This window comes from Adiantum capillus-veneris, chromosome 19, assembly GCF_014529385.1.
Source record: "Adiantum capillus-veneris isolate H3 chromosome 19, ASM1452938v2, whole genome shotgun sequence".
NCBI lineage: Eukaryota > Viridiplantae > Streptophyta > Polypodiopsida > Polypodiales > Pteridaceae > Adiantum > Adiantum capillus-veneris.
The window spans coordinates 43,732,124-43,876,302 of NC_140949.1; the positions used below are offsets into that span (position 1 = coordinate 43,732,124).

Consider the following 144,179-nt stretch of genomic DNA (forward strand, 5'->3'; position numbering starts at 1 on the left):
GTATGTACAATATTATTGTAGCCATACTCTACAAGAGGTAAGTACTTTTCCCATTGTGAGCATTGATCTACTTCTGTAACATAAGTCTTTAGTAGATCAAGTATCGTAAGATTGGCTATCGTAAGATTGGCCATCCGTTTGTGGATGATAGGCCGAAGAGAAATTCAATCTTGTTCCTAGATTTTCTCTATCTCATACGATGGATGTTGTTAATCCATGATGTTTGAAAATCTGTGATATAAAGAGAGTTGCCATTTGGTGTGCCTTAATAGTCTTTTTGACAGGAATAAGGTGTGCTTGCTTGCTAAACCTGTCGACTATTGTCCATATTCCCGTATTTCCATGGATAGACTTGGGTAATCCAAAGATAAAATCCATAGATATACTCTCCCATGGTGAATTTGGGATATGCAATGGCTGGAGTAATCCAAGTTGCTTCCCTCTATTATACTTGGTCTTTTGGCATACTACACATTTTGAAACATACTCTAGTATGTCCACTTTCATGATAGGCTAATAGAAGTAAGTTTCTACTCCTCGGAGAGTAAGTTGAATGCCTCTATGCCCCGCATAGGGAGGAGCATGGGATTCATACATGACTTTCTCACGAAGAGAGTGGGTAACACATAGCCTATTGCCGTGGAGAAGATAACCATCCTGCAAGGTGAATGATTCCTCTTCATTCCCCAAAGCAAGGGTTGACATTATGTCTCTAAAGTCAAGGTCAGTAGCATATTCATCTATCATAGAAGATAGATCATTGAGAGTAGCTATAGACACCGCATTAACTTTTGGTCGTTGTGAAAGTGCATCAACCACTTGATTGTGCTTACCAGCAATGTGAACGATATGGAAATTAAATTGCGAAAGAAAAATTGCCCACCTAATTTGTTTGTTGGAAAGCTTGGTTTGCGTCATGAATTACTTGAGACTTTGGTGGTCTGTTCGTAGAATGAACGGAGTCCCCAATAAGTAGTGCTTCCATGTGTCTAGGACATGTAGAACATCTAAAAGATTTTTCTCATAAATGCCTAAGACACGTTCATCTATATTGAGCCTTCGGCTCTTATATGCTATGGCATGCCCTTCTTGAAGCAAGACTGCTCCAAGACAATCACCACAAGCATCACATTGGACCTCAAATGGCTTTGAGAGATCCGCAAGCATGAGGACTGGTTGGGAGATAAGCTTCTCTTTGAGCTTGTCAAAAGCATTTTGCTCCTTAGCAGTCCATAAATACTTAACATTCTCTTTGTTAAGTTATGTAATGATCCTGCTATCTGAGAGAATTTCGTTATGAAGCGTCTATAGTATGCACACATACCAATAAAGCTTCTTAGCTCATGTATTAGGCCATGCTTTTATTATCTCTAACTTCGATGGATCCATATGGATACCATCTTGAGAGATAATATGACCTAAGTATTGAATCTCTTGAAGGAAAAATTCTCTTTTCTTTTGGTTGAGAAAAAGCTTGTTCTCCCTCAATGCTTGAAAAATCACTTGGAGATGTTGCTTATGTTCCTCCAAAGACTTGTAGTAGATGATGATATCATCAAAGACCAGTGAATTTGCAGTAGGGTCTAAAGATTTTCTCCGTTAGATTTTTGAACGTAGTTGGTGCATTAGTCAAGCCAAAAGGCATGACTAGATATTCATAAATACCAAACATTGTGCGAAACATGGTCTTTAAGATATCTTCATCCACTATCCTTATTTGATGATAGCCGCTTTTAAGGTCAATCCTACTGAAGTAGGTAAAGCCTTGTAGCTTATCAAACAGATCTTCCATCCAAGGCACGAGAAATCTGTTTTTGATAGTGATATGGTTTAATGCTCGGTAGTCCACACACATATGGTATGTACCATCTTTCTTTTGCACTAAAAGGACCGGAGAACAAAAGGGAGAGTAGCCAGGCCTCAACAAGACCCCGCACATCATGCACTATCTCCAACACATTTTTGCTTACATTCTTGTCATGAGGATATGATGCCTTTGTTTGCTTTCCAACGCACAAGCCTCACAAACCTTATGCATAAACATTGAGAAGCCTATCATAAGCTCTTGAATTTGCATAGTTTTCAGTTTTTGCACATTTACATGTCCAATACGCTTATGCCAAATGCCAACATTTGTAGCAACTCTTGACTCTTGTAAGGTTGGATGCATGCAATATATTAGCCAAATACTTCATCTTACAATACGTACCTTGTATAAATAGTAAGAGGCATTGTATCATCTTGGTTTCAACATGATCAGAACACTCCTAAGTTTGCAAGTCTCAAAACCTTTCGCCATGGTTGATCATGTGATTTGATGCACCACATTTTGATACATTTGCAAACATATTGTTCATCATATGTTGCACAACAAACAATATTTCCGGCTCTTCTACACCCTTGCTAGTATTTGCGTAATTGTTTTGTTGCCTTCTTTGTGGACAGTCACGCTACCATTATTATGCACATTGTTTTTAAAAAAAATTCAAAGACCTCTTTGGCTCCCCTTGCCTCATAAGTTTCCTTTATCATCTATGTTTTTAATTTGATTGTCAAGCATATGTTGTGTGCCTTGATTCTGGTTTCCATGACAACGACCATCTTCACCAGTGTTCTTCTCTTCCACACTCAACAAGGACACAAGATTGGAAAAAGTCTGAATGCTTTCTTGAGTATGCATAGAGCTCTTGAACTACTTCAATGTTGATGCAAGCATGCTTCCACCTTAGCATTTTCATAAACCATGACACCAATAGATGCAAGGGACTCACATGTCCTTAATCTTTAAAACATAACCATTCACTAACATGCTCATTTTGTGTTGAGATCTATCTTCAACTTCAGCTTCCTTGTCTTATTATTGGTCCCATTTACTGAGACCAAATTCTTCCACACCTCCTTGGGGGAATTGGCATTCAGTATATGCCTAATCATGGTATTCTCCAACCTGACAAACAACCAATATATGACCATCTTGGTTCTAATCTTTGAGGCTTTTACCTTTGAGGAGTAGAATTCTCCTCAAGCAACAATGGTGCGTCTTCCTATTCACATTCAATAACCTTCACCCATTAGAAAATTGGTTCTTTCGATCTTCCAAACATGGAAGTTGTTCTTGTTTAGCTTATCACTAAAATAGCATTGCTTTTATAATCGTTAAGACATTTTGCAAAAAATAAAAAATTTGCGCAAAACCAATAGCGAACAAAATATAGTCTATATTTGTCGCAATCTATGACCACAGTACATGCACATATCTTTGTGTTCATACATGCAAACACACTCACTCCATAAATGAAGGCCAAAACGTGCCCAAAATGGAATTTCGGCTAATAACTGTACTCCAAAGGATTGAATAACATCTTGAACACACGATGTCCCACAAAAACCATCAAAATCATACAGTCACTCCAACAGTTTTGTGGCTTGTTGATGTGTTTGTCGCTCTATCAATTGCATGCAAATATTCTGGCTTGGAATGTCCAATATATGGACTGTCCAGATCTGCGACCTTGGGCAAACTTGTGAGCTCTATCCATGGCCCAAGTGTCAAAATGGGATTCCCGTTCTAGGTGAAGGGGAGTGGAAGAGCAGGGTGTGAATAGGGAGCTTGGTCTTTCCCCCACATGAAAGAGAAAAGAGTGGACTTGGTGAAAAAGTAGAGATAGATTGAAAATAGAGACGGAGAAACCTAATATGCTTGAGATGGTGAGAGATAAGAGGACATAGGAAGGAAAATCAGTTGTTAAGTCAAGCAGAAATAAACCCAAGGCAACCATAGGCCTACTTGCAATTTCAATCACTCAAAAGAGTAATGGATCCAAGGAGTTAAACCCAAGGCAATCATAGGCCTACTTGCAATTTTTCAATCACTCAAAAGAGTAATGGACCCAAGGAGTTAAAACCCAAGGCAATCATAGGCCTACTTGCAATTTCAATCACTCAAAAGAGTAATGGACCATTCAGGGAACAAGCAAGTAGGTGGTACGAATTCTTTTTTTTGTATGTATTATACTATTATGTGAAAAAATGAGAATTTTTAATATTAAGCACTTAGAAAAGGATAAACACTAAGCACAGTAAAGTTGCATGCAATCAAGATGTATACGAAAATGTACAAAATACAAAAGAAATCAAGATTTAAACAAAGCATAGCAAAATTGAACAATCCCCTCAAAATCCTCGGGAACGTTCGTAACTATGTATTCAATATTGTTCTTCACCTTCTTTTAATGTGTTTTAGTAAAGATAGATACTAGATTCTGCACACTATCTTCCTAGGCAACCCTGGAGATTCTGGACAACATCTTACTAAGCACATATCACTAGTGAAAAACAGATTTTAATTGAAAACGCTTCGTGGATTCCATTGCAATGTCTGTTGAGAAAACTATGAGTCCCTTCACATTATCATGAATTGGCAATGCCAATCACTCACCTTCCAAAATCAAATAATCAAAACGGGACAGAATGTGAAGCTACTTCAAACACTTAAAAAACCAAATTTCCTCTCTAAAAGTGCACTTAATAGAGGGGTCAAGCACATTGTCACAAAGAAGTCTGGTGATTCTACCCCAGAATCACAGTTGTCATGTAGATGGCACTCGACAGATCAATTCCATGTTACTATGGCAGAAATCAGACTGGAAAACTTTGCATTCACATCCAATGCTACTTTTGATGTATGAAGCTGGAACACGTGTTTTTGAGCTTCTGCCTGGAAATTCAGACCAGAAAGATGGTAGACACATGCAAACATAGGTTCTTGTCACTATGTGAGATGGCACATCTCGTATGGTACATAGACTCGAAAACAATTGTATCACTTTGGATGCCTCCTTGATGATATATGTATGTATCTATATATGGAGACATGTAAATGTATGCCATATATCCATACAAACATATAAATAATGTATCATGTGTGGTTGTATCATGTTATGGGCATTGAGCTCAAGGTAAGATAAAATCAACCTTGACAGGAAGATCAAATCATCAAGGTAAGATAAAAGCTTGGCAACACAAGTGTCTCAATGACATGTACCCGATGGCTATATACTTCAGAGTTCTTTTCATAATTACACCACGTTTCTGAAGGTGGAACTCTTTGAAAAATCATGTCCTTTAATGTCAAATTTGTCCAATTTGTCAATATGTAGGGCCTCCAATCACCCTCATGTTTACAAAATCAAGTCATCTGCTGACTGCTGATGGGCAGCCAGCTGAGAAAATAACAGCAGCTTTGCCTTATATTAAGCCAGATAAAATTGAGGCTAAAAAATTATCACCTGGGCTAGTTGCTCAAGGTCAATACTTACAATGTACTCTAGACTGACCGTCTAGCAATTGTGTAGTAAACCATGGAATTAAGAGCTCAGCACCCCAAAGAAAACTATCATGTCAGATGGGTGCGTGCACAAAGAGACCTTAATGTTTCAAATATATCTACAACTCTGCTAAGCTTTTCCCTTTAATGAAGTCGAGCATTTGAAGAGATGTCTGCAGCAGCACAAGGGATGCGTTCGATAGATTCTCTAAAAACTCTTCGGCAGTGGGTTTATCTCCATCCACAATGTCTGTGATCACCTTCAATAAGATCACTGGAGTAGACAGAAGGTGTGCCACATAAAGCACTGCAGCACCCTGATCAAACAACAGTACACAGCTTTAGACTTCGAAAACCAAAGATTAAATACGCAGTTATGTGTAAAGCTGGCTTAAAGGCCTATCTGCAAATGATTACAAGCATGCCATATGGATAAGTATGAAATGGAACCATGAAACATAAATAGCACATTTGTTACAAACACCGAGTATTACAACTTCAGGAAGAACAATGAACAGCTTCAATTCCAATTGCAGAGGATCCCTTCTTGTAAAGGAGAAACTTAATTGGACTGAAACCTGGATGATTGATCCAAACAGGGAAGAAGCAAACATCTAAGCGCAATCCCTACTCCTCAACCGACACCCTCTGCCTCACCAACTTCCATCTTCCTATTTTAACCCACCATCGTGCCAGTACTTGTGAGTTGAGAGACCATCCGGATATCTGCAGTTTAGATGTTATCCCCTGGAGCAGTAAGTAACGGTATTTTCTGTGGATGTAGAGAGTGGAGTTGCTGCTACAACCATGAGTCGACCTCAGAAATTTATACATTTGCATCTATTGTTCTCCAAATTCTAGAGCACTTATCACAGATGATGAGAATATTCCATGGGAGTCTTGCTTTGGTCATGTCCAAATTGCTACTTTGCAACATCTTATTTCCACGGATATGGTTATTGTCTTTCCCAAGCTTTGCAAGCCTCATCATGTTTGCTCTTCATGTGAACAAGGAAAACAACACAGGGACATTTCCATAGGAGGCCACTTTTTGTGCCTCCCGTATTTTGGAGTTAGTTCATGCTAATCTTTCATGTCCTACGGAGGTGGACTCACCTGGTGGTTCAAAGTATAATTTTGACACTTGTTGATGATTGTTTTCTTTTGGGCGTGGAAAAGATCCTTCTATTAATTTTCTGAAATGCTCAATGGGCTACATCTCCCCTAACAAGAGGGTTAATTTGTACAAGAGAAAAAGGGAGACCCTCCCATGCTCAAATAATAAATATACGTCTAAATTGCGAAATTCAGTGGATACCCTCCCTCGCCAACCGTGAAGAAAGGACCTTGGTGCCGCAGTTGTATGAAAGCCTCGTGCTATCTCTCTGTTGCTAAATCTGAAGGGAAAATAATTCCAAACGAATTATTGAAATAATAAGTGAGAGGGTTTTCCTCACTAGAGCCATCCGAGTACAAATATTTCTAGTGCATCATTAAGAGTAATGATGAGAGCATTGTGGACGGCAATATTTGTAAGGCCGCCAAGAACGGATACTTCTGATGCGTCACATCGAATGGGTGACAGGGAGCATCGGGAAGAAGAATTCGACCATCTAGGAACGGACATCTTTGATGCGTCATAGGTGTCAAAGTCGACGATGCGGAAGCGTAGAGAACCAAGGAGAGAGAGAGAGAGAGAGAGAGAGAGAGAGAGAGAGAGAGAGAGAGAGAGAGAGAGAGAGAGAGAGAGAGATGAAATGTTATATTAACGTCTACGAAAGGCCAAAATGACCTATGAGACCAAAAAGTTATAATTGGTGAATCTGATATCATGTCCGAGGACGGAAATTACAAAGAACTAACATTAAAACACTAAGGAAAAAAAGGAATTGAATCTGAAGCTGATCTGGAATTGAGACGAGATATAGGGGAGGGGGGGTTGGTGGGTTCAAACAAAATCTCTTATCGGTCATTGTCGAATCTCATCAACCTCCTCCATGGTCAGTACTCTGGTTGGGCGTCTTGCATGTCGAGCTAGAGTGATCTGTATCTTCTGCTGCAGCCTTCGTCGATGGTGGGAGAACCCACGAGGTCGCGGGCCTCTGGATCTTCCTAGCTCAGTGGCTCGGTCAAGCAACATACCTCTAGTGTGGGTGGGCTTTGAGATTTGCTGTGATGACTCCTCTGGCTCTCCCCTGGCTGGTGTAAAGAAATCTGTGATTCGTCTCTGAGACTGTCTTTCCCTGATGTCCTCAGCAAGCTCTCCATAAGTTTGCGCAGCTCTAGCAGGAACAATCCGAGACATCTCTGATCCTCGAATCTCATGACCCTAGAAAATGCTCCGAAACCTTCTCTGAACACACAGTGGAAGCGGCCGCGTATCTCATAGTACACTAGGCAATGACATGTGTAGTGCAGCTCTGCTAAGTTACATAGGTGACATATCCTTGTCCCTCCTGGTACCCCTCGAAATCGGCTAGTCTCGATCTGGAGCTGATGTGAGTATGTGCGTATCTGCCCAATAGCGCATCGTATCCCATGAGATAAGTGCGTATCCATGTATGCAGGCCTAGTCACAAAACCGTCCTTCGTAAGTTGAAGAAGATGCTCTTTATAGAAGGCTATCTTTGTGCCCAACTCCTGTGTCGGCTGTATCCATGTGCTCTTGGTAGAGCTGAATCAGATCCTAGTGTAACTGCGACAAAGTACCTGCGAACAACGACAAGTGCTCTGCAGCGCTCTTGGACTCATCTAGTTGCATGCCAACAAGTTTTCGCATCAAATGCACTTGGTTGACAGGCGGCGTATTCTCATACATTCCCTTTAACTTCTCCCATACATCAAAAGCACTTGTGAGACCTTTCATATCAATGACTGTCTCATCGATCACGGCCATTTTAATGTATGTAACAACCTTCCTGTTCAGGTTAACCCATGCTTCATCCGTCATATTCTGTGGCTTTACCTATTCAAGTGCCCCTTCACAATCCTTAAGAAATAGGATTCCCTGGATCTTGTCTTTCCAAAGATCGAAACCTGTTCCATCGAACCTCCTAATCTCGAAGAGATTCTTCACATCCGAAGAAGATGAGGCCATAGTTGTACGAATAAGAGGGCTAATACGCTGAATTTTTGGGCAAAATGCACAAAAACCAGAGTATAGCCTCATTGAGGATTGCACTACAACTCCAAATGGTCACAGAAGCAATTTGGGGCAAAATAGGTCGATTTAGGCACAAAAAACAATTTCTGAAATTTATGGGCAGGAAATTTCAGCGAGCGAATTTGTGCTCAAAAACAACAATTTTAGTTGTCTTTAATCTCACAGAACATACATAAGGCTAATGCACAGCCTTTAGAAGCATGTAAGAGCAAAAGCCTCAATTTGTAGCATCAAATTGTGTGAAATTGAGGCACAAATGGTCATACGTAGCCAAACTTTGTCAAACGTGTATAGATTGCTTCAATTTGCACTTCCCCCAATGTAGTCGCATCATAAAAACACTCGCAAAAACCTGTGTAAATCTGAAATTTGCTGAAAACACCTGTTTTAAGACCTATTTTTCGGCAATTTCAGTGTTTTCGGGTAGCGGGGACTTAGCAAACGTGTTCCCACACCTTAATACATCATTTGCAAAACCTGTATTTTGCTGTCATAACCTGTAATTTGCTGGTTTTGACCTAATTTCAACCTGTTTTAGGTCAATTTGACTTGCCGGGAGCTCTCTAGTGTCCGGGGACGAGTCCTTTGGCGATGAAATTGCAAAATCTCGTGTGAAAGTTGACCTCCTTGGCTGAAAATCAGCGTTTGCAGGTTTGGGAGCAAACCCTAATTGGGCTCTAATACTAGTTGATGAGCGCGCGGCGGTGTGTGCAAGTGATAGAGCACGCGAAGATGTGCATGCCTTGAGGCTTGAAGTGGAGGCACTGTGCTGCAGAAGGGAAGAGCTAGCAGAACGAAGAGGGAGAGAGAGAAAGCTCACGTTTTTGGGGAAAACTCAATAAGTGAGTTTTGGGTTTTCCCACTTTTATTATAAGTGACCTTTCAAAAATGTGTCTATTTGAACCTGGACAAAGTATAAAAATGTACAAAAGGGGTTATTTAGGCCTTTAACCCAACACGAACAAAGCGATCCCTCTCTTTGGTGCTCCTCTTCCTCTCTATCCTGCAGGCGAGACCCCCTCTATTCCCACCGGCTGCTAGGAGCTATAAAAGCAAACTCTCTCCTTCTCTAAGATAGAAGAAAAAGCCAGCGCTAGATGCAAGCACATTCTACTGCAGATTCAGCCACAAAGACGCCGGCTGGTGATGCCCATGAGTGTAAGGGATGACGCCATGACCAAGTAGGCAAGTTCCGTCACGATGAAGTGCCTACGGAGAGTGCTTCCAATGCAAGTCACGATAAGTTGCTGTTTTTCTCTGTTTTCAGCCCATAAATGTCGTAGATGGGGCTGATCTACGAGAAGGAACCCAAGAACTACGAACATGTTGTTTCTTGTGTATGAAAGAAAGGGAGGATAAGAGACTAGTATTGGAAAGTGGTTCAAAGATTGTGGTAGAGATGCGATGTGGAAAGTGTGCATCTATATGTTTGTGGGGTCAGTTGTCTCATGTTAGGCATGGTTGGCGGGTGTTGTAATCCCACGCCTTGAGGCAATTCATCCTCACAGAGCTTGTGGGTGGGCGAGTCTCTAATTCCCCTGGCCTTGCGTGAGTTGTGTTCTGGAGGCAGTTTGAAGAGAATGTTTTGTTAATAGTTTGCGAGGTTGAGAGTGTGTTTCCAAATGGGTAGAGAAGCTACAGAGATGCCTCGCTCTGGATTTTTTTGTCACAGTCACTCAGATGGGGGTCACACTATAACAAACAGAGAATGTTTGAGCCCGCAGACGCTCCGTATCAGGCCCGAAGAGTACACCAAAGGGAGATCCCTGCTGCTATGCTGTGGAGAAATGCATGACATCCTGCACCCTCAGTTTGGTATCTGGAGCTAGCTGGTCTTTAAACTTTTGCATATCATGGTTGGACTTCCCTGAGTAAATAGCTTCACATCATTAGAGTTAGAGCTCCATCCCTTTCATCTCTAGTACACATGTATACATCACCCAGACATACTCCACCTCAGTCTCCTTTGTTTCATATTTTCAGCACTTTTGTCCCCTTTTTTTCTGGATATCCAGGAGACATACACATGTACATTATTAAGTCTCACAGGCTGACTTTGGCTTAGTAGACAGTCGAGTAAAAAATCAAAACACTTGAGACCAATCTCCAGATAGCTAATGTAGCATACCTCCATGTCCTTAATAGTCGCATCATTAGATTTGATTATTTGTTCATCCTGAGGTGTCATGTCTAACGAGTTGCCGGTCGACAACTTCCCTTCCTGTAGAGACACTTGAGTTAAACACTTGGATGACAAGAAAACATGTCTACAAACTGCAAAGAGTCATATGTCACCTTCAATTGTAAAGTTTGTACAAGATTTGGAGTTGATATAGTTGTGTTTTCACCAATGCCGTACTCATCGAAAATCTGCAAAATGCATTAATTTAGAATGTAGTTCAAACACACAACATTCTAGAAGTGCATATTATAGTCCCTTCAAGGCCTACCGGGATGGGTATACGCCGGTCATGATTAGCTGCCTTGGTTGCTATATAAGCATCTGCTACTTTTGCACCTTTACCCTGTTAGATCAAAAATCTCAAGAGCAGAGAATTTTGAAAAAAAATTGCAGACACAAAAGTTCTAGCTGCTTTTTATACAAACTCTCTCTCTCTCTCTCTCTCTCTCTCTCTCTCTCTATATATATATATATATATATATATATATATATATATATATATATATATAGATACCGGCACTCTCATCGACCGAGCATTGGAGCTACGGAAATCCAGACAGCCAGATTGAGGAGAGGGGCTACACAGCATCGACGGAGACTACAACAAAGGATTATACTCTCTCGACATCCAGAGTGCATATGAGGATGGATTCTAGTAGTAGTAGTATTTTTGTTCTAGTCTTTTTGTACCCAGACATGGTATCAGATTCACATTTTTGTAACAGTTTGGTCTCATAGGTCATTTTGGCCTTTTGAAGACATAACATTTCATTTCATTTCATCTCTCTCTCTCTCTCTCTCTCTCTCTCTCTCTCTCTCTCTCTGGTTCAGTTCCAAGAACCTCGAACAAAGCTCTGACTTTTCGACACTTTGGTCGCTTCAGTTATGCACTACGGGGTTCAGGTTTGGGGACCGTCTGTTGACAGTGCTGGATGGAGTAATATGGAGAGACCCTTGATATCTATGATTTCTAGGCTGATTAGAGCCAAGGCCTCAGTTCCACATGACATCATACGAGCGGAGCTGGCTGCCCCACCTATGGAGGTTGAGGCACTCACCAGATCAGTATCATTTGTACACAGCTTATGGGACACCACCAGGGACAGGTATGCTAGGCTTGCTCTTGAGTCATCCAGACAGCTGGCATTACAGGGAGATACATCATGTTGGTATGCACAGATGAGCTCATGGTTTCAGAGGCATGGTTTCAGCATGGACAGGCTGCCCCCTTTCCAGTATTTTCTTGATGCACCATCTTTGGCTCTTCACGGATGGAGACTACTAGACTCATTCGGCAGGATCTTATCCAGCTTGATAGCAGGAGCACATGGATAGAGCCATCACAGGGGTTGGGTACGAAGAGGGCTTTCTATAGAGAGCATCTTCTCCAACTCACGACAGACGGATTTGTCACACGGTCCAACTACATGGACACACATCTATCTCATGGGTTACGATGTGCCATAGGCCAGATTCGCACATCTTCACACCAGCTTGGGATTGAGGCAGGTAGATTCAGAGGCATACCAGCAAACAATAGGATATGTCAGTTATGCCATGCAGAGCCAGAGACAGAGTTTCACTACATATGTCACTGCACAGTCTACTATGAGATACGGGGATACTATGAGATACGGGGACGCTTTCATTGTTTATTGAGAGATGGTTTTGACTTGTTAGATAGAGTCATGAGATATCAGGATCAGAGATGTCTCGGATTATTTCTACTTGAGATACAGAGACATAGAGACTCTCTATTGAGAGGGCAAAGACAGAGACAGCCCCAGAGACGCATCTCAGATTTCTTCAATCTGAGTACCACAGAGGCAGAGGGGACACCACCATCACAAAGCTCGGTTCCCACCCATACACACACCAGCGGTACTCTCATTGGCCGTGCTATAGAGTTGGGGAGATCGAGACGACCACGACTTTAGGAGGGGAGCCACGCAGCATCGGCGGAGATTGCGGCAGAGGATCCACAGGATTCTAGCACGACAGCCAGAGTGTCGATCAGGATAGGCTTCATGCTACTGCTATATTGTATCATGGTGACACTTATCCCCACTTTGTACCTTTGTGGCATGATACCATTGCTCAGCCTACCAGCCACCCATAGGAGTTGGTAGCACTCCTATCTCAGTTCTTAGTTTGTAGTTTTCTTTGTTTGTACCCAGACTTGGTACTAAACTCATCATTGTAATCAGTTGGTCTCATAGGTCATTTTGGCCTTTTGTAGACGTTAATATATCATTTCATTTCATTTGTGCAGAGCTCGGCCCCCACTCATTCGACCACTACCGGCACTCTCATCGACCGAGCACTGGAGCTACAGAGATCCACATGGCCACGATTGAGGAGAGGGGCTACACAGCATCGACGGAGACTACAGTAGAGAATTCGAGCCATACTCTCGACATCCAGAGTGCAGATGAGGATGGATTCTAGTAGTAGTAGTATTTTTGTTCTAGTCTTTTTGTACCCAGACATGGTATCAGATTCACAATTTTGTAACACTTTAGTCTCATAGGTCATTTTGGCCTTTTGAAGACGTTAATATAACATTTAATTTCATTTCATCTCTCTCTCTCTCTCTCTCTCTCTCTCTCGTTGTTACTCTGACTCTGATTTTGTATCAGATCCACCACATTGTAACTTTCTGGTCTCATAGGTCACTTTGGCCTTTTGAAGACGTTAATATAACATTTCAATTTCTCTCTCTCTCTCTCTCTCTCTCTCTCTCTCTCTCTCTCTCTCTCTCTCTCTCTCTCCATCCATCGATGGAGACTACAACAGGAGGATTCGAGCCATATCCTCTCGATATCCAGAGTGCAGATGAGGATGGATTCTAGTAGTAGTATCTAGTTCTTTTGTACCCAGACATGGCATTAGATTCACCATTTTGTAACAAATTGGTCTCATAGGTCATTTTGGCCTTTTGAAGACGTTAATATAACATTTCATTTCATTTCATCTCTCCCTCCCTCTCTCTCTCTCTCTCTCTCTCTCTCTCTCTCTCTCTCTCTCTCTCTCTCTCTCTCTCTCTCAAAAAACCCACACCCCCATGCCCACACCCTAGACCATGGTGAAGAAAGGCCCAGGGCGCCTGAGTCGAAGGAAAGCCTCTCTACGCTCCCGCATGCGGTGGAGCTACCATGGAGTCTCTCAAACTGTCCTCTGAGAGTATGGATCAGCTCTAGCCAACGATCTCGAATTGTCTCTGCTGGTGGTACAGGGCGAGCCTCAAAGATGCGGAAGCAACGGGCCCGCCGGATGAACCGGAGTGTCAAGCCGCATATGAGCTCCCAACACTCCTCTCTCTCACTCCATCACTCTTGAGGAGTAAGCTCTGTAGCAGGCTGGAGTGTAGGTCGACCCCCCTGCATCACTATCATCCTGTTGGTGGAGGATAGCTCAAACTGAAGTGCTGGGCCAAGAGTGGACCAAGCAGTTGCCCCCCAAGTGTACTGCCATGCTGTGGAAAGAGCTGGCATCAGTCGAAGGACACGAGGCCAAACCTGCTGTGCCGAAGGACAGTCCCAAAGACAATGACGCTGACTCTCCACAAGATGGTCACAAGTTGCGGATGCTGCCGAGAGACCGCTATGTACAAGCCGGCTCCCAACTGGTGTAGCTCAATGTGCAACTAGCCACTGGAACAAAGTGACTCGCCTCGGCTGTCTGGAGTCCCACAACCTCGCCCAAAAAGCTGACAAGAACTCAGCTATGAGACACTCCTCCTGCCAATGAGGTGTTGCAGCAGGACGAGCCTCTCTCTGTGCTGCTAGTATGTGACGTCCCAGTCGAGCAGTGTATTGAAAGAAAGGGACACCTGGATCGTCGGATGAGGAGAAAGGGTCCCTCCAAAACCACTCTCCAAGATCCCACTACACTCGTGCCAGTGGACAACTCTCCCAAGCTCACAGCCTCCAATGGCCAATCTCAAGAGCTGCTGGGTTAGGATCTATGACACAAGTCCTCCAACAGATGCCCACAACTCAGATCCTCTGAAAACAACACTCTGCCACCTGTGGGGCTTGGGGGAATCCATCTGAAACCCTCACCTCGTAGCCAATTAGGCATTGGAGCACTACCAACCGACTGTCTTTCTCTAGTTGATCACTACGCCTGATGCACAACAAAAGGTCTCAAGAGCCTGCTCACACCTGTGAAGGTTGGCCTCCTGGCCATCCAAGTACAAGGCTGAGTCGTCTGCAAACTCAGCATCCAGTAGCTCATCTCCCCGAATAGGGAGTGCTAAGCCACGTAGACCAACTTGCTGTGAAACCAAAAACCTGCTCATCGCCTCAGCATAGAATAGAAAGAGGAAGGGGGCAAGAGGGCAGCCCTGTCTGACCGAACGTGTGAGCATGAAACGATCACCTCTACCACCTGACAAAAGTACCTAACTGTGTGTCCGTCTGTAAAGAGCTGACACACCTCTGATCCAAGCATCTGAGAAGCCCATCCTGCGTAGAGTGCCCTCCAAAAAGTCCCAGTCAACTCTATCGTAGGCCTTCTCAAAATCGAGAAGAAGTATCACCAGATCCTCACCACAAAGGCGCGCAAGGGCAGATACCTCCCAAAAAGTAAAGATGTTGTCAAGGATACTACGCTCCTTGACAAAACCTCTCTCGCCCATGTATAATGCTCTCTGGAAGTGACTGAACCCTCACACTCAGAGCCTTGGAAAGACTTTTGTAGGCTGAGTTGAGGATGGTGATGGGCCGCCACTGTCGAATCTCATCCAAGGAGCCACCCTCCTTGGGAATGAGGTAAATCAGGCCCTCACTCATGCTATCAGGCATCTCTCCTGTGTGTAGGATGTACTGAAAAGCACTACAGAAATCAGGGTCAAGCAAGTTCCAGTACTCCAAGAAAAAGTTGGGAGTAAAACCATCCTCACCTGGACAACTACCACGAGGAAGTGCTCTAAAGGCTGCGTGGAGCTCCTCTAACTGAAGAGGCAGCTCAAGCCTCTGGTGCATCTCCTCAGTCACAAGCCAAGGCATCTGTGCCCACACCTGCTTTCTGCATGCATCTTGACGCTCTGACTGAGGCTCTGCTGACAGCAGGTCACGGTAAAAGTCAGTAGCAACTGCACGCATGTCCTCTGGCTCTGAAGCAACTGACCCGTCAGGCCTCTTCAATTGTCTGACCCTCGCATGTGTATGTCAAGGCCCCATTGTCTCAAAGAAAGCCCCTGTCACTCTGTCACCCACCTGGGTCCACTGCGATGCCTGTTGATGAAAAGCAAACTCATGGCACCTCTCCTCTCTGTTGGCAAGCTCCTGGCGAGCCTGCTGCAATTGCTCCTCCAACCAGGAACTGTCTGGATGCTGCTCCTGCATCCTCTGCAAGCAACTCCTCGTCGGAGACGCCGCTCCTCCTCTCTTGCTGCAGCCAGGCGGGCCGTAGAGTCTAGACTCCTGGAGAAATAGCCGACTAAACCGAGCAAGTCCAGAGGCCACTCTATTAGCAGGAGAGTCCTACATGTCTAAGCCCTCTGTCCAAAGAGCCACCACTCGCTCTCTGAGCGCAGAGTCCATCAAGACCCTCTCAGGGATGCTTAGCATCGTGCTCCCCCTCCTTTGTCTATCTGTCACTGTGAGGATCATTGGTGCATGGTCCGAAAAAGAAGTCCCAAACTGTCCCACCCAAGCCACAGAAGTGGTCACTAGTGTAGAAGCCATCTATCCGAGATAGATTCACTCCTCCCACTCTGCGGTTTGAACGAGAGAAGGCCTGTCTGGGGGCCTCACAAAGCTAGAATGTTGCAACACATCTAAAACCCGCAGTCATACATAACCTCTCCCAAGCTGCCAAATCAACTCCATGCATTGTAGTGTGGCTACCTCCAATCCTGTCAGAGGGGTCCTCCAACATGTTGAAGTCACCACCAATGCACCATTGCTCTGCCTGCGGCAGAGACTTTACAACGTGAGACAGAACTCTGCTCGTGCACTCGCCACATTGGGCGCATAGATGTTCAGGAAACCCAAGAGGCACCCTTGAACCTGCATAGCGATCCACTGAGCCCTGTCAGGCACAATAATCCCTCTGTCCACAATGGCATGCTACCAAGAGTCCGCAATAGTCATGCATACCCCTCCCTGGATGCCACCAGATCCAAATGCACCTGACCAAAAAGTCTCATATCGTCCACGCAAAAGCTGACCACAACGTTTAATGCAGCTCTCCCACAGATGATGCTCCTGTAGCATAAGAAGGTCAATCTCTCCTCCCACAAGGCATCGTTGAAGCTCCTGATGCAGCCGGCCCCTCTGACGCTTAAACTGGGGCCCACCTGTCCCTCTATGGTGAAGCAGAATCCTGCATCTGTGTCTGCTGCTGCAAGGGCGAACGAAGGGGAGTTGAAGGCGATGAAACGAGCGACAAGAGTCGAAGCCGCTGTGAACCAGTTCTGACAGAGACAGAGACGCGAGGCGGGGGGGTGGCACAAGCAGGAGGAACAGGGGGGAGGGAGCGAGATGACGGACAGGGGCAGCGGGATAGGGAGGGAGGGGGGCAGCGCGGACAGGGCAGGAGGGGGCAGCGAGGGACAGGGTGAGAGGGGCAGCGGGACAGGGTGGGAGGGGGCAGCACGGCGGGCAGGGGGCAAACTTGGCATAATCTCTCCTTTGGGGTTATACCTCTGTATGAGCCAGTCTCTATCTCCAACTGGTGAGATGGGGTGCATAACTTACTAATAACACATCTACTGTCATGAGATAGGGAAAAACGCACGCTCGCTGCTGCTGCTGCTGCTCCCTCGCTCGCCTGCTCTGCCCGTCATCCCCAGCCCAGCCCAGCCCTCCCCCCCCTCACAGCGCTCCCCCCTCGCCTTGCTGCCCCCCGCTGCCCTCCTCATCTCGCCTCGCCTCGCTGCCGCCTCCCCCGCTGTCCCGCTGAGCCACAGATAGAGGAGCATTACCTCTTCCACTGCACAACATAATACAAGATCCGCAGGCATTCTAAATGCTTATTCAGAGAGGGTTTTGGCCCCTTATCCTGCATCATGGACTACTATGATCAGAGGTACCTAAGTCCCTTCTTGCTGGAGATCCATAGAATTAGAGAGACTACCCTCAGGAGCAGAGGACAATTGATCCTCTTGACTACTCTTATATCCATGAGACTGTATAAATGTATCAAATTTGTGATACTATTGCATGGATCCTTGCTTCAAGCCTTATAATGCTTTTCTGAGTTTACACACAAGCTCTACTTTGCTTGGCTTAACAAGCTCTTTACATTGTTGCATGTGAACATCCTCTTGGAGATCTTACCTTTGTACCATTTGAAAGAAAGTTATTGCAAACTCTAGCTAATTTTTGTAAGTGCAAATTTCAAGGCCTCCAACAAGCCAAAGACTAGAGTACTAAGAGAGTATTTAATGACTAGAACCCTACTTGCAACAAGTGAAAGTTGATGGCCTACCAATCAATTAACTTCTAAACTTTCATCTAAACTTCTAAAAAGCTCATTCCAATCTTTGCTTTAAAGTTACATTGAATTCCATGGGTATTCAAGTAGGTGAAAAAGATTTAAATTTGAAATCTCTTGATGGCATTACTCAATGATCTTTTGTGAAAGAGGGTCATGTGTTGCTTTGAGATCAATTTTTAGGTGGTAATCGCTGAGCTAGAGGCCAAGCAAAGGGTGTTTAAATTTCATTGACACAAGTTGGGTCATCGAACAACACTTAATGTCATTCGTGACCTAAGAGAAAATAATTGATAGGTGTTCCTTGGAGTTGTAACCCTCCAAATGAGTCCCACACAGCTCTAAAAATTCACCCGTGAATGCCAATTTGGCTAGGGCACTCCTAAACAAAGTAAGAAAGAAAGAAAGAAAGAAAGAAAGATTTTTAACGTCTATGTCAGGCCGAAATCGGCCTATGAGACAAATCAAATGTACATGGTGTGTATGTCATCCGTCTATCGGAAAGACAAATGAAACAAAAACTGATACAAAACTGAACTGAGTGTAGGTAGTGGGGTATCTGAGGAGGGATGGAGCTCTATCTCTAGGGGTATATGCATGTCTATATGCTCAAGGTAGTACAATCATGAGAATGCATCAAGCTATCTAGCTCCATCCTGTACTAATGGGGGGATGTAAGATGTGGTACATGGGCGGGTCTGGTGCCAAGGCTGCCCGGATGAAAGCTGTCGGGTCGGCCCTCATCCGGGCCACTCGCTCCTCAGTGGCACGGCGCTCCCGGGCTCGGATCTCCTCGATCTGTCGGTGGTGGGAGCTCGCGCCCCTGTAGCCTGTGACTCGTGGTCGTCGTCTAGCTCGGCTCACCTCCGCCTGTGGGAGTGTCACTCCCCTCTGAGTGTCTGGTGGGGGAGGGGCGGTAATCCTCTGAAAGAAGTCTATGAGCTGCGACTGTCTCCTCTCTGTCTGTGTAGCTGTGTGTGGCTGTAGTAGTGTGTCCCGATGGCTCTGTATCTCTAGTAAGAACCGTCCGAGCTGTCTCTGATCTCGAGAGTCCATGATCTCTCGGAGAGTGGGCTGTCCTCTGAATAGGGCCTCATACCTGCCTCTGATCTCAGTGTATGCTCTGCATCTACATACAAAGTGCTCCTCACTCTCCACCTCCTCTGTGCAGGCTCTGCAGACGCGCTCCTCCCTGGGAACACCAGTATGTCTCCCGATCTCAATCTCTAACCTGTGTGAAGCCACTCTCAGCTGACCAATCGCCACCCGTGAGCTATGTGGCATATATGTGTCCATGTAGCGTGGTCTCTGTATGAACCCCCCGGACAATATGGTGAGAAACTGGTCTCTGTAATCTGACATCCTCGTCCCCAAGCCAGGTGACTCCCAGACTCTCCTAGTGTATAGCTGCCTCAGATCCTGTCTCAGTACCAAGTTCCTCTCACTGCGAGAGAGGTGAACATATGGTGAGTGGGGGTCGTACTGGACTGGTGGTAGGCTCTCCATGTCAAGACCGTGTCCCTCAAACCATGCTCTGACCTGTGAGTACCATGCTCTCTCATGCCCACTCTCTGATAGCTGTATAGCTGCCTCAAATGCTCTACGAGTAAGTCTGTCAGGAGGTAGCTCTCTCATCCTCTGGATGAAGCAGACTGTCTGGAATAGTGCCTCTACCACCATGGGTGGTGTGGCGAGCTCGGCTCTAATAATGTCATGTGGCACTGTCTTCTTGCTGCGGAGCAAGCGTGAGATCATACATACCTGTGGCCTCTCAAGCTATGTCCACTGGTCAGCTGTCAATCCTGGTGCCCATACTGCCGCCGAGTACATCAAGGCCGGGGTGACTAAGGTGTCGAAAAGCCACCCCTTCGTGCGGGGTTCCTGAAAGTGTGCCTGGTGGCATCTCCGCTCTAGCATGGCCAGAGCTGCATATCCTTGGGTGAGCTTGTCAGCAGCAGCCTGCCTCATAGTGAAGGGTCCTGGTAGGCTGGCGAATGTGATGCCAAGGTAGACATAGGAGGTGACTACATCAACCTTTCCTCCTGCTGCTGTGAAGGTGGCAGCGCTCCTCACTGCACTGGATGTGTGAAAGATCATAACCTTGGTTTTGCCAAGGTTCACAGTCAACCCCCTGTGTGTGCTGAATTCGTCCAAGGCCTCAAGATGGCGTTGCAAGCCCTCGGATGACTCTGAAATCAACACAATATCATCAGCATATAACATGATGTGGACCGGAGTACCTGCCAAGTCGCTCCCCTCTCCCCCTGCTCGCAGTATGTAGTCGGAGATCTCGTCGATGTAGAGCCCAAAGAGTGTCGGGGAGAGTGGGCATCCTTGCTTAACACCAATGGTGCTAGCAATGGTCTCTGAAAAACCGCCTGGGCAACGAACTCGACCCGTCACCTTCTCGTAGAGAGCATATATGGCCCAAATCATCTCTGTTGGTACCCCAATGCTGTGAAGGCGCTAGAAGAGTCTCTCGCGTGGGACTGTGTCAAAGGCCTTGCGGAAATCCACAAAGCAGCAGTAAAGCCTCTTCTTCCGCGCCTTTGTCCCATCAATGAGGCAGCGCAGAACGAAGATGTGATCAGTGGTGGAGAAAGCTCGTCTGAAACCTGCCTGGCCTGGAGCTCGTAAACCCTCGATCTCTGCGTAGCAGCTGAGCTGTGCCTCAAGTACTGCTCCATATAGCTTGGCCATCGTGTGGCCAATCATGATAGTCCTGTAGTTCCCTGGATCCAGGGTGTCGCCAGATTTGTGGATAGGCACTATGGTGTGCTGTGTCCACTCCTCTGGGAAGCCCTCCCCTATAGCCCGGTTGAAGACATGTGCAATCAACGGGGCTATAGTGGAGGCCGCATAAATGATGTGCTCACTCTGTAATCCAGTATGGTCAACTGATCGTCTGTGCTGCATGCGGCGTATGGCCCTCTCTACCATCTGTGCTGTAAAGAAGGAGGAGCACGTGGGGCGTGGCTCGTGTGGCTGTGGGATAGGAGGCTGTCCTGGCACCTCGTAAAGTCGCTCTGCATAATCATGCCATATCTGTGGATCCTCAATAGCTGTAGTCGGACGTGGCTCGCGCAGGGTGCACCATGCTGTCGTGCTATCCATGCTCATGAATAGGCGGTATAGCTCAAGCTCCTGTGCCTCTTCGAATGCTCGCCGCTTTTGGCGTGTCAGCGTCTTCATATGCCGTCTGGCCTCTCTCTCTGTGATCTCTCCTAAGGCTCGCTGTGCGTGGAGGCGTCGGTATAGCTCTCTGCACTCATCATCATACCAGCGGTTCTGAGGCATAGTCCCGGGGGGGGGAGTGCGTCCTGTGTGAGTGGTGTGTGGAAAGGAGCTAATAGCTGAAGTGTGGAGAACGGAAGAGATATGTGATGTGAGAACTGAGAGTGGTGTGGATGGGTGGAGGAGGCATAGGCCATGCTCGACCTCGGCCGAGTAAAGAGAGGCTAGCTCGTGTGTGAAATGGATGGTGGTGTGTGGAGTGTGTGCTGTGGAGCTGTGTGGGATGGTATCTCCGGTGATGGAGAAAGAGAGGTATGTGTGGTCGGCTCCGATGGGTATGGGTGGAATGGTGAAGGATGTGATAAGGTGTGTAGCCTCCCTGGGTCCCAGAATATAGTCGACTGTACTCCCCCCTCCCTCTGCAACTCCATGTGGCATACAAGTCAGGTCCCCTGAGGTGGGCCACTGGACCATCCCGTTATAAATAACGAGACGGTGCTGGGAGCCAAGTCGAAGTAGATGTCGTCCGTAGGCTGTGACTGGAGCTCTGTCTGCTGTATCTCTCATAGTAGCCTCCTCATCTAGAGTGTGTAGTGCCTCTGGGTCCTCGTGGTCATATGCCTCACACTGCTCACTGCGCGTACGAGCATTGAAGTCTCCCATAAGGAAGACTTCACCCAGTGTGGAGTACTCCATAATCTCCTCCGTGAGGCATGCGTACGGTGACTCCTGCTCAATAGGGGCGAATCTGGAGCCTGTGGGAGCAAAGTAGCAAAGGGCAATGTAGACGATCCTGTCTCGTGAGAGCTCGAGGCGAATCCACATGTAGCAGGCCTGTGGGTCCCGGGCAACAATCTGTAGTCTACTGTGAAGCCCCTGTCTAAAGAGTATGGCCACTCCTCCTGAGCCACGAGTGGTGTGCTGGCGCATACACCCCCGATGTAGAGACTCCCACTGGAATCCATGTATCCGTGGTAGCCCTCTCTCTGGGCTCTCGTGTGTCTCTGTAAGTAGAATGATGTCTCGACCTCTCATCACCTCCTCGAGTCTCTCTGGGTGTGTCCATAGGTCTCCATTGCAATTCCAAACCGTGACATGAATCTCCTCGTGTGTCCCATAGGCCGCGAGTCCCTATGCGATGGTCTTGCCATCAATGATAACCCTACCATCTCGATATACTGCCTTCTTCCCTTCTTTGCGGGCTTGGTGGACTCTAGGCATGCACGCGCGACGGTGATCTTGTTGCATCTTTGTGAGGTCATCATCAAGATAAATCGGGGGGCCTTCTAGCCCTCTCAAGATGACCCTCTTTCGGAGGAAAGAAGTTCGAGACTCCTCGGAGGCGAATTGGAGGATGAGAGCTCTCTTCTTTGGATCTTTGCCGGCTCTCCAAACTTTGGAGAAAGGGATCTCTTCTTCCTTGTATCCCACTTTCTTGCATAAAGCTTTCCCATCGCTCTCGGGTGTAGACCCTTCTTCTTCTTTGATGCCGGTCACTCGCACATTGAGACGGCGAGCTTGTCGCATCTTCTCCTCCTCGATGGTTGTGTGTACGATGAGTACCTCATCTTTTTGGGCTTCCTCTCTTGCAACCTTCTTGATGTTCTTTTTGACCACTTCGACCCATCCTTCTTTGGTGGCCTCTAATTTGTCCTCAATGCTTGCGGTGAGGGCTTTGGTGATCTCCTCCTTGAGGGCTTCCTTAGCCTCCTCTTTAATCTCTCCTTCTTCGGGGGTGAGGGATGTGATGGAAGCATGAAGGAGATCGATTTGTGCCTTCATCTCTTCTTGCTCTTTCCTCCATCTCTCCCTCTCCTTCCCGTTCTCCCGTTCCCTTCTCTCCTTCTCCTCTTTGAGATTTTGGATTTCCGCTCTCATGTCCTCCTTCTCTTCGTTCCATAGCTTGATGAGGGTGGCTTTCTCCTCCTCCCATATCTCTCTCTCCATCCGCCATTCTTTCATGTCCTTCTCCAATTGTGCAAGCCTCTTGTTCGTGAGCATGAACGTTGTCTTCATTGTCGATGCCGGCGTCTTGATGATGGGGGAAGACATGGCTGTCTTCGTAACTACCCTCTCTTCATATTGTGAAGAAGAGGGGAGAAGGGGAAGAGAGGGAGTACTTGTGTGTATGCGTGTATGTGTGTAGTGTGTGTGTGGGTATGTATCCGTGTGTGAGAGATTGGGGGCAGCGGGCCTGGTGCACTTGGTAATGCTGCCACAGTGAGGCAGCGGCAAGTGCTACAGCCTTGGCAGCGTGCAGTCGCAACAGGTCAGCTACAACAGGTTCAGCAGCAGCAGCAGTGGCGTGCGCAGGGGGTGAAACAGCAGCAGCAGTGGCGCGCACAAGGGGCAGCAGCAGTGGCGCGCAGAGAGAGAGAGAGAGAGAGAGAGAGAGAGAGAGAGAGAGAGAGAGAGAGAGATTCTAATGTTCTAGCCAAAGCTCGTTAATTAGAATGTCTTCCTTGGGGCCTGTCTTATGCAAGACATTAATGATACCAATGTTTATATTAACAGACAGTAACGGGCCGGCAATGTCAAGCTGCCCAACTCATGACCTTAACTAACTATTTTCTTATCACCTAATGAAAAGGTATAAGGACCTGCATATCTTAGGCTTGCTGCAGGAGCTCCACCCACACTAAGTGTATTCTCTTCTCTGTCCCTCTCGCTCTCCATGCACGCGTACCAGAGCTAGAGCCCAGAGGTTTCTGGCTTGGGTGTGGAGAGCTTACCAAAGCTCGACTTCGCAAATACGAGAACTTGGAGTTGTGAAGCTCGATTGAGAGAGAAACTAATGTATTTGTCATGTGTTTATGAAGTTATTGATGACTTCAACCTCTAAGCCTGCAGGAGCACCACGTTTTAGTGTCTAATAGGAGAATTTTTTGTAAAGATCCTTTCAGAAAACTAACCATCAAAGCTATCGAAAACAAAGTTCTCCATATTTTCGTATCTTGCATGCATCTACAAATTCTACACCTGCAGGGAGAGATTACATAGAATACAAAGGCAGATCGCTACTTTTTTACAAAGGGACTACTCAGGATGGTCCACCACAGGTTACGACGATCTTCACATCGTAGACGAGGTCTACAGCGGAGGCTATGGAGCATTGTTGAGCGACATCGACCTCGCCCCCCTACAGAGCTGACTATCGAGGACATTGAGGCCATACTGCAGAGACTTATGAGAGAATTCATGGGATAATCACCATTGCATACCTTCTCTATTGTACACCTCATTAGCCCTCGTGATTGTGCCCGTCCCCATATGTTTTGAGGTCATGTATTATGTTGTGAGGATGATGAGGATGTAGGGTAGGCTTACATACCTACCCACTCTAGGTACCCTCATTTATTTGTATTTTTATGTTCCCCATACATTGTACTTGAGTCACACATGGATGTAACCTTTTGGTCTCATAGGTCATATAGGCCTTTTGAAGACGTAAATATAACAGTTCATTTCTCTCTTCTACAAGAGAAAACCTTCTCATTAAATAAACATCTCTAGGGCACATCCACAAGATACGTGACAATCCAATCACCATAGAGGTGTGATCCCCGAAATGTCCATAAATATACAATGAATGACAAAGACCATTTCTTGGTTTTCAAAAGTGTCTCAGATCTCCTAAAATATACGTTCTTCTGTGATCCAAGAGGGGGAAAACTCTCCTCTTATTGTGTCATGAGCATAGCTAGAGGAATACCATCTGTGTCAGAGCTACATGAGGGGTACATAATATCCCTCTTGAACTGGAAATTCAGGCATTGAACACCTAAAGGAGGACATAAATGGCGATTAAAATTCAAAAAAACATCTAGCTTAACAAAGCAAAAAGGACAAATACAGGAGATCAACTGCTATCCCAAACCCACCAATTGCATGGATGAAGTGCTTGGATTGCTCTGTTGGTTATCAATGCAGAGTGTACAGTTCCAACCACACAAAAGGCTGTTTAAGGGGCTGCTCAACTAATAATGCACAGAAGAAATGCTGCCAATGATTTGAGAAAAAAGAAAAAGAGAGAGTCAACCATGCTCACTCTAAACATTCTTGACAAAACGCCAGAAAACCGAGGGAGGAAGTCCACGTCCATAAATTTACCCTTTATAAGCAATATTAACTACTAAGAGCGAGAAGATGCACTTGGGAAACTAGAAATTTTAGTAGTCTAAACGCCTGCTGGAGACCTTAAACAGTGTATGCACGCTTCAGAAAAATATCTGACTTAATGGTGCAAAAAGGAGCGTGAAGATGCACTTAAGGAACTAGAAATTTAAGCAGTTTAAACGACTGTTTGAGACCTTAACAGTGTATGCTGACAATTAAGCTTCAGTAAAAGACCTGACTGAATGGTGCAAAAAGGATAAGAATAAGAGACCAAATACTACCTTGAACCCACCAGCTGTACCCATATTGATAATCAAATCTGGATGAAGTGCTTGTACAGCCGCATATGTTATCAGTGCAGATGGTACAGTTCCAACGTTATCCACACCTTCAAGCACCAGAAATGTGGATGATTTAAAGAATTTGGCTTGTACAAGAACCTTTTAAGAGCCGATGAGATTTCTCACTTACCAAAAACCATGCATTTCCCTGGTACAACAACGCTAACATCGAGACCCTCATGTCTTCCATGATACCTAATCCAAGGTAATCCTGCAGGAAACCTGCAATCCCCACTCTCTTCTTTTGTTAAGAGAAAACATAGCTTGATATACATTCATATTACTTTAGAGGAACTTACATGATGTCAGGAGAAAAAAACGTACTAATTCTACATAAAATATTACTTTAGAAACACCCAAAGGAACTTACATGATGTCAGGAGAAAAAAACGTACTAATTCTACATAAAATATAAAACTAACGGGAAAGAAAAAGAAGTGATACAACCAGAAGAACTATGGCAATCCTCTCGCTTATTGTATTTCCAGCGTGCTGGAAATGCAGGAAATGTATGTTAAACTTGAGGCTTTCACCAACCTTGAGGTCAACCGTCAAGATGCAGTTAGCTTTGGGAACACGGAACACGTGGAGATGCACTCTTGAAACCACAGCCCCATAGAAACATGGAACATTTCACATCTTACTTCAGTCTTGAAACTACTATGTATTTCAATTATCAATAATGCCTGCATCAGCATCACCAGCTTGAATTTTTCTAGCCAATTTTGGCAAAGCATGATCTATTTTTCATACAAATATGAAAACAAATTTTCATGCAGGTATGGTTCATCTAACTATACTCGATGGTTCATCTAACTGTACGAGTATAGTTAGATGAACCATACTCGTATAATTCCAATTATGTACGCAGCAGCTACTTGGGCACTTGGACTCACAGCTTCATGGTGGACAAAGATCAAGTGGCCAATAATTACGATGCTCTCACGTATCTTTTACAGTAAACCCTCAACATATCAGAGCAAAGGTGGTTGCACCACCCATGGTAGTGGAGGCCCCTTTCCACACAGTATGTTTCATTCAAAGGATGAGAGCGTACCACAGGATACATTCTCATACATAGCTAATGAGGGTTCCAGACAAGTTGTTTTGTACAAGGCTGATCCATCATGTATTCCTTTTAGTGAGACCAGACTTTTTAACATTGATGAATAGAGCTCTGCCATAATGGTTTGCCGAAGTTGGCACAGATGAAGAAAGCCTCACCCACCTATAACCATATCCACGATAAAATATATGCTGTCCATAACTTAATTGGCATCAATCCCCATTGCCAAAATCAAAGCAATGACTCACCTTAACTACCTCTTTCACCACTATAAGAACAGGTAATGGAATGCCTCACATGCTCTTCTGTATGTGTGCTTGTTGAAAGGGAAGATCCTAGCAGATAGACAGTTTTGTATCTGAAAAACTCAATCAAGCTGCGCAAAAGGAGATGGACTAGCATCTCCAACACCCCCTTGAGATTTCAATATTTCAAAGATGCCACAGCCCCATTTGGTGTGAGATTTTTGTTTGTGACGGATTACAATTGTAATCTTTAACGGATTACAATTGTCTCTGCAATATGGCAACCTCAAACCGCGCTTTGATTTTAATGTAGCCACAAGCATTTCGAGAAAACATAAAACCACAATAGGTGGTTACATTTGAAAGAATCTTACCCCAATGAACCATGATGAGCTTAACAACTTCTTTAACCTCGTATTTGTGTGCAAAATGTATGTCTGTGTGCTTGCATGTAAGCTAATAATAGTTTGAAAGACAATGTTGAAGTCAAAGTACAAACAGACAGAAAGAACAAGCAACAAAACACCAACAAATTCTAGTCAACTTATTCCAGATAAAGCAAGCTTACAAGGAGCCATCATCTTGATCAAGCTTTAAATGTTCAACCAAGGGAAGTGCTTCTGCTTGCATTGCTGAAAAGAAACAATTCCATGTCAGACTCTCTCTCTCTCTCTCTCTCTCTCTCTCTCTCTCTCTCTCTAGCCCCGTTGATTGCACATGTATTCAACCGGGCTATAGGGGAGGGCTTCTGAGAGAAGCGGGCTCAGCACACCATTGTGCCAATCCACAAATCTAGAACACCTTGGACCCAATAAACTACAAGACTATCATGATTGGCCATACAATGGCCAAACTGTATGGGGCAGTACTTGAGGCTGAGTTTAGTTCATATGGAGAAACTAAGGGTGTCACAAACGGGAGCGCACACGAATAATCAACAAGATGAAAATAAATAATCTTTCAACTAAACAGAGTTGAGGGAGAAGTTCGACATAATATTTGGGCCCAGAAGATGGGTTGGTCCCCCCCTTAAAAAGAATCCTTTATTCGGGAGAATCTTTTTTCCAAGCACAAGAACCGGAGAAAACCCCTCCGTTCTATTTCTCTGACTCGATGGTCGTTCCTTCCCGTAAGGGAAATCCGAGAGACGAGCTCTCAATCCTTTTTCCGTTTGAACTCGGAGTCGAGACTCCGCAGACAATTTCCGAATTCCGTTCCCGGAATTCCAAAGCGTAGACCGAAGCCTTCCCGCTTCGCCTTTGCGATGAAGTACCAGCAAACACACACACAAACACAGGACAACAATTTGTATGGCGAATCCACAATAGATACATATAGCTCTTGTGCGGGGAAAGTGACTTCCGTGCTTCGTAGTCTCGCGATCTCTTGCGTCTTCTGGCGGCAATGAAACCGGCCCGTGGGGCGGTAGGCGTTGGCTTGCACCCGAAATTCTTTACTTTAGACACACACAGAGAGAGTGTGCAAAGGAAACCTGCTACGGGAATTGCCACTTGAATACACACACAGCTTAGAAGCTAGAATGCCCCGAGTAGATGCCGACAACCTGTAGCCCCCAAAATTGGCGCCCCTTTCAGTATTTCTTTATTCTTTAACAGAGGGAATAAAACCTGTGATCTCCTACAACCTGCCCCGCACAATCTAGGCTAGGAAACACCTGTTCTGGCTCGATTTTGGTAGCATAACTGTACTTGGACGCTTCACAGTCAGTATCCCCACGCAGTAGGTGACTTTCCCTACGCATACGGACACTTTGCAAAACCTGGCGAGAATCTGCAGCACGGTGAATTCTCTGTTTTTTGCACCGAAAATGTGCCAATTCACCTGTATAGCGGTCCCCTCACGTCCCCGAACCTCCTGGAGGAATTAGGGTCCGTTTAGGGCCGAAACCCTAAACCTGCAAAAATACACAGCAGGCTGTAATTCCCTGTTTTGGGCTCCGTTTTGCGTGCCGGTCGCATCTATAGCAAGACCTCGAGCTCCCGCACCTGTAGGGCTACTTGCCCTTTGAATCGAACGAGATTTCTGACGTCAAACCTCTCCGAATTCACCTGTACCTGGGGTGGATTAGCCGCTAGCTAATCCAGTACCTGTGCAAGAGGCTCTTGCCTCGGCAATCGCGCATGAACCCGCATAACTGTACATTGGTCAAATGAAAAGCCCACTAGTGGGGCATAACATACTGCTCGTAGGGGAGAGAGAGGGCAGTGCGTAGCGTGCAAGGCATCACTCCTGGCACCGCATTGTACATAAGAGGGAAAGGAAGCACTCCATAGCTCTTAACCTGTGACAGAATGCAAAAGAGGCCTCCTCCCAGGTTAAAAATCAGCGCCCATTTTTCTACATGAGGCAAGTTCATGAAAAACTGCCTCTTGGCGCATTTACAAGCATTTTCCCGTTTCGGGTTCGCCGCTTAAAAATATCCCAACTGATCACCCAGTTGACTTCGGGCAGAGTTGTAAAATGTTCTCCTCGTCATACCGGAGGTAATGACGCGAACACATTTCGTGGCCCAAAATAGCAGTTCCCTAAATTTTAGGAGATGATTCCGTTGGGCTCCCTGTGGTCATCTGACCATCTATCCTCATTGGGACCGCATCCAAAAGTGCAATGTGGCCCAACTGTCGGATACTTTCTGTTGGCAGTCACACCTTGACTTTAGGCCTTTATTGAGTTCACTTCCTAGTATCCATGAACTTGCTAAGTGCGACAGGGTTGCTAGAACTGCCTCCATCAGCAGTTCCATTTCTTCAGGCGTGATTCCAAGTCGGGCCGCCAGTTCAAGGTGGTACCAAACGTACTGTACGTGGCGTATATGTACATACTGTACGTTGTTCCGTACAGGAAAAAATTTTATGTACGTAAAAATTCGTACTCTTGTAAAAAAACCGCAAAATACTAGATTTTCTAGGACTTTTCCAATATAAATCAAGAGAGAAGCCAACAACTTATAGAGACATTCAAAGACATGTTTTACAAGACAACCACATACTGTGTAACTACTGCAAGAGACTTAAAAGTTAAGACGACATTGATAATTGAACAAGAACATCAAAGCTCAAGAGTCAAATGAGATCTGAAATAACAGTGAACACACCAATGCTGAAAACATCAAATGACAAAGTACCATAGGTGATAGCCTACAAGGCCCACGCCATAACAAAAGGCTCATCAGCCATCATAAATGAAACCATCCTACTCAGAAAGTCTGTCTATATAGTAGTAGAAAGCACTAAATAGCTAGCTCAAAGCTAGCCCATCATCCATGTGATGGCCCCATCCTCAAAAATCATCATCAGATGCAGATGAAGACTCTGTTGAAGAGAGCAAGTCAGGACATTGCCCTCTTTGTCGTACTTTGGCTCTGTCATCATGGACACCTGTGCCACATGTAGATCATCCTCTACTGCCCCTATCGAAGCCTCAATGAGACGAACAGCCTCGTTTGCCCGTTTTGGAGAAGAACGAATAGGTAGCTTCTCTTTACGAATGCTCTCTCTTCGAGCACTATCTGGGTCTGGAGCATGCTCACGTAGAGGAATAGCCAAAGCTCGTGCGCGTGACCTCGTCACACGCCGATCAACACTCTCCAACTCCCTGTGAAGCAGCCGAATAATCTCATTTCTGATCTGCGCCTCCACCTCCTCTATAGCACTAGGATCTGCCACCATCTTCACGCGTGTTGGGTCCGCCTGTTGAAAAATGAAAATAGAGGAAATATTAGTATGTACTAAGTACTCAATGGCCGAGTGTATCATGATTCATGATTCAATCATTCATGTGAAAATTAACAGTGGACCTGCTTGGGTGTTCCTAAAGCGTGGTAGGCTCGCACAAGCCTCATATTTGCTCGGCAATAGACTAACTTCTCTAGTTGAGAAGTGCTGAGACGATTGCGGATCTTCGTATTTATCGAGGAATAAGCGCTCCAGTTGCGCTCGCATGCACCAGCCGAGTAATCCTACAACAATGAGCATTGAGATTGAATATATGGCAATAATTTATTGTGAAAGTACTCGTAAAGTCAGATGTGTAAGCGTTGGAAGACCTTGTCTCCCATAATTCTGCCACAATGTAAAGAGGAAACTTGGTAGCCTCTGGCCTCAACACCACAACTCTAGCAAAGGATGGTCCTAGATTGTTCATGCAGCCGATCATCTCTGCATCAATCTCCGGCTAATCGTCAATGTCGTATATCATATTGATGTAATCATCCTTGAGCTTTAAGAGACTCCTCTCACGGAAAAGCTCTGGCGTCTTGTAGAAAGGATGAAGCAATGCAGCCATCCCATGAATGGGACGACTCATGAAAGTCCATCTCCTTTCTACAATGGCCATGATGTCATCTCAGCTTAAATTTTCAGCAATAAAACAAAGTTGAATTGGCAAATTCAAATGACAACAAGTCTACTAGAAGATTTGCAACAAAAGCAATAATCGATTTTAAAAAAAAAGTACTTACCAGTTCTGTGTCAGAGACAATCACTCTATAATGTGTCTCTTCATCTCCATGAAGAGATGATAGACTAAGCCCAATGTAGAGCCCTCCATGTCTGTGACTCGAAGAAGCACATACACTGGCTGCAATGCCACTGTCAAATTCTGAACCTGTGTCCAAAAGGACTCATCAAGCACCCGTCGCTGTATGTGTTTAGTGGGCTCTGTCTGCGAGTGATGCATCAATCTCCACTTCGGGTCCACGACTGTCTGGAGAAGTGGATCCCTCAAATTGAAGAGTCTTTGTAGCACTAAATACATATAAGCAAATCTGGTCTTTGAGGGTCGCACCATATCAAGTGTACTGTGGCTCCTGAAGATAGCTAAAGCTTGATGTTTCTTGCGGAAAAAGGTGGTCATCTTAGTGGCATCTGTAACAATAGGCAATACCCAAGGCAACTTGCCTATATCCTCCATAAGTAAGTCAAGACAATGCGCAGCACATGGAGTCCAAGAAATCCCAGGGTAAGCTGCCTCGACCATTTCACCCATAATTTTACAATTTGAGGCATTGTCAGTCACAACCTATACCACATTCTCCTTCCCAATCTCATCAATAGCTTTCTTGATGTGCCCAAAGATAAACTCACCACTGATGCGCTCTCCGGCCTTCCTTGCATCCACAGCGCGCAAGAAGTATGTGCCAAGACAAGACGACACAAGAATATTAATGATGTGCCGCCTACGAACATCACTCCATCCATCTGGTATGATGGTGCACCCAAACTGCTGCCAACCGGCCTTGACCGAGACCAAAGCCTTATCTATCAAAGCCTTCTGCTCATCAAGCATTGTAGTGCACATCTTCTTATACTCCACCCCTGACCATGAATCTGTGTGGCCAACATCAGCTATAGCCCGAACCATCCTCTTTCATTGCAAAGAGAGTTCACACACGAAGGCAAGGTGCTTTGCCTACGTGCATCCATATCACCTCCATCTTTCTCCTCCTGCACAACTCGAGCCCTCTTTACTCTAGAACCAGCAGTGGGATGCTCCTCTTGAACCTCAAGAGATGAACCATCGAAATCCCCAATAAGAGCATCATGAAGAGCATCCTGTGTGCGCTGTCCACTTGTATTTTTTTTGGGTGTTGGTACTTCCGAAAAATTCTCCGCAATCAGCTTGTCCCTAATATCCTGTGGAACCTTTTTGCACCCTCCACAATTGTTGGTCGTGCCAATGCCTGTCAGGTGCTTGACGACACGAGAAATTGTACTCGTGAGTTGAAAGTTGCAGTACTTGCATTGCCATCGTCAAGTGCCGGAACCCGCTTGGCCTGGAGTGTTGATAATGCGGATGACATTGGTATGCTCCTTCCAGTAGGGGTTGCATGGCTTAGGCATGATGAATCTGTCGCAAACAATAAGACAGACACGAGTGAGAGAAAGAGACAGAGAGAGAGAGGGAGCTTGCAGGAGGAACTTGAGAGAGAGAGAGAGAGAGAGAGAGAGAGAGAGAGAGAATTTACCTGCACACTGTTTCTCTGCAATTTCTGTGCATTGACTAGTTACTCGTTTGCTCTTAGTACTCAGTGCTCAAGCGCCTTATAAGTATGACCCAAAATATAATCGCCTAGGCCTTGCGAAACCCTCACGATGGATAAAAGCCGGAATTTATTTTATAAAAAAAACAGCCCCGTACGGATCGATCCGTACGGTACGGATCCATACAGATCAACCGTACGGTACGGATTGGTTCCGGACGTACATGTTGATCCAACCTTGCGCCAGTTCAATCGAGATGAAGTTTGCCTTGGTTCCTCCATCAAAGAATATAAGGACTTCTTGATCACGTACTTTGCTCCACACTCTGCAGAGCTCTGTACTGTCGTGTATCTGTTCTGGGCTTGTCCCCACAAAATCTTAAACCAATCCCGCCTTTGTTTTAATGGACACTGGCTTGTTTGAAGGGTACATTTGTATGTCGGCATGCATACCAAAACCCTGTTTGGCATGACCCATAAGTCTCTGAATGAAGTTAGACTTCATTTGGAGGCAATATCACCGTATCTCTTTGTATACACTGCAACAAAACCGCTCAACTTGTTGCTTGAAGGTAATTTTCTTAAAAGAAGTGACTAGTAGAAAAGCAGTTGATTCTAGGTTGTGATGACATCCTCTTCGTATTCTTCTGTAAGCCAGCTGGAAATGAAGACGCGTTTGAATTTCAACCACTTTGGAGGCGCTTCCTTGTGCAAGATTAGGGTAGACCACCATGTCTTGGCATTCCCTTTCAGATAAGACGACGCTCTTCGCACTTTGGAGTGTTTTGAAAAAAGACCTTCCAAAAAGACGACGTTAAATTGTTGTATGGATGCATGAGCTTTATGGGTATTCTTATAGCCTGAAGGGGTATCAAACTTGAGTGCTTGCCCACTCTCTTTAAAATCCTTGGTCTTCCCACCCTTCTTCTCGAGATGGTCATATTGGTTCAAACGGTACCGGTGTCTTCTCTTCTTCCCATACATTGACTTGCATAAGTCAGAACAATCAGAATGTTTCTGATGCTTCCAAGATTTCTTGTGGGATTTGCTCTTCTTAGTTTTCTTGTTCTTCTTGCTCTTCAGAGTCTTTTTCCGCTTTCGGTGCTTTTCGTCCTGCTTGCTAGAGTCCGAGGTATCAAAAGGTGATGATAAACTGGGATCATCCTCAAAACGAACATGCTTCTTGGATTTGTTGTCTGCCTTAAAAGTAGATTTCTGACCCAAATAGCCGGGATAGTCTGCTGATCGTGTAACAGACTTGGACTCTCCAAGTCGAGATTCTACCGTGACACCACAAGTATACACCTCAAAACAGTTCATAGTTCACAATTGATTTGACACCGACCTGACGGAGTTCCGTGCCTAGAGATATTGGCCCCAAAGACTAGCGCCCCTTTCAGTATTTCTTTTTGTATTAATCTGTTGCAAGAGTACAAGCGAGTGGGAGGCTCTCACTCTTAGAATCTGAGTCTAGATGCTCTGGGAAGTGGGAAGCCTATCCACTTATTTAAAGGTTTACAAGGGATGCTAAAAGCAGAGACCAAAAGCTTTAAAATCAAAATCTCTCTCTTGAGAGAATAAAGCAAAAGCTCTCTCTCTCTCTCTCTCTCTCTCTCTCTCTCTCTCTCTCTCTCTCTCTCTCTCTCAAATTGCGTAGCCAAAAGCTTTTCCAAGCTGCCGTAAAAACTGCTGCAAAAAGCGGACGTCCGTACAACATGCCACGTGTCAACCAGTCCCCTAGAATGCGCCGCTTTTTACGGGATTGTCCGTACATTGCAGCCACGCCATCAATTCTACCGGGGACTGTCCATGGTTGAAGGAGTGTGTGTGTGTGTGTACTCGACAGCCACGTCACCAATTTGTGACATACCCCCCTCTTGAAAGCATTGTAATCGCCCTCGATTACGCTTGCAAAACAGACAGAAGCCATAAACTGTCTTAGCAGACACTGATTGTGAGTACTGACGCACTAGGAACACACATCCAGCACATGTACCAATCGATAGTCACATCACACGACATCGCAGAACATCACTTGACATCACAGGACACCACATGACAAATCACATTCAACATTCATTCGGATCTCAGACCATGATTTATCAGCAATGCAATTAGCAATCGCATCCAGATCCACCCAGGACCTCATAGATGCCCGATTGACTAATCCCTATTGCAACCATGCCTATCGAGATCATTCAGACCAAAATGCTGCAGTCATTTCGTCTATCAGTTCCTGCACTTAAACAACTCAAGAACAAATCAGTTTCATATTATCCGGAATTCCATTTCATAAAGTCATACAACAGAAAACTGTCAGCTCTCATTATCCCTGAAGCTCAAAGAGACATCAGTGACTCTAGTATTCAAAAATCAAGGCATCTGTTGACAAAGGAGCGGAGTAACTCCCCTCTTGTGCATACCCACTGCACCAGATATCCGGCCAAGATGTTCGCCCACCGCATCTGCTTTTCCGATAGCTGCTTCTTTGACAAGAAGTAGCATAAACTCTGATGGTCTGTAAAGACAGTAAAATCCGCTCCGAGTAGGTAATGTCGCCATTGAGTAAGAGTATGGATAACCGCCAAACTCTCTTTCTCATAAATCTGTGCTGTCCATTCCGGCGTTGAGGACAGTTAGCTCTCGTAGGCAAATGACATGGCCTTCTTGCATTAAGACCGCACCCAGACTACGACCACAAGCATCACAATATACTTCAAATGACTTCTGCAAGTCCGACAAAGTCAAAACTGGTCTTGTAGTCAATTTCTCTTTCAATGTTTGAAAGGCAGTCAGCTCTGTGGGTCCCCACGAGAAAGGGACCCCTTTTTGTGTCAAGATATGCAAAGGGGAAGCAACCATTGCAAACTTTCTAGTGAACCGCCTGTAGTACGAACACAAGCCCAAGAAGCTTCTAACTTCATGGACATTCTTCAAATCAGGCCAATCACGGATAGTCTCTATGGTCGGGTTCATCTGCACTCCTGTCGCTCGCTGAGACAATGTTAGGTGCAGCGGAATGAATGTTGTATTTTCTCAAGATTAGTGATCTTTATTGCTCAAGGTTCCTTTTAGTTCTTAGGGAAAGAGAGAGCTTTCCGTCTTAGGGAGAGTGCTGTGGTCACAAACAAAGTGAGTGGATATTGTGCGTGCAAGTGAATGAGACTGAGAGAAGGAGAGAGAAGAGATACGACACCCGAGAGGTTGTAAAACCCTCCTCCGAAGGCCCCACTCTCGTCAACGAGAGTGGTTTATTCTTTGATTGCACAAAGTGTACAATGCGTATGCAATGGACTGATGCAATGGGACTATGCCGATGACGACGACGGTGATGACGACGACGACTCGATGGCTGAAATCTGTAGGCCTCTAATCGCTGAATTTGGGGACTGTTTCAGTGGCTGAAAATGACTGTTTTGGCTGCGTTTTTATGGCTAAAGTTGGGGAAGCAATCTGCAACCTTCTTGGGGGAAATCTGCTACTGTGTCTGAGGCTGAAAACTGGGTGTATCTGCTGCGGTATGGCTGAGAATCAAAAACGCTGAGGTTCCTTGCTGCTGGTCAAAAACGCCATGCAGTTTTGCATATGAAATCCAAAAACGCTGGTATGCTTGACTTGCAGATCTGCTAGCGTTAGTAAATTGCTGAAAACGCTGGGAAATTCAGCAATGCTGGCATTAGCAAAAACGCTAAGGGCTGGGCTGAGCCTGTCGCGGGAAAAGTGCCGGAACGGGAGGCTTATGGCGATGGCTGGCTGTAGGGAGAAAAACGCCAAGGGAGGGGTGGTGATGGCGAGGGTCTACTGCTGGGGGGAGTACTGTTGAGAAGTTGCCTGTTGAGCGGGAAGCTCCTGCTTCCTCTTTTGCGAGAAAGTGCTAACTTGGGTTTGCTTATATATTAACTTAGCAAAATTACCCTACCTACTTTTGTTGGAAAGTCACTTAAAAATAATAAGTGAAAATAACCAATAAATAGGAAAAATAGGCTAAATGCACTAAAAAATTCCCCTCACTGATGCTAATGGATTCTGATGGGAATTCCGATGATCATGCTGTGTGCAACCGGAGGATATGCATCTATGCTAAGTGACTGGGCATGCACGGTCTACGAATAGACTCACAAAAGTGCCAGATCACTGCTAATCTAGACTTGACTGAACCCTGCTGTGGTGTAGCTTGTCCACTGACACATAGGGTTGGGATGTGTCACGTGACATCCCCTCCTTTTCAAAGTGAGGTACTGGAACCGAACTGTATGGCATCGAGGGAGATCGCCAACAGCATCCGGAATCCTGGAAGAGACTCTTTGCCGGCCCACTCTGCTGTGTGGGTCGAGCGGTACTTGAACTTCATAAAGGTCTGCAACGCTTGCTTCTTTGGGCCGCGCCAAAAGCGACTCAAAGTCTTCTGTGGCTCCTTTGATGCTTCAACTTCTTCTAGAGTCGTGCTTCTTCTATCTTCAAGAATCTCCATGGCTGAAAATTCCTGAAACCATCTCCAACACAAAACCATGAACATACCCATTCCATGTAAAGTAGGGAAAAAAATCTTGTCTTCTCTAAAGACTGTGTATGCAATGTAGATGAACATAAAGACGGAGTGACAACCCGTTCATCAAACACATGCAGACAATGCGATCGAATCTTTTCTGTTTGATCAAAATCAATCAACTCTGGCAAATCACAATGGAAATGCCCATGCTTGGTGCTCATACTATCATGTGCTCTGTCTACAACTGTGTCATGCCAAGGAAGAGACATGGAATGCGACTTCCTTACATACAAATTTTTCAGCTTTTCACGAAAAATCCGCATACATCCGTGCTCATCCATGAGAGAAACGTGCTCAACATACAATATGTCACGCCTAATAAAAGGGATCACATAACGATGTTGACTAAAATACAGGAAACCTTCACGAATGAAACATTCGAACAATGCGTGCGTATCAATCATGCGAACACATAATACTTCCTGTGAGGGTTCTTTGGACCAAGGCTCGAGAGCAAAGATTGCTTCTTCGGGATCTATCGAATCGTCTTGTGGGGGATCTGTGGACCTCGACTCGAAAGCCAAGATCTGTTCTTCATGATTGATTGAATCTACAACGAGGTTAGCTTCGCTAGGTAAGCATCTACTAACTCATCATGCTTGTGAACAATCACATCTTCAACATGCAAATCATCATGCTTGTCATTGTCATCCAAATCATTATGCAAATCATTGGCATTGTCACAAAACGGGAGCGTACACGAGCACTTAGAAAATCTGAAAATTATAATTCTTTGAAAACATGAGAGAAGGGAGAAGATCGACACAGTATTGGGGACCAGAAGATGGGCTGGTCCCCCCCCCTGTTAAGAGTGTTCTTTTATTCAGGGAGAATTCTTATACAAGCACGAGAACCCGAGGAAACCCCTCCGTTGTGTAATCTTAGACCCGAAGGTCGTGCTTTCCCGTAAAGGGCTTGGGCATAAGGCCGTTCCTTCCCGTAAGGGACTTAGGCGCGAAGCCGTACTTTCCCGTAAGGGACTTAGGCGTGAAGCCGTACTTCCCGTGAAGGGCCTTCCCGTAAGACGGGAGAGATTTGAAGACTCTCATGCAATGTTGAGACTTGCGACCTTGCTTCTTGAATCGAGGCTTATCTTTAGGTTGATGTAAGGTAGTGGAAGTAGTAGCTGCTTCCTTCTTCTGACGAGATGATCGAGAAGTAGAAGTATAATCAGGAGAGTAAGATGGAGATGAGATAGAGATGTCCTTGCTCTCGTCTAGCAGAGAGAGCGCTTTTTCCTGGCCTTTCCTTGAAGTAGGCCGTTCATTCCGATCCGAAGATCCTTTGTGCACCTCGGCACGTGCTTCTTCTCTTGCCTCTTGTGGTCTCACACCAACAGTGTTGTCTGGATGCTTGCTGCATCAATTCCATTCGTTTTCTTCATTCCGCCCAAAAGCTTTTGGACGTCCGGCAACTGTAAAATTTGTTGCAACTCCGCAAGCTGAGCTTGCACTTGTTGAAGTTCCTCTTCAACGCTTCTCCCTTGGCTCGACATGGTTCTTCCCGTTCTTCCCGGAATCGTCCTTCTTTTCAGAGAAAGAGAGGAGTCCGAGCTCTGATACCACTATCACAAAACGGGAGCGTACACGAGCACTTAGAAAATCTGAAAATTATAATTCTTTGAAAACATGAGAGAAGGGAGAAGATCGACACAGTATTGGGGACCAGAAGATGGGCTGGTCCCCCCCCCTGTTAAGAGTGTTCTTTTATTCAGGGAGAATTCTTATACAAGCACGAGAACCCGAGGAAACCCCTCCGTTGTGTAATCTTAGACCCGAAGGTCGTGCTTTCCCGTAAAGGGCTTGGGCACAAGGCCGTTCCTTCCCGTAAGGGACTTAGGCGCGAAGCCGTACTTTCCCGTAAGGGACTTAGGCGTGAAGCCGTACTTCCCGTAAAGGGCCTTCCCGTAAGACGAGAGATTCCTGCAAAACAAACCACACAAAGCAACAATTCTCAATGCGTATCAACACCTTATACCTGTCGCTCCTTGCTCGGAAAAACGACCTCCGTACTCAGTCGTCACACGAACACTTGCAATTTCCGTCGCCAGTCTCTGCTCCAGAATCACAGCGCTTGCACTTCCTGCTACTTCCGGCTCTTCCAAACTGAAACGCTAGCTACCCTTTTATAGGGTCTGACACCCGGCAGGAATAGGGGTCCAAAAGCAGAGCTTGGCGCTCCTAGAGAGAGGAGAGAGAAAATTGCATTTTCTAGAGAGAGAGAGAGAGAGAGAGAGAGAGAGAGAGAGAGATCGCAATTCAGCCCCCCTGCGTTGGTTTTAGCGCTGGCTTTTTCTATAAGAGCCTTGCTTGCTTTATTTTATTAATAAAGGGGCCGGTCACTTAAAAGTGACCGGTCACTTTATAAAATAAAGTGTGAACCTGTTCAAACTTTAAAAACTCACTCAGTTAGTGAAAACAATGCTACACGGACACATTCCAGGCGTCCCCGAGTGCAGGACACGACACAGATGCAATGCAGACATAGACTCCTCGCGGGAAAACATCTGTCCTCCCGCGACTGTCCCTACTTTTCGTAAAAAGCTTCATTGAACCCATCTTTATTCTTGTGCTTGCGTTCTTACGAATATTTTCTTACTCAATTCGGATTTCCTCCTGAGCCTACGGGATGCCCCCTTACTGATGCACCCGTCACCCATCATGTGATGCATCAGAGGCACTCGTAACCCGGCCCTTTCCACCGACCTTACGGAAACTCCTTCGCGATGTTTACCGTCACCCATCAAATGACACATCAGAGTTTGTCCGTTCTTGATGGCAGTTCCTGTAGCTACAATCTTTTAACAGTTCTTAGTGCACATAATAAAATATCCTAAAAAAGAGATTAATCATTAAAAATAAGAAAATAGTCCAATTAGCAACAGGCATCCAAATCATCATGGTTATCATTGTGCTTCAAATCATCATGCAAGTCATTGTCAAACAAATCATCATCATGCTTCCCACAATCATGCCAATCCTGTGTGTCATGCTGTGGAGAAGAAGAGACTGAGAAAGTCTCCTTTTTTCGATTCTGTTGCATCTGTGCCTGAGCTTGAGAAAAGAGTCGCAATAACTCTTGCATTTGTGCTTTGTTCTTGCGATAAAATTATGCTTCTATGGTTGCCCTTCTTGTTGGGTCTAAAGGCCCTCTTATAGCCTCTCTTACTCATTTATTCATTCTTTTATACTTGGGCGTGTTCACACCCAAAGGCCATTTAAATGGTCACAAGTTTGTACCCTTAATAATAAAACATATGGCTTTTAGTTGTGTGCCTAAGAAACACAATTGATATCGTATGCTCTCTCTCTGCAACAGCGCTCGCACTCTCTCTCTCTGCTCGTGTGGTCTGCTACACCCATCGCCAATCCCTCTACCACTTCAAACTGATATTAGAGCCAAGTTCCCTACTTCCGCGCGCATTCCCTCGCGAGAAATCTTCATTTTCTCTCTCTTGCGCAATTTTCTCTCTCCTCCCCGGACTCAGGGAAGACAATACCTCAGCCCAAAAGTGCTTATATGCTGAAAACAGGTTGAAAACAAGTCATTTGGGGCTGTTTCTCTCAAAAACAGGTTTTTTCTGTTAATTACAGCAAGCACAAGTGTTACAGGCACATTTGGGACACTTTGGGCAACACCAATCCACCCGGAGAATTGGGGATTTTGCCCTATTTACTGAAATTTCAGTAAATTTCAACAAATTGTCACTTTAAACTTGGGGGTTTTGCACATTAGTGCAAGATTATTCGAGTCTACGCCTACGGGTGTAATTACAGGAGAAATTTTGGGGGATTTGAGTTGAGAAATTGAGGGCATTTTACTGATTTTTCAGAAATTTCAGCAAATTGTGCTGTAACTTTTGGGGCTTTTGCAAATGTGATGCAATTCTGGACATTTTGTGTCATGTATTGCAATTTGTGGTACAATTGAGCAGAGTTTGAGACCTCTCTCACATATACAGGAGGTTTATGTGACAATAAACACATGTATTTACTTGTGGATGCTTCTCATTGAGTCTATGTATTGCTGAAAATACATTTTGCAGCAGCTTTTACCTCAGTTGCATGTTTGAGGTTGTTGCAAATGCACTTTGGTTTTACTGTTGAAGTGGGAGCATTCATGCACAGGATGTATGCTTCATGTGTGTGCTGAAATTTCAGTATTTACTACTGAAATTTATCTCTTTTACTACTGTACACTTTGGATAAAGTGTTTGTAACCCAGTGTTACGTTTCCTTGCACTTCTTTAGTGTTCTCTGAGCCTGTAAGAGGCTAAAATTGCAACTTGCAGCCTGCTGTTATAAAATTACAGTAGTGAATTTTTTGTCTATTTTGCATCGAAATGGCTTCCAATGCATCTACAAGTAGCAGTGAGTCAAAGTCTTTGATGGAAATCAAAAGATTTTATGGCACTGGCTTTGATTTGTGGAAGGAAAGAATGCAAGGCATTCTATTCCTTAAAGATTGTGAAGATGCATTGCTCGCAACAAAACCTGAAAACTTGTCAGATGCATATTGGGCAAAGCTGAACAAAAAGGCTATTGCTTATATCAAAATGGCTGTGTCAGATGATGTGCTTACTGATATTAAGCGTCTTGACACTGCACATGCTATTTGGCAGAAGTTGACTAGTACGTATGAGAATAAAACTCCTGTGAATCAAGTTCATCTCATGCGGAAACTTGTAAACATTGAAGTGGATGAGGCAAAGCCTGCATCTGAGCATTTGAATGCGTTTACAGGTGTTTTGAGTCAACTTCAGGATTCAGGGCTGAAACCATTTGATGACAAGTTGAAAGCCATCTTTCTTTTGATGACTTGCCCGACAGTTGGGAAGCGCTTGTTGTGTCATTGTCAAACAATGCTGCTTTAACCTATGATGGTGTAAGAGGCTCCATTCTCAATGAGGAGATTAGGAGGAAAGCCAGTGGTGAAGGCAGTGGCACAGCTTATCATGTAAGGGGCAAGTCAGAGAAAAGGAACAATGTAGCTAACAGGGGCAAGAGTAGAAGTAAGAGCAAGGGAAAATAACTTGCTATCAATGTGGACGCAAAGGGCATATAAAGCCTAGCTGCAGATTTTACAAGCAAGAGCTTGAGAGGAAGAAGCAGCAGCAGGGTAAGAAGAAGAAGGATTCAAAAGATGCTAAGGTGATGATGACACCTCCTCTTCTTCCAAGGATGTTGGCAAGGCCAATGTGGCCTCTAGTGTGGTCATAGAGGAAATTGTTGATGTGGACGAAGCACTTGTCATAGCTTCGAGTGTCTTTGATGATGTTGTAGCTATGGCAGGTGATACGTACATCACGAAGCCATATCTTATTGACGCTTTGCTTTCAACACATGATGGGCTGTCCCAATCTTGGATAGTAGATAGTGGTGCCTCATTTCAAGTAACTCCTTCTTTGGAGTCTTTTGCCACATACACTACAGGTAACCTGCGTAAAGTTTACTTGGGTAACAACTATGCATGTGACATTGAGGGTGTTGGCACCATTCACTTGGCTTTGGAAAATGGCCAAGAACTTGTTTTGCATGATGTTAGGTATGTGCCTGGCACTAAGAAGAGTCTGCTATCAGTTGGGCAGCTGGATGTAAAGGGCTACTTCACTACTTTTGGTGGTGGCTCTTGGAAAATACAAAAGGGATCTATGTTGATTATGAAGGGTAGAAAAAGGGAAACTTTATACTATTTGCATTGCAAGGCCTTACCTGGCAAGTTTGTTGCTATGGCTGAAGTTCATTGTCCAATGGAACTTTGGCATAAGAGACTTGGCCATATGAGTGAGAAAGGACTACAGGTTCTCTCCTCTCTTGGGAGATTTGATGTAAAAGGTCCTTGCCTTGAATTTTGTAAAGATTGTATCTATGGTAAACAAGTGAAGTTCTCTTATTCGTCTGGTGTCTCTAAAAAGTTGCATGCTCTTGATTTAGTACATTCAGATGTTTGCACTATGCCTGTGAACTCGCATGGTGGTGCACGCTATTTTGTATCTTTCATTGATGATTTCAGTAGAAAGACTTGGGTGTATGTACTTAAAAACAAGAGTGATGTTTTTGACGCTTTTAAAAGATTTCATGCTTTTGTGACCACACAAAAGGGTCTCAAGTTAAAGGCCATAAGAACACATAATGGGGGAGAGTATGTATCACGTGAATTTAATGGTTTTTGTGAGATGCATGGTATTAAAAGGGAGTTAACAGCCCCTTATAATCCATCATCTAATGGCGTGGCTGAGAGATATAACCGCACAATTTGTGAGAGGATACGTTGCATGTTGTCCACAGCTAATCTTCCGCAAGAATTTTGGGGAGAGGCTTTGAAAACTGCAGTTCATGTATGCAACCGTTCTCCAAATCGTGCTTTGGACAATGGCATCCCCGAAGAGGTTTGGTCTGGCAAACCTGCTTCATATGACCATTTGCGTGTTTTTGGTTGCGAGGCATTTGTGTATGTGCCTGTAGATCAGAGGACTAAGCTAGACATGAAATCCATCAGAGGCATCTTCATGGGTTATGGAGATGAGGGTGAGATGGGTTACAGAGTATGGCTACCTGATTACAGGAAGGTTGTACGCAGCCGAGACGTAGTATTTAATGAGGCTAAATTGCTCCAAAATGCTACACATGTAGACCATGATAAAAAGAGGGTCAAATTTCATAATGACCAGCCAGCCATAAAGCCTTCCTTGGCTGAAAATATGGTGCCTATTGATGCTGAAAATGAGCAGCAACCATTTGTGCAACAGCCAGAAGAAAATGGACAGCAAATAGATGCACAAAGTGGGGTAGAGCACAATGACCAGCAGGCTGAAAATGATTTACAGCAGGGTATAAATGCTGAAAATCAACCGCTAAATGATAACAGAATCATTCCTGAGGATGTAGACCCTTTACCGGCAAATGTAGATCATTGGGTGAGGAGATCTACACGTTAGAGACGTCAACCAGAGAGATTTCAGCCATCTTTGGATTGTGTTTTGTTGACTGATGAGGGAGAGCCTCTTACATACAAAGAGGCCCAATCTTGTGACGACAAAAGTAAGTGGGAGCTTGCTATGAAATCTGAGATGCAATCACTGTATGCAAATAATACATGGGAGCTTGTGCATTTGTCCAAAGGTAGGAAAGCTATTCCTAACAAGTGGGTTTATAAGATCAAATGTGTTGATAACAAACCCAAATACAAAGCGCGTTTAGTTGCCAAGGGTTATGCACAGAAGGAAGGCATTGACTTCCAGGAAATCTTCTCACCTGTAGTGAAGATGTCTACTCTCCGTGTGTTGTTTGCTCTATGTGCTATCTGGGATTTGGAGCTTGATCAAATGGATGTGATCACTGCTTTCTTACATGGTGACTTGGATGAGGAGCTGTATATGTTGTAGCCTGAGGGCTTTGTCATTCCAGGGAAAGAGCATTTGGTATGCAAACTAAAACGCAGCTTGTATGGGCTAAAACAAGCTCCTAGACAGTGGTACAAAAAGTTTGATACTTTTATGCTCAATCATGGTTTCAAACGCAGTCAAGCAGATCATTGTCTTTACACTAAAAAGGCTCCTGATGGTAGTCTCTAGTCCTATATGTGGATGACATGTTGATTGTTGGCAAGCATAAGGAGACTTTGAATGCTTTGAAAAAGGAGCTGAATTCAACTTTCTCGATGAAAGATTTGGGTGCAGCTGAACATATTTTGGGTATGCGTATTAGGAGGGATAGAAAGAAGCGTCTTTTATTCCTTTCTCAAGACAAGTACATCAAGAAAGTACTTGAGAGATTTAATATGGCTGATGCTAAGCCTCTTGGTGTGCCCTTACCTACGCACACAAAGCTTAGCAAGCTTGATTGCCCAAAAGATGATATAGCTGCTCATGCTATGAAAGGCATTCCTTATGCTTCAGCTTGTGGTTCATTGATGTATGCCATGGTTGCTACACGACTAGACATTGCTTATGTAGTGGGAGTTGTTAGCAGGTTCATGTCTAATCCTGGCAAACCACATTGGGAGGCAGTGAAGAGCATATTCAAGTACTTAAAAGGTACATTGGACACATGTATATGTTATGGCAAGGATACACTATCTCTCTGCTCGTGTGGTCTGCTACACCCATCGCCAGCCCCTCTACCACTTCACTTCTTTCTTGGTACTTACACTCGATGGCTGCAATATCTTCTTCGTAGGCTTTTCGTTCTGCTTCTCTTTCTTGGTCCAACTCCTCCATAGGAGTTAGTGCAATCTTTGTCGTAGATGGGGAAGGGTCGGAAAAACCTCCTGGTGGGGAAAATTCTCCTTCACCTCTCTCATGCTCATCACTTCCAAGCGAAGTATCCATTCCGCTTCAAGTGATGATCATTCTGAAGTCGTGGGTTATTGTGGGTTATTGAGGTTCTTGAGTCTTGAGAGACTTGGGTTCTTGGGGTTCTTCAGGTTTTCTTTCGATTGCAAATCGCGTTGGAGAAGGATCTTCTCTTCACCCGAGTTCTACCCTTTTTTGCGGGCGCACCCCTTGGCGGCCTTGCGCTCACACCAAGGTTGCTTTTTCGCACCTCATGTCGATTGGCCGGCCGCTAAGTGCACGGTCCGCTCTCAATGAGTGAAAAGAGACACAAGGGGAGGCTGGACAAGCCCTTCTTTCTTGGGATTCCTGTCACTCTTCAACAAAACATGATTAGAAATCACCACGCCCAAGTAAACTTGGGTTCGTGTGATCGCAACAAGAAAAAAAAAAAATCGTGTGGTTCTTGTGGTTCTTTCCTTGAGTAATGCAGAACACTTCCAAAGCTCTGATACCAATGTTAGGAGCAGCGGAATGAATGTTGTATTTTCTCAAGATTAGTGATCTTTATTGCTCAAGGTTCCTTTTAGTTCTTAGGGAAAGAGAGAGCTTTCCGTCTTAGGGAGAGTGCTACGGTCACGAACAAAGTGAGTGGATATTGTGCGTGTAAGTGAATGAGATTGAGAGAAGGAGAGAGAAGAGATACGACACCCGAGAGGTTGTAAAACCCTCCTCCGAAGGCCCCACTCTCGTCGGCGAGAGTGGTCTATTCTTTGATTGCACAAAGGTGTACAATGCGTATGCAATGGGACTAAGCCGATGACGACGACGGTGATGACGACGACGACTCGATGGCTGAAATCTGTAGGCCTCTAATCGCTGAATTCGGGGACTGTTTCGGTGGCTGAAAATGACTGTTTTGGCTGCGTTTTTATGGCTAAAGTTGGGGAAGCAATCTGCAACCTTCTTGGGGGAAATCTGCTACTGTGTCTGAGGTTGAAAACTGGGTGTATCTGCTGCGGTATGGCTGAGAATAAAAAACGCTGAGGTTCCTTGCTGCTGGTCAAAAACGCCATGCAGTTTTGCATATGAAATCCAAAAACGCTGGTATGCTTGACTTGCAGATCTGCTAGCGTTAGTAAATTGCTGAAAACGCTGGGAAATTCAGCAATGCTGGCATTAGCAAAAACGCTAAGGGCCGGGCTGAGCCTGTCGCGGGAAAAGTGCCGGAACGGGAGGCTTATGGCGATGGATGGCTGTAGGGAGAAAAACGCCAAGGGAGGGGTGGTGATGGCGAGGGACTACTGCTGGGGGGAGTACTGCTGAGAAGTTGCCTGTTGAGCGGGAAGCTCCTGCTGCCTCTTCTGCCAGAAAGTGCTAACTTGGGTTTGCTTATATATTAACTTAGCAAAATTGCCCTACCTACTTTTGTTGGAAAGTCACTTAAAAATAATAATTGAAAATAATCAATAAATAGGAAAAATAGGCTAAATGCACTGGAAAATTCCCCTAACTGACGCTAATGGATTCTGATGGGAATTCCGATGATCATGTTGTGTGCAACCGGAGGATATGCATCTATGCTAAGTGACTGGGCATGCACGGTCTACGAATAGACTCACAAAAGTGCCAGATCACTGCTAATCTAGACCTTACTGAACCCTGCTGTGGTGTAGCTTGTCCACTGACACATAGGGTTGGGATGTGTCACGTGACAGACAATGTGTCCCAAAAAGTGTATCTCTGGTAGGAAAAATTCACTTTTCTTCGCAATAATCACCAACTTGTGATCTCGTAATGCCTGAAAGACCTGAAGCAGATGTTCTCTATGTTCTGCCTCATCCTTGGTAAAAACAATGATGTCGTCAAAGAAAGTGCCAATAAATAGTCTATACTCTCGAAAAATCCTGTCCATCATCCGGTTAAATGTTGCAGGAGCATTGGTTAGGCCAAAAGGCATCACCAAAAACTCAAATAACCCAAAAGACGTCCGAAAGGCTGTCTTGTAGACATTTCAATTTGGATCAGATGATATCCACTTTTCAATTCAATCCTACTGAAGCACGAGCATCCCTGAAGTCGGTCAAGTATATCATCGATTCTAGGAATTGGAAATCTGTTCTTGATGGTGATTTTGTTGAGAGCTCTATAATTGATGCACATTCTCCAAGATCCGTCCTTCTTCAAAACAACAACACTCGAGAGCAGTATGGTGAAGTACTAGGCTGGACTAGACCCTTTTCCAAGAGGTCTTTCACTTGGTTCATAATCTTTTCATTCTGGGCTCTGCTCACACGGTAAGGTGGCCGGTTCGGTGGTGTGCTTCCAGGTATCAGATCAATGGTATGATCTTCAGGACGAGCGGGTGGTAACTCGCCTGGCAGGCCCTCTGAGAAGCAATCGGCATGAGTGTGGAGAAAATCTTGGTGTTCTTTATCAAGTTCATACATATTTGTCCTATTCTCATCATTCATCTCTCTATCTCATAAAGATCGAGTAAACAAACAGACTGGATTTTATTAATTTTGAAATGGCCGAAGCCGTTATAATAGGGACAGACTCGCCCTTAAGTTTTACATCAAGTACAATGGTTCTGCCCTTCTCTGTGGTCAAAGTCGCTTTCCTCGCCCGATAGTCGACCACGGCGTTGTTCTTGTGGTACCAGGGAATTCCCAAGAGGACATCACAACCTTCCGAAGGCATTATGGAGAAGTCCTCATGTCCCAAATACCCCTGACAATGCAACCGAAGTTTGCCAATGACAGGTGTAATGGCTATGTCCCTACCCGGTGCCGCTAGAACTGCCTCTGCTAGTGGTCCTATCCGATCGGGTGAGATCTGGAGCCGCGCCTCCAATTCAGGTGAAATGAACTTGGCCTTGGCTCCTCCATCAAAGAAGATCAGGTCTTCTTGGTCTTTCACTTTGCCCCAAGCTCAGCAAAGTTTTGTACTGTCGTCCCTCGTGCTTGGGTCAGTACCCATGCAATCTGGAACTAGTCCTGTTTTCATCTTGCCTTTTCGTCCACGTTCCTCAGCTGCTCTCGAACCTTCAGCCTGTCTTCATCCTTGTCATCTTAGGTGCCTTCTTAGGGCACTTCGCGGAGATATGCCCAGTTTCCCCGCATCCAAAACACCTTCCCTCTTTGATGTAAAGAGCTCTCTCTTGAGGAGTGAGTTTGGGTCGTGCATCCTTTTCTTTCTTTTTTGGGTTTCTCTTCCTCTTTCTACTTTGTCTGTTCGGTCCTTTGCGTCATGATTTCATCTGTGTTGTAGGTCAAACTGCCTGAGTGAATGGCAAAACCCCGTTCAGCATGACTCATCAGTTCTTGAATGGAAGCTGAGTTTTGTTCTAAGCAGTGTTCTCGGATCTCTGTAGGAAGACCCAAGGTAAACCGCTCAATCTTTCTTTGAACGAGATCTTCTTAAATGAAGAGGTGGGTAGAAAAGAGCTCGAGAATCTCTCGCAATAAGCGTCCATTGTATCCTTCTTGGTCATCCGAAGATGGTTCCAAGCAGTTTGTATGTGGCGTTCATACTCTCGAGTCAGCCAAAAAGAACTAAAATGCCTTTTAAATTTCAGCCATTTGATTGGCACTGTCTTGTTTAATAGAAGCGTGGACCACCAAGTTCGAGCATTTTGCTTGAAGTAAGATGCAGCTCTCGAAATCTTGGAGTGCTTTGAGTAACACCCTCCTGCGAAAGCTATGTCAAACTGTTGTATGAAAGACAAAGGCTTCGAAGCATCTCTGTAACCAGAAAACGTGTCAAATTTTATTGATTGCCCACCTTCCTTAAACTCTCGGACTTTCTTGCTTTTATCTTCCAGAAAGTCATATTGGTTGGCTTTATAAAAATTCTTCTTCTTTGCATAAAAGGTGTTGTCGTCAGAGCCTGAACTATCTGAAGATAGTCCTATGTAGAACTGTCAACCACGGACGAGATTTAGGCTTCTTAGCTTTTTTCTTGCCCTTTCCGAACCTTTGCTTTTTGCCTTTTCTGCTTTGTTCTACACGTCAAAAAGCTGAGCAATTCGTGCATCAACCACCTCTTCTAATTCTTGCTCTGTATACATCCTTGGAGTAGGAGGTTTCTTCAGGACCGATTTGAGGGGTGGTTATGTGGTCTGCCCCCCCCGACGCTCCTCTTCGATCTTCGCCTGAGTAGGCCGAGGCGGGCCGTACTCCTGCGTGAATCTTCATTGTGACCTCTTACCGTGTCTCCGGATGCAGAAGAAGTCGTCTAATCTCCGTCTGAAGCCATAAGTGCCGCGTAAAAAGGATCGGATTTACCGGTAGGAGAGAGATCGGCCGCGCTTTGATACGAGTGTTACAGACTTGGACACTCCAAGTCAAGACTCGAGAGTCTACCGCGACACCACAAGAATACACTTCAAAACAGTTCACAGTTCGCAATTGATTCGTCACTGGCGAGGCGGAGTTCCGTGCCTAGAGATATTGGCTCCAAAGACTGGTGCCCCTTTTGGTGTTTCTTTTTGTATTAATCTGTTGCAAAAGTACAAGTGAGTGGGAGGATCTCACTCTCAGACTCTGCGTCCAGATGCTCTGGGAAGTGGGAAACTTGCCCACTTATTAAAAATTTTACATGGGATGCCAAAAGCAGAGCCCAAAAGCTTCAAAATCAAAAGCTCGCTCTCTCTCTCTCTCTCTCTCTCTCTCTCTCTCTCTCTCTCTCTCTCTCTCTCAAATTGCGTAGCCAAAAGCTTTTCCAAGCTGCCGTAAAAACTGCTGCAAAAAGCGGACATCCGTACAGCATGCCACGTGTCAGCCAGTCCCGCAGAATGCGCCGCTTTTTATAGGCCTGTCTGTACACTGCAGCCACGTCATGAATTGAAACCGGCCCGTAGGGCGGTAGGCGTCGGCTTTCACCCGAAATTCTTTACTTTAAACACACACACAAAGCACTTTGCAAAGGAGACCTGTAACGGGAATTAACACTTAATCACACACACGGCTCGGAAGCTAGAATGCTCCGAGCAGACGCCGACAACCTGTAGGCCCCAAAATTGGCGCCCCTTTCGGTATTTCTTTATTCTTTAGGAGGGTAAAGTACAAAGAAGAGTCCTGGGAATCCTTTGACTATATCCCACTAGATACCGCCTGTTTTGGCCAAATTTCGGCAACATAACAGCCCCTAAACTTGTGCGAAACCAATTCCCCTGCTGGAACTCGCTTCTACTGGCGTATACCCTCTGATTCCTGCCCAAAAACAGTAAATTCAGCACGCTGTATTTACTGGTTTTTGCCCTGTTTTCAGTCCCAAACAGTCCCCTAACTGTCCTCTGCCAGTGGGGCACGATTCCCAAAGGTTCTGGCGTCCGTATGGCTGAAAAACAGTAAAATTACAGCGCATACACAGCGCTGATTTTGCACCTGTATGGTCAGGTTATGACCCTCACCAGTGCTTGCTTTGGAGTAGCAGCTAGCTACCCCTGTTCCTGCCCAAGGAGGCTCTTGCCTCAGCACAAAAGCATGAACCCACATAGCTGTACATCAGTCAAATGAGGAGCCCTCTTGTGGGGCATCACATAACTGCATGTAGGGGGGAGAGAGAGCAGTGTGTAGTGTGCAGGGCATCACTCCTAGCACCACATTGTACATGAGAGGGAAAGGAAGCACTCCATAGCTCTTAACCTGTGACAAAAGCTGAAATGAGGCCTCTCCCAGCTTAAAAATCAACGCCCATTTTTCTGCAAGGGGAAAGTTCATGAAAAATCGACACTTGGCGCATTTACAAGCATTTTCCCGTTTCGGGTTTGCCGCTTAAAATATCCTGACCGGTTGCCCAGTTGACTTCGCGGCAAAGTTGTAAAATGTTCCCCTAGTCATACCGGAGGTAATGACGCGAACACATTTCACGGCCCAAAATAGTTGTTCCCTAAATTTTAGGAGATGCTTCCGTTGGGCTCCCACTGGTCTTCTGACCATCTATCCTCATTGGGACCGCATCCAAAAGTGCAATGTGGCCCAACTGTCGGATACTTTTTGTTGGTAGTCCCACCTTGACTTTACGCCTTAATTGAGTTCACTTCCTAGTATCCACCAACTTGCTAAGTGCGACGGGGGGAACCTATATGATCTTGCTCTGAGCCTAGACATCCTCTTACCATACGAATTCCAGTGCCGACCACTACCCATCTGCGGGTGAAACTACCGTTCACATTGGCCATGCAATGTCCGACCGTTTGCTACTTCAAGAAAAGAGTCTCAAAAATAAAACAAAACCCCTTGGAAAGAAACCAACAACTAAAGTTAGCAGTTGCCACGTCCTCGTGACATAGTTAACAGTTGACACCTCCCCGTGACATACCCCCCTCTTGAAATCGCAAACGTCCTCGATTGCATACCATAAATACATGCCATTGATGATCTTGTGCTATTAACACTCTTTTATCATCGCATGTATCCGCAAGAAAGGTCATAACATATAGATACAAATGACTTAATGAGACCTTCATACTTTTGTCATTTCCATCTATTACACTGAATTCATATGTACATTTGATGTACTAGCTCTATCATTACCCCTCCTTTGCACACGTTGTGTTGGGGCATAAGTAGGCTGTAACCCAAAGGCTTCAAGGTAAAGCTGCAATACATTTGGTGACTCTGACAGTTCATGCTCTTCCATCCACTTTGCATCCATAGGCGGATAGTTCTTGAACTTCACCAAATAGCGTCTTGCAACTTGCCCTTTAACTTTTCTGTCCTTATGTGCCAAAACTTGCTAAGGTACCAGGATCTCATCAAGTTCCTCAACTTCTCGTTGATCCTCATCTGGCATATCTTCTGGCACATCACCCACGAAGGGTCTTAGAAGACTCACGTGAAATGCATTATGAATCTTCCATGCATCAGGCAATTTCAGCTTGTAAGCCACATCACTGATCTTGTCAAGCACTTGAAAAGGCCCATAGTAACGCATGCTGAGCTTAGGAAACAGCCGTTCCTTGCCCTTCATCTTCTTTAACCTTGCCTTTTCGAACCTTAACAGAACCCAATCACCAGGTGATAGTAGCAATTCACGACGGTGACGATCAGCAGCCTTTTTCTGCTTTGCCTGAGTCTTCTCCAAGGCAACTTTAATCTTCTTATACATCTCATCCATGTTCTCAACATATCGATTTGCCTCAAAGATCTTGTCCTTTGTATGCAAAATGGGAGGAACCTTTTTGCCGCCTTCAACAATCTCAAAAGGTGCTTTGCCAGGAGACGAATGCACCGTATTATTGTACGCATACTCAAGCATAGGCAAATACTGTTCCCACTTGCCCTTATTATCTGACACATAGCATTTCAGCAGATCTAGGACAGTAGAATTAGCCTCTTCTGACTGTCCATCAGTTTGTGGATGAAACGAAGACGAGAACTTGAGCATAGTGCCCATGTTCTCAAACAATCCTCTCCAGAACAAACTGGTCATGCGAGGATCACGATCACTGATAATCGATTGTGGCATACCATGGTACTTAAACACATTGTACATGAACAAGCGTGCCATCTGATCAGATTTTATCTTCTGCCTGACAGGGATGAAATGGGCCTGCTTGCTGAACCTGCAGATAATGGTCCATATACCATCATTCCCTGTTGGCGTCCTTGGAAGATCAAACATAAAGTCCATAGCAATGCTTTCCCATGGCTTATCCGGAATCGGCAGTGGTTGTAACAACCCTGGTGCCTTTTGCCTGTCAAACTTGACCTTTTGGCAAACTATGCATGCTCGCACAAAGGCATCCACATCTCTCCTCAAGGTAGGCCAATAGAAGAATGTCTCTACCGCTTTAACTGATGCATCAATGCCACGATGCCCTGCATACGGTGGGACATGACTCTCTTCCATGAACTTATGTCGCAGTGGCCTAGTGACACAAAGTCTGGCATGCATCATCATAAAACCATCTCTGAGGAGGTAGTGCTCGTGATGTTGCCCCTCTCGTAACTGTTCAAAGATCCTTGCAAAATCTTCATCAGCAGTATACTGTTCCTTCATGTCACCTAACTCATGATGATAAGGAATTGACACAGCTGAAATTTGTGGCTTTCTTGATAACGCATCAGCCACAACATTCTTCTTGCCTTCCACATGCATAATCTGGAAGTGGAACATGGAAAGAATGTTTGCCCATCGCATATGCTTTTCGGATAACTTTGACTGTGTCAAGAAGTATCGCAAGGTCTGATGATCTGTTTGGATAACAAAATCAGCACCTAAGAGGTAGTGCTTCCAACTAGAAAGCGCATGTATCACGGCCAAGAGCTCTTTCTCATAGACTTGCATAGTCCTCTCTGGCCCTTGCAAAATTTGGCTTTCATAAGCTACTACCCGTCCATCTTGCATTAGCACTGCTCCGATGCTACTGCCACACGCGTCACACTGGACCACAAATGACTTCCTGAGATCTGGCAAAACAATAACTGGATCTGAAGTCAACTTTTCCTTTAAGAGACTAAAAGCTGAAATCTCTTTTTGGGTCCATCTGAAAGTGACCTCTTTCTTTTGCAATGCGTGAAGAGGCGATGCTATCTCTGCAAAATTTCTGATAAACCTTCTATAGTAGGAAAACAATCCCAAGAAGCTTCTAACATCGTGCACAGTCTTCAAGTCTGGCCATGTCTTGATAGCTTCGACCTTTGCGGGATCCATTCTAACACCCTCCTTTGAGACTATGTGGCCAAGAAAGTGGATCTCTTCGAGGAAGAATTCACTTTTCTTAGGATTGACAAGTAACCTGTGACTGCGCAGCTCTTCGAACACAATGGTCAAGTGACGCCTATGCTCCTCTTCATTCTTCGAATACACTATCATGTCATCGAAGAACGTTCCAACAAACTGTTGATGCGAGCGGAAAATCCGGTCCATCATTCCGTTGAACGTGACAGGAGCATTTGTTAGCCCAAACGGCATCACTAGAAACTCATAAAGACCAAATGTCGTTCTAAACGCAGTCGTGCACATCCTCTGGCCTTAGACGAATCTGATGGTACCCACTCTTAAGGTCTATCCTGCTGAAAATTGCAGCACCCTCTAAACGATCGAGATATCATCAATTCTAGGAATAGGGAACTTATTCTTGATGGTATTCTTATTCAACGCATGGTAATCAATACACATGCGCCATGAGCCATCCTTCTTCTGCACTAGGAGCACCGGGGAGTAAAAGGGTGAAGAACTAGGCTGAATCAGCCCCTTCTCTAATAACTCCTCAACCTGGCCCATAATCTCTTTCTGCTGCGCCGCACTAACCTTGTAGGGAGGTCTATTTGGTGGGCTACACCCTGGCACCAAATCTATCCGATGGTCCTCAGGTCTCTCTGGCGGCAATTGCGACGGTAATGAATCAGAAAAACAGTCACTAAACTTTTGCAAAAATGCTGACCTTTCTTTATCTACCACAGATAAATTTGACTGATCGCTATCTGAGACATCACGTGCAAAAATCAAGTACACAGAAAGATGATTCTTTATTACAGAAGTGATAGCAGAAGCAGATACAATAGGGATTGACTCTCCTTTAAGCTTTACATCCAAGATGTGAGTTTTGCCCCTATGCTGTACAGTGATCTTTTTGTTGTAGGCATCCAAGACTCCATGCACTCGGAACATCCACGGGATCCCCAACAAGGTGTCACAACCTTCCAGCGGCATGATGTAAAACTCTTCAATGTCCACATACGACTGAATATGCAGACGCAGTTTTCCAATGATGGGAGTAACACACTCTGAGTAGCTAGGACATGCCAACCCTGCCTCTGCTGTGTACCCCATCTCTTCAGCTCTGATGCCCAGGTTCATAGCTAACTCTGGTGAGATAAAGTTGGCTTTGGCACGTGGATCAAAGAAGATGAGTGTCGTCTGATCCCTAACTTTACCCCATGCCCTGCATACCTCACTGGCATTTGTGTTGGGCCTGTCACCCACCATGTCTGGCACTAAACCTGTTGTGGGTTTAGGCTTCTTGCCTTTCTGGTCTTCTTTATCCTCTGAGTCAGCTGGTCTTTTCCTTTGTGGACAATTGATAGAAAAGTGACTAGGCTGCTCGCATATAAAGCATTTGTTCTCAGCCATTAGGACCTTCTTTTCCTCGAGCGACTTGCGCACAAAAGGCTTCCTTTTCTGTTTCTTTGCCTGCGCTCCAGAAGTCCCGGCTGAATCCTTGTCTTTGGTGGCCTTTTCTGACCCCTGTGACGCATCAGGAGCCATTTTCACAAAGGGCTTCTTCGCTGAATTTTTCTTTTGCTGCCCTCCTTTATCACTACTCGGAAATCCACTGTCCTCTCCTTTCAACAAGGCAAGACCAGTGTTCGCAACTTCCATAAGTTGAGTAAGGGTAGCCACTCTGTTCTTTGTACAGTAATCGCGAAGCCCTTTAGGGCCTAGGCAGCCCACAACAGTACTTCTCTATCTGCTCTGTCAATGGCACAAATCTGTAGGAGGTCACTGAGAGTAACGCTTTGCAAAACCTCCTATTGTACTCCAGCAAGCTCTTGCACAAAGCTGAAGTAAGCTGGTGCCAATCTGTCATGACGTCGGCTTCAAATTCATTTGACAACCAAGCAGATGCAGACATTTTCTTGAAGTAAACCCAAGTGGCAGGTGCCTGGCCTTGCATTAACAATGTCGTCCACTATGTAAGCGCATTGTCCTTTAAGAAAGTGGCAGCTTTCCTGACCTTCGAGGCCTCTGTAAAATTCCCTCCCGCATAAGCTGTATCAAACTGCTGGAGGAAAGTGAGGGCCTTTGTCTTATCCTCGAAACCACTGAAGGTACTGAACTTTACCGCTGCACCACCTTCTTTGTAAGCCTTCGGCTTCTCTAGTGCCCCCAAGTTGTCATACGGAATGATCTGCAACATGGGCACTGTAGTAGGCATGATCGGCACATCTTGGCCATTCACATTTTGCATCAGAGGTGCGATATCTGGCTGCTGTCCAGAAAAACCAGCCATGCCAAAATGACCCTGTGGCACCCCAAACTGGCCCTGGTTACAGTGGAAACCTTGCTGCATGCCGATACTACCATACATGGGGTTTGGCATGATGCCTTGCATACCCCCGAACACTGTTCCTGGCATGTACGGCTGACTTCCAGGCGCATAACCAGCCATACTTTGGAACACTGATCCACCCCCGAAATACCCAAGATGTACCGTGGGTGGTGGAAAAACTAAGTGCATTGCCTGGTATCCAGCTCCTTGTCCATTCAAGACAGCATGCTGGCTCTGAAAGGTGGCGGGCTGAACTGGCATAACCTGTGGAATAGGCGTTCTAGCCACCTGTTCAAGCACAGGAGGAACCTGCTTTGGAGTCCCCGACTCCGCAACATGCGAGTGTTCCCTTTCCTCTTGCGCCACACGAAGTACCTGGGCTTGAGCATCAACAAGCTCCGTACGCGGCATAGGTTGCCTATTTTGTTGTTGCACTGGTGGCGCTTGCAAGAATTCCATAAACCTCAGATTCTGCACCAGCTGCGAAAAAGACATTCAACCCGGCAACTAGCGGGGTCTTGAACGCATCATCCTCAAGTTGCCCAGTCATAAAGCCCTGTACTACTGGAGGGACATTCACGTTGACAAGAGGTACAGACTGACATGGCCGTGAGCTCTCGCCAATCTCAAAAACCATACGAATCTCCTGCCTGTCCTTTGAAGAGGAACCCTCTTCCATAATTCCCTTCCCATTGTCGGCCATAGTGTAATCCCCGCATTCCTGCACTCTGTCTTCATCCCAAAACAATCCAGGCTCACTCTTTAAGGAAAAAGTGTTTGATGTCCCGGCAACGGAACCATGAAACCGGCCCGTAGGGCGGTAGGCGTTGGCTTTCACCCGAAATTCTTTACTTTAAACACACACACAGAGCACTTTGCAAAGGAGACCTGTAACGGGAATTAACACTTAATCACACACGGCTCGGAAGCTAGAATGCTCCGAGCAGACGCTGACAACCTGTAGGCCCCAAAATTGGCGCCCCTTTCGGTATTTCTTTATTCTTTAGGAGGGTAAAGTACAAAGAAGAGTCCTGGGAATCCTTTGACTGTATCCCACTAGATACCGCCTGTTTTGGCCAAATTTCGGCAACATAACAGCCCCTAAACTTGCGCAAAACCAATTCCCCTGCTGGAACTCGCTTCTACTGGCGTATACCCTCTGATTCCTGCCCAAAAACAGTAAATCCAGCACGCTGTATTTACTGGTTTTTGCCCTGTTTTCAGCCCCAAACAGTCCCCTAACTGTCCTCTACCAGTGGGGCACGATTCCCAAAGGTTCTGGCGTCCGTATGGCTGAAAAACAGTAAAATTACAGCGCATACACAGCATTGATTTTGCACCTATATGGTGAGGTTATGACATTCACCAGTGCCTGCTTTGGAGTAGCAGCTAGCTACCCCTGTTCCTGCCCAAGGAGGCTCTTGCCTCAACACAAAAGCATGAACCCACACAGCTGTACATCAGTCAAATGAGGAGCCCTCTTGTGGAGCATCACATAATTGCACGTAGGGGAGAGAGAGAGCAGTGTGTAGTGTGCAAGGCATCACTCCTAGCACCACACTGTACATGAGAGGGAAAGGCAGCACTCCATAGCTCTTAACCTGTGACAAAAGTTGAAATGAGGCCTCTCCCAGCTTAAAAATCAGCGCCCATTTTTTTGCAAGGGGAAAGTTCATGAAGAATCGACACTTCGCACATTTACAAGCATTTTCCCGTTTCGGGTTTTCCGCTTAAAAATATCCCGACTGGTTGCCCAATTGACTTCGCGACAGAGTTGTAAAATGTTCCCCCAGTCATACCGGAGATAATGACGCGAACACATTTCACGGCCCAAAATAGCAGTTCCCTAAATTTTAGGAGATGCTTCGGTTGGGCTCCCACTGGTCTTCTGACCATCTATCCTCATTGGGACCGCATCCAAAAGTGCAATGTGGCCCAATTGTCGGATACTTTTTGTTGGTAGTCCCACCTTGACTTTACGCCTTAATTGAGTTCACTTCCTAGTATCCACCAACTTGCTAAGTGCGACGGGGGGAACCTATATGATCTTGCTCTGAGCCTAGACATCCTCTTACCATACGAATTCCAGTGCCGACCACTACCCATCTGCGGGTGAAACTACCGTTCACATTCGCCATGCAATGTCCGACCATTTGCTACTTCAAGAAAAGGGTCTCTAAAATAAAACAAAACCCCTTGGAAAGAAACCAACAACTAAAGTTAGCAGTTGCCACGTCCTCGTGACATAGTTAACAGTTGCCACGTCCCAGTGACATGAATTCTATCGGGGACTATCCATGATTGAAGGAGTGTGTGTGTGTGTACTGAACAACCACGTCACCAATTTGTGATAGATCGAGTCTTCTTCCGAGAGCTCTTTGTAGTCTTCATCAATTTATTGACGTGTTGCTCAATAGCATTGTCAAATTCATCTTGCGAGTACAGCTTTTGCTTGTCTGCACTTGGCTTTGCTTTCTATTTCATGGCCAACTTGAGAGGCGAGTGGATGGTGGCCTACCATCGTGAATGAATCTCGTCAAGTTGGTGATTCTTCACAAACTTTGTATACTGTGGATGTTGGAGTACATTTAGGTCAGCTCTTGCCCCTCCCTCTCGTAAGATGTAGTCGGAGATCTCGTTGATGTAGAATCCAAAGAGGGTTGAGGAGAAAGGGCATCCTTGCTTAACACAGACCGCCTGGACAACAAACTCTCCCAGTCATTCTCTCATAGAGAGCATAGATTCTGTATTAGACTTGGACTCTCCAAGTCAAGAATCTACCGCGACACCACAATAAATCACTTCAAAACAGTTCACAATTCACAATTGATTTGACACTGCCCGGCGGAGTTCCGTGCCTAGAGATATTGGCCCTATAGACTAGCACCCCTTTCGTATTTCTTTTTGTATTAATCTGTAACTCAAAGTACACAAGAGTGGTCGAGATTCACTCTCAGACTCTACGTCCAGATGTTCTGAGAAGTGAGAGCCCAAACCACCAATATAAAGGTTTACAAGGGATGCTAAAAGAAGAGCCCCAAAAGCTTTAAAATCAAAAGCCTTTAAAAATTTAAAGCAAGGCTCTCTCTCTCTCTCTCTCTCTCTCTCTCTCTCTCTCTCTCTCTCTCTCGTTCGTCAATTTGTGTAGCAAAAAGCAAGTCCGAAAGCTGCGCCAAACAGCCACAAATTACACCGCGATTTGTGGGATGCCACGTCAGCAGTACGTCGGCCTGTCCGTACGGCAGTGCCACGTCAGCAGCTTCAACGGGGGCAATTCCTGCAGTGTGTTGGGTAGACACGTCACCAGTTTGTTACAGCTCCATGTCGAGAATCTACCGCGACACCACAAATAATCACTTCAAAAAGAGTTCACAGTTCAAAATTGATTCGACACCGGCCCCGCGGAGTTCCGCGCCTAGAGATATTGGCTCCAAAGACTAGCGCCCCTTTCGGTATTTCTTTTTGTATTAATCTGCAACTCAGTACAAGCGACTAGCCATGACTCACTCTCAGACTCTGCGTCCAGATGCTCTAAGAAGTGAGAGCCCAAAGACTCTTATAAAGGTTTTACAAGGGATGCTAAAAGCAGAGCCCAAAAGCTTCAAAATCAAATGCAAGTTCTCTCTCACAAACTTAGTGGGAAAATACAACAATCCCAAAAATCCTCAACGTAAAAGTCTTCAGCCCTTGCATAGATGAAAAGAAGGGCTTTTCCGTACACAGCTGCCACATAAGCATCCCGCCGAATGCGCCGCAAAATCCGTCGTGATTTCCGGGTCAGTCTGAACGGGCCTACCACATCACTGCCTCTAGCCGGGAGTCTTGACAAAGGGTGTGTGTGTGTACTGGACAATTACGACACTGAGTTGTGACATACCCCCGTCTTGAAAGCATTGTAATCGCCCTCGATTACGCCTGCAAAACAGACAGAAGCCATAAACTGTCTTAGCAGACATTGACTTTTAGTACGGACGCACTAGGAACACACATCTAGCACATGTACCAAATCAACAGTCACATCACACGACAATACAGGACATCACTTGACATCACAGGACATCACATGACGAATCACATTCAACATTCATTTAGATCTCAGACCATGATTTATCGGCAATGCAATCAACAATCGCATCTAGATCCACTCAAGACCTCATAGATGCCCGATTGACTAATCCCTATTGCAACCATGTCTATCGAGATCATTCAGACCAAAATGCTGCAGTCATTTCGTCTATCAGTTCCTGCACTTAAACAAGTCAAGAACAAATCAGTTTCATATTTTCCGGAATTTTATTTCATAAAGTCGTACACGAGAATACTGTTAGCTCTCAATATCCCTGAAGATCAAAGAGACATCAATGACTCTAGTATTCAAAAATCGAGGCATCTGTTGACAAAGGAGCGGAGTAACTCCCCTCTTGTGCAACCCACTACACCACATCTCTGGCCAAGCTGAATTCGGGGTTCCATTTGGAGTAGACTATGCTAAACCAAAAGCTTCAAGGTAAAGTTTCACAATTTGAGGAGTATTTACTAGGTCCTCCTCTTCCATCCACTTCGCATCCACTCCAGCATAGTTCTTGAATTTAACCAAGAACCGCCTTGTCGCTTTACCCTTATTCTTTCTGTCCTTATGTGCCAAAATCTGTTCAGGAAGAAGGATCTCCTTGTTTTCTTCCACTTCGGGTTGCTCATCAGGCCATCTTCGGGCACATCACCTTTAAAAGGTTTCAAGAGACTCACATGACATGCATTGTGAATCCTCCAAGTGTCAGGCAGTTTCAGTCGGAAGGAGACATCATTGATCTTTTCGGAGATCTGGAAAGGTCCGTAGTATCTCACACTAAGCTTTGGAAAAAGCCTCTCCTTTCCCTTCTTCTTTCTCGGGCGTGCCTTCTCAAAACGTAAAAGCACCCAATCATTCTCCTTCAATTTCAAATCGCGACGATGGCGATCCGCTGCCTTCTGTCTTTCCTGAGATTTCTGCAAAGCCTCACGGACCTTGGCAAAAGTCGTGTCCAAGTCATGCGTGTACTCATCATCTTTAAAAATCTTATCTTTCGTGCTTAGGAAGGGTGGAACCTTTGCAGCACCTTCAATAATCTCAAATGGCGCCTTCCTCGTCGAAGAGTGTACCGTGTTGTTGTAGGCAAATTCCACCAAACTTCAAAGGTGGATACTTTTCCAATTGAGTCTTCTGATCTGAGATGTAAGACTTCAATAAAATTAAAACCACTGAATTGGCAATCTCAGATTGCCCGTCAGTCTGCGGGTGGAAAGATGATGAGAATTGCAACCGCGTGCCAATGTTCTCCCAAATTTCCTTCCAAAACAAACTCGTGAATCTAGGGTCCCTGTCGGAGACAATCGTCTCAGGCATGCCATGTAATCTGAAGGTCTGGGCCACAAACAGTCTCGCTGAGTGATTCGGCTTGACTGTTTTCTTCACTGGAATGAAATGAGCCTGCTTGCTAAATCTGTCAATAACAGTCCAGATACCATCGTGACCACTTTGTGTTCTCGGGAGATCAAAAATGAAATCCATTGCAATACTTTCCCAGGGACGGGTGGGTATGGGCAAAGGCTGTAACAATCCCTGTGCTTTATGCCTGTCAAACTTGACCTACTGGCATACCAAGAAATTGCGGAGAAACTCATCCACATCCTTCCCAAGTCTCAGCCAAAAGAAGTCTCTCTCTACCCCTTTCAAGGTGGTAGCAATGCCGCGTTGACCTGTAAAAGGCAGACAGTGGCATTCGGTCATAACCTTTTCCCTCAACGGTTGTGTAACGCACAACATGGTTTTCCTCATGAAGTAGCCATCCCGAATGGGATATCCCGCTATTGTCTCCCCATCCCATATCCGTGTGAAAATGTCTGCAAAATCTGTATATGTGGCATACTTATCGACCATATCCTCGAAGCTCCTATGATGTATCGCGGAAATAGCCAGAACCAACGGCTTCCGAGACAAAGCATCTGCCACCAAATTCTTTTGTCCTTGCACATGGACAATCTGGAAGTGAAACTGTGACAAGATGTTCGCCTACCGCATCTGCTTTTCCGATAGATGCTTCTGTGACAAGAAGTAGCGTAAACTTTGATGGTCTGTAAAGACAGTAAAATCCGCTCCGAGTAGGTAATGCCGCCACTGAGTAAGAGCATGGATAACTGCCAAAAGCTCTTTCTCATAAATCTGTGCTATCAATTCCGGCCTTGAGAGCAATTGGCTCTCGTAAGCAATGACATGGCCTTCTTGCATTAAGACCACACCTAGACTACGACCACAAGCATCACAAATGACTTCTGCAAGTCCGACAAAGTCGAAATTGGTCCCGTATTCAATTTCTCTTTCAATGTCTGAAAGGCAGTCACCTCTGTGGGTCCCCACCAGAAAGGGACTCCTTTCTGTGTCAAGGTATGCAAAGGGGAAGCAACCTCTGCAAACTTTCTAATGAATCGCATGTAGTACGAGCACAATCCCAAGAAGCTTCTAAGTTCATGGACATTCTTCAAATCGGGCCAATCACGGATAGACTCTATCTTGGCCAGATCTATCTGCACTCCTGCTGTGGACACAATGTCTCCCAAAAAGTGTATCTCTGGTAGGAAAAATTCACTTTTCTTCGCATTAATCACTAACTTGTGATCTCGTAATGCCTGGAAGACTTGAAGCAGATGTTCTCTATGTTCTGTCTCATCCTTGGAGAAAACAATGATATCGTCAAAGAAAGTGCCAACAAATAGTCTATACTCTCAAAAAATCCTGTCTATCATCTGGTTAAATTTCGCACGAGCATTGGTAAGCCAAAAGGCATCACCAAAAACTCAAATAACCCAAAAGTCATTCGAAAGGCTATCTTGTAGATGTCTCCCGGCGCGATTCGGATATGATGATATTCACTTTTCAATTCGATCCTGCTAAAGCACGAGGATCTCTGAAGTCGATCAAGTATATCATTGATTCTAGGAATCGGAAATTTGTTCTTGATGGTGATTTTGTTGAGAGTTCTATAATCGATGCACATTCTCCAAGATCCGTCTTTCTTCAAAACCAACAACACTAGAGAGCAGTACGGTGAAGTACTAGGCTGGACAAGACCCTTTTCCAAGAGGTCTTTCACGTGGTTCATAATTTCTTCGTTCTGGCTCGGCTCATACGATAAGGTGGTCGGTTCGATGGTGTGCTTCCAGGTATCAGATCAATGGTATGATCTTCAGGACGAGCGGGTGGTAACTCGCCTAGCAGGCCCTCTGAGAAGCAATCGGCATGAGTGTTGAGAAAATCTTGGCGTTCTTTATCAGGTTCAGACATACTTGTCCTATCCTCATCACTCAACTCTTTCAAAAAGATCGAGTAAACAAACAGAGTGGATTTCCTTAATTTTGAAAAGGCCGAATCCGATACAATAAGGCAGACTCGCCCTTAAGTTTTACATTGAGTACAATGGTTCTGCCCTTCTCTGTGGTCAAAGTCGATTTCCTCGCCCGATAGTCAACCACAGCGTTGTTCTTGTGGTACAAGGGATATTCCCAAGAGGACATCACAACCTTCCAAAGGCATTATGTAGACGTCCTCATGCCCCAAATACCCCTGACAATGCAACCATAGTTTGCCAATGACAGGTGTAATAACTACGTCCCTGCCGGGTGCCGCTAGAACTGCCTCTGCAAGTGGCCCCATCCGATCGGGAGTGATCTGGAACCATGCCGCCAATTCCGGTGAAATGAAGTTGGCCTTGGCTCCTCCATCAAAGAAGATCAGGGCTTCTTGGTCTTTCACTTTGCCCCAAGCTCGGCAAAGTTCTGTACTCTCGTCCATCGTGCAGGGATCAATACCCACGCAATCTGGAAGCAGTCCTGTTTTCATCTTGCCTTTTCTTCCACGTTCCTCAGCTGCTCTCGAACTCTCAGGCCTTTCATCATCCTTGTCGTTCTGTTCTTTTGTGCCTTTTTAGGCCACTTCGCGGAGAGATGTCCAATTTTCCCGCATCCAAAGCACTTCCCCTCCTTGATGTAGAGAGCTCTCTCTCGAAGTGTGAGTTTGGGTCGTGCATCCTTTTCTTTCTTTTTTGGATTGCTCTTCCTCTTTCTACTTTCATTTGTCGAAGTTTGTTCGGCTCTTTGCGTCATGATTTCATCTGTGGGGTAGGTCAAACTGCCCGAGTGAATGGCAAAACCCCGTGAACTCCTGATGGAAGCTAACTTTTGTTCTAAGCAGTGATCTCGGATCTCTGTAGGAAGACCCAAGGTAAACCGCTCAATCTGTTCCTTGAACGAGATCTTCTTAAATGAAGAGGTGGGTAGAAAAGAGCTCCAGAATCTCTCGCAATAAGTGACCACTGTATCCTTCTTGGTCATCCGAAGATGGTATCCAAAGATGGTTCCAAGCAATTCGTAAGTCGCGTTCATACTCTCGAGTCAGCCGAGAAGAAATAAATAGGCTTTTGAATTTCAGCCATTTAATTGGCACTATCTTGTTTAATAGAAGCGTGGACCACCAAGTTCGAGCATTTCCCTTAAAGTAAGAGGCAGCCCTCCGAATCTTAAGAGTGCTCTTAGTTACGCCCTCCTATGTCAAACTGCTGTATAGCGAAGCTAACCTTGTTGTAGATTCAAGCAATCATGAAGAAGCGACCTTGGCTTTCGAGTCGAGGTCCAAAGAACCCCCACAGGACGATTCGATCATTCAGGACGAACCCATCTTGGCTCTCGAGCCTTGGTCCAAAGAACCCTCACAGGAATTATTATGTGTTTGCATGATTGATACGCACGCATTGTTCGAATGTTTCATTTGTGATCGTTTCCTGTATTTTAGTCAACATCGTTATGTGATCCCTTTTCCTAGGCATGACATATTGTATGTTGAGCACGTTTCTCTCATGGATGAGCACGAATGTATGCGGATTGTTCATGAAAAGCTGACAGGTATGTATGTAAGGAAGTCACATTCCATGTCTCTTCCTTGGCATGACACAGTCTCCGAACGAGCACATGATAGTATGAGCACCAAGCATGGTCATTTCCATTGTGATTTGCCACAGTTGATTGATTTCGATCAAACAGAAAAGATTCGATCGCATTGTTTGCATGTGTTTGATGAACCGGTTGTCACTCCATCTCTATGTTCATCCACATTGCCTACACAGTCTTTAGAAAAGACACGATTTTTTTCCTTCACTTGACATGGAATGGGTATGTCCATGGTTTTGTGTTGGAGATGGTTTCAGGAATTTTCAACCATGGAGATTCTTGAAGACGGTAGAAGCAGATCTCTAGACGAAGTTGACGCAAGAAAGGAGATTCAAACGAATTTGTGTCGCTTTCGGCGCGGCCCAAAGAAGCAAGCGTTGCAGACCTTTATAAAGTTCAAGTACCCCACGACCCACACATCAAAGTGGGCTGGCGAAGAGTCCCTTCCAGGATTCCGGATGCTGTTGGCGATCTCCCTCAACGTCATACAGTTCGGTACCAGTACCTCACTTTGAAAAGGAGGGGATGTCACGTGACACATCCCAACCCTATGTGTCCGTGGACAAGCTACACCACAGCAGGGTTCAGCCAGTCCAGTCAGTCTAGATTTAGCAGTGATCTGGCACTTTTGTGAGTCTATTCGTAGACCGTGCATGCCCAGTCACTTAGCATAGATGCATATCCTCCGGTTGCACACAGCATGATCATCAGTATTCCCTTCAGAATCCATCAGATTCTTCCGGTGCATTTAGCCTATTTTCCCTATTTTTGGTTATTTTCACTTATTATTTTTAAGTGACTTTCCAACAAAAGTAGGTAGGGCAATTTTGCTAAGTTAATATATAAGCAAACCCAAGTTAGCACTTTCTGGCAGAAGAGGCAGCAGGAGCTTCCCGCTCAACAGGCAACTTCTCAGCAGTACACCCCCCACTCCGCACCCCTAGCGTTTTCAACCCTAGGCCATCCTCTCATTGGCGTTTTCTCACCATCAGCATCGCCACCAAAGTCCCCCTCTTTCCTGGCGTTTGTTCCCCCTACAGATCAGCCCCATCCTTGGCGATTTTACTCACCAACCACCTGCCCTACTCAGCGTTTTTACTAACGCTAGGCATTTGCTGCAGATCAGCGTTTTTCTAGCACCATCAACCAGCGTTTTTCAGCCATATGAAAACGCAGCTTCAGCAGTGACAAAACGCAGAAATTCAGCAGTTCGAAACGCAGGTTTTCAGCCTATAGCAAGGTAGCAGATTCAATCCCCATTGGTTGTAGAAGATCCTCAAGTTTAGCCTCGAAAAACGCAGCCAAAACAGTCATTTGCAGCCACCAAAACAGTCCCGAATTTCAGCAGTTAGAAGACCACAGATTTCAGCCATCAAGTCGTCGTCGTCACCACCGTCGTCGTCATCGGCATAGCCCCCATTGCATCAGTCCATTGCATACGCGTTGTACACCTTTGTGCAATCAAAGTAGACCACTCTCGCCGACGAGAGTGGGGCCTTCGGAGGAGGGTTTTACAACCTCTCGGTGTCATATCTCTTCTCTCTCCTTCTCTCAGTCTCATTCACTTGCACACACAATATCCACTCACTTTGTTCGTGATCATAGCACTCTCCATAAGACGGAAGGCTCTCTCCTTCCCTAAGAACTAAAAGGAACCTTGAGTAAATAAAAATCACTAATCTTGAGAAAATACAACATTCATTCCGCTGCACCTTACATCCCTAAGGCCCCGTCGGATGGGACCCTATAAGTTGGAACTTATAACTTTAGGTCTTGGCAATTGGTCATGCCACGTCATAATTTGTGACACCATGGCCGACGTGGTATTTGCTTTTGATTGTGTAAGTGGAATGTACACACATGCAATACCTCGAGTGCGGACTCTACTGACTTGAATGGGGAATGTCACCATGGTAACTCTTGAAGACAAGGCACCTCCGAGGCTGATTTGATGCACCTTTGGATCCTTCTTGATGTGGGATTGCGGATGGCCACCAAGGGGTAGATCTGAAGCTGAATTGCGCTCTCGATGTGAGAGGAATTAAGGGCTGAAAAAGACAGATCTCGATGATGCCGATGATGGACAACAATGGAACACTCCATGACAATGAGGGAATGGCCGAGGAGAGGCTCAATGGGCAGCCGAAGGACCGCACCGCATCTGAGAGGCTAACGATTGCGGATCCCGCAGATCTCCTGCAAGAGGATGGGCTGAAAACAGAAAACACTGTCTAATCTGCAAGGGTATGGGCACTATGGCTGAATCTGCAAAACGCTGGTGTCTTGCTGCCAAAACGTTGACACTAGATGCCTAAAAAAGCTAGCACTGAAATTTGGGCTACTTTACTCCCTTTGCTAGCGCTATGCAATTTGTCTTCAAGTGATGGCTCATGGGTTGCCTTTAAAGGCCAGGCTTTGGGCTTATAATTCACTTAAGGGCTAGGTAGGGCAAACTCTTTTCTTCAAGTGTGAGTGAGGTTTGTCAGAGTTTTCTTTACTCTTATCCTTAGATTTGTCGCCCTTAAATTGAGATGTAGATGGAAAATTAGATTGAGAAAGAGAATTGGAAGAGTTCTTTTGCCACGTGCACACTTCACTTGCGCTACGTAGACATGCTTCTACTATAGTCTGGCATGAGTCTTAGTTAAGGAGTGAGCCTGGCACCTTTGTGAGCCTCTAGCAAGACGTGCATGCCCAGACCGGTCATAGTTGCATACCCTCTCTTACACAGTACAACCGTTTCAACATACAGGCATTTTACCGCTTGGACCACCTCTTATAGGTCATTTATTTATAAATGACTTTTGGAATTCTTTTAAAAATCGAGAATTTGTTGGAAAACTTGCCCAACCCATCCTATAATTCTTATAAAAGAAACCCTAGCGTTGGGAGAGAAGGGCAGAGGAGTAGAGCTGTAGAGCCTCTCAAGCACAATGATTGTCCAGCGTTTTTGCCACCAATTGCATCAGCGTTTTCAGCCTTAGTACCTCACCGTCATCACGCCTTTGGACAATCAGCTTTCAGCCCTTAGCCTCGCAGATCCACCCCATTCCTTGCAGCAGATCCATCTGCATTTTCAAACCTCGATGACCAACGTTTTCAGCCTAGCATGGTCAGTGTTTTCAGCCAGGAAAACCAGCGTTTTCAGCCCAAGACAGCCAGCGTTTCCAGCATTTGATCGTAGCAGATTTCAGCCTAGCCTTGTCGTTGACTTCACTGTCTTCGACATAGACCCATCAAAAACCTCATCGTCGTCATCGACATAGATCCATCAGTACCCCATCATCGACAGAGACCTCATCAATACCTCGTCGTCGTCGTCGTGGACATAGACCCCTCAGTACCTAGTTGTCGACATAGACCCATTAGTACGTCGTCGTCGACATAGACCCCTCAGTACCTCGTCGTCGACATCATTGTCATCGACATAGACCCCATCAATACCCAATCATCGACATCATCGTTGTCGACATAGACTCCAGCAGTACCTCGTCGTCGCCGTCGTCGACATAGAACCTATCAATACCTCAGTACCGCAGTACCTCACTACCCATCAGTACCCAGCATCAGTAGTATCAATACCAGTATCCAGCATCAGTAGCATCAGTACCCATTAGCATCAACACCTCAACATTTGGACATTGTATCAGCATTCTACAAGAATAAAGAAAGTACTTGCTCTGGCAACAAAGCAAGGGGGCCCTTGAGGATTGGGACCTGACATCCCTGTGTCCTCTCTTTTCTCTCTCTTGTGTCTCTCTCTTTCTTTCAATTCCGTTCAGTTCTTTCAAGTGAAGTAAGTGTCCCTTGTGTTTGTGCGGAGTAATAGATCTGAGATATTTCCTTAAAACACTTCCACTGCTCCTGCCATCTTTTTATTGTTACCATTCCCATGTGAATTTTTGTCCTTGTCCTTAGAGGAGTCATGAGAGAAAGAGTTACCATTACCTGAGGCCGTCTTTGAGTTTACCCTTGTTGTGCTTCATCTCTTGGAGTTGATGAAATAGACTTGTGCACCCCAAGTTGGGAATCTGGCACGACACACAAGAGAATCACTTAAAAAACACAAATTTAATCACAATTCACTTAAATCAACAAGGACCGGCGTAGTTCCGTGCCCAAAGGTATTGGCCCCAAAGTCTGGCGCTCCTTTCGATATTTATTTTTATATTAATGCTTGAGCAAAGTTACAGAGTTCGAGGGTCCTTTCTGCTCAGCTTGCTCGTCAGCAAAACTAAGGAAGAGAGTGGCCCTGGGTTCATATTTGAAGGCCCATGGCCTCTCTAAAGCAATACATCAAAAAGCTTCAAACTCAAAAGCTAATGGCCCAAAAGCTGCCACTGAAAGCGTGGAAAGTCCATACGTTGTGCCACGTTAGCGCTCGTCGGTGCATTTTGCGGAAATCCGTACGTCCTGCCACGTCAGTATGTCAGTCCGTTTTCCAGCTTCCGTACAGTTGTCCATGTCATCGTTGGGACTGCAACGTCATCAATTTGTGGCATATTCCCCCTCTTGAAAGAATTGTAATCGCCCTCAATTACGCCTGTAAAAACAAGTGCAAGCCATAAGCTAGTTCAGTAGACATTGACTCTAAGTACCGACGCACTAGACAACACAAATCTAGTACTTGCACAAAGACGACGGTCACTAAACATCAAATCACATAGAATCCATCGATATCTAGAACCATGATTCCTGGCAACATGTTTAGCAATCGCATCTAGATCCACATCGTACCTTACTGATGTCGGATTAACTAATTCTTATTGCGATCATGTCCATATAGTCTCAAGACCGAAATGCTGCAGTCGTTTCATCTCTCAAACTTGCACTCAAATAAAATCACATGAGAGAGTGCACATAAATCAGATTTATTTCGGGAATTCCCATTTCAAAGTTCTTCATTCATAAAGTCATATAGCAGAATACTGTCAGCACATCAGTATCCCCGAAGTCCAAAGGGAAATCAGTGCCTTTATTCCATCTAGGTAATTTGTGACAAGGAGCGGAGTAACTCCTCTCGTGCAATCTCGTTTGCACCAGATTCAACCCTACTGATCTGCGAGATCTCTCGGAATAGACGCAACTAGACCGAAAGCCTCAAGGTAAAGTTCCACTATCTGTGGAGTATCTGTCAGATCCTCCTCCATCCACTTTGCATCCAATGCCGGATAGTTCTTCAATTTCACCAAGAACCGCCGTCTCACTTTACCTTTCACTTTCCTTTCCTTGTGAGCCAGTATCTGTTAAGAACGAGTATCTCCTTGCTCTCTTCCACTTCAGGTTGCTCGTTAGTCTCCCTATCGATTGGCACCTCTCCCTTCAAAGGTTTCAAAATGTGAGTGCGGAAGCGTGAGAGAGGAGAAGAGAGAGAGAGATAGAGACATAAACGCAAGATGTGAGGGGGCAATCAGCCCCCCCGACTACCATCAACCACAAGACTGCAAAATACAACGTATGAAATGGGTACCCCTTGGCTCCATATGTAGGTGCCCAAGGGAGCCCATACTGGACGGGCGGCCGCCCCAAACCTGGGCGGCCGAACAAAAGTGCAACCTATATGCATATGCTATGGGGAAAGGGGCAAGCCTTCCTCGGCTTCCTCTAGGTGCATGGCCAATTGTGCCTCTTGCCACGGGTGATACCAACTAATGGCGTCACCGGCAAGATACATGACTGCCGTCAAAACTTTGCTATTCCCTGTTTTCTTAGTTGTCACAAAGTAAGCATTAAATTGATGCAACCAAGAATGAATGTCATACTTACTGAACGTCAACTTCTCAATGACTGGGTTGTTGGAATTTGCATCTCTACATGTGCTACCTGATGAATCGCCAACGTCCTTGAGATCTAGAGATATAGAGAGGTCCCAAGTATCCCTCTAGTCACTAATGGAGGACAACAATCATAGCTTACCAACTTCTTTTAGAGAGCTACCCACCACCCTCTCCTACCACCCAGAGAGGAGTCTCATTACAACAAACAAAGACTCTTCTAGCTTGCAAATGACCCAAGGCGAGCCTAGAGAGTACATAAAAATCCAATCCAAGAGCTTCTAGCACGACATTTGAGGGCCACAACAAAGGAGCAGGTGGAGCAAACCATCTCGAACCCAGTAGCTATTCTTCATAGGCTCTTATCCCCTATCCCATGCACCATATCCTACATCCCCAGCTTGCTACCAGATGGAGCTAGCTAAATGCATGCATCTCATGAATGTACTCCCGGAGCATATAGTTTGATCTACAGCTCCACCCCTTCATCGAAACACTCCCACCTTACATCAGAGCTTAGGGATTATCTTGTTATCAGCACTTTTATTTATTGTTCTGGGTACAATATTAAATAAAAGCGACAACGGTAGAGGACATACATCGATCTATATCATAGGCCGACTTCAGCCTTTAGAAAACGATAATAAAGTTCTCTCTCTCTCTCTCTCTCTCTCTCTCTCTCTCTCAACAATATAGCACTTACCCATAACGAACAAGATGGAGGAGATGGGCCGTTGAGGGTTGGCATCGTCCAGTGGAGGAGACATGCTTACTAGCTGTTGCTTGAAGTCGATCGATCAAACCTTAGGGAATGTTTCAGTGGTCATCACCTCCGTATTATTTGGCCACAATCTACGAAGTCGGAAGCTCCTTCTGTTTAAGTTTAAAACGCCATTGCTTTTTTTTTGGGACTACATAAGAGAGCCTACACACGGTGGGTTTGAAATCTCACCTCCAAACTATTCCCTTGATAAATAAGGGGGGTACATTCACACTAAATAGTTTTTCAAAAGATTGTGATCCATAGAACGAGTTATGGATGGGATGAGTAAGAAAAGGGAACTAAAAAGAAGGTGTTTACCTTTTATTACAAGTACCAAGAATGAAACTATTCCATGTCGTGCTAGACTTTTGCTATTTTGCAAAAGTTTGTTTAAAGGAACACCCTTGCCTACATTCTTGGGATTCCTACCCAAACTCATCGTGTGAAGGTGAAGTTTAGCCAAAAACCTTCCATTTTCCTTTTCCAAGCCCATCGTGTGAAAGCCTTGTAAGGAGTCATTAGTAAAACGTTGGATTTTTGGTGCAATTTTGGACCATTGGATAAAGCATGTGGATTGGTGCCACATGGCAAAAAGCTTTCTTATTAATTATTTTTCCTAGGCCTTTGTGAGATGTGTTGACATTTGTGTACCTCTCTCGCTAAAGAGGGTTATTGAATATTGGGTCACACACAATCTTTATCATGCGCTACCACCTTCTTTTTCTCAATTTACTACAATGCTTCCAAGTGGTTTTTCAAACATCACTTTTTATATTTTTGGAATATATTGTAGTCTAAATAGTTTATTGTTACATTTTTTCAAGAAATATAAAATTTTATTGTGAAAGCAAATGTTTTTAAAAATTGGTGTCACTTTCTTGTTTTCTCTCACAAAAAAACCTTTTATTATTAAATTCTTCTCATAAACTCAGGTAGGCCATAGTGAACTTTCACCTTGTTTTTTTTTTGTTCGACTGCACTCCTTTTTTGGCACTATAACTTCCGCCTATACTAAGGTTTTATGGATGGGTGACTCACCAACAGATTCAATTTGTCACTAGTGAGAAAGTTGAAATTGTCCTTTTAAAATTGGAAGGATTTCTAGGTTTTACACTATAACAGGTAGAATTTGAAACAAGGGTTTTGAAATTTTTAAGCGATGAAAAATTCTCTAAAGGGCAATTTTTAGCAAATGCTAACTCAAACCAAGGTTAGCGGTCTGGACTCGAACTCTTAACTTTTTGCAAAAAACATCCATGAGAAAATAAGAGCTTTGGTTTTTAAGAAACTTAAAAACCCTTGGAATTGGAATTTTTTTTGGCATGCTTTAGAAGGGAGAAAGGCGCACACAGTTTGTGTGTGTAAAAGTTTAGTTTGCAAGAAAGTCCTCTCTCTAATTCACCTTTTCTATTTTAGAATGCCCAAGTGAAGCTTCAACTTGTTTTCCAATTGGCATTCTTTTGTTCGTCTCAATCTCTCATTTTTTGTCTTTATCCTTCTACTTTTGTAATGGTAATCAAGTACGATGAGCTAGGCTCCTGAGCATCCTTTTAATTTATGACTCTTTAAAGAGTAGAGAAAATAGGTTAATGTGGATAAAGACCAAAAGTGAAGAGTAATGTGTTATTAGTTTTTGAAGATCGTAATCTCTCTCTCTCTCTCTCTCTCTCTCTCTCTCTCTCTCTCTCTCTTGCTCTCACATTGGTGAGAGTACTGACCGTGCCCCTGAAAATGGCTTGCATGGTCAACATTGAGCCTAAAAGATTAAACTTAATCCTTACGAAACCTCAAATGCATTCAAAATAAACATATTACAACACTAGTGTTGTGGATATTGAGATATGCCAACTAGTACATACACATACTATATGGTTTAAATTGTTGAATCAATAAGTAAATTTGTTGGAATTAGGGTTGCAGAGAAACGCACACTGCTTGGAGAAGACGAAGGAAGCTCAAGGCACACAATAGAGAGTGTATTACTTAGTGTGCAATGGAAAGATAGATAGCCCTAGAATGATGGGCGTATATACAATGCACGGGGGAAAAAACCTCCTAAAGAGGGAAAAAATGCCCCAGCGGTCCTAGTGTGTTCACACACATCACTACCACATGTATATGGTAACAAATCCCCCCTGGAGAGATGCGGTGAACGAGAGTTGGCACATGAGTAAAGGGAAGTGCCATGCCCTGAGGACATGATTAGTCCACAAAGGAGAGTAAGCCCAAAGCCTTGCGGAAAGCTTCAAGCTTCTCATGAGACAATGCCTTTGTGAAAAGATCTGCAAGGTTGTCCTGTGTTGGCACATAAGCCAAGTTGATCTCTCCTGCTGAGAGCCTCTCCCTTACATAGTGGTAATGCACCTCAATGTGCTTTGTGCGAGCATGAAAAACTGGGTTCCTCGCAACTACCAATGCGCTCTGACTGTCAGTGTAGATAGTGTTGGCAGTGTCCTGTCCAACACCCAAATCAGCCATAAGGCGTCTGCACTCAATCGTAGCTGTGAAGACTATACCTTGTACTCAGCCTTACAACTTGAAGTGGCCAAAGTAGGTTGCTTCTTGCTCAACCATGATATACATGAACTGCCAAGCATGAAACAAAAACCACTTGTGGACACTCGCGTGTCAAAACAACCATCCCAATCTGAGTCTGAAAAAGCATGTAAGTCTGGCAGCAATGATCCCCCCTTGGGATAAAACAAGCCAAGGTGTAAAGTGCTATTAAGGTAGCGGAAAATCCTCTTGACATCCTGCCAATGCTTAGACCTTGGGCTATGCATGAATCTGCTCACTTGTGAGACTGCAAATTGAATATCTAGCCTCGTGTTGCATACATAAATGAGGCAGCCAACAGTAGTTTGGTAAAGAGTGACATCAGCAGGATCGCCAGCATCATGTAGACTCAACTTCAAACCTGTTTCCATGGGAGTGGCAATAGGTTTGCCATCCTCAAGTCCAAACTTACATAGCAATGTCTCTATGTAACTTTTTTGATACAAGGCAATACCACCATCACACTGCTTAAACTGTATACCCAAGTAATGATGCAACATCCCCAAATCTTTCATCTTGAAAGTAGCATTCAAATCAGCCTTAAATTCAGCAATATGTCTCTCCATTGGTCCAGTGATCAGCAAATCATCGACATAAAGAACCACAATGAGAAGTACATCACCCTCACGCTTTACATACAATGTGCTTTCTGTTGGACTGTTACGAAAGCCTCGTTTAACCAAATGAGTGTCAGCTTTCTCATACCAAGCACGAGGAGATTGCTTCAACCCATACAAAGCCTTCTTACATTTGCACACTTTGTCCTCTTGTCCTTTTATGACAAAACCACGAGGCTGCGTTACATAAACTTCCTCAATATATGTCACCATTCAAGAAAGCAGTAACAATGTCTGATTGATGTACATCCCAACCAAAATGAGTTGCCAATGCACATAGAAAACGCATAGTAGTCATACGACAAGTGTGAGAAAAAGTCTCTTGGCATAATCTATGCCTTTTTGTTGTGCATAACCCTTTGCAACAAGTCGAGACTTATGGCAATTGATCTCACCATCTGGCTTGCGTTTCAACTTGTAAACCCACTTCGTACCAATGGCCTTTTTGCTAGGAGGCAAATCACATAAAGTCCATGTGTCATTTTCTATAAGTGCATCATATTCTGATTGCATGGCAGCCATCCAATTTTTTGAATTTTGTGCTTCATCAAAAGATAGAGGCTCCTCAACATCATGTAAGCTAGACACAGCCAAAGCATAACAATCTAATGTATAAGATGCATGGCGAGAGCCTGAACGAGTACGACTAGACAAAGGTGCATCCAATTTACTGTCATGCAAAGTGTGCACCATCCATTTTGGCATACCTCTAGCCTGCTCATTTTCAGCCCTTTCCTCATCAAGTACATCATGTACATCTACATCAGTAATAGGCTGATCTATAACATTTTCAGAAACCCCCATAGGCTGTACATTTGCCTCATTGGAACTTACATTCGTATTTCCACCACTGAAAAGAGGCAACAAAGTGTCATAAATGTCCTGTGAGCTTACATTACTGTCTCTAGTACATGACAGCAAGGGCTGAACAGAATCTTCCACAAACACTACATCCCGTGAAATTAGAATACGCTTCATTTGTGGATGATATAACCTGTAACCTTTGCTTTCAGCACTACAACCAACAAAAATACATTTGACAGGCTTATCGTCCAATTTTCTGCGCTGTGTTTGTGGCACCAAAGCATATGCCAAACAACCAAAAACACGCATGTGCTCAATAGAAGGCTTTGTATCATGCCATGCTTCATATGGAGTAATAGATTGCAAAGATTTTGTAGGACACCTGTTAAGTACATAAGTGGCACTCATGATGGCCTCAAGCCAAAAAGAATGCGGCAAAGCTTGACTTTTGAGCATACATCATGCCATTTTCGTAAGTGACCTGTTTTTCCTCTCAGCAACACCATTTTGCTGAGGTGTATAAGGCACTCTACATTGGTGTTTTATCCCACGACTAGCAAAAAATGCATTAAATTCATGAGACATATACTCCCCCCCTCGATCGGAACGGAGGGTGTCCATAGTACATTTCGAGACATTTTCAGCCATAGCCAGAAATTGTTTGAAGCACATAAAAACTTCGGACTTCGCTTTAAGCGAAAATACCCATGCATGCCTGGAGTAATCATCAATGAAAGTGACGAAGTAGAGGTAATTGCCCAAGGACGCAGTTTGCATGGGCCCACAAACATCACTATGCACAAGCTGCAATCTGCATGTGGCCCGAATTGAGCCGTCCTTCGGAAACTTAGAACACTGCATCTTACCCAAAATACAGCCTTCACAAACATGTTTGATAGGTGCTTCAAGAGGCGGCAAAGAAGCAACCATATCAGATTTCTGCAAACGCAGCAAACTGGCAAAATTCAGATGGCCAAAACGTGCATGCCAAAGCTTTGCATCTAAAATAGCCCTTGAATATGCAATAGCATTTGAAAATTTTTTCCACACTTGTCATACAAAGTGAGCTTATACAGCCCATGGCACCAAAACTGAGATCATGAACTGTACATTTGTCATCCACAAGTTTGACTACAAGTCCAAGTCTAGCAAGTGCGGATACAGACAAGAGATTCTTCTTGATCCCAGGTACATAAAGTGCATCAACAAGTGTGAAAGAACTTCCATTAGCAGCAGTAAGCACAATCTTTCCAAGTCCCTGAACGGGATAAGAGGCATTGTTGGCACAAGTGACTGAATTCCCATGAGGGACAGACTCGAGAGAGGTAAACAATTCACGATGTGAGGTAATGTGCTTTGTAGCACCACTGTCGAAATACCACACATGTGAATCTGCAGCAACTAACAAGCATGCATCATGGACAGCAGGATTGTAAGTGCACTCTGTGCTAAAAACCCATTCTGCATCAACATCAGCATTACATTCTACTTTCACAGAAGACTCAACAATGGCTGCATTTATAGTGGAACCATCCTCTTTCTTCTTAGTCTCTTTGGCCTTCAACTTAGGACATGACTTGATTAAGTGATCATTAGCTTTACAATAATGGCAACGCATCTTCTTTTTGCCCTTATCACCAGAATTTCCAGATGAATTGCTGCCAGCAGAAGCATTAGGAACAGAATTTTTGCGACTCGTAGCAGAACCATAAGAAGTGGCTACATTACTGTTACCACCCTTTCTTTGAGAAGCAATAAAAGCCTGTTCAACTGCACGCTACCTAGTCCCGTTTTTTCTAGAAAGTGACTCTTGTAACAGCAATGTGCATAATGCATCAAACTTGACAACTTCAGGATTTCCTTGGGTCATTAGTCTCCAAGTACTAGCAAAAGTCTGGTAGGAATTTGGTAAGGCATCAAGAACAGTATGCACAAGGGAACTGTCTGAAAAGACTTCTCCTGCAGAAATAAGTTGCTCTTTGATATCCTTGACACTAGCAAGGAAAGTATCCATATCATCTTCCTCATGCATAATCTTCGACTCCAGCTCTTTACGCAACAAAGCTATTTTAGCCTCATTGCAGCTTGCATAAAGACCTGCTAGAATATCCCAAGCCTGTTTTGCAGATTTTGCTGAACGGATGTGAGGAACAATGGTATGCTTCACAGACAACGCAATCAATGCATGAGCCTGCGCATCCTTTACATCCCAACGAGCTTGTTCTGCCGCAGGCAAAACAACTCTAACAGCAGCAAGACCTGCAACATCCTCATCATCGCCTACATCCTCAGAACTAGGACGTATATCAATGCCTTGCACAATGTTCCAGACGCAGGCAAAACAACTCTAACAGCAGCAAGACCTGCAACATCCTCATCATCGCCTACATCCTCAGAACTAGGACGTATATCAATGCCTTGCACAATGTTCCAGACGCAGGCAAAACAACTCTAACAGCAGCAAGACCTGCAACATCCTCATCATCGCCTACATCCTCAGAACTAGGACGTATATCAATGCCTTGCACAATGTTCCAGACGCCCTTTGACACAAGAACATGTTGCATCATATAAGCCCACATAGGGTAGTTGTCCCCATCCAACCTGTACTCAGCAACAAACATCTTGAACACATCTGTGTTGTTGTTTTCAGCCATGGTAAATGCTGCACCTGATGTGAAAACTGCCCGAAAATAGGAGAAACGGAGCGAGAACAACACGTGCTATATAGCACAAACCGTAGAAGACTATAAGGCACCTGTTATGCAGAAAACGGCACTGACAGAAATTCTACACAAAATGACGAAATATCTTGTGCAGTACTGCCTATAGTGGAAACGAAGGCCGAAATAAGCCCAAATCAAAAATCTGAGCAGATGAAGGAAGCTCAAGGCACACAATAGAGAGTGTATTACTTAGTGTGCAATGGAAAGATAGATAGCCCTAGAGTGATGGGCGTATATACAATGCACGGGGGAAAAAACTTCCTAAAGAGGGAAAAAATGCCCCGGCGGTCCTAGTGTGTTCACACACATCACTACCACATGTATATGGTAACAAAATTGAATAATGCCAGTCCATCACACAAACACATAAGGTGTTCTTTCTATAATGAACATCTCCATATTTGTAAAGAGGGTCTCTATTTTTGTATGAGCATCTTAACATGTAAATTAGTCTCACATGGGTGAATTGACGCACTCATATGGCAAGGAGAAGCAGAATCTAGTGTAAAGAGACCCTTATGGTTGGTTTTAGGGATGTCTTGACCACATGGTCTTTCGCAATATTCTAGCTATTATCTTGAGTATGAATTCGAACAATGAAAATTGATATTTGCATTTTCTTAAACAAAATCACATTGATGTTGAAACAAAGAAAAACCAAAAATTGAAGATAAAAAGAGAGAGGAAAGACAAAGACTACACAATGCTGACGGCAAGGTTTTCTTAAGGCTAATTCATCGATAATTATACTTGTAATACTGGAATAACAAGAGAATCTAATTGGGTTATGAAATCTTTGTTTTTCATGTGAAGAAAATATCTTGTACATGGAGAATTTTTCAAATTATTAACACTAGATTGGTAAGAGGACACTTTTATGTCCTGTTAACCAAGCAATTTCCTAGAATTAGTATAAGAGATGCTAATTTGGTTTTTAAATGTTTGATGTTCACAAAGATAGCTTATGAGCTGCAAAAAACTTGGAAAGTTTTTTGGGCTCTTGATTTCGGCTCTAACATTGTGTTTGACAAGGATTTCCACCCTAAAATTTCCCAAAAAACGTGTGTTGTTTTTTACCATTTTCCATAAAATTGGTCATAGATCATCCTAGAACGCCTCTAAGTGGCTTCTAGGGTGCTTTATAATTATTCTTTACCATTATAGAGGTTTTCTAATGCTTCTAAGGCGTATATATTCAAATTTATTGCCTGGTTATCAAAATTTTCCATGCAGATTTAGGGAGAAATTTTACACTTTTGTGATTTTTTTGGATATGTTTATGCTATACAAAGGTACTTTTGATTGTGTAGTCTCATAGCTATGTAAGGCTTCTTTCATGAGTTTTGGGAAACCTAATACCCGAAAGAGCTAAAAATACAAATTCTGAAAGAAAATTCCAATTTATCAAAATCACACTCATTTTGATTTAGAAATGTATTATGTTCAATATTGGTCACTAAATTCAATGAACATTGTCAACTTCTAGCTTAGGTCCATATCTAAGCATACAAACCCAATTTGGGTATAAGTAGCTATTTTTCGAGGAGGCTACGATGGCCACAATGTGAAACCCAATTTTTTCATTCTTGCAGTTTTCGCGTCCTGTGGTTGTGTCTAGAATGATCATAATAAGACATGTTTGCATGTGTTTGATAGTTTTTGGGTGTCAATATCAGGGTGAAGTACCAAGCTATATCAATAGATAGGTTATATAGTGCAAAATATGGCCGTGGGAAAGCAAACACGAAGAATTGTTCAGCAGAATGCAAAAAAGGCCACTTTCTTTTATCTAATTCTACAGATAGTTTAAGAATTTTTATGGCTATAGCAGCCATATATTAAGACTAGGAACCCATTGAAGTTCATGGAAAAAATAGGTTTGTAGCATGAACAATTTTATATATGGTGTACCTGTTGGAGTTTTGGCCTCTCAAGTGAACCGCCCAACATGATCCCATTATTTAGTTTGGCTTTTAGGTATTGATTTTACTTATTTGTCAAAGTTTGGGTAGGAAAATTTACTGAGGTTTCTATATAAGAAACCAATTGCATCCATGTATTATCATCAATTCATGGCCAAGGTTGGTTGGTTCAAGAGTCTCTCTCTCTCTCTCTCTCTCTCTCTCTCTCTCTCTCTCTCTCTCTCTCTCTCTCTCTCTCTCTCTCTCTCTCTCTCTCTCTCTCTCTCTTTGCTATCTCTGCTTTCTCCCCTTGGTCTCTATGCTTCCGCATCGTCGACTTTGACATGGTATTAGAGCCTTGGTGGAGCAAGGCGTAAAATCTGGAGAAGAACCGTGAAGATAATCCCCTCCCCTTCCTCTTGTCGGTGGCGCCATCAATTTCCCCTCTATTGTGAGCATTTTGAAACACATGCCCTAGTGGATGTTTCCTTCTCCCATGGCACACCCTCCCTGATGAGCATTTTCTCTTGTGACAGAGTTTTAAAATGATGCCCCCTTGTTGCTTGTGAAAAGCGGTGCCCCCCCACCCACTGCATGCCGGTGATTTTCTTGCATTTTAAATGCTAGCCTTTGCACTGATGCCAACGGCGGCATTGACAACCAAATATGGCATCAAGCCCCCCCTCCATTGTGAGCATTTTAAAATGGCTAGCCGGTTCATCTCTGTTGGCCTCTTGTGACTGCGTTTTAAAACGCGTTCGTTGGCAACAGCTCCCCCAACTAGACCCTTGCTTTATTTTGTGCTAGAGGGGACTACTAACAATGTTTTAAAACACTGCCAGTGGCTAGCCACTAAATGCATGGAGTTCAAAGAGGCCTTGGTAAGCCATGCGGAGCAACTTGGTGACAAGGAGATTGGATCTCAAGAGAGGGGCATCAAAGCACTCTTTGTGGAGCAGATCGAGAGAAGTAAAGCTTGGAGACCATTTCGTGTGGAGCTCCCTGTGCAAAGTGTGTGGAATAGCTTGGGGATAAGCGGCCACCTTTTGGAGTGCAAGAAGAAACGTAATCTGAATCTTGTAACTTCAGCATGGCCTTGCTTGAGGGTTCGCGACGACCCATCGACCAAAACCAACAAATGGCTATGTCACCATGCAATTAGCGGCCTATGCATCAACAAAATTATCAAGGAAACCATCGATTTTTTTGGCTCGAAATTGCAAAGCCAAAAGCAAATGGATGAGTTTGCTAGAGGACAGAGGCAAAGGCAAGCTTGACAAGGATGGTAGTACCAGTACTTAGTTAGCTGCCTCGGTACCCATGAGGTCTGACAAAGGCAGTCACAAATATGACACGATGCTTTGTTTGGATCGGGAGTTTGAAGCCAAAGGCAAAAGCAGGAACTCACAAATAGACAAAGATAAAGGAAAGCTGGACAGAGATTACGGTAAGAAAGATTTGACAGAGGAGATCGGCATGGTACACGTGGTGGCGGCCATAGTAGCCTCAACATTAGATTTCTAGTCAAAGGGCAGTTGCCGCCACTAGCTTCAGCTAGAGAGAGGCTTGTGAGTGACAGAGGGGTAAACAGTGCTCCGTAGGGCTTAGAGTTCAAGTTATTGGTGTTTGAACCCGTAGGCCGGAGCTCAAGGCGCATGCATCTGGCAGGGAACCAATCAGACGTATCTAAACCACTATGGATGAGTGCACCAATCCATTGTTGTTGTTCGGATTATGGGCAAGATGTGTTACAAAGTTCATTATTTGGAAAGTGTTTTAGGACATGATGTGTTCATAGTTCATGAATGAGGATTCTTGGACGTAGTTTGGTCTATAGTGCAATTTTTAAAAAGGAAATTGATGCTCAAGATGGCATTCTTCTTAGGTAGAAAGTTGAGGGTTATTTTTGAAATTCACACATATACTATGAGTATTGAATTTTTTTCCAAAACCCTGAAAGGACACTTTTATGTCCTGTTAGGTTAACAAACTAGTGATAATACTTGCTTTGTTTCCCCATCTCAACAAATGCTCAAAATCATGTAGGTGAGCCCTACAAAGGGAGAGGAAAAACAAAGGCTACACAACACTTAGGGCTATATTTTCTTAAGGCTAATTCATTGATAATTATAATTGTAATACTTGGAAATCCCACGAGAATCTAATTGGGTTATGGAATCTTTATTCTCAAATTATAATATCTTGTACATGGTGTATTTTCAAATTATAATACTTTCTTTGTTTCCCCATCTCAAATGCCCAAAATCATGCAGGTCAGCCCTAAAAAGGATAAGAGGGACTTAAAGATAAGTACAAAGGGAGTCTACATGTGGCTATGGCAAAGAGAGAAAACGATGCACGAAGGCCTCAAACTCTCTACATAGCTATGTATAAGGTATCAAGACATTGTCATAACAAAAAAAAAAAGCATGGAAGACCTCTCAAGAAGCTATTAATAGAGCCTAGAATCCTCACATATTGAGGAAGAATTTAGAAAGCTTGCTCTAAAAATAAAGTTTGCTTTAGTAATTTGGGCATATGCCCTCATATGGTCTCCAATTGAAAAAAAAATTCACATAAGAGATATTTGTCTTGTCACCTTGATGGGATTGCATGAGATCCACCCCTCCTTTTATAGGTTTGCATGTGTGGAAGGCCACAAGGCACCATGCAAGATGGCATGCATCCAAGGGGTGTTTGAGAACCGTCGAGGAGGTGAAGCCGCAGGAGCAGCCACTTGCACACAAGGTGCAATGTAAGGCAACCTACATAGTTTGCATTGCAAGAGAGCTCATCATGGGCATCTCAAGCTGGGGAGTAAAACTCGTCTCATTGTTGCAACAGTAGGGGAGGTCATTGTCTATTCCCATGAGTCTCTCTCTCTCTCATTCATCCTCTGTGTTCTATCTCACCACAATACGTGCATGTTTTCACTTTTTTTTTGAAGTTGGTAAAAAAAAATGCGTCCTAGGGCCACAACAAGGGGTTGATCCCACTAGGGAATATCCCTTGCAAGGCTTTGTCGGAGTGTGCGTCTCTCCAGGGTCGACCGGGAAAGCACCGGGCTTCTGGCTGTAGACGAAGGAGCAAACGAGGTGCTTATTGATGGAAACCAATGTGGTTTAGGCTGATTTAGATTAAATAAGACGATTTAGTGATGCTTAGAGAGATTTGTAAGAGAATATCACGGATCAAAATAGAGTTAAAGGCTGGAATCAAACTTAGAATAGATATAAACACTTGATCGAGACTGGCAATCAAAAGATGTTTCCATTAATTAGATATCTGGAACCTTTGATACAAAACGGTTGCATACTCCAATGTTGGTATGTCGGTCGCTTTGAAATCCCACAATCACATAATCCAAACCCATTGTAAAAATCCACCGTGTGCCAGATAAAACTTCACTCCCCTAAGTCCTGCTCTCGTACCCTTGTTCTTCTTCTTTGACTCCTTTGTCTCCTCCTGAAAAATCCCTGTTTTCTCTCTTTGCCAAAAACTCCTCTCCTCCCCCCTTCTGCCGCCTTAAAAACTCCTTTAAGACACGTCCGACCCCCTATTTTTAGCCCACCCAATCTTTATTTAGCTTTTTCATGGTGTGTGTAATTCTCGTTTTTCTCTATTGTTTGGCACATCTCAACACTTAAGAGTCAGTACTAGTTTCAGATTTTCACCGTTGTACTGACACTGGTACAACTGGTATTGGTATGACTGGCCTAGCCATGCAAAACCTCAACTTTTAGCTTGGAATCCAAAGCTCCTTGGTTCAATACGTACATGCTGGTACTAATCTCACTGGTTGGTCTGGGTGGAATTGGTGCAACTGATACTGGTTCTCTAGACACTAGCACTCAACACATGTCTCGTTGGAGCTGGCACATCTAGTACTGGTGCTCACTAGTTGGTCTGGGTGGAACTGGCGCAGCTGGTACTAGTGCCCAAGAACAAATCCCTTCAGCTCTTGGCCGCATCCATTGGTTTGGTTGAAACTGGAGCAGATGGTACGTGTACCCACTGGTTGGTTTGGGTGGAACTGGCATAGATGGTATTGGTGCCCAATGGTTGGTCAGGGTGGAGTTGGCACAGCTGGTACTGGTGCCCATTGGTTGGTCTGGGTGGAATTGGCGCATCTGGTACTACTTCCCGAGAACAACAGGCTGCGCCCATTGGTTTGACTGAAACTGGCGCAATTGGTACTGGTGCCCATTGGTTGGTCTGGGTAGAACTAGTGCAGCTGGTACTGGTTCTCGAGACACTGGCACTCAGCACATGCCTCGTTGGAACTGGCGCAGCCGGTACTGGTGCCCATTGGTTGGTTTGGGTAGAAATAGTACAGTTGGTATTGGCATAGCTGGTACTGGTTCTCGAGACACTGGCACTCAACACATGCCTCCCTTGAACTGGAGCAGCCGGTACTGGTGCCCAATGGTTGGTCTGGGTGAAACTGGCGCAGCTGGTACTAGTGCCCAAGAACAAATCCCGTTGGCTCGGCCGCGCCCACTGGTTTGGCTAAAACTAGCGCAACTGGTACTGGTGTCCGGGAACAAATCCCATCAGCTATGCCGCCCCCAACTGGTCTGGCTGAAATTGGTGCAGCTGGTATTGGAGCCCGGGAATAAATCTCATCGGCTCGATTGCCCCGACTAGTTTAGCTGAAATTGGCGCAGCTGGTACTGGTACCACAGGTAACATTGTCCATACATTTGGCAAAGCGGCACGAAATCCATCCCCTCTAAACCTACACATCCTTCGGTATATGCCAGCCATTATTCCAAAACATTGGCTTATTTGAATGGTCCCTCTTCTAGGATCATAGGGAAACACAAGAATTTCCAATCGGTAGAGCATAAACATAAATTAATCCACAAATCTTCATGAAAACCGCCTGGATCATATGGCATATAAGTCAATTGCCCCGGATCATGCATATATATGTCTCCTCCTGGGTCAAAAGCTAGCTCAACATCCCCTATATCATAGGGAAATAGAAAATCCCATACAATAGCAATAGATCATCAATCACGGGTAGGAGGAATGTTAATTCACCTTCACCCCCTCCAGCATCGAAATTCCGAGCATGCATATTTGGATACATTGTCTCTGGAAAATCCTCTTCATCAGACTTTTGAGATGCATCAGAAAACATTTCCCTAGTCTGTATAGGCCCAAAACCCAATAGAGCATCATCCAACAACTGCATAAGGTCATCATCAACCACATCCAAATAAACATGCTTATTCATGAAATCAAACTGCTTGGTACCCTTTGAATTCGTAATTGAGAAGTATTCTAAAGCTTCATCCATTAAGCACATAAGCTCAAGGTCCACCGCTTCAGAAGATTTCTCTATCCATTATATCTCAGGCTGCAAACTAGGCTTTCCATACATGGTATGCATAATAGCCACATCTGTTGTAGACTGCTCAACAAGTTTCTCCCCCTCATCCAAATATCTTTGAACTTCTGTAGCACAAAGCCAGTATGCACATTGAAAATTGCATCGACTGTCCTGTTCATATCATCAACACAATGCAGCCAATCATATGAAACACCAAGAGACTGCACTTTTTTGTGCACCTCCTTTGAATAAGGATCATCAGGTTCATGATCATTTTGCCATAGTGTGAGCCCTATGTCACAAACTCTTGATAAAGAAGGAGTCTGCACCCCCTCTAAATCATCACTTTGCATATCTGCAAGCACATACTCTTGCACATCCAAGCGCTTAAAATATGGTATATCCAAACCTTGTAAATATGATATACACAAGTCCTGTAAATGCTTATATACATCTACACCCTGCGAACCGTCCTGTGTGTACAGACCCTCCAAATCCTCATGCTTTTCTTGACCCTATAAGTCTTCAACTTTAACATTAACATAGAATCTGCAATTCCAAGCTTTGCATAGACAGTTTGGACAACCTCTTCATCATCTTTGTCCTTTAATAGCCTATCATCCTCAAGCAAGCATTCATCAATAGCAATCTCAAGCTTAGCCATGATCTGCTTTCAAACCTCCTCATAGGTAGGTACATTAACATATTCCTCATCATCTTCATACATGCTTGGATCCCAACGTTCTCGGATAACTGCAACTTTAAACTTGCTCCAGCTATGCAAATTTTGATGTTGAAGCTCCCGGACTCTCTCAATAAAATCTGGGATCACAAACCTGTCAAATTTTAGAATCTTGTTCTCTTTTGGCACCCCATGCTGCTCCAGCTCCTCTTCATAGAAATCCAAGTATCCTACTAGATCATAACCATCAAAATCCCCTCACTGATAAAAAACTGAGTGTTTGGCATTTTCTAGTGCTAACTATAGCAACATCTCTTGTTTCCAGTTATCTGACGTTTCAGATTCCCTATTCTCCATTATTGGCTCCGATAATTTAAAAATTTCTGTATTATCCAGCCCTTGAAATCCACCCAATTCACTTTTTGCAGACTGCTGCAATTCTTGGTTCTCAATTTTCAAATTGGTAGTCCAAATTTTGATTCATATTCTGCACTTGACTTGCATATTGTTGTTGCAAAATAGCAGCCATTAACCCCATAATCTGCTGCATCTCTTTCTCTTGGTCTATTGACATGACTGGCTCCATCTACCCCGGTCAAGTTTGCGTCGGGTTCACCACCAAATTTGTCAGAGTCCGCGTCCCTCCAGAGTTGACTGGGAAAGCGTTGGGCTTCTGGCTGTCGAAGGAGGAGCAAACGAGGTGCTTACCGATGGAAACCAATGTGGTTTAGGCCGATTTAAATTTAATATGACAATTTAGTGATGCTTAGAGACATTTGTAAGAGAATATCACGGATGAGAACAGAGTTAAAGGCTGGAATCAAACTTAGAATAGTTATAAACACTTGATCAAGACTGGCAATCAAAAGATGTTTCCATTAATCAGATATCTGGAACCTTTGATACAAAACGGTTGCATACTCCAATGTTGGTATGCCGATCACTTTGAAATCCACTAATCAGATAATCCAAACACGTTGGAAAAATCCATAGTCTGCCAGATAAAACTTCGCTCCCCTAAGTCTTGCTTGTACCCTTCTTCTTCTTCTTCGACTCCTCTGTATCCTCCTAAAAAATCCATGTTTTCTCTCTTTGCCAAAAACTCCTCTCCTCCCCCCTTCTGCCGCCTAAAAGACTCCTTTAAGACGCGTCCGAACCCCTATTTTTAGCCCCCCATCTTTATTTAGCTTTTCCATGGCACGTGTAGTTTCCGCTTTTCCCTATTTTTTGGACTCTTTTCATGTATGCTATTATTAGCCTGCCTTAAGCTCCACGACTCAACACTTAAGAGTTAGAACTGGTTTCAGATTTTTAGTGTTGTACTGACATTGGTACAACTGGTATTGGTATGACTGGCTTGGCCATGCAAAACCTCAACTTTTAACTCGGAATCCAAAGCTCCTCAATTCAATACTTGTATGCTGGTACTGATCTCACCGGTTGGTTTGGGTGGAACTGACACAGCTGGTACTGGTTCTTGAGACACTGGCACTCAACACATGCCTCGCTGGAACTGGCGCAGCCGGTACTGGTGTCCACTGTTTGGTCTGGGTGGAACTGGTGCAGCTGGTGCTAGTGCTCGGGAACAAATCCCGTTGACTTGACTGCATCGACTGTTCTAGTTGAAACTGGGGTAGCTGGTACTAGTGCCCATTGGTTGGTATGGGTGAAGCTGACGTAGTTGGTACTGGTGCCCACTGGTTGGTCTAGGTAAAACTGGTGCAACTGGTATTGGTGCTCAAGAACAAATCCACTCGGCTCAGCCGTGCCCACTGGTCTGGCTAAAACTGGCGTAGCTGGTACTGGTGCCCATGGTCTGGGTAGAACTCGCGTAGCTGGTACTGGTGCAGCTGGTACTAGTGCAGCTGGTTCTAGTTCTCGAGACACTGTCACTTAACACATGCCTCGCTGGAACTGGCGTAGCTGGTACTGATGTCCACTGATTGGTCTGGGTAGAACTGGTGCAGCTGGTACTGGCACAATTGGTACTGGTTCTTGAGACACTGACACTCAACACATGCCTTGCTGGAACTGGCGCAGCCCAATTTTGGTGCCCACTGATTGGTCTGGGTGGAACTGGCGTAGTTGGTACTGGTGCCCGATAACAAATCTCGTCAGCTCGGTCGTGCCCACTGGTTTGGCTGAAACTAGTGCAACTGGTACTGGTGCCCTGGAACAAATCCCGTCGGCTCGGCCGCCCCCACTGGTCTGGCTGAAACTGGCGCAGCTGGTACTGGTGCTCGGGAACAAATCCCGTTCTCTCGATCGTCCCCACACTGGTCTGGCTGAAACTGGCGCAATTGGTATTGGTACCATTGGTAACATTGTCCATAAGTTTGGCAAAACCTCGAATATGTATGTTGATTTACATCTTTCACCCCATGCACGCAAAGCTGCACGACATCGTGCCCCTAGGCCGGTGTGGAGACTAATACAAGGTTTGAACCTTCATGGATGTAGCTAATAAATTTCAAGTCTGTCACCTTAACCACTTGGCCAAACATGTGTGCCCTAGGGGCCACATCAAGGGATCGACCCATTTAACAAAGAAATACATAAGGGTGACTAAAGTTTCAAGAGCACAAGCTGCTTGCAAAGTTTTCCTTCAAGCAAGGAAACAAGTTGTCAAAGACATCAAACCACAGAACATACAAGGTATCGACTGCAATTTGACAAGGAATCCAATCTTGTGGGGATCTCGAGAAAAGGAACATACGGTTCCAAGGCTCTCTCAAGGAGGGGAACCGGGTCGATAGGGAAATTCATTGACTACACAAAAGAAGGAGAAACACATAAGAGTGTTTCTCAAAACCGAGCTGACATGGCTCAAGCAAGATCTAAAAGGTGTCAAAGAGGCCAAGACTCGCATATATGGATACAAGCCGCCAGATACAAAATGAGGCAACGAGGTTTCCTCTCAAGCTGGGTCAGAAGGGCTCCAAGTCTGGGAAGATAGGCAAGAATAAGGATTTGGGAATTTCAACAAGAAAAGAAGTTTGCTTGTTGAACCTAGACTCAAGCTTGAAACTTCAAGCATAGAGTGAGTTTTTGGGGATTCTAAAGAGGTTGATGAGGTGGTATACACAAAGTGTCACAAGTTGGTCAAAATTCATAGTAATGGATAAAGTTTGAGATCAAATCAATCATTTTGTAAGAAGATAGGTGGTACTTGTAGTGCATGCAAACTCTGTAGCTACTACAAAGGATTACAAATTGCATCTACAAGGTTGACGGATTGCTTAGAATGAGCTGATCACTTCCGAATCTATTCCAGGTTGGAGACTTGAAGTTAGATGTCAGATTAGATAGACAACTAAATTCAAGCTTCAGGCAATCAAAAATCAAATAGAGATCAAAATGAAAGTACAAAGATAGAGACTAGACACAAGAACTAAAACCGGTATATTCAAATATTAAAGAAGAATACAAATGGCATCGGGTGCTGATACAATAGAGCTCAATGATGCTAAGAGCAACATATCAATGATTACAAGGAATCACTCTACTCTATGGAATGATAGCCCCTCAAAAGGAAGTAGCACGTCCTATTTATAGGTACTCAAACTAAAATTTGACTGACTATGCTCTATTACATGCTCTATTATAGTTACTACAATAATTATAGCTAGTAACTACCAAGCTCGACTATGTAACCTGCTGACTATGAACCAGTGAAGGCTCGTTTCCATCATGTACATTCCTCCTCCCCTTTCTTTGAATTTTGGCATATTTTAAAATTCTAGATATCCATCTGATGTTAACTAGATCCACAAGGATGGTCTCATATTATTAATAGATGATTCTTGGTTAATCCAATATGAATTGAGCACTCGTGATCCACCTAAGCTCTTCTGTGATTGATCTCCAGCTTCAACGCTTCCACTTATCTAGAGCCTTCTTCAAAGTTTTCTATTGAATAGTCTATGGTGGGACCTAAAATGTCCCAGGTTGACTAGTTCCTTGAGCACTCGAGCCAGGAATGTCCTTCTAAATGAGCCTCTAGTATCAAATATGTTTTGATCAATTTGGAATGTAGCCAGGAAGAGAACAAAAAGTCCATTAAAGTACTTAAATAACAAGTAGAGCTCTTGAAAAACCAAAATTCAACTCCCAGTGCAGACTAATGGAAGTTCACCAAAGATAGCAATACTCAGAGCATGCAGTTGGATCAAGAGAAGACAACACTGAACAATCTCAAAGATGTACATAATGTTCTAAAGCAAACCATTTTGGTTAAGTACATATACCAGCCCTTGGTATATATTTTTGATTAGGATGGGAATCTTACTTTGAATTATGAAGACTTACAAAACCTGGTCAGCACCATAAAGATAAATCTAGAAGAGAAGACTGAAGTGTACACAGCCACATTGGCTAATCAAGCTTTGATCGAGCATGTCACCCATGATGTGGATGAGGATGAGGATGAAGATGAACAAGATTAGGACATGGGGACTAGAGAGGGACATTTAATAAAAAGGATGTTGATGACGACCAACCCCCTCCATCTTCTCCAACTCTAGGGTCGGCAATTGGTCACAACCAAACTGGTGCTACACAAGGTCGCGCAAAGGGTACTAATGACCAATCTAGAAATCAAGGACATAATTAGGGTGATCAAAATTGAGGGGGCTAGACGAAGAAGGAACCGGATTAGTTAGCACAATAGGTCAACTGTAGACTAGGGCTCTCATAAGAGCAGATAAAGGCAAGATTGTGCTGATTGATCTAGATTCATAAGAGGACCCATATCTGTCATAAAATTTAATATCTTAACTTTACCAAACGATTTTCTCATATTAAACTGATCATTTAATACAGGGGAACAAGAGTTAGGATATAGATATGTGCTTCTAGACCTATCTCAACAGGGGACCAAAAGGAGAAATGCTTGTATCTCAAAAGGGGTCCAAAAGGAGACAGTCTACCAAAGAGCAATGTGCAATAAGTGCTTCTAGATTTACCTCCACAAGGGACCAAGAGGAGAGATGGTTACATCTCAATAGGGGTCCAAAAGGAGGTAGTCTATCAAAGAGCAATGTGCATCTAATGGAGCTTAAAAGACCTTAGGGTTAGCTTCATTAAAGATCTCCAAAAGCTAGTGTTAAAAAGTCCGGCAAGCTAGGGCTAACCTTGAGGTGGGAATCCTACCCAAGCATGAGATGTTTATATGCTTAAAGTGGTTGTGGGAACTTTGCCCAAGCTTGAGGTGATTCTTATGCTTAAATGACTTAAATTCAAAGATAAATTCTCAAGAGACATGAACTTTTCCATGCTTGATTGAATAAGTGCTTGAAGTATTCAATTCAAACGGAATGACTTAAGAAGCATAAAAGACACATGCTTGATTGACTAAGTGCTTAACGTATTCAAATCAAACCAAATGACTTAAGAAGCATAAAAGACACATGTTCAAAAAATTCTCCACATGTGGCCCTCATGATGTGCTTGAATCCTATTGGATAGGCTTTAAAGGGGTCCAATGAGAATTTAGATGCATAAAAGACAATAATTAAGTTCTTTCTTTCAAAGAGGAAAAAGAGGACACATGTCCCAAATGATATAATTAAATATTACTAGAGAGAGAGAGAGAGAGAGAGAGAGAGAGAGAGAGAGAGAGAGAGAGAGGTGGATCAAGCATGAGAGGGGGCTATACTCTCCCACACACACACACACACACACACACACACACACATTCTCTCCTTGTGTGGAGTGCAAAGTGCAAGAGCTCCATCTCCTTCTCCAAGCTTGTTGAGAAGTGGAGAGCCTACACCAACACTCTTGGTTATGGAATGCAAATATTACAATGGAAATGAAGGTGTTGATAACAAATATATAGATGGCTAGAAGGATATCGGACTAGAAAGTGAAGATGTTGCTTGAGAACAATACATCCAATAGTAAAGGTCCCAAGACCATAATGAGCTTTCAAGAACAAGAAATGGCCTTAAAGAGTTTGTCACTCCTGGTTTGGATCTTGTACAAAATGATGATGCAAGAAAACCAAATAGTGCCAAATTTCATTTAGTATATGATCCTCTAGTGCTCATGTATGTCCTGCCAATGAAAGATGATGATCTCCCTAGATTTTACCCTGCTCTGTACCCAAAATACAATGAACCAAAAAAGGTACATCAAATATAGTAGACTAGATCAGATAATGGTATGAATAGAGTAAAGCTATTTAGGTTGCCTCGAAGAATGTTCTCAATGATATTGAATAGAAGACAACAATATCAGAGCTAAAAGATGAGTTAATCATCTACACAATGAAAGATGATGAGCTCCCTAGATTTTACCCTGCTCTATACCCAAAATACAATGAACCAAAAAAGGTACATCAAATATAGTAGACCAGATCAGAGAATGGTATGAATAGAGTAAAGCTATTTAGGTTGCCTCGAAGAATGTTCTCAATGATATTGAATAGAAGACAACAATATCAGAGCTAAAAGATGAGTTAATCAACTTCAAAGGCATGATGACACAATGGAGGAGGAGGAGCTGTATATTTATCAAGTACACCAATGAGCTACTCCAACTGTGCATGAAAGCATCAAAGATTCTTGAGAAGAAGCTTGACAACAAAGAATCCTCTGAACCTCAATTTAGAGAGATGGCTGAAATTTTGTTTGAGGCTCAAATCACAGCTAACTTATTAGATCCAATTGGTTGGATATGGTTGGTGTGAATCCAATTGGTTCGATTCACACCGCACTGGATTTCCATAAGCTGGCTTGTCATAAAATTTAATATCTAACCAACCCAAATGATTTTCTTATATTAAACCAATCATTTAATGTGGGAGAATAAACAGGAACAATGGTTAGAATATAGACATGTGCTTATGGATCTATCTCTACATGGGGCCAAGGTTAAAGGGGTCCAAATGAGAGATGGTCTGTTAAAGCTTAAAGACTTTATCTCTTCTACCTCATAGTCAAGGACGACTATGATTTCAAGAGAGAGGTAATGTCATAAAATCTAATATCTAACCAACCCAAATGATTTTCTCATATTTAACTGATCATTTAATGTGGGAGAATAAACTTGAACAAGGGTTAGAATACATACATGTGCTTATGGATCTGTCTCAACAAGGGGCCAAGGTTAAAGGGATCCAAATGAGAGATGGTCTGTTAAAGAACAATGCTACTTACTGGAGCTTAAAGACCTTAGGGTTAGCTTCATTAAAGACCTTCAAAATTTAGTGTTAAAAAGTCCTTTGACCTTAGGCAAGCTAGGGCTGACCTTGAGGTGGGAATCCTACCCAAGCAAGAGGTGCTTGTCGTGCTTGCTAGCTAAGGTGCTTAAGGTGTTTGTGGGAACCTTGCCCAAGCTTGAGGTGCTTCTCATGCTTAAATGACTAAGGTTCTTGAAGTGTTCAATTCAAACGTGATCTCTCAAGAGGCATAAATGATTTTCATGCTTAAATGACTAAGGTGCTTAAAGTGTTCAATTCAAACATGATATCTTAAGAAGCATAAAAGACACATGTCAAGATCCTCCCCATTTGGACCTCATGATGTGCTTAAATCCTATTGAAAGGGATTTAAAGGGGTCCAATGAGAATTTAGATGCATAAAAATAAATAATTAAGTTCTTTCTCTCAAAAGGGAAAAAGAGGACACATGTCCAAATGATATAATTAAATAATACGAGAGAGAGAGAGAGAGAGAGAGAGAGAGAGAGAGAGAGAGAGAGAGAGGTGGACCAAGCATCAGAGGGGGTATACTCTCCCACACACACTCTCTCTTCTCTCTCATTGTGTGAAGTGCAAAGTGCAAGAGCTCCATCTCCTTCTCCAAGCTTGTTGAGAAATTGAGAGCCTACACCAACACTCTTGTCTATGCCAATGCAAATCCAACCAAGCTTGTTGAGAAATTGAGAGCCTACACCAACACTCTTGTCTATGCCAATGCAAATCCAACCAAGAGCCATGCTTCAATGCTTAAGCTTGCCATCTTCTTCATCTTCATTACTATGCTATTATGCTATGCTAAGCAAGAAGAGTGATGATAAATGAGGAACTATTTCTTTCTCCTATGGATGATTCTTCTTCCTCTTCCCTACCCTCATTCCCCGCTAGCTCTCTCCACCTTCGAAGGTGTTTGAGGCCTTGGGACTGAGGCTTGGGATAGTTAATGTTTTTTTTGCAAAGTGTATGTTATGCTCGTGAGGCATGAAGCTTTCCATCTTCATTGCATCACCTAGGTCACAAGGAACACAAAGATTGTATTGTACCAAGTCTCTCTTGATGGGAGAATCTATAATACAAACGCCTTTTGGAGGGGAGACTGGCTCCAAGTAAATCCGGTCCTCAACTATTGTCATGATTTCTAATTCTCTCTCTTGCAAAAGTATTTTTCATCCAAGTTAATTAAGTACTATGTTTATGTTGCTACCATCAATTAAGTTCACCCTCTATGTTCTCAAAGTAATCTCACAAAAATGCTCACTCTAATTCTCTTAATTCCGCTATTCTCAAAGTTCATAGGCCATTTCCATTACATGGCTAGATCCAGAGGATCTCTACGATGCTAATACAAAGACCTGGAACACTTTGACGCCATACAAAGTCGAGATGATGAGTGATTGCAAGGAGCAGCTAGAGCAAGAGGCGATGCATCTCTTTTGTTGTTCTTTAGACTTGATGATTTTTCTTTCAAGCTCTACCTCCAAACGTGTAATGTCAAATTGCTTGACAGATCTTTAGGCTTCCATTATATAACATATTGCATTAATGATGGTACTATGGAGATAGCTTCTCTGATCTTAGCAAACGTTTCTCTAAGAAGCTATCTCGATAGAACAATAAAAGCACAAAGTTGTCGTTGACACAATTGCTTTTATTGTGCTATGGAGATAGCTTCTCTGATCTTAGAAAAAACATCAGATAAATCCCAACTATATTCATTTGTAGCAAAAAAATTCCGATGCTTTTTTAATATTGGGGAAACTTTTGTTTTGCTTTCAATTACCTCAAAAGGTGCTTTTCTTGTAGAAATATGCACAATATTATTATGTGCATATTCTACTAGAGGTAACTATTTCTCCCATTGATTGCAATGGTCTACTTCTATTAACATAGCCTTTGAGTAGATCAAGAAAAATGTAGTAAACATTTTCACTTTGGCCATTTGTTTGAGGCCGAAGAGAAATTGAGCCTTGTTCTAAGATTCTCAAAGAATCGCTCCTAGAAATTATTGTTCATTGTGGGATTATATAGAAAACACTACTTGTTGGCAAGTTGTGATACTAAAATATTTGAAAGATGAGCTTTTATGGTATTTTTGACAAGTATAAAATGAGCTTGTTTGCTAAACCTGTCAATTATTGTCCATATTTCCGTGTTCCCTTAAATGAACTTTGGTAAGACAAAGACAAAATCCATAGCTATACTCTCCCATGGAGAATCAAGAATTAGAAGTGGTTGTAGCAATTGAGGTTGCTTTACATGATCATATTTGATCTTTTGACATGTAATACATTGAGATACATATCCTTGGATGTCCGTCTTCATAGTAGGACAAAAGAAATATTTTTTAATGGCACTCATTGTTTCCTAAATCCCTTTATGCCTAGCATAAGAGCATGTGATTCATACATGATCTTATCTCTCAAAGATTTGGTAACACATAGCAGAGAGCCATAAAGAAGGTAACCATCTTAAATCTTATATGGTTCTTGTGTTCTCTGTAGAGGTAGGTTGACATAACATCTTGAAAATCTGGCACCATAGCATACTCATCTACTATAGAGGTAAGATCATTGTGAGAGGCTATATACACATCATTGCAATGAGGTTTTCAATAATAGTGCATCAACTACTTCATTGTGCTTTTTTCAAGAATGTGAGCAATATGAAAATGAAATTGCAAAATAATATTTTCCCACCTTCTTTTTATGTTAGATAGCTTGGTTTCTTTCATGAAGTACTCAAGACAATGATGATCTCTTTGTATGATAAAGGGCATCCCGAGCAAATAATGCCTCCATGAGTGCAAGGCATGTAAAATAGCTAAAAGCTCTTTTTCATAGATGCCAAGACTCATCTCATCACAATACAATCAGCAACTCTCATTTGCAATGGCATGCCCTTTTTGGAGAAGAAACGCTCCAAGGCAATAACCACAAGCATCACAATGAACCTCAAATGTTTTAGAGAGGTGATAACACTTAAACAAGTTGATACATGAATATACTTGTAAGTATAGTGAGTGTTTCTTACTCTTTATCATTCCATACATATTTGATGTGCTTTGTGGTGAAATCATTTAATGGTCTTGTTATAATAGAGAACTTTGTTGTGAATCTTCTATAGTATGAGTACATTCCAATGAAACTTCCTAGTGCATGTAGATTTCTTGGATCAAGTCATGCATTTATTACATCAAGATTTTGTGAATCCATTTGAATTCCATCCTTGGAGATAATCTGGCCTTGAGATGCTCTCTGTGTTCTTCCCAGGATTTAGAGTAGACTATGATATCATCAAAAAATACTCCAACATAAGTCTTGTGTACACAAAACATACCCTCCATCATTTGATTTTCTGTGCATGGAGCATTTACCAATTCAAAAGGCATGACGAGCTATTTATAAAGCCCAAAAGGTGTCTTGAGGCTGTCTTGTGAATATCTTCTAGTACAATTTGTATTCAATGATAGCCATTTTGACTGCATTTAAAACATTGGTTATCTTTATGATAACACTTTATATCTTTAGGAGATAATCGATTTTTACCTTGGTAGCTAGATTTGTCTTTGAGCTTATCACTTTTGGCAAAAGTATTTTGATTTCTCCCTTTTTGTTGCGGCTTGTCTCTCTCAATCTTTGGCTTGGATGACTTGTCCAAATTTTGAGATCAAGGTTGGAGGCTATCATTGAATGATGGATAACCTCCAATATAGTGCGAGGTCTGTGAGTGTTGACATCAGCTCTCCAACCATCTTGGAGCCCAACATAGAACTATTGCTTTTGCGGGGAAATTGATGCCCTTATACTACATAGATTGTTTGAGATGGAGATCCCAAATTTTTTATGTTGGTGATCGCACATGATGAACTTCATAGGTGAGATGCCAACTCAGCCACATTGCACATCACTTATTTTAAGCAGAGAAACTTTTTTTCACATGTTTTAAAGCATCCCAAGAAAAAAGCAACTACACCTAGGGACCCAAATCCCCAAAAACATGTACACAAACAAGTTTCATAAAGAAACACACCAAGTTATATACACACTATACATTCTACTATTGATGTATTTTTGCATGTTCTTCCATCCTCTAGTTTTAGACTTCTCCATGTTGTTAGGACTTGATCTAGAGCCCCACTTGATAGGAATTGTATGATGATAGCAACTCGGCATGTCTTCCATGTTTTTGGTGCCTCTATTTTGGAGCGTAGACTTGCCCACCATTGGCAAGCTAATTTTTGAAATTGCATAACAACATGTCGTAGTTTGGAAGACTCCAAAAAATTCTCATCTCCAAAATCCACATAACTTGTTTGATGAAGCTTAAAACCTTGTCAATGTTTCCAAAGGTTCTATTAAAATAAATGAAGGTAACACATTTTCCTCCTTCCTTGAACTTTCACAAGTGGCTAGCTCTCTTCCAAGATGCATGAGAACATCGGTGACCTCTTTGCTTAGACTTTTTGGAATAGATACTATCTGAATTGGAGGAAATTTTTGATTCAAACCAGCTTGATGGTGATAAAGGGGAGGTTGATGATTGCATCTCTTTATTGCTGAAACCTGTCAGGATGGTCTTGTGCCTCTTGCTCAATCTCCGATCACTCCTCTACGTCCAACCATGCCAGCTTTGGTTCATTGTTCTTGCACTCGTCTCTTGCCTTTGATCAACGGTGTGACATCGTCTTGCAATTGCCATGCTCATGATCCAGTCATTTGAGACTGGATCATACCCATCTGTTGGTGGTCTATACTCTCTATGAATGGCCTCAATAATGTAATTCTTCCTCTTTAGATCTTGATCATCCTACTGCTCCATCACAAAATGACCAAACTAAATGGTAAAAAGCTGTCAAATCCTCTATTGCATGGCCTTTCTAACCCTATCCATAATAAATACCCCATCTTCTTTCTCTACTTCTTCGCAGGTTTCTTTTCTCTCCTTTGAAAAAAGGGAGGAGTTGGAGCTTGAAGATCTTCTATTAGAAGGGGAAGGAGAAGGTGATCTTCTAGGACGACATCTTCTTGGGGGAATAACTTCTTCAAATGACACATGACTATTCATATCATTTATAGGAGATTTCTCTCGTGTAACCTTGATCTTGTTTCTTCTTGTTGCATTACTTTGAGGGATTCTACCTCTTCTTTCAATTGTTGAATGCTACTTTTACTCAGTAGAATTTTGTCTTTTGGAAGTCTCTTTGAGAGACTTCTAGAAGAATTATCTTTAAGAGAAAAAACAATCAAATTATGCATTTAAAGCCGTGTTTGTATCACATTTTGCAAATTAGGTTTAGACATAGCTTTTTGCAACGTGTGAGCTCAATACTTGATTGATCATACTCATCAGAAGTAGCATTGCCATTGATTAAGACAAGAGTAGTGAAATCAATTTCTCTCTCCTATACATGTGGAATTTTAGCCATGGTGATGCTTTGTGAATCAAGCCTGTTTGTAAAGAGTGATCACTATTGAAGTTTGTGATGAGTTGGTTGAGAGTGAAGGAGAGAAGGGGCATAAAACCCACATGCAATGTACTAGTGTATGGCATGGTATAAAAGAGGCCCATTTCTCAATGGAAAATCATTCAAGACTATGAACATGAAGTGAAATTGTTCTTATGAACTTGTGATTACTTGCACTTAACTCAAAATTGTGTTTATGAGTCCAAGCTAATCTATCTTGGAACCTTATTCACTTGAATCACATTACTTGTTCACACGCCTCTCTCACTTATGCATTACAATTAGACATCGTCCACCCTAGCTCTCTTGGATCCATGAATCTTAACATGGTATCAGAGCCCTGGTGTATTAGCCAAGGTTTTGGCGATCATTAGATTAGGATTAGGGACTATTAATTATCTTTTAGTCACTCTACGTGTGGATACGTTCCTTGTGAGTCACTTTCCACACTACGATAATTAAAGGTTAGTTAAAGTCTGATTCGGGCGTTGCTATCTTTATCTTATGTACAAGTGCACTTTTTATTCTCTAAAGAACACTAATGATGATAAACAGAGAGAATTAGAGTTCTTGCACATCTCATTCTTACTAACATTAATGCCTTGAATGTTCATTTGAACTTGTGTTTTCATCTTTCATTGAGTATGTGTGGGAGAAACATTCTTCAACAGCTCTTGATTGAACCCTTTATCAATATTCCTCGTATTCGGGAAGAAGTTCAATAAGCATCATAGCTTTCCGTAAAACTCTTTGGTCTACAAGAGTACCAGGGTCATTTTTAAGAGTCAAGCTGAATTCTTGTATGTGTGTGAGTCCTTCAAGTGGTGGGAGTCACCTCCAAGTTCTAGCATGGAGTGTTCAATATATCGTGTTGTACAAGCGGCTGAGCCCTGTTGTGACCCGTTCACCACAAGCTTGCTGCTTGTCCACAAGCGGGTGCAAGAGGCCCCACCTTTGTCTAATCAAACTTAGCATAGTAGAAAGCTGCAAAGCATTATCGTATTTCATTATCTTATTTTGATTAGTTGGGGCAAGTCCCCACCCCACATTTGCTGCATGAATTTCATCATTAGCTCTCGAGCAATTCACGTTCTGACAAAGCACGTCTTTTATTTGCTTCCCAAATTCCTCTCCCTATATGAGGTGCTTGAGGTGCTTGTTGTGCTTAATGACTAAGGTGCTTTAGGTGCTTGTCATGCTTAATGACTAAGGTGCTTGAGGTGCTTAATGACTAAGGTGCTTGAGGTGCTTGTCATGCTTAATGACTAAGGTGCTTGAGGTGCTTGTCGTGCTTGATGACCAAGGTGCTTGAGGTGTTCAAGTCAAAGATGAGCCCTAAAGGTAGGGACATGAAAGAGAGCACACACACACACACACACACACAAACACACACTCAAGGCAAGCCCAAGACTCAAGAGGCATTAAGGCCACATGTCAGGCCCATAGCAATATTGCCCTCATAATGTACCTGAATCCTATTGGATGACCTATAGGAAGGTCCAATGAGAATTTAGATTCAATTAAATAATTAAGATCTTTCTCTTAAAGAGGGAAAGGAGGAAAATTTCCTAAATGCTACAATTAAATAATTAAGATCTTTCTCTCAAAGGGGGAAAGGAGGACACTTGTCCAAATGCTACACCCCTTGCTTGTTATGACTAGAGCCATTCATTGGCCAGCCCAAGGTTTGAACCAATAGTCTTGTAGCAAGAGTAAAGTAGCAAAATCAAATTCTCTCTCTCTCTCTCTCTCTCTCTCTCTCTCTCTCTCTCTCTCTCATATACTCCACAAGCCACACACACACTCCCCCCATTGTGTGTTGTGCACACAAATCATCTCCTTGAGAAGTGGAGAGCCTACACCAACACCCCTTGGCTATGGAATGAAAATCCAACCAAGAGTTATGCTCAAAGCAATGCTTATCGATCTCTCCATCTTCATTATCACTATGCTAAGCTATGCTCTAAGAGTGATTATAAGTGAGGAGACTACTTCTTTCTTGTAGAGATACATCTTCTTCTCTTCATTTATCTCACTCTCTGCTAGCTCTCTCCACCTTTGATGGTGTTTGAGGTCTTGGGATTGAGGCCGGGGACAAGTTCTTGTTTATGGCAAGTAGATTAATTGTTGTTTCAAGCATAAGTTTTGTGCATGAAGCTTTCCATCTTCATGGCACCAAAGAGGTATTAAGGAACACAAAAATTGTATTGTATCAAGTCTCTCTTCATGGGAGAACCTATAATACAAAAGACTAATGGAGGGGGGACCGGCTCCGAGTAAATCAGGTCTTCAATTGTTGTCAATTTCTCTATTTATCTCTTTTTTGTAAGTTATTGCTCATGCAATGTTAATTAAGAAGGTGTAAATTGTTTCTATCACCAACCTAGCACTCTCTCTATCTTCATTAGGAACCTTCTTAATGAAATGCTCACTGTGGCTAATCTATTTCCGCAACACTCAAAGTTATTAGCTTAATTCTGTTACATTGGTATCAGAGATATTGGTTTCTCTTCTCTTGCTTAAGAAGAGAGGTCCTTAAGTTGTCCACGATGTGATTGCTTGAGTGCTAATTTTCAAGAGGTAAGAGGAGTAGCAACTATGGCTTTGAAGTTGCCAAGGGATATGTTAACATACACATAAATTCTTTTAGCATGGCTGACAATAATAAAGAGAGTAAAATGAATATCGATAACTTTGATTTTTCACATGAAGGTGCTACTAATGATGCCCTTATTCTTGTGAGTTCTTTTGTTTCTAGGCAACAACAAGATATGGGCAACCCCACCTTACTAGGTGAAGTATACCAAGAGCTTCGCACCCATGGGTTTCTCTAAACTCCCCTAAAAGAGAGAGTACCTATGAGGTCTTTTGTAGTAGGGACTTCCAAAAGAACAGCAACAGGAGGATACATACGAAGGGCCTCAACGTCTACTTGAGGATGCACCTCCATTCAAAAGAAGAGGGCATACTTCAAATGTAGAATGTCCACCGAAGGAATGAGAAAAAAGTGAATCGTCAAATACTTTGGAAGGTGTGTCTCCCTGAAGATAGCAAGAAGAAAGATATCCAACTCTTGCCAAGAGTACAAGATCGCCGCATACTCCTCCTCAATGTACTCTCAAAAGGGAAGAGAGGAATCAAAGGAAGTAAAAGGAGAGAAAGAGGTCATCCTCTTCTCCATCTTCATTGCCTTGCTCCTCTTCTGATGAAAGAAGCGGGTCCCCCCCCCCCCCCCCCCCCCCCCCAAAAAAAAAAAAAAAGAACCCAAGAGAAGAGGCCATAAAAAATCCTATGCTGCTTAGAAAAGGTCCAACAAGCTCAAGAAGTTCAAGGAGGGAGGAAAGAACATATTTTTTTTAACCTATGATGGCACCTTTGGTGCCATCATAGGTCTGTGGCACCTTTGGTGCCACAGACAAAGTCTTGGCCTTTATTCAACAATTTGATGCAACCTTTGGAGATGAGGGATTCACAGAGTCCTTCAAGCTAGGACATGTAGCTATGCATTTTCAAAGGTCCGCCAAGCAATGGTGGGCTAGCCTACGAGCTAATGACGAAGCTCCAAAAACATGGAAAACCCTAAGAGCTTCCATAATAAAGCAGTTTCTTTCAAGCAATGCAAAAGACAAAGTTCTCACCGAATGGCAAAGCTTGAAGTTGTCTCCCTACGAGTCTATCCACAAGTATGTGGATAAGTTTTGGGATTTACATTTCAAAGACAATGTCTACAAAAAGATAGACTTTGCAGAAGAAAAACAACAATTTTGTATTGGGCTTTCTAAAGGTATGACCGAGTATGTCAACTCTCAATGGCCTAGGACCATCTCTACAGTCATACACCATACTTTGGTCGCCTCATGAATCAATTTCCAACAAGGGGCTAAGAGGAATTCTAAGCCCACAGAAAATAAAGAGCGAAATGAACCTAGATGGAAGAATAATGCTAAAAATTCTTCCAAAGGCAACTCTAGCAACAAAAATAAATCTAAGGAAAAAGGAGTTTACAAAGGCAAGAATCAACTTTCTCCCAAGGATCTAGAGCGTTATCACAAAGATAACTGGTGCTTCAAGTGCGGGGAGCAAGGAGGGTGCTTGCCCCCAAAGAAATGTGTCCAATGAGTTGACTAGAGTCCTATGGTTGAAGCTCCAAAACAGGATGCTCATTGCAAAGGATTTCTCCTTTTGTATGCTTGGGGAAAGGTACGGGAGCATGATGCCTTCATTTTGTTTGACCCTGGTTCAACTCACAACTTCATATCCGTGGAGTTGGTCACCAAGCTAGGCATAAAAGCCTACGAGATGGGAGATGCATTGAAAGCCAATGGAGCTTTCAAGGGCCAAGACGTCTCAATTACTCCCTCAATTGGAAAATTGAGGCTTCATGTCCCAAGCTATGTGGACAAAGAGGATTTCTTCATCTCCCCTCTCAAACATGAGGATGTTATCCTTGGGGCACCATGATTCACGTGCATGGCTACCAGTATGTAGTTCCCAGAAAGGAGAATTTACTTCAAATATAGGGAAAAGCCATGCACATAGACGCGAAAGATTCAGGGAACACCATATCCCTGGTAAGTATGCTTGCTTTTGATAAGTCAACGAAAAGCTCTATTTCTGCGTATATGATTTTTGTTAGAAAATTTGTAAATGATTCTAATGTTTTCACAAGTAGAAATAAACGGAATCAAGAGGAATTAGAGTTGTCTAATTTCCTAAATGGATTCCAAGATGTTTTCATTGATGGCATCCCTAGTGGGATGATGACCATGCAATATAACTTCTACTAGGAATCTCACCGCCTAATAAAGCTCCTTATTGAGTTTCACAAGCTCAACAAGAGGAGATCATGAGGCAAATGCATGAATTGGTGGAGAAAGGAATGGTGAGGCTTAGCTCCTCTCCATTCTATTCATCAATACTTTTAGTGCAAAAGAAAGATGACGATTAAAGAAAAGTATTTTACGTGCCGCGGATAGAAGATCTATTTTATAAGTTACACGTTTTGGCCTGACAAATGCTCCAGCCGCATTCAAACTCATGATGGACAAAAATCTTCAAGCCACTTAAATTCTCTTGAGGGATACAAACGACACCTCTAGGAACTCTTTTAACTTGTGAGAGAGAATAAGCTTTTTATTGATAAAAAAAAAGTTGAATTTTCCTACAAAAGATTCAATATTTAGGTCACATTATCTCTAAAGATGGCACTCGTATGGATCCAACAAAGTTAGAGGTAATAAAAGGATGGCCTAATACAAGGAATTTATAGGAGCTACAAATCTTTATAGGTATGTGTGCATACTATAGATGCTTCATAGAAAAATTCTTGCTAATAGCAGGCCCATTACATGACACAATGGAAAAGAACGTCAAGTATTCATGGACTGCAAAAGAGCAAGAAGCTTAAGGAGAAGCTTATCTCTCAACCTGTGCTCACACTATTAGAGCTCTTCTAGCCATTTGAGGTCCAATGTGATGCTTGTGGTGATTGCCTTGGAGATGTTTTGCTTCAAGAAGGGCATGCCATAGCATATGAGAGTCGAAGACTCAACTCCAATAGGTGAGTATTGGGCAAATACAAAAAAGAGCTACTAGCCGGTCTATATGTCCTAGACACGTGGAAACACTATCTTTGGGGGACTCCATTCATCCTACGAACGGATCACAAAGCCTCAATAACTTCATGATGCAAACCAAGCTCTCTGACAAACACATGAGGTGGGAAAATTTTCTTTCACAATTTAAACTTCATATTGCTCACGTTGCTAGCAAGCACAATCAAGTGGTCGATGCACTTTCACGACGGCCAAGGGTAAATGTGGTGTCAATAGCAACTCACAATGATCTGTATTTTATTATAGATAAATATGCTACTGACCGAGACTTTAGGTATGTAATTACAGCCTTTGCATTAGGGAATAAAAAAGAACCATACACATTGGGAGGATGGTTATCTTTTGAACGACAATAGGCGATGTGTTTCTCACCCATACAATAAGAAAGTCATGTATGAATCCCATGCTTCTCCTTATGCGAGACAAAGAGGGATTCCATAATCTACTCTTTGAGGAGTAGAAATGTATTTCGGTTGGCCTACCATGAAAAGTAAACATACAAGAGTATGTTTCAAAATGCGTGGTATGCCAAAAGTCAAAATTTGGCTGAGGGAAGCAACTTAAATTGTTTCAATCGAGAGGCTTAGCAAGAAAGCACATTCTATGCCTCTCTAAAAGACTATTAAGGCACATCAAATGACAACCCTCTTTAGATCTCAAATTTCAAGTATCATGGGCTTGCCAACATCCATAGTGTTGGAAAGAGATGCTAGAATGACCAGTTATTTCTCAAAGGGTCTCTTTGAGGATCTAGGAATTATATTAAATTTCTCTTTCGGCCTATGATCCACAAACGGATGATCAAAGTGAAACAACTAATCTAATGATTCTTGATCTACTAAAAGCCTATGTCATAAAAGTAGATCAAAGTTCTCAATGAAAGACGTACCTACCTCTTATACAATATGCGTACAATGACATTGTACATACTTCTATGGGAAAAGAACCTTTTGAGGTTAAAGAGGGAAGATCTGAAAGTCCCTTACTACTTAAAGTACATGGGAATATCTTTGTTGCTAAGGAATATAGAGAGACTTACAAGAATATTTTCCAAAGATTAAAGAGGTTATATCCATCTCACAAAAATTCAAAAAGGGCTGCTGCTAATAAGCACAGAAGATCCTTAGCCTTTAAGGAAAACGACTGGGTCTTGCTAAAGTTTCTCAAGGGCTGCTGCTAATAAGCACAAAAGAGCCTTAACCTTAAAGGAAAATGACTGGGTCTTTCTAAAGTTTCTCAAGGCTCATCTAAGGCATACTACGGGTAAGAATCCTACGGGCCACCAAGAGTATTATGTGAAACTAGCAAAAAGATACTATGGTCCTTTTTAAATTCTTAAGCCAATCAATGAGATGGCTTATCAATTAAAGTTGCCTAACTGTTGGCTCATGCACAATGGTTGTAATGTCATTAAATCTAATATCTAACTTTACCAAATGATTTTATCATATTAAATTGATCATTTAATATGGTAAGATAAAAGGGGAACAAGAATTAGGATATAGATATGTGCTTCTAGACCTATATCAGCATGGGACCAAAAGGAGATGGTCTACCAAAGAGAAATGTGCAATATCTGCTTCTAAACTTATCTCAAAAAGGGACCAAGAGGAGAGATGGTTACATCTCAATAGGGGTTCAAGAGGAGAGATGGTTACATCTCAATAGGGGTGTCTATCAAAGAGCAACGTGCATCTAATGGAGCTAAAATGACCTTAGGGTTAGCTTCATTAAAGCCTTCAAAGTTTAGTATTAAAAGTTGTTAGACCTAGGACCTTTAGGTACTTTAGACCTAAGGCAAGCTAGGCCTGTGCTTGAGGTGCTTGTCGTGCTTAATGACTAAGGTTCTTGAGGTGCTTGTCATGCTTAATGACTAAGGTGCTTGAGGTGCTTGTCGTGCTTGATGACCAAGGTGCTTGGGGTGTTCAAATAAAAGATGAGCCCTAAAGGTAGGGGCATGAGAGAACACTCACATACACACACTCAAGGCAAGCCCAAGACTCAAGAGGCATTAAGGTCATATGTCAGGCCCCTAGCAATATTGCCCTCATAATGTGCTTGAATCCTATTGGATGACCTACATGAAGGTCCAATGATAATTTAGATTCAATCAAATAATTAAGATCTTTCTCTTAAAGAGGGAAAGGAGGAAAATTTCCTAAATGCTACAATTAAATAATTAAGATCTTTCTCTCAAAGGGGGAAAGGAGGACACTTGTCCAAATGCTACACCCCTTGCTTGTTATGACTAGAGCCATTCATTGGCCAGCCCAAGGTTTGAACCAATAGTCTTGTAGCAAGAGTAAAGTAGCAAAATCAAATTCTCTCTCTCTCTCTCTCATTCATATACTCCACAAGCCACACACACACTCCCCCCATTGTGTGTTGTGCACACAAGTCATCTCCTCGAGAAGTGGAGAGCCTACACCAACACCCCTTGGCTATGGAATGCAAATCCAACCAAGAGTTATGCTCAAAGCAATGCTTATCAATCTCTCCATCTTCATTATCACTATGCTAAGCTATGCTCTAAGAGTGATTATAAGTGAGGAGACTACTTCTTTCTTGTAGAGATACATCTTCTTCTCTTCATTTATCTCACTCTCTGCTAGCTCTCTCCACCTTTGATGGTGTTTGAGGTCTTGGGATTGAGGCCGGGGACAAGTTCTTGTTTATGGCAAGTAGACTAATTGTTGTTTCAAGCATAATTTTGGTGCATGAATCTTTCCATCTTCATGGCACCAAAGAGGTCTTAAGTAACACAAAGATTGTGAGAATTGTACCAAGTCTCTCTTCGTGGGAGAACCTATAATACAAAGGCCTATTGGAAGGGGGACCGGATCCAAGTAAATCCGGTCCTCAATGTTGTCAAATTCTCTACGTCTCTCTCTTTTTCAAGTTATTGCTCATGCCATGTTAATTAGTAATGTGTAAATTGTTGCTATTTCCAACCTAGCACTCTCTCTATCTTCATTAGGAATCTTCTTAATGAAATGCTCACTATGGATAATCTATTTCCACTAAACTCAAAGTTATTAGCTTAATTCCGCTACATTGGTATGAGAGGTATTGTTTTCTATTTTCTTGCTTAAGAAGAGAGGTCCTTGAGTTGTCCACAATGTGGCTGCTTGAGTGTTAATTTTCAAGAGGTAAGAGGAGTAGCAACTAGGGCTTTGAAGTTACCAAAGAATAAGTTAACATACACATAAATTCTTTTAGCATGGCTGAAAATAATAAAGAGAGTATAATGAATATTGATAACTTTGATTTTGCACATGAGGTGATAATAAGGATGCCCCTATGCTTGTGAGTTTTGTTCTCGCTAGGCAACAACAAGCTATGGGAAACCCCACTCTACAAGGTGAATTTTACCAACAACTTCGCACCAATGGGATTCTCCAAACTCCCCAGGAAGAGAGAGTACATGTGAGGTATCTTGTAGGGAGTTGCAAAAGAAGGCTTTCTCCGGTGAGAGAAGAGGAGGATACATACAAAGGTCCTCAATGTCCACTTGAGTACGCATCTCCATTCAAAACGACAAGGCATGCTTCAAATGTAGAGTCCCCATTGAAGGAAAGCGAAATAAGTGAATCACCAAACACTTTGGAAGATGTGGCTCCACGAAGACGGTGAGAATGAAAATCTCCGAATCTTCCCAAGAGGAAAATATTGCAGAATACTTCTCCTCATCGTACACTTAAAAGGGAAGAGAGGAATAAAAGGAAGAAAAAGGAGAGAAAGAGGCCACCCTCTTCTCCATCTTCATGGCCCTCCTCCTCTTCCGATGAAAGTACTGGTTTTTTTCCCCCAAAGAACCCAAGAGGAGAGGCCATTGAAATCCTATGCTGCTCAGAAAATGTCCAACAAGGTCAAGAAGTTCAAGGAGGGAGAAAAGAACATCCCTTTTCTCACCTGTGATGGCACCTTTGGTGCCATGGTTAAAGTCTTAGCCTTTATCCAACAATTTGATGCGGCCTTTAGAGATGAAGGCGTCACGGACTCCTTGAATCTGCTATGAATGTAGCTATGCATTTTTAAAGGTATGCTAGGTAATGGTGGGCTAGCCTATGAGATAATGGCAAAGCTCCAAAAACATGGAAAAGCCTAAGAGCTTCCATAATAACGAAATAGTTTCTTGCAAGCAATACAAAAGACAAAGTTCTCACCGAATGGTGAAGCTTGAAGCTGTCTCCCTATGAGTCTATCCACAAGTATGTGGAGATGTTTTGGGATTAAAATCGTAAATCCACTGTCTACAAATAGGTAGACTTTGTCAAACAAAAACAATAGTTTGCAATGGTCTTTCTAAAGGTATGTCTAAGTATGTCAACTCTCAACGGCCTAGGACCATCTTTGCAGTCATACACCATACTGTGGTCGCCTCACGAATCAATTTCCAACAAATGGCTAAGAGGAATTCTAGGCCCACAAAAATTAAAGAGTGAAATGAACCTAGAGGGAAGAATAATGCTCAAAATTATTCCAAAGGCAACTCTAGTAACAACAATAAATCTAAGGATAAAGTAGTCTACAAAAGCAGGAATCGAATTTCTCCTGAGGAGCAAGAGCGTTATCTCAAAGATAATCCTTTGATCCTAAGATTATGATTTTTTGTAATGTAACGGAACCGTGATAGCCCCTTCTTTATCATCGTCGGACTCCATTTCAACGGTCCATACCTCTTTCAAGGTTTTTTTCAGCTCATTGCGTTAAGATTTTTGCATCGTTTTTGTCATCGAAAGTTCCTTTTCTTTTGTTTTGTCCACCTTTCCTGGTTTTTGTTTCATTTTGGATTGTTAATTTGAATTTTTTTCCTTTTCTATAGATGGGGTATCTGCTAGTGATTTTATCCTTGATACAATCCTCAACGTCAATGATCATTGGAAATTGTGTCTTGTCTTTGATTTTTGGCACGTTTTGATTCCTTTTCAATGTATTCTCCGATTTGTTTTTGATATGTATGTTGTCATCTTGATGCTGATTTGAAAACTCAAAAAACTTGTCTTTTCCTTCTTGCAGTAATAGTTTTGCTCTAATGTGCTCTTTTTTTGGGTCAGATTTCTCTGTGGTGGTCAAAGTTTCCTCCTCTAGCTTATTTGTAGCATTGTACTGGTGATCAGAGAAAACTTGGTGTTTGACTCCACTCAAATGGCTCAAATAAACGTTCAAGAAAAGGTTCTAGTACGTAATTGGCATTTACATCTTGATCCAAGATACGATCTTTGCGTTTAAATTATCATTCTATGAAGCTCTACACATCCAAAGTGGAGTGTCTTTGTTCAGCCACAATGGTAATTTAGTCTCGGTCAATGTTTCAAAATCAAGCTCTTGAATTGGTGTTTTTAGGACGTCCTTGTACGAATGATCTTTCAGATTTATGGGCGTAATTGATCCAACTTCTTTCAAGTTTTATAATCATTTCCTCAGTCTTGGATCAATTGGATGTGTCTCATGAAAGGTCGTCCCAAGATTATTTCATAGTTCAATTTTTTCCCAAAATCTACAATGGAAAAGGTGTGTTGGTAGTCAATCTCGCATGAACTCATTATCACATTTTTTAACAATCCCATGGGTCATTCAATGTGTCCATCTGTCAATTGTAATTTCGTTATTGTTTGCCTAATTGTAGGTATTTACTAGGCTTCCTAGATTGCTTTTGTTGCTATGAAAATTCCTCCTCCACTGTCCAGTACAACCATGGTTTTTGCATCGTTATATTCCATTGGAAGAGTTAAATTTCCTATGTTGCCTTCACAATAATGTCCTACTCCTACTTGGAAAAATTTTGACAAGTTTACCCCGAGATTCTTTAAATACATTCACTCATTTTTATCATATAGCCTTTTACACTGTATACGAGTCTTTTTACCTTTGACATTGGAAACCCCTTGTACATAATGCATTTATACCAAGAAAATGCAAATTCTCTTCAAATTTCATGTCATCTCAAATTTTTAGGTTAAGTTGGTGTTGGTCAATTTGTTATTCTTTTTGAAGTTCAAATATGTTCACCACTCCCAATAGTGAATTGGGTGGTAGGACCAAGAGGTCCTCCCACCCAAAAGTTTTGTCCTTGCAAGCCTCGATATACTCATCAATATATTTGGTGGTGCAACATTGATATCTCGATATAGGCGTCGATATCTGCGTCAATATATATACATAGCGATGTAATGGAAATGACCTTTGAAATTTGAGAATAGCGGAATTAAGAGAATTAGAGTGAACGTTTTTATGAGACTACTTCGAGAACATAGAGAGTGAACTTAATTAGCGGTAGCAACATAACTATAATACTTAATTAACTTGGCATGAACAATACTTTTGCAAGAGAGAGAGTTAGAGAACTTGACAACAATTGAGGACCGGATTTATGTGGAGCCGGCCCCCCCTGCAATAGGCTTTTGTATTATAGGTTCTCCCATCAAAGAGACTTGGTACAATACAATCTTTGTGCTCCTTGTGACCTAGGTGATGCAATGAAGATGGAAAGCTTCATGCATCATGAGCATAATATAGACTTTGTAAAAAGAATTAACGATCCCCGGCCTCAATCCCAAGGCCTCAAACACCTTCAAAGGTGGAGAGAGCTAGCGGGGAATGAGGGTAGGGAAGAGGAAGAAGAATCATTCATAGAAGAAAGAAATAGTTTGTCACTTATCATACTCTTCTTGCTTAGCATACATAATAGCTTAGTAATGAAGATGGAAAGCTTAAGCATTGAGCATGGTTGCTGGTTGGATTTGCATTCCACAGCCAAGAGTGTTGGTGTAGGTTCTCAACTTCTCAACAAGATTGGAGAAGGAGATGGAGCTCTTGCACTTTGCACTTCCCACCATGAGTGTGTGTGTGTGTGGAAATATACCCTATAAGCAAGCCCCTAGCTTCCTTGGTCATGCTAGCCTTGGGACAAGGGTCCCCCTTTCCCCTTTGAGAGAGAGGACTTGATAAATGCATACACAAATAATTAAATTAGCTTATTTATCATTGGACCCCTTGAGAGGCCAACCAATAGGCTTTAGGCACCTTATGAGGGCAACATGGAGAGGAACTTGACATGTATCCTTGTTGCTTCATTAGGCAAGGCTTGACTTGTGTGAGGGTGTGTGTGTTCTCTCTCTAGCTCCTACAATGAGGGCTTGCCCCCCCTTGTGTAGGGATGTGATTTGACTTTGTGGAGCACCTCAAGCCCCTTAGTCATGGAGCACCCTAGCACCTTAGTCATTAAACACCTCAAGCACCTTAGTAAGCAAGCACAACAAGAACCTCAAGCACCTTAGCTAGCAAGCACGACAAGCACCTTAGTGAGCAAGCATGACAAGCACCTCAAGCTTGGGCTGGGTTCCCACATCAAGCACAACCCTAGCTTGCCTAAGGTTAAAGGATTTTTTAACACTAAGCTTTGGAGGTCTTTAATGAAGCTAACCCTAAGGTCTTTAAGCTCCATTAGGTAGCATTTCTCTTTGACATACCATCTCTCATTTGGACCCTTTTACCTTGGCCCCCGTGTTGAGATAGATCCATAATCACATGTTTATATCCTAACCCTTGTTCCCATTTATTCTCCCACATTAACTGATCAATTTAATACAAGAAAATCATTTGGGTTGGTTAGATATTAGATTTTATGACACTACCTCTTTCTTGAAATCATAGTCGTCCTTGACTATGAGGTAGAAGAGATAAAGCCTTAGTCAAGCCTTAGTCATTAGTCAATGTTTCTTAGCTGATATAGGATTCCTTTTTACGCTACGACATCATTCCAAGATGGATGACTAATCCATTTGGTGCTTGGGAGAAATACCTGCTGCAAGCATGTGCTCTCTTTAGTCCATTTCATTCTCCCAAAGTAGAGTGACAAAATTCTACTTGGTGTTTGAGAGATGTTGTCATCACAAACATGATTCTAAACATGCATACTACTTAAATTTGTGCACAATAAAAAGAGAATTAATTTTATAAGACAAAAACATTTGTCATTTAAAAGAAACATGTACATTTGCCTTCTCTAATGTAGCATTATAGGCATTGGCAAGGTTCATACTATCCTTAAGCTGGATTCCTTGCATCCATCTAGCATCTTCAAAAGGATAATTTTTAAACTTAATAAGATACCGTCGGATACTTTTACCATGTCGTAGTACCTTGTCTTCATGCCGAAGGATAGCTTCGGGTTGTAGCACCTCTATTTGGTCTTTGATTTTGGGAGGGTCTTCAATAATTGGTTCACTTGGTGGCTCTCCTTTGTAAGGCTTAAGTAGGCTCACATGAAAAGCATTGTGTATGAGCCAATGGTTGGGGAGCTTGAGTTGATAAGCCATCTCATTTATTGGCTTCAAGATTTGAAAAGGACCATAGTATCTTTTTGCTAGTTTAGCATAATACTTTTGATGGCCCGTAGGACCCAATCATTTTATTTGAATGTTAGGGAACTTATGGGTGCTTGTTAGCAGCATCTTTTTGCCTTTGTTGAGAGATGGATGTGGCCTCCTTAATATTTTGGAAAGATTCTTGTAGGTCACCGCTATACTCATCGGCAGCGAAGATCTTCCCATGTACTATATGTAGAAAGGGACTTTTAGTCTTCCCTCAATGATTTTAAAAGGCGCTTTTCTCGTAGAAGTATGGACAATATTATTGTACGCATACTCTACAAGGGGTAGTACTTCTCCCACTGTGAGCATTAATCTACTTCGGTAACATAAGTCTTTAGTAGATCAAGAATGGTATGATTGGCTATCTCACTTTGGCCATCCATTTGTGGGTGATAGGCCGAAGATAAATTCAATCTTGTACCTAGATTTTCAAAGAGACGTTTCCAAAAATTACTAGTCATTCTAGGATCTCTATCTAACACGATGGATGTTGGTAATCCATGGTGTTTGAAAATATGAGATATGAAGAGAGTTGCCATTTGGTGTGCCTTATTAGTCTTTTTGACATGAATACAGTGTGCTTGCTTGCTAAACCTGTCGACTATTTTCCATATTCCCATATTCCCATGGATTGACTTGGGTAATCCAAAGATAAAATCCATGGATATACTCTCCCATGGTGAATTAGGGATTGGAAATGGCTGGAGTAATTTAGGTTCTTCCCTCTATCATATTTAGTCTTTTGGCATACCACACATTTTGAAACATACTCTTGTATGTCCAGTTTCATGGTAGTCCAATAGAAGAATGTCTCTACTCCTTGAAGAGTAGGTTGAATGCCTCTATGCCTCGCACAAGTTTGGCCTTCAAAAACATGGCTAAGAAATTGTTTTTTTAAAGAAATTTATAAAAGCAATGACTCAAATAGCCTTTTGGGAATGCTTTGATATGCAGAATAGCATTCACTAAGTACACTCTCAATAGTACTATTGACATCATTCTGATTGAAGCTGGATTTCCACCATCTTTGATTTCCATTTACCCTTGTAACCTTGATAAATTTTTTCCCATCCACACTCTACTTTTATCTAGATGGGATTGCTATTATTGATTGTGTACATCAATTTGAAAATATGGTTTGAGTATGGTGTCTTGCTAGCTGTACACGGGTCAGATTGTGTGTGTGTGTGTATGGTCATACTCGATGGCGCTAATGTTTTGCTTGTGGCAATCTTGAGCACCCTCAACTTTTGATACCAAACACTTGGTGCTTTGCGTCTATGCCTGTCAAACCCTATTTTCCCTTGATTTCGTTTGCAGATTTCTACCCCTCACCAAGCTCTCCTATAGAAAGGCTATAGGGTAAAGGGGCCAGTAAAAAACCACCCCTTGTAGTAGGAATCATCGACCCCTTTTAATAATTTGAATGTTCTCCATATCTAGGACACATTGAATCCAATGTTGGGTTGGTTAGCGGAGGGCACTATTTCATCTTAGCCGTTCGATTGTGAGTCCAACCCGTGCTGGTGCAATGGCTTTAATTTCACCTATGAATGGCTCATTTTTTGTGGCTGTTTTTATTACACAGGAAATCTTGTTTGACATCGAGGATATTGCGTGCCTCACCATTCCCAATGTGGCTTCTATCTTTAATATTTCTTGTGCTCAGCTCTCAAATGCGCCCTCCCAAGCTGCAAATAGTGCAACACAATGGTTGAAATCCATTGACTCTCTTAGGTGGCCCTAAATTGGCCCCTTTACCATAATAGGGGCCAAGGAATTGTCAAAGGATAAGCCTTTTAGATCAGAGGGCAAAGGTGTTAATGATGGAGGAAAAATTTTAGACACCCTGGATGCCTTTTAGTAGTGGCAATAAGAACACTCCATCCTTGAATATGATGGACCTAAAAGATTGAAAAATCTATTATAAAGGGAGCTATCTGTAATTACGAGTGCAAAGTCAAACACAAGGCAATGTCACCGCCACTACCCTCCTAGACATTGTCAAGGGTGACAAAGCCTTCTAAGCATTGAATAAGAAGTTGCCCCAAAGGGTAGATGTGGAAGATGCTAATACTGTGATGATTCCTCCACCCTTGCTCAAGAAACAACTATCCAAAGTTTCCATCTCAATGTTGGTGTTTGGCTTCATGGATAGAGTTCTATCAAAAAATGGAATTTATCAACCGGCTTTAGAGTCTGAAGATCCTGTGGTCAGTGGATTTTGCTTAGTATATGGTAAAAAAGGTTTCTTTTTAGTTCAGTTCAATGACTCAACAATAGCATCCAAGGTCCTGTCCAAAAATCCACTCTTTTTCAACTACTCACCAATCTGCATGCTTTTCTAGGATCCCTCCTTTGAACCTCCGGACACCTTCAAGGATTAAATGCATGTTATGGGTGGAGTTTTTAACTCTCCCTATTTAGCTCATGGGTAATATGAAAGACTTGGCGACCTCTTTGGGAACCCTGCTGTTTGTACCACTAAGCATGAAAACACTGCAAATAGAGTGTGCATATGGTGGGATAGCAAGAAACCCCAACCTAAGAATTTGGTCGTATGCATTGGCATGGTCTAAAGGTTATCCCACTTAATTTTGGCATCTTCTTTGAAGCATGTTTGAAAGGTAATGGATTTGGGCACTTTGCAAGAGCTTGTCTAGTGACTTTGGTACAACTATTGGTACGCAAGGTGGAGAAAAATCATTGATGGAATCTCCTTTGACGAGTATGGCAATTGTCAAACAAGCTCAAAAGGAGAGATCTTAACAAGAAAAAGATAGGCACGCCAATAAAAATGAGGAAGCCTAGACTTTGGAATGGGGTTTAAGGTAGCACCAATCACCCTCCCTCCCACTCTATGTGGAATCTCTACCCTCAGACCATGTTGCTTACGAAGGTGGTCCACCATACATTGCCCCTTCTCCATCTACATGTTTCTACTTGGCCAACCTGGATCTGCTTGGCACATCTACACGAGAATCCCATCAACATAAAGCTGTGCATATGGATTGGATGACATCAATGACTCGGCTCTCCTCACCTATACAAAAGAACATACCTACATAACTTTAGAAATGGTAGACAGACCCTGTTATCCCAATGTAAACCCAAGCATGCCCCTTCTGCAAGAAGCTTTATCTTACTGCCTTTGGTGTCTTTTGCTGTGGCAATTGCTTCTTTTGACTTGGGATTCTCTTGTGATTCAAGAGTTCCCTTCCCCTTTTCAATGGTCACCTTGGGTTGCTTCTCTACCTCACGACCCTTCAAGTGGACAATCGAGGACTTTTGAACCACATCAGAACCCTTCATTGGGGCGTCTCCTTGGGATTCACAAGGGGCTTCTTTGGATAAGAAATCTTCATTGGGGCCTTCTCCTTGGGCTTCACAAGGGGCCTCTTTGCATCAAAACCTTTCATTTGGACCTTCTCCTTAAGCTTCACGAGCGGCCTATTCCCATCTGCACTTGTGGCTTGTTCTCGTTTCTCTTTTCCATTTGGGTCTTCATCAACATTGGGCTTTGCGCTTTGCCCACAAGCACAACCTTGGGATAAAACCACCTTATAAATGGAATCCATGACATGCAAATTTTAGCACCACAGACTTGATAGATAAACCCGCGCAATCCTTGTATGACATGAAAACACGGGCAAGCTTGACGTGCAAACCTGGACCCAACATGTAAACCCAAATGAGTCCGAAATGGAGAGGTTGAACATACTACCACCCCTCCCTTTTTCATCAACTCCACAACAACAAGAGAATCGTCATGCGGCATTTGACACCCGTACCCATCCAAAGGTATGGCTATCTCCTTGCCCTTGTCAAAACACTACATAAAGAGGAAGAGTTAGAGCCCGAATGGGCATGAGTAGGGGTAAACCCAGACATACCTCCTTTTTCTTGGCAGTGGCCTTGTGAATATTTGACCTTGTGCAATATTTGACCCTTTGGAGACAAGGCTATTTCTTTCTCCTTCTCAATACCCTACAACAATCAAAAATAAATTTCAGCGGCACCCCCCATGACCGTGCCTTTGTGCAGATGTAAACCCGTCCATATCATCTCCAACACCATGTCTTACCATCACATGCCTATCCTCACAGAACTTTGTTGTTATTTTGAACTTCACGAGGACTTGAGCTCATTTGTCTTTATTGTGTAGGAGCGTGCTTTTTGTACTTACCCCCCTAGATAGGGAGCTTACTTGGGTTCTTTTTCATAGGAGGAGAGGGAGGGGTATCCTTCTCCTTTCCTTCCTCAGACACGACCACCTCTATTCATGACCTGCAACCCAATTTGTGTAAGGGTGAGAATTCTATGCCCGCCCTATGCCCTAAACCTAGGCTAATTGGGCATCTTTCAAACGCCTTACCTGTTCACTTTCAGGCATGTCCGGTTGCCCTCCTTGGGATGAAAGGTCCTCCTACTAGATTGTCACCTCAAAAAAGAGAGCCCAAGTTGAAGGCCAGCCCATAATAGTAAGCTAGGTGTGCAACCCATGCCAAAAATAGCAAGGTTCATCTCTCCTCATTACCTAAAACCGGGCCTCGCTTCTACTTTTGTAGGTTCCCCCTTTTGTAACCTTAGCCAAGGGAGTGGAGTAAGCACCTTGCATGGTAGCACCCTTTGCCCTCCTCATGGTTTTTCCACTTGCCATTAGCCTTGACACTCAAGATTTAGCAATGGCCTACACACTCTACATCCTACTGGCATTGGCAACAATATTGAGCCTTTCTACATGCAATCCCAAGAGGAACAAGCAAGAAGAGTAAGGTTCTAGGGAGAGAGAGCGAGTGGGCATTGAATGCCTCCCTTAGGTAGAGGGCCGTTGAGCCTCAAGTTACGTGTCATGCAACTATATGCTGTCCCATCCCCTGCCCTAATGATGCCCATACACGTGGCACCATGACTAGTCATCCCCCACTTATGCCACGATGGCATGCCTCATCACCTCCTCAGCCACCCGCCAAGTCGGCACTTCGTGGATCTCCACCTCGCCCCGCCTGGGTTAGCATCTTGCAGTGAGCAACCCTGTCCTTGGGCTGCCATGCAACTTTCCATTTGTCCGATTGAGATCCCCTCGCTCCCCGTGCCCGACTTGTGCACCATTGATGCCATCAAAAGGCTTGTCACAATCACAAGGCATATGGTCCTAAGGCTCCCATATGGGTGAATCACCATGGTAAGAATTAGGAGAACTTTGGACTCACTTTTGGGCCCTATAGGAAGTTCCACGTCATCTTAGAGAGAGAAAATAAAAGTGTTAGATATTATATTCTAGGTGATAATTTTTTGCACCAACAAACAATTCAAAATGACATTCATTGTTACGTAGCCGTCGTCTTCTTTTCTTGTCCTTTGTTCTCTTGTCAAAAATTTAAACAACCGTATGACTAATGATTTGAAACACCAATTTACAAGCGTTCCCTCCAAAAACATAAGCTACAGGAACTCTATCAATTCAAAATGACATTCATTGTTACGTAGCCCTCGTCTTCTTTTCTTGTCCTTTGTTCTCTTGTCAAGAATTTAAATAACCGTATGAGAAATGATTTGAAACACCAATTTACAAGCGTTCCCTCCAAAAACATAAGCTACAGGAACTCTACAATTCAAAATGACATTCATTGTTACGTAGCCGTCGTCTTCTTTTCTTGTCCTTTGTTCTCTTGTCAAGAATTTAAATAACCGTATGACTAATGATTTGAAACACCAATTTACAAGCGTTCCCTCCAAAAACATAAGCTACAGGAACTCTATCAACTCTAAACATGGGACTACAGTGATTTCAAATGCGAGCTTCCAAGCCTTCGATGCCAAAACTTGAGATATTTCGTTAGTCATAGGAATGGACAACACTTCTTTCCTGATGAAAACATCATTTGAACTTGCAATCCCCATCCCTTCATCTTCAACACTTACCCAATGAAAGAACACACATCATCTTCACGTTGATGTATTGCAAGCATACACACCATTGCAAAAATGTAGGAAGGAGTCTTTCTTATCGCAACGGCAGAAAGAACTTAGAAGGACAAACACGGAACATCATTTGGGTTTGTGGACCAATGGGTCTATTTACCCAAAGGATCCTATAACAAATGCGCCACTTCCATTTGCTAATATCACTAAGCTTTTACATTTCACAAGCGATGACAAGGATGGGCTACTGGGATACTACACATTTGGAAATGCGAGGATTGAATGCAGAAAAGAAAATAAACCTCCTAGCGATGGAGAACATGCAACTGAAGAAACTTAATGAAGCATGCACTCAAAAGATTTCATAAAAAATAGAAAGACAATCCAAAGCCTTGAGAAGAAGATCACAAGTTTGCATGTGAAAGACACCGTGCTTGGGAGTTGAAAAAGAAAACGAGATCTATGTAACATAGAGATTATGAAGATTGGTAGTGGTGGCCTGAAAAAATGAATACGAGCTTTAAGGTAACTTGAAGTTTGGTTCTGATTTTGTATCATATATATGCTTTACACTTTCTTATCATTACTGATCATGACGCATGGTTCTTTCTTTGTAGGATCTTTCTACATCCAAACTCGAATGGAGTAGGTTCCAATGTTGGTGTGCATTACAGTCGTCTAGTTCCAAAACATGCAGTTGAAGAGATGATAACTCAAAAGAAATTTGATAAATTGAAAGGGAGGCTCCTTACCTTCTTCATGAAGGAGAATCACTTGGAGCCAATGGAAGTGCAAGCAATACTTGATGAGAGTGGTATCTCGTAGATGGGATACAGGGCTCTCTTCAAAGCATTAGCTAAAAAGTCTCAAAATAAATTACAGAGAGGATCATTGCTTCCAAAGCCATCACATGTAAAGACTGCACATCAACACGTAAATGATGAGGTGTTTGAGAAACTTGGATCACCAATCCATATTGAAGCAACATTCATAGGCAAGGAGGGGGGAGAGGTACGGTATAAGGAGCATAACAACCTCTTTGTTGATCTTGAAGCAGTGCAAAGGTAGGCAGTTCACTTCTTTGATATAAGTCGAGAGGAGTGCAATGGGGTTCTCAAGTTTGCTTTGAAGCTTGACAAGTGCGAGGTCCTGAAGGACATGAAGCTAGAGAGAGTCACCATTACCCTCATGAACATAGCTTTGGATCCATCAATAACCAAAGAGGACCCATGATATTTTAGCATGCACTCCAAAAATAATATTCTAATGCTAGGTTCATTTGAGGTACACTTCGTTCAATCTATAATAACAAAAATATTGCATGTATGGTTCTTGGATTTATGTTCCTTTTCTTACATACAGGTTGATAAAGAAAATTTTGAAATCCTCCATTGGGTTTTTAGTCAAACCTAGATTCCTTCTATCATCAGTGGACCAAAGAAATGGAGGTGGGCTTTTAGTGGAAGGATTTGGTAACTACAAAGTCGAATGGCACATGGCAGGTGACTTAGAGACTCTTAATACACAGTGCATGTACAACATAACACACAGTGCATCTGTGGCAAATCCATGTTTATATTGCATGGCTGATGCACAATCTCTTGAAAGTGTGCAACGGAGTAGAGCTCCCAACAAAAATCTTCAAGATGAATCTTTTCAGCCACTACTTGATATTCCTCTGTGTAGAGTTCACGTTTGTACACTCCATGCACTCTGTAAAATAATTGAAAAGGTGGTTCATTTGTACATATGTTTTGCATGGACCTTAAAGCCAATGAGTGAGTCAATAAGAGTCATTAAAGCATTAGAGGAAGTGCTCTCAAACATTGGTTTGCATGGAGGCAATGTCAAAATCAAAGAGGACCCTATAATGTGTCAAGATCATTACAAGGTACCAAGGAAAGCATCGATAGGCGACGTGAAGGCCAGAAGGTTTCTTGGGTTTAGCCTCAAAGATTCTGATGGACAGTAGAAGAGAAACCTGTTCAGCAAATGGAAACAGTTACATAGAGTGGTTAAAGACAATGCTGGTGGTGGGGCAATCCAAAATCACAATGCAAACGTGTGGAAATCACTTGATAAAATCTTTCGCTACGTTGAGCAGCATTCGTGGGACGAAAGTAAGCTCACATCATTTCAAGTAGCCTTGCTGGATTGGAAGAAGGCATACCTGGCAAGGTGGGTGGGCAACATATCACTCATTACATGGTGAGTTAGCATTTTCCATATGCAAACAACATATGCTCCATAAATCCCTACTCTACTCACCATATTGTTTTATTCCAATGCAGCACATAATGGTCAACCATATTGGTTCTTATTTTGTCAAGACATACGGCTCGTTGCCAATATGGTCCACACAGGGCATTAAAAAACCCACCAAGGACAGGTTACTTTAAGCACACTAGACATGGTGGAGGCAAAGATAGAACCAATAGCCTATTAGAGTTACACCAATGGACTTATAGATGACTTATACATAGAGCAAGCCAGAAGGAGCTTCTTAAGAGCTCAAAAATTACACGTTCTTTACAACTCATCCACAAAGAGAGGAAGCGAAGGGTTTGGGGAAACTCAAATGTGGGGGAGAGCTATGCAAGGTGGTGACAGTCACGAGTCTGAATCGGGAGAAGATGGGCCCGATCTCATCATTTTTATTCTCTTCACTGCACCCCCTTCTTCCTCACTGTGTACCTCTTCGACGTGCATGCCCCTTAGCCGAACTCTTTCCTCTGTTGATGGCAGCATCCCCACGGGCATCAAGCGTCTTCTATCCCTTAAAAATAGCCTTTTGTTGTATGGATCCAAGTTCTTTGGGTCTTCAACTCCTACCGCTAGGGCATGAGATGGGTACAACCTCAAATAGGGTCCCCTGAGTGCTTGGAACCCTTATCTGATGCCAAAAACGCGTAGAGAAAATTGTTTCTTTATCAAGATTATCCTTTCTGTGTTCAGTGGCACGGGATACCCACCACAAATCTTGTAGTAACTTTCATTGCAAACAAAGGGAACTTTGCATTATCCTCAGAGTATTCCTTGTGGTATATTATGATCTACAAAACAATATCAAAGCATTCATGGGTTATTATTGATATGAGTACAATAGTGTCAAGTACTTGAATTGTTTCTACAAACCTTTTTGTGGTTAAAAAGCCTAATGTACTGAGACAATGTCGCATCCTTGCCTTGCACTCTAGTGAAAAGTCCTTGCCTTGAGCCTCCTGCTCTTCTAAGGAAATTATCATCATGCACACAAGCACCTGTCAACAATAACATTTATCTCAATATTGCATCATTGGGACATGGGCGAAACCATCTGCATGCCCTAAAGAAATTACCATCTGATTCTCGTTCATTTCCAGCATGGACCTTCCCCACAAGTGAATTGAGGCTATTCGCCAGCTGTGCCAGGGGTGCCACGGGGATACCCATGTTTTCTAAGCCAAGATGTCTTCTGGTTGATTGGAACTGCTCCTTTGTTGGTAAATTGGCTTCTCCAAACTTTGCTTTGTTGAATATATCTATGATTAGTTGACCCCTGAAGTGAACTGTGTGTTGTACACAGATGTGTCAGCAACGAGATGTTTGTCCACTCCATCCTCCACAAATCCCATTTCTGTCTCACAAAAAATTGCACTTGCAGCTAAGCAGTAGTCCTCCCGTATATTCAGCTCATGCATAATATCCGTGAGGAGAATGTAGTGAATGTTTTCGGCCATAGCAAAACTAGGAGCACAATTTAGAGGCAAAGACCCTTCCTCATTTGGGCTTTCTTGCTTGCTTCCAAGTGCTACATTTGCAAGAGAATCAAGAGTTAAGCCTGTATCAAACGTCTCCTTCAATATCTCTACCCGCTCTTCTTCTGGGTCAAACTGTAACTCCATGTCCTCTACCTCTTCCTCCTGTGCCAATGAGCAACTACCAAAATTTAACGAGACTGGGAAGTCTCTGGCTCACCATTTGTCCAACAAGTACAAGTAACACACAAACCCATGGTTGAATTCCACTAAGAGACAATGTTTAGAGTACTTAGGACATCTTTCTTTGACAAGCAATGCATTGGAGGGACACTTTTCTAGAAATCGACTCAACCTTCTTGTTGCAGCATGCTTCTCAGGGTCAAGATCTGTTGGGTGCACAAATCGCTTGCCATCAATTGTCAGGGAGGTCACAAATGATTGCTTCGTATTGTTGCAAATGTATTTGTAGGTACTCCATTAAGCAATCAACAATCCATTAAGCAATCCCTTGCCATCAATTGTCAGGGAGCTATCACAAATGACTGCTTCGTATTGTTGCAAATGTGTTTGTAGGTACTCCATTAAGCAATCAACAATCCACTGGATACAAAACTCTGCATTAAACAATATTGATAGCTCTGGTGCATGGTCATGAGCATGGGTGTTGTATAGGAACTTGAACAATTTTTTCTTCACATGTATCCTCCCCTACATCGTCCCTCTCTAGAACGATGTTCTGCATGTCTGAAAGAAACAACAAGACAAAGCTAATATTATATAATGAACATGACCAATGTGATCATCTCAGTACTATTCATGTTGTACCCACGCCCATTTGAGATTAGAACCAAGCAAATAGAGGGCTTGAAGGATTCTTCAGGCCCTTCTTCGCTTGGTTGTGACCCAAGAGAATATATCAATACAATTCATAGTATATCCGCGTCCATTCGGCACAGAGGGTCAAAACCAAGTGAAGGGGCCCTTGGAAAATTATCAAGGCCCCTATTCGCCTAGTTCTGACACTTGCATTGAAAGAACCATGCAAGAGGCTTACTTATTCATTTAATACTCTAAAGGTATTTATTCGCTTGGTTCTAACCGCTTGTTTAGTAGAGTCGAGGATGTGGTAAAAGTCAAAACCAAGCAAGTAAGGGCGTAAAGAATCCCCCATGGTCCATATTTGCTTGGTTCTGACCAACGTAATCATCTAGGTACCATCCACACTGCACCCACGCATATTTGGGATCAGAACAAAGTGAAGAGAGGGCTTGAAGTATTCTTCAGGCCCTTCTTTGCTTGATTCTGACCCAAGAGAATATATCGATACAGTTTACGACATCTCCACGTCCATTTGGCACAGATGGTCACAACCAAGCGAAGGGGGCCTTTGGGAAATTATTAAGGCCCCTATTCGCCTGGTTTTGACCCGTGCGTTGAAAGGCCTGGTCAGAATCATGTAAGAGGCTTAGTTATGCATTTAATACTCTAAAGGCATTTACTCACTTGGTTCTCACCCACTTTTTTAGTAGAGTCGAGGACGTGGTAAAAGTCAGAACCAAGCGAGTAAGGGTGTAAAGAATCCCTGAAGGCCCATATTTTCTTGGTTTTGACCAACGTAATTGTCTCGATACTATCCACGCTGCAACCACACATGTTTGGGGTCAGAACCAAGCAAAGAGAGGGCTTGAAGGATTCTTCAGGCCCTTCTTCACTTGGTTCTAACCCAAGAGAATATATCAGTGCAATTCTTGGTATCTCCGCGTCCATTTGGCACAAAGGGTCAGAGCTAAGCAAAGAAGGGCCTTGGGAAATTATTAAGGCCCCTATTCGCCTGGTTCGGACCCGTGCATTGAGAGGCCTAATCAGAACCATGCAAGAGGCTTAGTTATTCATTTAATACTCTATCTGAGAATAGTTGGCTTAGATATCAATAACTGATAATGAAGCCTCATGCAACCATATTCTATCTAAGCCCACTCACTCACAATGCCCAAAAAAAGCACTAAATGAGCAACCATAGCCTTGCACAATCAGACAAGGGGTCATTATTTCACTATGCTTTGAACCTCACAACTATGCATGGAGAATCTCAACCCATTGTTACCATGCTTCGACCTATATGACTACTCTCCCCTTGTGCCCTAACCCCGTGCTGAAGGTGCACATAGATGTGAAACACACAGACAGAGGAGAGCTAGCCAGGGGGCAGGAGAGAGAGAGAGAGAGAGAGAGAGAGAGAGAGAGAGAGAGAGAGAGAGAGAGAGAGAGAGAGAGAGAGAGAGAGAGAGAGAGAGAGAGAGAGAGAGAGAGAGACTATCTCTGCAATATCCAACGACAGCGCAGGTAACAATAGATGCAAAGCTTTGGAGGTTGCTGAGAGCATTTGATCACGAGAGGTGGCTGAGAGCAAAATCGCAAAAAGGCAAAGGCAAGGGCAATGGAAACGTGGCAGTAACAGATTCAAAGATTTGAAGGTCACTAAGAGCAAGATCGAGAGAGGTGGCTGAGAGAAAGATAGAAAAATAGGCAAGGCTGATCTGTTTCTCCTATTTGGAGATGGTGATGCCGACCCCTAACACCAAAAGGACATATGGGTTGGCCTCACACAAGGACAACTAGTGTAAATGCAATAAATGGACTCACATTTTCATGTAGTAAGGTCCACCAAACGCCATGAAAATAGAAATGATGCTCATTAAGGAGGTGCATGGTCCAAAGTTTAGAGGTAGGTAACCCCACCTTCAAGCGTCAACCTGCTTCTGGCTCGCATGTTAACTCTACCCCCGCCTCAGCTAAGCCTTCACATAGCAAACAGTAAAAGAACAATTACTCTTGCCCACTTGTCGCGTCCTCTTCTGCCTTGATTTGTTGATGCATATCTATCTCTACAAAGTGCTCAAGTATCCTATCATTCTTTTTTGCAGATTTGAAAGGCCAGTACCAAGCGAATAGTGGTAGTAGAACTGTGTTTCGGGCTCTGATTCGCTTGGTACTGACCATATTCCTTGCAATTTGTTTTTGTTGTGCCGTTTGTAGATCTTTTATTCTTTTCTGCAGTTCAAATTTGCAAGGTCAATGCCAAGCAAATAGGGGCGTCATTACTGTATTTGATGCTCTGGTTCGCTTGATACTGACCATATTCTTTGTAGCTGTGTTTGATGCGTTGGTCCCCTTATCTGAAAGTAACATTCACTCACATAGTGTGGTTGTTTCTTTGTTATGTTGTCTGTAGAGATGGCTCGTGGAAAGGCCACATCTAGAAGTGCAACAGGTGAGTCCTTGCATGCTCATCCTCGTGCACGACAGGCAGAGCCTTCAAGGGTTGCGAGCAATAGACACACACAATCACGGGTCAAGATGGAGGAGCCTGAACACACCACGAAGGAGCCCGCACAAGTAGAGATAGAGCCCGAGCCTGCGCAGGTAGAGACAGAGACCACCAGGAAGGACAAACCCGGTTTAGAGCCTGAGCCAACAAGAGAGGAACCTGCAGAGGTAGCCCATAAGGAGGAAAGAGTCCATTCCACAACTCTTCAGCTAGAGTCCACCAGGGAGAAGCTCGCGAATTCAGACCTTGAGCCGGTAAGAGAAGAGCCTGGTGAGTTAGGGCCAGAGTCTGCTCTAGAAAAGCAACAAGCAAGTACCTCTTTGCAAGGGCCAACCAACGCAGAGCAACGAGAAGCTAGCAAAGAGCAAGAATGTGTTCAAGAAGACTGGCATTTTATAGAGCAGATCAAAGAAGAAAATAAAGAGGAACTACAAATTCTTGTCAATTCAACACCTCTTTGAACACATATTCCTCTTCTCGGATGATCAGAGGTGGCCTCCGTTGTCAACCTCGATCGACAAGATTTTCTCTACATGCGTGATTTCTCTAAGGCCAACACAACGGATGCGACAGTCATCCACACTGCTATGTGGTAAAGATAAGGTTCATTATGTGATGTGTTGGGTCAGTACCAAGCAAATAGGGACCCATAAATATTTACAAGGTTGCTATTTGGTCAATATTGACCTTAGTTTGGGGTCACTACCAAGCGAATAGAGACACTTGGAAATCTTTAAGGCCACTAATCGCTTGGTATTGACCCGGGTCAGAACGAAGAGATTAGGGACTTATATGACCATTTCAAGATCCGTATTTGCTTCATTCTGACCTATCTCTATAAATCCAGTAACATTCTAAAGGCTAGTTCTTTTTCATGTCAGGCATGCTATCTCGCTTCTGCCTGCAAATGTGCAGGACAAAATCTATGTAATAGATCCGCTTATATGGCCTATGCCTCAGAACAATTGAATGTCATTTTTGACGTTGTTGGGCTGGTTCAACAGAGTAAACTAGGATCTAGCATGCTTTCTGGTCACTGCCTACAATCAAAGGTGAGTTTTGTGTCGGTATGCAAAGCTATGTTGGATTTAGGGTCTTACTATTTCTCATCGTTGATAGTTTTGATGCTTTCTTTTTGTGTAGTGAACATTGGAGTCTGTTGTTATTTGACATTGAAGCGAAGGTCGTCTACTACGAAAACTTCGAGCAAAGTAGGGGATTCCATGGGTGTGTAAAGGCGTAAGGATTATCTTTATGCCTTTGCATGTAATGTTTGTTTCTAATGCTCTATTGAGCAAGTGATTATGTATGTAGCTCCATGAGAAAATTTGTTATGTGTAGCACATTTTGTAAGAACATGATCTAGGTGCTGCCACTGAGCATCGACGGGTCAGCATGCCCACTCAAATTGCTGATTTCAGTTGTGGCTGGAGGACGTGTATGAATGCTATGCTCCTTATAAGCCAAATTTTGGATGTGCCAAACGTAAGTACGTATGTTATTTTAGTGCTTGTATCGCAACAATGCCTTTATGAAAAGAAGATACTTCTTTACTTACTTTCTTATTTCACGCATCTATAGGACCTTGAATTACATGACTACAGCCCCTATGATGTGCACAAGTTTTCTATAATGGCCATTCAACAAATTATAATTTTGGTGCATAGTCGATCAAGAGATGAAAGGGTACGAGCTGAGGAGTTTGAACAAGACTGCATTGAAGAAATCACGCAGAGGTACTAGCAGACTCAAGAGGAGGTTTGAAACATGCAAGAAACAATCAATCAATATTATGCGGACCTCGTAGAAGTAGAGGATTGGGTTACACATCAACGTCAAGAGAGAGAATAGAGTGAAGCTTCACAGGTTCAAGATGCATGGGAAGCCATGGACAAAGCCTAGGCATTCAAGAGATGCGAAAGGGCACCCAATACTAGTGTCCCCCGAGGGAGAAGGAGCAGCAACCAGGGGAAAGGGCAGGGGAGCAGTGGTAGCAATAGGGGCAGGTGGCATGCGAGCAGTGGTAGCAATCGAGGCAGGGCAGCATGGTAGCAACATGGACAAGGGGCAATAATCATCGCCCCTTTGTATAAATTTTGAATGAAAAATTACAATGTATAAAGCCTTGAGACAATAGAAAGTTTGCGATTTTGAGACAATGTTTGAATGGCACAAAATGTCTTTGTATTAATCATTTTGGGGTGCACATCTTGGATGGCATGGCATTAAAACTCATTGCGTGCAGAAGGTTTGTGACCTAGCCTCCGGTTGAAGCAATCAAGTGAAGTGACTCCTTGCACAATGTTGTTTTCTCCTTGCGTCTTGGAATTTGAGAAAAACAAAGTGTTAGTATCTATATCTTTAAGGCATTAAAGAAAGTGAAATTTATCCATTTAGTTAGTACCCTTCTATTGTTGAGACTGAATGCATACACTTATGGCAATAGTGAAAGGTCTTCATATGTAAGATCTACCCTAAGCCGTGCAAGAGTTGTACTTGACATTGTGTCCATCACAGTAAGTAGGCTCTCTTGAAAGTAGATCTCCATTGCTAAATGTTTGTTCTCAAAGTTAGACTCTATATCTTGGTCGAGTGGAATAAGCTACCCACTAAGAAGATGATATCTAAAATAGTAAAACGACGCTATGAAATTTTGAGAGCTTATAATGTACTTGTGCAAGTTATGGACTTCTTTTGCAAAATACAGATTTTGCCCTCCGATTGTTTCCTATCCCAATTATCATCTAAAAAGTCCAAACAGCTCCCAAACTTGCAAATGAACATTGTTGTGGTAGTTCTTATTTGCTCATCAAGGAAGAAATCTACAAACACTTCAATAGGCATACATAGAGTGAGCCTAACAATCTTTACTTGAGGGACTTCTGTATATCTTGAGACAACCTATTCCTGAAGCTTTCACTAGTTTGGGATGCTGGCAAAGACCAATCCTTACTCTCAAACGATGGAAGTGGAAATGAGTCACACGACCCCAGACAGACAATATTCAGAGTTCCAAATATGACATATTATAAAAGAATATTCCATTATCTGCAAGCTCCTTGTGCAATCTTCCTCGATACATTTGCTCTCACTAATAAATGCATGGAAAGTATAAAATCTCCCAAGTATTCTCTCAACTGGTTGCCAGTCCGTCCTATTTGATGGATAAATATCTGAACCATATCAAACATGATATCAACCATAAGCCTTCAAAAATTAACATGCACTGAATGAGATATATGCTCAAAATACCATACAGTTGGGTCGATGTCATTGAAAACTAGGAGGAGATGTTTGCAACCTTAAGTCTGCATGTTGGAAGCATGTTGTATGAGGACCTCTTTCACTCGCTTGCTTTGTGCACACACTTTAAGCTCTTTAACTTGACCTTGAAAGCCTCCACAAAATCATTGCATTGCTTCCTCTTCCTCCTCCTCGTTTGCAATAGTACCCAACTCCCGATAGTTATTCTAGATGGTATCCACAATTGATCATCTATAGTATAACTATTAAAAATGGTAATAGAGTCAATGGTAGTGCTAGGCCTTCAAGAGGTAGTCATAGTGTGCACTAGAACAAACAATAGAGTTAACAAAAATATGACAAAGGGAAGACATTTTTGAGAGGGAAGTAGAGTTACTCAAAGTAACATTTGGATGGGAATATAGATACTGGATGGAGCCTTCAATGCAAGTTTTGAAATTCTTCAATTTAAAGTTAGTACGGTTTACAACATTTACGCTTTGAAAGTGTGACATTGTATAATTTGAATAACAAAATTTTTGTTTTTCCTTATTTTCTCAATGAGTTTTGCTCTAAAATTTCAACGTAACGTTAGCCTCTTCCTCATTGGTCGAGCGCTACTCTCTCTCTCTCTAGAACTAAAAGGCCGGAAAGTGAGTCCAAAGTTCTCCTAATGGTAGAAAATAGAAAAGATAGAACTGGGGCTTCTTGTCTACTAGCTAGTTTCAAAAAAGTAAAATGGCAAACCCTATGTAGGAACTGTGCCTTGGTGGATATGTAGTCTAGAGAACTGTGAAGAAGCATACCAGGATTTACCTACGTGAGCCTTCAATATGCTCAAATGGCCTCACAAATTTGTTGGAATTAGGGTAGTAGGGATACAAACACAACTTGGAGAAGATGGAGAAGCTCAAGGAACACAGTAGAGAGTGTATTTCTTAGTGTGCAAATAGAAAGATAAGTTAGTCATAGAGTGATGGGCGTATATATAATGCACAAGGGAGAAAACCTCCTACTGGAGAAAAAAGTGCCCCAAGGTCCTAAGTATACAAGCTTGCACACATGACTACCACATATATGATAACAAATTCCCTCTAGAAGTGATGCGGTGAATGAGAGCTGACACATAGTGTATAGGGAAGTGCAATGCCCTTAGGAAATGATCAATCCACAAAGGGAAGCAAGCCCAAAGCTTTGTAAAAAAGCTTTGAGCTTCTCACAAATTAATGCCTTTGTGAATAGACCTGCAACATTGTCATGTGTTGGCACATAAGCCAAACTGATCTCTCATGTTGAGAGTCTCTCCTTAACATAGTGATCATGCACCTCAATGTGCTTTTTGCGAGCATGAAAAATTGGGCTCCTTGCAATTGCCAATGAGACATAGTGATGTGACTATCACTGTAGATGATGTTGGTAGTGTTCTATCCAACACTCAAATAATCCATAAGGTGTATGAGCCATACACACTCAACCGTAGCTATGATGAGTACCCTGTACTTAGCTTCACAATTAGAAAAGGCCACAATAGGTTTCTTCTTGCTCAACTATGATATGCATGAATTGCCGAGCATGAAACAACAACCACTTGTAACCACTCATATGTCACGACAACTAGCCGATTTGAGTCTAAAATTTCATGAAAATTTGATGGAAACGATCCCCCCTTGGGAGAAAAACCCCAAGATATAAAGTGCCACTCAAGTAGCAAAAGATCCTTTTAACAACCTGCCAATGCTTAGACCTTGGGCTATGCATAAATTTGTTGACCTATGAGATGTCAAAGTGAATATCCAGCCTTGTATTGCATACATAAATACGGTTTTCAACCATAGTTTGATATATAGTGACATCAACAAGTTCTCCAACATCATGAAGATTCAATTTCAAACCTATTTCCATTGGAGTAGCAATAGGTTTTATAGTCCTTCTCAAACTCCAAACTTACACTGTAAAGCAATACCTCCATCACACTCCTTACATTGTATGCCCAACCTTATCATCCAATTTTGTCCATTAGATTTGTGAAACTAAAGCATAAGCTAGACAACCAAAAACGTGCTTGTGATTAATAGATGGCTATCATGCCATGCTTCATAAGGAGTCATAGACTACAAGGCTTTGGTAGGACACCTGCTTAGTAAATAAGTAGCACACACGACAACCTCAAGCCAAAAAGATTGTGGTAAAGCTTGACTTTTGACCATACATCATGCCATCTCCATAAGCGACCTGTTTTTTCTTTCAACAACACAATTTTGTTGATGTGTATATGGAATTGTACATTGGTGTTTTATCCCACTAGCCAAAGATGCATTAAATTCATGACCCTCTTGATCTAAATGGAGGGTGCCCATAGTATATTTAGAGATATTTTTAGCCATAACAAAAACGTGCTTGAAATCCATGAACAATTTGAGATAGTTTTAAGAGGATTCACCCATGCATGCCTTGAGTAACCATCAATGAAAGTCACAAAGTACATACCCAAGGATGGAGTTTGCATAGGCCACCAAACATCACTATGCACAAGTTGCAACCTACATGTAGCCCTTATTGAACCATCCTTCAAAAATTTTGAACGTTGCATCTTACACAAAATACAACCTTCACAAACATGCTTAGGAGATGCTTCAAGAGGAGCAAAGAAGCGACCATATTGGATCTTTTCAAACACAGCAAAGTGGTAAAATTCAGATGCCCAAAAAGTGCATGCCAGAGTTTGGCATCTGAAACAACTTTTGAATCCACAAGTGCATTTACAAAATTTTGCCCACACTTGTCATACAAAGTGAGCTTATACAACCCACAAAAAAAATCCCAGATGCGATAATTTCATCACCAAAATTGAGATAATGTAATGTACAATTTTCATTCACAAATTTGACAACAAGACCAAGTATTGCAAGTGTATTATAGGGAGTAAACCAAACTCCAATAGAAGACTTTGCTGTTCTTGTGGATGACAGAACATAGTTTCCTCCTTGGCTAGTGAAGGATGCTTACACTTGGATGTGCGGGGCGTTAGAATGCGGGAGTCTTAGAAAGGAGGATTGCATCCTAGAGCGTTCAATAGAAGACGATTACTACATGAAGGAACCATTTCCAGAGGAGTTGTCAGAACCCTTTGGATGTAAGAAAATACTAGCGACTCTTGGCGTCTACATAAATGAGGTGACCAATACTACGTTTTTTGACAAAGATGGGGTATTCATGAATGAAGTTTCCATACGGGACCTTTCACACGATGATGAGGATGAATACCATGAGTCGAGGAGCGATGAATTAGGGAACGATGCGGAAGAAAAACTCTCAAGTGGTTCTGAAAATGAAAATGAAAAAAAAAAAACTGAACCGGTTTTCTACGAGTTTCCTAACCAAAAAACACGGAGACAAAAGAGATATTAGATGAGGAGAACTAAGAAACAACAACAAAAAAATTGAGAAACCCGTGCCAAAATTGATGAGGGTGTATGCATGATAATGTGTACCCACTTTCGATAATCTCCCTCAGTAGAATTACAAAAAAACAGTCTGTTTTTTCACACTATTATGTATATTTGACCTACTTGCACATACTTTTTAGCGGCAAGATTTGGTGGCCACACAAAATACATAGTAGTAAACACTATGAAAAGTTCTAATCTTCAAATTTTCAAACCAAAATTGAAATTTTAGTGTTGGTCCAACCTTCACGCCTTGTCACAACACTGTGACCTTGATGAAAAATTGTCTATATCTCTCTCTATATAGATTCCTTTGCTTAACTTGCCCTTTTGTACATCAATTATTCACTTGACCTGCAATTTAAATTGATTTTTTGATAATTTTTTGGGTCTCTATGTAATTATTGTTTATTTTTCTTTGCTAGAATTGCTATTTAAAAAAGCCTTAGTTTTTTACACCAAATCTCTATGATGTATAGATAATTTTGCAACATCCAACGGTCATTTGATAGATTGTGACACGTAGAATGTGAACATGCAAAAAAGTAAAATCTTGAACGGTTCATTTTTTCTAATCTAGCTTGGAAAAGAACAAAGACTACCAAGAGGATGTTGAGGGAGTTTTCAAAAAAATAAAAATAAAAAATGTATATTGCCAATCAATTTGATTTTCATGTATCTTATGGCTTTCATGATAAAGTACTCATGGAAATTTTTTTGAATGAATTTGAGTTAGAGAAAGGTACTTTTCACTGTTTTAAAATTTTTTACTTGACAATTCACTTAAGGCGTACCTTCTTAGGTTTGGTAAAGTGGGAAGCCTAGAATTTTGAGGAGGCGTGAGTGATCATATGTGAGTACCATTTCTACATCAGAGATGACTACTCCCACAGTGCTCAGTTTGTGAATCATTGTTTCCAGTAGCATGATCTTTTTCTTTGTGCGTGCAACATCTCTTTCTCTTGTCGCTATATTTGGTAGGATGGTTGTGGTGAAAAATTCAAAAGCGCATGTCAGTTCTTTTGGTTGTACAGATGGCACCATAGTAGTGGCATACCTTGCATTTGGAGCTTCTTTAAGTCAAGGCATGTAAAGGGAGATCACGATGGTGCAGGTGCTTGTGTAAAGTGCGCTCTTTGTTGATATCAGCTTCAATGCAACAATGACCAACTTAGAGATGCTAGATAGGTTGTGGAGTGGTGCTCACAACACATGGCATGGGACTCATCTTTAGGAAGTGGATGCTCAGTGAGGAGGCTCTTTTGGTGTGTGGATATGTAGGATATTGATCTCACTATCTGGAACTATGACACTGTAGCAGGTACGCACCAATTGCATAGAATTTGGAGCACTACAACTAGGGATCCCACCATCTTTACTAGGCTCCACTCTTGCTTCTACGATGCCTGCATACATGGTGAGTGGGAAGATTGCCCCATGACAGAGGAGTGACAGAGTGGGCTGACAAGTGGGCACTACAACCTCTTTCACCATCATAGGGTACGATCACATCGAGTAGCTCCATTGATAGCCAAACCATACAGTTCTTAGATGATGACAATACTCTCATAGAATACTTGGTCGAGGGAGATAATTTTGCAGTTATTGATGAGGAGGGGAATGCAGACGGAGTTGACTACTATATTCTTACGTGCACCAAGGCAAAGTCTGTGCTTCAGAAATCCACGGTGGATGATTATGGTGAGGGATATGATGCTCACAGTATGATAATTTCAAGGCACTATTTCTAGCAGGTCCATGGACATGGGCGTTACCTCCATTTTGTACAGTATGAGTGGCCGAAGGTGGCCCTACACTACTCCCATCTTGTCCTTGCTGTGAAGGTAAGGCTAGAGAGGATTGTCGACAAGAAGAAAGGGAGCACCCCTCGCTGGCGTTTGGGTTTGGATAAGCAGAGAACATCATGGAAACAATCTGCTATAGAGTAAGAGTTGCAGACCTTGCGGATGATACTAAAGTTGTTTCTGGAGATGATAGTTGTGATGATGAGTGCTAGCGATGACCCCTTCATTCGTGCTATTTATCATTTCACCTTTTTTTCCTTTCAGTAATTTCTATTCTTCTATACTCTTGTTCATTTTCTTCTATATTTTGTGTTGTACTTTCCCTCATTCATTTGAGGTTCATTTTTTAAATTACCATTCATTTACTGTTATTTAGTTTTAGCATTGATCTACTTTTAGTAAAGGTTCATGGCCTTTGTCGTCTTGACTGTCATTAGCGGGACGAATGCCAATCTGTTGTTGTTGAGTCATCCTACATCATCAAGATGGATTGGGATACCCATGCAAAGTTTCATGGCCATCTGCTCTCGTCTAGTCGGTCTAGGGTGGCACAATCGCCAATTTTTTGGCTTTAGGCTCACCAAAGGGCCAATGGGCAAAAAACTGGTGATTGTGTCACCGTGGACCGTTGAGACGGATTGCGATGCCCATGAAACTTTGTGGGGAGAAAGATTAGTGTGATTTCACCACCCTCAAAAAGTTTCATTGGCTATCCCCTCTTGTCTCGTCGATCAAGGGTGGCAGAATCGCTTTGCGCTCGCCAAGGATCCACTGGGCAAAAGTTGACGATTGTGCTGCCCTGGATCGTCGAGACAGATTATGGTGTCCATGAATCTTTTCAGGGGTGGGGATTAGTGTGCTTCTCCCACCTCCAAAAAGTTTCATGGCCATCCGCTCCTATCACATCCGTACAGGGTGGCACAATCGCCGAATTTTTTGGCTTTGTGCTCGCCAAAGGCCCAATGGGAAAAAAAATGGCGATTGTGCCACTGTGGACCGTTAAGAAGGATTGTGATGCCCATGAAACCTTGCAAGGGAAATGATTAGTGTGCTTCCCCCACCCCCGCAAAGTTTCATGGTCATCTAGTGGCATCTCGTTGGTCCACAGTGCCACAACCGCCAATTATTTGGCTCTGGGATCGCCAAGGACTCGATGGGCAAAAGTTGGCAATCGTGCCACCCTTGAATGACGAGACAGATTACGATGCACATGAAACTTTGCAGGGGTGGGGATTAGTATGCCTCTCCCACCACTGCAAAATTTCATGGCCATCTGCTCTCGTCTCGTCGGTCCTAGGTGGCACAAGCGCCAATTTTTTGGCTTTGCACTCGCGAAGGGCCTAATGGGCAAAAGTTGACGGTTGTGCCGCTCGGACCATCGAGATAGATTGCTATACCCATAAAACTTTACAAGGGTGGGGATTAGTGTGTCCCCCACCCTCGCAGAGTTTCATGGCCATCCGCTCCCATCTCGTCCGTCCAGGGTGGCACAATCGCCAAAGTTTTGGCTTTGGGCTCGCAAAAGGTTCAATAAGCAAAAAATTGGCGATTTTGCCGCTGTGGACCATTGAGATGGATTGTGATGTCCATGAAACTTTGTAGGGCATGGATTAATGTGCTTCCCCCACCCTTGCAAAGTTTCATGGACATCCGTTGGCGTCTTGTCGGTCCATGGCGGCACAATCACCAATTTTTTGGCGAGCTCAAAGCCCAAAAAATTGGCAATTGTGCCGCCATGGACGGATGAAATATATTGCGATGCCCATGAAAGTTTGCAGGGGTGGGGACTAGTATGGTTTTCCCACCCGTCCAAAGTTTCATGGCCATCTGCTCTTGTCTCGTCGGTTGAGGGTCCCACAATCGTCAATCTTTTGGTTATGGGCTCACCAAGGGCCCAATGGGCAAAAGTTGGCAATTGTGCTGCCCTGGACCGACGAGACAGATTGGGATGCCCATGAAACTTTGCAGAGGCAAGGGTTAGTGTGCTTCCCCTACCCCTACAAAGTTTCACGGCCATCCACTCTCGTCTCGTCAGTTCAGGTGGACACAATCACCAATTTTTTGGCTTTGCGCTCGTCAAGGGCCCAATGGACAAAAGTTGGCGATTGTGCCGCTGTAGACCATTAAGTCAGATTGCGATGCATCACCTTGTAATGTTTCATGGCTATCCGCTCATGTCTCGTCGGTCCTGGGTGACACAATCGGCAATTTTTTGGCTTTGTGCTTGCCAAAGGCCCAATGGGCAAAAGTTGGTGATTGTGCCGGCGTAGACCATCAAGTCAGATTGCGATGCCTATGAAACTTTTTAGGGGCAAAAAGTAGTGTGCTTCCCCACCCCTACAAAATTTCATGGCCATGCTCCCATCTCATCGGTCCAGGGTGGCACAGTCGCCATTTTTTTGGCTTTGCGCTCGCCAAGGGCCTAATGGTCAAAAGTTGACGATTGTGCTGCTGAGATCATCGAGTAGGATTGCCATGCCCATGAAACTTTGCAGGGGGAAAAATTATTGTGCTTCCCCAACCCCTGTAAAGTTTCATGGCCATGTGCTCCTTTCTCGATGGTCCTGGGTATCACAATCCCCAATTTTTTGGCCATTATTGGGGCCTTGGCTAGCCAAAGCCCAAAAAAATGGCAATTGTGCCGGCGTGAACCGATGAGACAAATTGCGATGCCCATGAAGTTTTGCAGGGGCATGGATTAATGTCCTTTCCCCACCCCCACAAAGTTTCAGGGCTGTGTCCTTCCCCCACCCCCGCAAAGTTTCAGGGCCATCTGCTCCCGTCTCGTGGGTCCAGGGTGGCACAATCACCAATTTTTTTGCCTTTGGGCTCGCCAAAGGCCCAATGGGTAAAAAACTGGCGATTATGTCGCTTTGGATTGTCGAGATGGATTGCGATGCCCATGAAACTTTGCAACGGCAAGGATAAGTGTGCTTCCCTCACCCCTGCAAAGAGTGTCAAGTGCAGTATTTGTGATCTTAAGTAAGTTGTGGCACCAAAGAAGCTTGGAAACTTATTGTGACTCAAGTAATGCTAAAAGGTGCCTGAGAAATGAGTCAAACTTGCTAGAGGGCATGGAGTGTCCAAATAGACTCCAAATTGGATAAAACTCAACACACAGCTGGGATTGGGGATCTTCTTCAGCTCCAAATCATCAACAAAGCCAAATGCCAAACATATTGATCACAATCAAAGATCTAAAGTGCCATCCAAAACCACATATGGTAAAGTCGGACCAAATAAGACCATACTTGGGAAACTAGAGATAAACTTGTCCAAATTTGAAAATAACTTCACCGAGTGTGTTAGGATAGATTGTAGGAAGAAGCTCCCAAAGTTTCACCCCACAAGGCTGTCCAACATGGATCGTGATCCATGACCCCAAGTGAGATGTCCTAGTAAAAACCATATCACCTGGTCCCAAATATCAAGGACAACCTAACCCTAGAGTTTCAAGTCATTTAGATTGCAAAATCTTTGCCAAAATGCCAAAAAACTTTAAGTCAAATAAAAATTCCAAAATCTGATATGAAATCCCAACCAATGATCCAAATTAAAAAAAAAGTAAACCATAGCATCCCCAACTCTTGCTTAATCAGATGGTACAACCAAAAGTCCAAGACGTTGTCCAATATGGATCGCGATCCATGACCCCCTGAGCCGAAAACGACTTGCAGCCTTCTGACCTAGTGCATGTAGCTACCCTAGATGCACTGGTGAAGTTTGGAAAAATTTGGACTTGTTTTGATCAAGTTATACTCATTTTTTATTTAATTGTCAAAGTTGCGTTTTTTTGACTTTCTCGACAGCTTGCTGGCCAATTTCTGAATCTAATCTCGGGAATGTCTGATCACAAAATGCCTCACAGATGACCAAGGAAGCAATGGGAAGCACCTCCGTACTAGGTGATAGAAATTTCATCGAACAAGAAAGCTCATGTGTTAGAGGAGGAGCTTGCTCAAATATACCTGCCATCATATTCATTGGTTGATTTGAAGTAGTAGATGACATGAAAGTGAAGACCACCATCTTCCCTAAAGAACTCTAGCATCTACATCAACAACAAGAAGTGCTTGAGGGAACAAGGTGTCCTCAAATGGACACATTTTCTCGACTACAATCGTGGGATTTAGATTTCCAAAAGGACATGAATTGATGTCATCAATTCAACACATTGAAGAAGCTACCCTGACGGATAAGGTTGGCGAGACACTGAAAGTCAGAATCGTTGTAGATATGATCAACCAAGCCTTACATCTGCCACCTGGCAACCATAACTTGCTGCTAAAGTTGCAGACAATGACAGGGCTTTCGTCAAGGAGTAAGGACACAAATTTACCTACAAGGATTTGGTATACTCAGAAACCAAATTGCCGCTGCATCTTATCACACAACATTTGAAGGTTTAGAAGCCACCCAAAACATTGAACCTAATCTTCATGGTTATGGCCATTGAGTGTTAGAGAAAAGAACAATTAGGTGTGATCTTGGCACCTACATTTTAGAAAATCTGGTCGAAGCAAATCTCAAGAACAGTGACAAAAACAAAACCTGTATGAATGGGGGACCAATGTTGACCAAAATTGCATACCAGGTATTGAGAATGATTGATGAGCTACCCCCGTTGAAACACAGTTGGAATTGCTACATAGGTCAAAGCATGATGTTAGACCAGTGGTAGCGCTCTCAATAGTGCAACCCCCCAAGAAAGCAGCTAGACAGAGCTCCAAGAGGAAGAAATCGGATAGTGAGGAGACGAAGTCCGATATAAAGCTTAACAGGGAAATCAAGCCCAAGAATAGGGACATTCCTTCATAATCCCAAACTTCTGAAGAGGAAGAGGATGATGAGGAAAAGGAGGAATACATGCTCCACTGAGTATGCGTGAAACGAAGATTTGCTGAGCATAAAGATCATATACCTATCCCTCAAACACAAAGATCTATGGAAGATGCACAAGCACAGACAGAGGAAATTTGCAAAAGAAAGGCTGAGCCCAACCAGAAAGGGGATTATAGAAATGTACCTGTAACTGCTGAACAAGTCCTGACAATCCTCGAGAACCAACCATTATGGAGGAAGAAGTGGTTTGAGAAGTGTCCTACATATGAAACCTACTATAAAAATGCACCACAATATCTTAGGATCGACCCGACCTTCTACCCTATCAATATGCGGAGATCTTGGGATAACTTCTATACCTGGTAGAGCAAAAGACCAGCAGTGTTGAACTACCCAGTTCTCACAAAGCCAACAACTAACTTCCCTCCATCAAAAATGTATATGGTCAACATTCTACAAGGAGTCATCAACCAAATGAAGGATGTTCCGGATTGAACATGGCAAATGCTGGTGAAAGTTTCCAAGATGCTAATCACATGCATCACCGCACTTGAAGATATAGAAGCAACAGAACATCCATAGAAGGTATTTCTTGAAGGAACCAGAGGCTTGTGGTCAAATTTGGAAACAAAGATTCCCAGCAGAAATGTGATCATGGGGTTGTATGCCCGAGTCATGTTTTTGCCCTCTCACTACATGCAGACATTCGAGGAGGCATTCATGACCGGGTTCTTTAAACTTGTTTCATCCATCTTCAACCCCATGACAAAAATTCTGTCTGCCAGACATAAAGCTTACCAAAGCACATTGAGCAACAATCCTTTCAGAGTGATGGCAACAAAGGTGGAGATTGAAGCACAAGCGAAAAAGTCTACTCTGCTCACTCATACTCTTGAGAAGCGTAGACTGGAATACCGAAGAAGGCTACGTTAGCTCAGTCCCACAATTGCCCAAGTAAAACAAAGATAACTTGGCGGCACAGCAAAGCAGACAAAGATAATTTGTACAAGGATGTGCAAAGACTAGGAAGGGGGGAATGTTGGAGGTCAAGCTAGACATGCACCCTTCAAATCAACCCCTTCTCCCATGAGCTCCAAAATTTTGATATTTTTTCAAAAAGCATTCTAATCATTTGATAATCTCTGATTATAGATGGGCAATCTTTGAGAAGCGGAGTCATAAAGTCTGTAATGGAGTCTGAGTCTTGTAAAGTCGGCCAATGGCCAGCCAATGGCCAAGAGAGCCCTAGGTATAAATTCTATTTTGTAAAGTGGAAAAAAGACACCTTATCATTATCAAGTTTTGAGTTTGAAGCATACAACTGAGAGCGGCTACTCCCTTGCAAATTGTAATCCTCATATGTTGAGCTTTGGTAATCACATTTCTATTCTTAAAATTGCATTGTGTTCCTTGTCCATTGCTCTTTCATTCAAATATATTCATTGTCAATTTTACGATGATTTGTGACTACGCGTTAGTAGGCTAAATCTGTTGAGTGTATTAATGACTATTTTTTGACATTTCAACCATAGGAGAGTGTTCCTAGACCCTAGGGCAACCTTTCAGGTATGTTTTGTTGCAGCTTCCAAGACCTTGATCATGATGAATTGTGATTTTGGTACCTCCTTGGATTGCGATCAAACTTGGTAGATTAGTGCCCCTAAGTGTCTTAAACCTTCTCCTAATGTTTTGTAGCATTTGGACTTCGTTGGAGTACCAAAATAGGTAGATGACTAAGTGCGGTGACATAGGACATATGCAGATTGACAGATCCTAGAGTAATAGATTTGCATGTGCTAGAGATATTGTCGTTCCGTAGGTTCACTTCTTGAGGTTGACACCCTCAAAGAGTCTCCGTGCCCCATCCAAGTCGCTTCCCTGCGTATTGACATTATGCTAGTGCCAGAAAGCTATGCTACAGATGTCCGTCACGGCGACCTGCTCTAACACAAAGTTTTCATAACGAGGGCCAGTAGCAGATAGTTGCATGTATATCCAAGTAACTTTGATGAACACTTGTGGCACCATCTCATTGTCTACACCTCTTATGTTGTGGCATACAAGTCTAGTAATCTCATCCTTTGGCCGCCTTTGCGGACTAGATATTGCCATGTGTAAGTAAAGGAAAGTAGGAGGAGGAGGAGGACCTTTTTGGGTGCTACAATGCAGGTTGGAGAATGGGAATGAGCTTACTTTGTGTGCCAATAGGAGGTGGGAGGGGGAGAGAAGGGGGAGGAGCGAGACTGGTGATGCAATGGAGATAGGAGAAGGTGGGTGAACCTTGCTTGGTGTGGTAATGGGAGGTGGAAGGGAGAGAGAAGCTTCTCTGGTGTTGCAATGGAGGCGGTAGTAGATAGAGAATGTTGGAGGAGAGGATGAGTGTGATGGTTGCAGCAAGGGATGGCTTGGAAATGGATTCTAATAAGAGAAATTCACTTTTTAGGTATGGGATAGGTTTGGGGGTCTTTAGGGAGTAGAAAATGATGTGAGTTTTTTTTGAAAATATTGAATTTTTTGGTTTTGAGTGCTTTTAAAAAAAAACTTTTAGAGGTCAAAAATAGCTTTTTTTGACCATAAAACAAGTTTAGAGGTGACTTGAGGAGAGAAAGTTTGAACTTTGAAAACTTTAAAATTTTCAAAATTTTTTAGGTTTTAAAAAAATTAGGCCAAAAAGGAGGGACACTTGGAGGTTCCAAGTAGCCCGCCCCCCTCCCCCTCCACTATGTAAGAGGCCATTAAGAAGTGTAAGACTACTTTGTGACCGTATTATTTTGAGGGCATAGAGCGTGTCCAACACCGTCGTCCTATTCACTGGCCTCTAGTTTCCCTTAATTCAAAGGGCCCCTAAAAGGTTCATATTTTTCCTAATGAGGAGTTAACAAATTCTAAATGCACAAATATATGCATCAATATCGCATTACAATCATAAACCTAGCTCATTGTCTATGAAACATAGAAGCATTAATCACTACAAAAGAGTGTGCAAGATATTATGAAGCCACATCCGCACATACTCTGAGAAATTCTATATGAACTAGAAGCTTATCAAGCACTTCTATATGCTTTCTAAAAATCACCAAACTCACTTTACATGTCATTAGAGGTTCTAACACATGATAATGTTGTCTTTTTTAATGCATACACACGACGCTTCTTGCAAGGATTTCTTGGCTCTGTTTTGACGTCCCTACTATTGTCTACTCTTGATGATGTGCAAGTGCTGCCTTCCTTCCCCTTCAATTTCCAACATTTCCTTGTTTTGCAATAAATCTCCTTCCCTTTGATTTTCGATACTTGCATAAACAAATTGCTATATTTTTTCCCTCTCTGACTGGCAACGTAGAATTTTTGTCCAATGCTACAACTTTGCCAATGCTACAAAGAATGTTTTTTATCCACAATGTTACTATGCATCTATTGACCTCTTGTTTTTATCCACAATGTTATTATGCAAAGAATGTTTTTCATCCACAATGTTATTGTGCATCTATTGACCTCTTGTGTTTTAAGCTTTGTGCGATATTATCAACCTTGTAAGTTGTAAGCTTTACACAGTACACCGCATAAAGCATAGATAAATTTCTCTCTTTTAACTGACCTAAAATAATTCCTAAGCTCTCAACTTTGAACTCGATAATGCCATGAGAGGACTTGGAGATGTGGGTGGAGCGTTTGCAACAAATATGTGTTGTAGCTCCTTATTGTGTATTGAATGGATAGAGTATATTAGTGAGGTTAGTTTGGGTGGCTAGATATAGATCGTTGTGTGGGGCCTTGCTTCCATATGGAAATAATCGCGAAAGATTGCCCAATATGCATATCATTATTGAACTTTCCTCCTGAAGAGTAAGGGGAGTGTCTTATAAAGTGTTGCTCATTGTAGAATTAGCATATGAAAGGGAGTTTGAAAAATTGCATGTCAAATTTCTACTATGCCTGGTGATTTTATCACATCTTCCTCTCCCTTTGCTTCTTTAGTTAATTGTGAGTGTCAACATACAAAGTTGGATTAAACTTTACAACACCTAGGGAAAAAAAAAAACTTTGGCTTAGAGCCACTTGTTGGGAAAAATGTGTCTCGACTTAATATCGTGCTGTTTGCAATTTCAAAA

At 43.0% G+C, this 144,179-nt stretch overlaps 1 protein-coding gene across 1 annotated transcript; it reads right to left on the reverse strand.

The window, feature by feature from the left end:
• Positions 1-5,048: 5,048 nt before the first annotated feature.
• LOC147433915 (5'-methylthioadenosine nucleosidase-like) lies at positions 5,049-72,646 on the reverse strand. The gene is made up of 8 exons (XM_086490538.1): positions 72,400-72,646; positions 27,688-27,751; positions 25,939-26,030; positions 25,749-25,855; positions 10,940-11,014; positions 10,785-10,859; positions 10,618-10,710; positions 5,049-5,643 (listed from the first exon to the last, which is right to left on the reverse strand). Exons 1-8 carry the CDS (start codon positions 72,461-72,463, stop codon positions 5,446-5,448), a joined length of 768 nt encoding a protein of 255 aa, XP_086346664.1. The 5' UTR covers positions 72,464-72,646; the 3' UTR covers positions 5,049-5,445.
• Positions 72,647-144,179: the final 71,533 nt, after the last annotated feature.

Coding starts and splice junctions, on each gene's coding strand:
- LOC147433915 (XM_086490538.1), bottom strand. CDS start 72,463: ATGTCTCCTCCACTGGACGATGCCAACCCTCAACGGCCCATCTCCTCC. Junction 27,752..72,399: donor CTCCATCTTGTTCGTTATGG/GTAAGTGCTATA, acceptor GTTTCTTTTCAG/CAATGCAAGCAGAAGCACTT. Junction 10,860..10,939: donor ACCGGCGTATACCCATCCCG/GTAGGCCTTGAA, acceptor TGCATTTTGCAG/ATTTTCGATGAGTACGGCAT.